The sequence below is a fragment of the Triplophysa dalaica genome, chromosome 10 (genome assembly GCF_015846415.1).
Source record: "Triplophysa dalaica isolate WHDGS20190420 chromosome 10, ASM1584641v1, whole genome shotgun sequence".
Lineage (NCBI taxonomy): Eukaryota > Metazoa > Chordata > Actinopteri > Cypriniformes > Nemacheilidae > Triplophysa > Triplophysa dalaica.
This window is the reverse complement of record NC_079551.1, coordinates 6,130,272-6,254,823: the sequence shown is the minus strand read 5'-3', so window position 1 is coordinate 6,254,823 and position 124,552 is coordinate 6,130,272. Positions and strand designations below refer to the sequence as shown.

General features: G+C 36.9%; 11 protein-coding genes across 21 annotated transcripts in view; 7 read left to right on the top strand and 4 right to left on the bottom strand.

Moving 5' to 3' along the window:
• nab1a (NGFI-A binding protein 1a (EGR1 binding protein 1)) overlaps positions 1 to 910 on the top strand; it is an 8,892-nt gene extending 7,982 nt beyond the window's left edge. The window contains exon 8 of the mRNA XM_056758972.1: positions 122 to 910. Within this exon, the coding sequence (XP_056614950.1) occupies positions 122 to 198 (77 nt within the window). The 3' untranslated portion in view covers positions 199 to 910. The remainder of the gene's footprint in view (positions 1 to 121) is intronic.
• A 4,301-nt stretch (positions 911 to 5,211) lies between these two features.
• glsa (glutaminase a) lies at positions 5,212 to 19,538 on the top strand. Of its 5 annotated transcripts, none has more exons than XM_056758926.1 (18): positions 5,213 to 5,583; positions 10,092 to 10,182; positions 10,416 to 10,534; positions 10,916 to 11,045; positions 11,171 to 11,250; positions 11,341 to 11,504; positions 11,632 to 11,690; positions 13,285 to 13,317; positions 13,412 to 13,470; positions 13,830 to 13,896; positions 13,981 to 14,031; positions 14,347 to 14,523; positions 14,617 to 14,748; positions 14,839 to 14,931; positions 17,255 to 17,316; positions 17,422 to 17,498; positions 17,587 to 17,650; positions 17,808 to 19,538. In XM_056758926.1, exons 1-18 carry the CDS (start codon positions 5,360 to 5,362, stop codon positions 17,959 to 17,961), a joined length of 1,836 nt encoding a protein of 611 aa, XP_056614904.1. In that variant the 5' UTR covers positions 5,213 to 5,359; the 3' UTR covers positions 17,962 to 19,538. The 5 variants fall into 5 exon arrangements, with proteins under 5 accessions (XP_056614906.1, XP_056614905.1, XP_056614904.1 ...); XM_056758925.1 differs by having other exon boundaries at positions 10,089 to 10,182; XM_056758924.1 differs by having other exon boundaries at positions 10,086 to 10,182.
• A 190-nt stretch (positions 19,539 to 19,728) lies between these two features.
• stat1a (signal transducer and activator of transcription 1a) lies at positions 19,729 to 30,142 on the bottom strand. The gene is made up of 25 exons (XM_056758923.1): positions 29,985 to 30,142; positions 28,617 to 28,761; positions 28,307 to 28,457; positions 28,087 to 28,182; positions 27,890 to 27,979; positions 27,727 to 27,805; positions 26,881 to 26,972; positions 26,640 to 26,791; positions 26,403 to 26,561; positions 26,207 to 26,299; positions 26,062 to 26,121; positions 25,934 to 25,957; positions 25,365 to 25,452; positions 25,248 to 25,289; positions 25,078 to 25,161; positions 24,875 to 24,973; positions 23,028 to 23,163; positions 22,795 to 22,850; positions 22,561 to 22,652; positions 22,323 to 22,462; positions 21,889 to 22,077; positions 21,100 to 21,175; positions 20,888 to 20,957; positions 20,723 to 20,755; positions 19,729 to 20,592 (listed from the first exon to the last, which is right to left on the bottom strand). The coding sequence occupies exons 2-25, from the start codon at positions 28,742 to 28,744 to the stop codon at positions 20,584 to 20,586; spliced, it is 2,238 nt and encodes a 745-aa protein (XP_056614901.1). The 5' UTR covers positions 28,745 to 28,761; positions 29,985 to 30,142; the 3' UTR covers positions 19,729 to 20,583.
• A 1,120-nt stretch (positions 30,143 to 31,262) lies between these two features.
• Positions 31,263 to 33,953, bottom strand: mstna (myostatin a). Its single transcript, XM_056759316.1, has 3 exons — positions 33,370 to 33,953; positions 32,490 to 32,860; positions 31,263 to 32,160 (listed from the first exon to the last, which is right to left on the bottom strand). The coding sequence occupies exons 1-3, from the start codon at positions 33,740 to 33,742 to the stop codon at positions 31,792 to 31,794; spliced, it is 1,113 nt and encodes a 370-aa protein (XP_056615294.1). The 5' UTR covers positions 33,743 to 33,953; the 3' UTR covers positions 31,263 to 31,791.
• An 853-nt stretch (positions 33,954 to 34,806) lies between these two features.
• On the bottom strand, positions 34,807 to 40,483 carry ftcd (formimidoyltransferase cyclodeaminase). The gene is made up of 14 exons (XM_056759315.1): positions 40,351 to 40,483; positions 39,581 to 39,764; positions 39,386 to 39,514; positions 39,197 to 39,285; positions 38,267 to 38,446; positions 38,017 to 38,154; positions 37,788 to 37,919; positions 37,650 to 37,711; positions 37,423 to 37,552; positions 37,186 to 37,347; positions 36,793 to 36,836; positions 36,285 to 36,423; positions 36,010 to 36,105; positions 34,807 to 35,878 (listed from the first exon to the last, which is right to left on the bottom strand). Exons 1-14 carry the CDS (start codon positions 40,402 to 40,404, stop codon positions 35,795 to 35,797), a joined length of 1,623 nt encoding a protein of 540 aa, XP_056615293.1. The 5' UTR covers positions 40,405 to 40,483; the 3' UTR covers positions 34,807 to 35,794.
• A 1,155-nt stretch (positions 40,484 to 41,638) lies between these two features.
• Positions 41,639 to 46,260, top strand: cnot9 (CCR4-NOT transcription complex subunit 9). Of its 2 annotated transcripts, XM_056759938.1 has the most exons (8): positions 41,639 to 41,783; positions 42,424 to 42,606; positions 42,841 to 42,956; positions 43,041 to 43,150; positions 43,229 to 43,338; positions 43,830 to 43,928; positions 44,034 to 44,125; positions 44,309 to 46,260. In XM_056759938.1, the coding sequence occupies exons 1-8, from the start codon at positions 41,766 to 41,768 to the stop codon at positions 44,475 to 44,477; spliced, it is 897 nt and encodes a 298-aa protein (XP_056615916.1). In that variant the 5' UTR covers positions 41,639 to 41,765; the 3' UTR covers positions 44,478 to 46,260. The 2 variants fall into 2 exon arrangements, with proteins under 2 accessions (XP_056615916.1, XP_056615915.1); XM_056759937.1 differs by having other exon boundaries at positions 43,041 to 43,338.
• A 516-nt stretch (positions 46,261 to 46,776) lies between these two features.
• Positions 46,777 to 56,981, top strand: plcd4a (phospholipase C, delta 4a). 4 transcript variants are annotated; one of them, XM_056758871.1, is made up of 16 exons: positions 46,777 to 46,908; positions 48,014 to 48,067; positions 48,826 to 48,984; positions 49,252 to 49,480; positions 49,790 to 49,919; positions 50,052 to 50,283; positions 50,390 to 50,591; positions 50,796 to 50,940; positions 51,231 to 51,383; positions 52,465 to 52,632; positions 54,260 to 54,416; positions 54,509 to 54,625; positions 54,754 to 54,932; positions 55,014 to 55,146; positions 55,555 to 55,704; positions 55,780 to 56,981. In XM_056758871.1, the coding sequence occupies exons 2-16, from the start codon at positions 48,028 to 48,030 to the stop codon at positions 55,869 to 55,871; spliced, it is 2,286 nt and encodes a 761-aa protein (XP_056614849.1). In that variant the 5' UTR covers positions 46,777 to 46,908; positions 48,014 to 48,027; the 3' UTR covers positions 55,872 to 56,981. The 4 variants fall into 4 exon arrangements, with proteins under 4 accessions (XP_056614849.1, XP_056614851.1, XP_056614853.1 ...); XM_056758873.1 differs by having other exon boundaries at positions 46,849 to 46,908; positions 48,017 to 48,067; XM_056758875.1 differs by lacking the exon at positions 46,777 to 46,908 and adding an exon at positions 47,318 to 47,457 and having other exon boundaries at positions 48,017 to 48,067.
• A 1,148-nt stretch (positions 56,982 to 58,129) lies between these two features.
• slx9 (SLX9 ribosome biogenesis factor) lies at positions 58,130 to 71,564 on the top strand. Its single transcript, XM_056759126.1, has 6 exons — positions 58,130 to 58,417; positions 58,775 to 58,901; positions 68,075 to 68,143; positions 69,779 to 69,944; positions 70,737 to 70,805; positions 71,204 to 71,564. Exons 1-6 carry the CDS (start codon positions 58,223 to 58,225, stop codon positions 71,322 to 71,324), a joined length of 747 nt encoding a protein of 248 aa, XP_056615104.1. The 5' UTR covers positions 58,130 to 58,222; the 3' UTR covers positions 71,325 to 71,564.
• Positions 71,565 to 73,768: 2,204 nt separating this feature from the next.
• Positions 73,769 to 95,489, top strand: adarb1a (adenosine deaminase RNA specific B1a). Its single transcript, XM_056759881.1, has 11 exons — positions 73,769 to 73,982; positions 83,942 to 83,968; positions 86,991 to 87,059; positions 87,994 to 88,922; positions 89,929 to 90,043; positions 90,122 to 90,290; positions 90,773 to 90,924; positions 91,005 to 91,173; positions 92,628 to 92,809; positions 93,964 to 94,142; positions 94,226 to 95,489. The coding sequence occupies exons 2-11, from the start codon at positions 83,959 to 83,961 to the stop codon at positions 94,400 to 94,402; spliced, it is 2,151 nt and encodes a 716-aa protein (XP_056615859.1). The 5' UTR covers positions 73,769 to 73,982; positions 83,942 to 83,958; the 3' UTR covers positions 94,403 to 95,489.
• A 4,835-nt stretch (positions 95,490 to 100,324) lies between these two features.
• On the top strand, positions 100,325 to 105,817 carry cep70 (centrosomal protein 70). The gene is given in 19 exon segments (XM_056759595.1): positions 100,325 to 100,447; positions 100,754 to 100,776; positions 101,151 to 101,250; positions 101,352 to 101,475; positions 102,421 to 102,601; positions 102,912 to 103,087; positions 103,179 to 103,238; positions 103,350 to 103,455; positions 103,555 to 103,643; positions 103,808 to 103,885; positions 104,070 to 104,166; positions 104,257 to 104,355; positions 104,436 to 104,564; positions 104,659 to 104,724; positions 104,727 to 104,807; positions 104,887 to 105,055; positions 105,126 to 105,243; positions 105,376 to 105,455; positions 105,635 to 105,817. Coding segments are annotated over 18 exon segments (1,821 nt in total). The 5' UTR covers positions 100,325 to 100,447; positions 100,754 to 100,767; the 3' UTR covers positions 105,694 to 105,817.
• mmadhca (metabolism of cobalamin associated Da) lies at positions 105,457 to 109,419 on the bottom strand. 3 transcript variants are annotated; one of them, XM_056759596.1, is made up of 8 exons: positions 109,363 to 109,419; positions 108,632 to 108,671; positions 108,402 to 108,537; positions 107,870 to 108,090; positions 107,653 to 107,761; positions 107,005 to 107,126; positions 106,297 to 106,383; positions 105,457 to 106,184 (listed from the first exon to the last, which is right to left on the bottom strand). In XM_056759596.1, exons 2-8 carry the CDS (start codon positions 108,638 to 108,640, stop codon positions 105,969 to 105,971), a joined length of 900 nt encoding a protein of 299 aa, XP_056615574.1. In that variant the 5' UTR covers positions 108,641 to 108,671; positions 109,363 to 109,419; the 3' UTR covers positions 105,457 to 105,968. The 3 variants fall into 3 exon arrangements, with proteins under 3 accessions (XP_056615574.1, XP_056615576.1, XP_056615575.1); XM_056759598.1 differs by having other exon boundaries at positions 107,870 to 108,087; XM_056759597.1 differs by having other exon boundaries at positions 109,341 to 109,414.
• Between the last annotated feature and the right edge of the window lie 15,133 nt (positions 109,420 to 124,552).

The following is a 124,552-nucleotide window of genomic DNA, read 5'->3' as shown; positions in this document are numbered from 1 at the left end:
ATGTTACCACCTACCCAAACTTATCTTGAAATCTTAAGATACACAGAATTAAGTCTTCCTACCCATACAGAAAACTATAGCATACACAAGTACAAATGTAACTGATGTGTTTCAATCACAGAAAATGGCTCTTCTCAAAAAGATTCCTGCTTGTTGGACAAGAAGACCATCAAATCCGAACCAGATGACTCCAGATAACATCTTCGACCTCTCAATAAAACCCCTGTTTTGATTTCTCAGTGGATATTTAGTGTTCACACTGTGTGGCCTTACAAAATGTAGATGCCTAGAGATTTATTTTCATTTTTTTTAATTACTTTGAATTTTAGAGACAGTATGTGCGCAAATAAAAACCTTATAGGAGCATACATGTGACTGTTTCATTGTGTACATAATCTACGGTTTATTTTATTGCATGTTTTATAAGTATTTTTATTTAAGCTATCAAAGGAAGCACTCTGCGACTGAAGCACAACCTGAAGTTTCGTAGTAAACGGGTCTGTAGATTTGTTATATGTTAAGATGTATTGTGACTCTCCATTTGTAATCGATGACATTCATCTGTTCGTATTGATCTGTCAGTGTGGATGTGATCTCACTTATACTGAATATGTAGAGATAGCTTTGCCGACATATTGTGCACTTTAGTACTTAAAAAAGTGTATCGTGTATACGTACATTCGGTGACCAGCTTTAGCCTCTATTAACATAAAAAAATAGTGTATCTTGCTGTCATAAGATGTTAAGTGTTTCGATGTGACCGCAGTTATAAGTTTGTAAATGTTTTATCACATGTTGTCTGATGTGCAAGTCTGTTGTGTAAGTTTTACTGGTTTTGCTAAACACATCTGTCACGTTTTTCAAATTTTTTGTATGTTGTCTTTGATATCGTCGTACAAATAAAACTGAAATGGAGAAATGGGGTTCAAGAATTGTTTTTAGCACATTATCCACACCAAAAAAAATATCAAAATTTTCCACCTATCACTGATTCACCAGTTGCAGGACTAATGATAAATAAGGGTATTAAATGATTAATTGTGATTAATTGCATCCAGGATAAAAGTTTGTGTTTACATAATGTGTACTGTTTACACAATGTATACATATTTAAGAAAGATTTACATGTGTTTATCTACATTAAGCAATAATTTAAATGATGTATAAATGTTTTTCCATTTTATATCTTAGATATATGCATGTATGTGTGCTTATATAAATTCTAAACAATATGCACGGTACATAGACATGGGGGCTGTTTCCCAGACAGGGATTTGTTTAAACCAGGACTAGGCCTTAGTTTAATTTGAAAATTAAAGTAGTTTTTTCAAACATGCCTACAAAAAACATTACTTGTGGGCATTTTGAGACAGCACAAAGGCATTGATGTATTTTAAGATATGTCAGCGCAAGCTGTTTTCAGTTTGGACAGCTCTTACATTTATTTTAGTCTTGGACTAGGCTAATCCCTGTCTGGGAAACCGCCCCACAATATATATATATATATTGTGTAACCACAGACTATTCCTCTGGATGCGATCAATCATTCAACAGCACAAATTATAAAACATCACTTTGTTTGATATATTGTAATATTGCAAATTAAAAATGAGCCACAATCATATGTCCTTGTGAGATAAAATGAAATATCTGTTTTAGATCTTTCAATTGCATTCCCAGTTACATATAAAAACCAAAGCACCTAATCACACATATCTTCTTTATCCTCATTAAACTTATCAAGCTAACATGTGAAAAGCTATTTATTTATAGAGAAGGCCTGCAAAGCAGCTCATAATCTGGAAGCGGTTCATAAATCAAGCTGATCCAAGCAGCTTCCTCTTCTGTTTGTGTCACACATGCGTTAATGCTAAACACCCACAAACGCTCACACAGACACAAAAGTGCGTTGATCAGTTCTTAGATGTGCTGAAGCCCTATACGGGCCTTCCTCAGACAGACGTCACAACACCTACAGAATCTCTGAGTGTGATCACCGTGGTGACCCAGATGTGTGGGTGGTTCCTGAACGTGGGAGGAAACATTTCTCTCAGCAGTGCAGTATTGTGGCTTCCAGAATAGACTATTACAGACCATATTATAGAAGGAAGGGTTAAGGTTGGGGTTACCCTTACAGAAAGAAGTTTATTCAAGCGTGCTATTAACTTTTAAATGAAAAACAAGACAGTATTGTTTTTATGTACTTCTCGAAAAGTGCACTCAAGTATATTTTATAATGACAGTGTATTTGGCGTTTGCTTGTACTCCTGTTTTGATCGAGATAAACTTAAAAGTAAATAGAAGTATTTTAAGCATACTTTACTTAGTAGTGCAGTTGCGTCGTTTAATACTTTTACACATAGTTTAGGCAACTTATAAACTTACATGTTCAAGTTTGCATAGTATTAATGTGATATAAATGATATATAAATAGTAATAGTAAGTTAAGTTTACTTCAAATTTAAACTAAATAGTAGATTTATTCACAAGAGCTATAGAAATAGTGCATTTACACTACTAGTACGTAGAAGTTAGTATACTCACCTCATGAAGTATACTAAAATACACTTGAACTTAAGTATACTTAATAAAATGATTTTTGTAAGGATGTACACTTGCTTAGCCGGAAATAGGAAACAGTGATGAAGAAACTGTTAAAAGTTAGGGAAGTAACTGATGGTGAAAGTATAAAAGCATCATAACGGCCTCTTGAATTGTATTTTGGCTCGACAGCATGATTTCCCATGAGGCCTCTGCTGCATGACTGGGGTTAACCATAAATGTGCGGTTCATGATCTTTGTTAAACACAACATGTGACCTTGTCTATATGGAATGGATGAAACATTCGGTTTGTGCTTGAAGGTGTGTGGCCGAGTTCAGATGAGTTTATCTGGATGTACTCTACGTACTTCACTTGAGATTTAAGGACTATATTAATGACAGAAGATATTGACTTATAGAAAACATTACAAGAAAACTAATTCTAATAAACTACAAATTTAAGAAAATTGTATAATATATGGGGTTAACACGTGTAACTTCACAGGATGTCCACTAGGTGGCAAAACGACCGAAGGTATTCGGATGTTAAGTCTGACGTCACGCACCACCATAAATGGAAGGTCATATACTGTTTCCGGATTCAAACGCTCAATTTCTTTTAAATATAATTTTAACTCAACAATAATCATTTAACTCAACAAGACGAAATTATCTGAGATTCGTTATTGGGTTGTTTAGTGTGACGTCACGCACCACCATATATGGAGGGTCATGGACTGTTTCCGGGTCCAAACGCTCAATAAGATGCTCAGAGGCAAACAACAAAAATGCAAATGTACGCTCATTGCGAGCTGTAAAACCATCATAACGAAATCCCAAATGGCCAGTCAGTATATATATATATATATATATAAGATAAACTTTGCTTATAGCTGTTTGAGGCTTACTCTCCTCCTCCCTGTTTAAGCACCAAGTTCATTTTCATCTCAGGTTGAATCTTCATAAGTGCAAGTCCAGTAAGCCTGGTGTCTTTCACCCTGATGCGCCCTGCACACACTGCAGTTTCGGAAGTGACAATCGCATTTATATATAGGAGTGAATTCACTAAATTATCATGTGTGTATGAAACACCCGCATTAAGTGATAAATTGTCACACTGGTAACGCTGTTCTAGCATTTTGCAGCTGTAAATAAGAATATAAGCCTGCTATTTTTCGGCTAAATACTTAAAGTAAAATACCGCTGACAGGCGTGATTTGTTTTGTTAACGCTCGGAAGTCTGTATCACGGAGCGCTCCTTTGAAATGTTGCCATGTCTTTTATTTTTAAGCGCTTTCTATGCTTGATATTTGGTCTTAAGCTCATTAACCACGGCTCTTTTTTGTAAAATTTGGGTTTTTGTTGTCTTATAAAATATATCCTATTTGGATTTTTAAGGTTTATTTTCGGTTAGTCTTTGTTGATTGTTTTTTTTAATATGAAGATCTGGCAACATGTACCTTTAACAGATCGCGAGAACGGTTAACCACGCACATTTGTTTATTTATTTACTGTCATTCTTTCTTGCATTCTAAATATGTCATGAGTGTACACAGATAAAAAAAAATCCAATTACTATTTAAATATTTAAACAAATAAATAAGATTATAACTAGCGCCCCCTTATGGTACGCACAGTGCGTACAGCCGTACGGCTGCGACGTGTGTTAATAGTGCTTGAAACGGTGCTCCTTACGTCACCAAACCGAATTAAAACCGTTCTAATGACGTAAAATGAATGTAATTACATATTCGTTGACATTCATATCCTTATAATATCATGTTAAATAACGTCAAAATTTACATTTACATTTAGCAGACGCTTTTATCAGGTGGGGTACATAATATACAAATACATATATACAGACATTTTTAATGCAACACTTTTGTTACTCAATTGCTTATAGATTTTTATGAATGTAAATTGCGTGAGTGAATTGCATTATAGTCGGATACAGTAAAGGTCAGAGATCTATTTAACTTGTAAAAAATTGCATAATAGTCGGCGTCAAGACAAATTCCTGTGTCCATGCATTTGACTGACCTACAGTGAAAACAACGCGTCACTGATCATTCGCACTGTTGGGTATTATTATAATGTTTATAATTGGCCAGTCATTTATGCACTAACACTTTAAATCCCACTGGTCTGCCATTTTTAATGCCTATAATTTTGCATAACGGTAAAATTGAAATAAAGTTGAATCATTCAAAATCATAGGGGATAAGCCAACGAACATATAATCATTGAAACGTCACTGTGTTAAACATAAATCTCTAAGAAATGTCGACGCGCGGACGCGTTCCATTGGCTACCCTGATGCTGCGTACTACCATACTAAACTATCTACTGACTCAAAAACAGTTTTTATATTGCGTAAAGCACACGACTTTCCTGTATCCATATAAAACTTAGATCGCCCACTGCATCATACAACTGTTTAATAGGAACCGCGTTTATTTAATACGCAGTGCTTACTGCGCAGTTAGCAGTACGCCACAGGTCGCTCATCGCGACACGGCCAGCCTCTCACCAGCTAAGGGAAGTGATGTACGTCACAACAATGATTGATTCGCGCATGAGCCAACCAGCGCTGAGAACGACGTCACATTGGCCAATAGAACGCGAGTATCGCTTCAACGGGCGTGTGTTATTCCGTCGCGTCAAAACCAACACACCGAATAGGAGCAACGAGGGAAGAAACCGGCACGACTCTCACGAATAGAGGATTTTCGGATAACCACATTTAAAAATACAATACGTTACCAGTACACTCGCCGAAAACACCGCTCTTTATTTCGCCTGTTTGAGTTTGAAATGTTTCAGTTTAGGTTCTCGGCGGCGTTAAAGGACTTTTGTAAACCAAATCTAAAGCGCATATTGAATAGCAGCAATACAGATAATATAACCGCCGGTGCGCGGCCGGTGTCCTGGAGGCGCGTCTCCGGCGCCGGAGGAGGATGCGCGTCTCCGTTTAGACGCGCTCTGTGCACCCAGACGGACGGGGCCGACCAAGCCCAGAAAAATGCGGCCACGGAGAAGTGAGTAGCTTGTTTGATGAATCGGACCACGTATAAACGTCAATGGCACGTGCAGTAAGGCATCGTTTAACCGAGACGGCAGGTTTGGTTTCGCTTTAACAAATGTGACGAATCCGATTCATTCATTCATTCTTAGTGGCCCACCATAACCAACTGACTCCCTACGTCATGAAAATGCTGGTTTTATCATATAAATATTAGTTTGATTACTGTAGATAAGGATGCACGGAGATGCGTCACAAAGGATGGGGGTCAAATTCCCAAGGGCCCTGGTCCTCTGTGATCTGTGTAAATATCAGCTTCATGTTGTCGTTTTTAAAAATGGGCTTGGTGAAGAGTGTTTTTTAATTCATTCGTTAGGGAAGGAATTCATTAGTCAACTAGTCTGAACATGGGCCTGTCCTCTTTAATGTCTATGTGTGTATGAAAATCTGGATACTTGTTTTAATAGGTTTTGCTTTATCTACTGATACAAAAGTATATATTGTCCCTTTGCATGAAATAAATCAGTCACAGACATGATCAATTAAATGAATGCCCTTTTAACTATCATTTTTTAGTTCATATACCCACTTCCTGTTTCTGAAACGGAAGCTCTTTGGATACAGAATTGTTGCAACCGTTTTTTTCCAGAAGACACAAGGGCCAGGGATGTTTTTATAAAAGATCTTACTGGTTTTTGATGGACGTTAGACCTGTTCTCGAGATGCCCATACTATCGTTCATGTTTTTGTAATCTATTTTCTCATTTGGTATGCGTAGAATGTGTTTTTGTCCTTGGAGGGACAGGCCCCTCTCTCTCGTTCCCTCAATGACTTTTGAAGGTCATGCTTGGGTGATTGTTACATCTGTAAGACCTTATCATCATCTTCATGTTTCTACGTCATGCCTCCCATATTGTTAGTAAAATTGTCTGCCTTCATCCACCTGCCACCCTGGTTTATCACTCTTGCTCATTTTTCCAGATGGCGAGCTTATGACACCTTTAAAATGTTGTTTACATAGGCGGCTCACTAGATTTGGCAACAGAGCCAATCTCTTGAAGGCGTTAAGTGATGGAGGACTGCACAAGCTGGTTGTCAACGGCAACATGACATCCAGAGATGCGGTGTATCTGTGATCCCCCACCCTCCCTTTTTAACACAGTCGATTGGTTCATTGATTGAATCCATCAACAGTTCACATGTAACACTAACGGATGTGAGCCTGAGACCCTCTTAAAGGAGTAGTTCACCTTCAAAATGAAAATTTTGTCATCATTCACTCAGCCTCTTGTCATTTCAAACCTGTATGTTCTTTCTTCCGCAGAACACAAAAGAAGATATTTTGAAGAATGTCATTATCATCCCCCATTTGCTTACATTGGTTACAATAGAAGTGAAAGGGGGGGCTGTGGTGTGCTGTTACAAACATTTTACAAAATATCTTTCATGTTCTGCAGAAAAATGAACATCATACAGGTTTGAAATGACAAGAGGGTGTGTAAAGGGTGACAAAATACTTCTCTAAGCTCTCTCTCCCTCTCTCTATCTGTCTCCCTTCTTTAAATAATTTGAGCTCTCTCTCTTGCATTGTGTCTGTGAGTATCATATAAAGGGCTTTGGTACAATACCAAAGCTTTGCTCTTGTTCTTCACAGTCTAATTCGTGGTGTCAGGTCTCAGAGGCATCTGTCCACAGTCCTGAGGGCGATCAGCACGCCCCGTTTTAGCTTCATTCACACACACCAAACAAATGTCGTTAAAAGCCAGACTGGATGGTAAAATAGGCAAACTTCCATTAGATTTGCATCAAAGGAGAGGTTGGAATATCACAGAGATGTTGATACAGGGTTGGGTTTATTTGACTTTAGAAGTGGTGCTGAAACAGCTACTTAGCGACCACCCATAAAGCCTTAGCAACCATGTGATGTAGATACTGTTACGCAGGGATGATTTTTTAATGCTTAAGAACGCAAAACACTAGCACAGGATTCGAATGAATCAGCTCACGCAAAATCGCTGACACGGGAAGTTTATCCGTCGTGACGGTACCAGTTGACAAATGGATGCGTGAGGGTGAGTCATGCTGGCACGGTTTGAATAGCACTGCTGCTCTGGAATCTTATCTGGAAAGTTATGCCTGCAGCGAAAAATCAGACACCAATTTTGATCAGATGTAATCCCAGGCATAATGAAAAAAAAATATGTTTTCTTGTCCAGTTTATATTGGAAGATCTGGATGTATTATTTCATTTTGTGTGTGTATTTTAGACAAAGTTTAACGATGACTATAATAGAGTTTTAAAACAACTTTAACTATACAGAGGAACATTCACAAATCCTGTTATACTGTAAAATCATCTCACTTCCAGGTGAACGCATATTCCAACACAATATGACAGCCAAAACGTAACTATTCTATGAGGTGGCTAAATTTGGTTAATTCGGATGAATTCACACAACTCAAAAGTTGTACATTTTAGTATGATTCCCTTTGGCACGAGTAACATTAGGTTTAGGGGTGGGGCTTCAATATTGCTTCTTTCAAGTAATTGCACGTTTTTGAATGACTCAAAACATAGAAATCCATACGAATTAGCCACCTCGTAAAATAGCAATAAATTCCTGTGAGATACACATGTTAACTAGGATATATTTTATTTAACCAATTGTCATAACTACAGATTAGCCCTAAATCTTAAAAGAAAACACAAATATGTATATGATTTATCTATACATTCGTTTTTCAGCATTCCCCAAGGGAGGTCTTGTCAGATGTAGCTTTCTTCTGCGGATAAATTAGTCCCCAAAGTATTGCGAGAAACATCATTCCCACAAGGATGACAAACCCTCCTCCATATATCTAATTGTATTTCGGGCTCGTATAACACACAAACACTTTTTTTGTACCATAGAAATTGTATACGTGTGTACCAATGGTGTTTTTATCAACACTTTGCAGTACACTGCAAAAAATGTACTTACAAAATCATTCTATAGAAGCAAAAAAGGATAATACAAAGAAGTATAATTGAACGATTTTAAGTATACAAGTGTACTGTAAAATTGATGTTTGTGTGTTAATGTTTGGGTGTACATGTCTGGGAATGTCATGGAGTTTGTTTGGCGTGATGCCTGTGCATTAACAGGGATCAGTTGTTTGCAAGGAAGTGAAGGTTTAAATTTAGTCCGGGAGGGGCGTTTGCTCTCGCAAGCATTCGTGTCCTGGTATGTTGTGTCAGGATAACATCTCACTGTAAACCACAGGATCGGTGCAATTGTGGTGTTTGTAAAATGGTCGACATCTGAGCTGATTTTGGATTAGTGTGAAATGGTTGAGGAAGTATTTTTGGCCCACTGATAATCTTTGCTTGTAGTTAATATGATATATGCCAGGCCAAGTATTTGACCATTTTGAGATTATAGGGTTCAAGTTTGTGTTAGCTTTTACTAAATTTTAATGTGGTGTCTCTTAATAGTATTTGAGGAAATCAATCAAAAATGGCTAATGTCAAGCTGTATTGAACTTTTATCATAAACATTTATTGATTTGTATATACAGCTTCTTTATAATATTTTTGGCCTTGTGGAGCGAACATCTGCTAAAGAAAGAGAATTTGAGGTGGTTGTTAAATTCCACTGATATTTCACACAAGACCTCATTAAAAACGCAAACCAAACAGGCTGCCATATGGTCATTGCACAAATATGTCAAAATAATCACATAAAGGTTGCTGATATTTCTTCTGGCAAAAGAGATGTGCTGATTTAAAAAAAATCCTGCATTTTTAAATTCGTTTTTACAGTATGCATTTAAATATAGTCGGCTTTTAATGTTATGAATGTTTTGCCGAATTGTTAAGTCATTGGTCATACATGCTCATGCAATTGTGTGTCTTAATTTGTTTTAAATATACATCAGTTTTTTTAGATAGCTAGATGTGTCACTCATTTCTGTTTTGTTTTCTTTCCCATCTGGTTGGACTGCTTGCTTTGCATTTGTGTAAGTATGTGTTTCTTTGGTCTTTTTATTTTCTGTAAATGTTTTTCTTTTTGCATTATTTCTTGCTTTGTTGTAACTCCTCCAAAACGGTGTGCTTTTTCCCCCTGTTCTGTGTTCGAGAACCACATTTAACTTTCATTTGTTGTACCCATGTAACTTTACTCTTGAGATTTATGTTAGTGTACAGAGTGATGATCTCTGGATTATTACAGTTATCCCACAATGCAATGTATTGTTTGCACTTCTGAATTCCGCTTTACGCTTAATGTGTCTGAATGTTTAACAAATGTAACTTTTGTAGGAGTTATTTTCTTTAAGTACTAACTACCTTTTTTAAAGGAAAAATGTCTTACAATGTCAGTCAGTGGTTCGTCAAAAGGATTTCTTTTTAAAGAAATGCTTTTATTTTATTACTTTGGGAAAAACGTGTTTTTAAGAGTAATGTGTTAACATGTTCCCTAATAAAAAAATGAGTGATTTGGTACAATCTCACCTGCTTTGCTTATCTATTTGTCACAGAAGAAGGAAGGCAGGCATTTTGCCCAGCCTGGAAGATCTCCTGTTCTACACCATCGCAGAGGGTCAGGAGAAAATTCCAGCACATAAATTTACCACGGTAAAATCACACACACACTAACAAGGAAAGGAGGACAAGGCCGTTGCTATCATATCTCTCCCTGTAACCGCAAATATTGATCTTCCTACAGTTGTCCCTCCTCCTAATACAAACAACTCGTGATGTACAATAGTGAAACTATTTCTAATCATTTTGATTTAACAAAATAAAGCAGTTACATTTCTGATTGTAGGTTTGTATAAATTTTGTACGTTTACGGTCATGTTTTTCAGGCGTTGAAATCCACTGGTCTGCGAACTGGAGACCCTCGTCTTAAGGAGTGCATGGAGATGTTGAAGGTCACACTAAAAACCACGTCAGACGGCGCTCTGGATAAACACCTGTTTAAAAAGTAAACATTTACGTCAGACTAAACCAAGTGTCCAAATTTTAGAATGTTAAATGTTTATTATAATCATCGAATTTTGTTGTTTTTGAAGCATGCAAAATGATTGGTCGTAGATACAACAGTTACAAAGAATTTAGCCAACACCTTCTATATCTACAGATGGCAGAAAAAACTGTTCTTCTTAAGCATAAGAAACAAGTTTTGTCCTTAACTGAGTTTCTGTACTGAAGAACTTCAGGGTTCCCAGGGACAAAATCAGAAGTCTTTTTTTTTCAATATTTGTCCTTGTGGTCCCGGAGTTTATGAATTATTTACGTTGCTTTCCCTAAAGCTGTTGAAACTTTTAGTGTCGAATTTTGTCTGACCTTTATTTTTACCTTGCAGGTGTGTGCAAAGCAATATCGTGCTGCTGACTCAGGCTTTCCGTAAGAAGTTCGTCATTCCTGACTTTCAGTCGTTCACCTCCCACATCGATCAAATTTACGAGAGCGCTAAATCACTCTCAGGCGGCCAGGTGTGTGCTCGCTGCCCAACGACAAACGGAAACAGTTATTTCTTAGAAGATAATAAGATGAGCTGTTGACGAATTGTGTTTTCGCTTTGCGATACAAACTCCGTTTTGTTGCTTTTGTGTCGTAGGTGGCGGACTACATTCCTCAGCTATCAAAATTTAGTCCGAATCTTTGGGCGGTTTCACTCTGCACTGTAGATGGCCAACGGTGAACGTTTGCTTCACATTATTTTGTTTTCATTTTTTGGTTTTCTTCGAGTTTGTAAAAACATTTTGCTTTCATCTTTTCTATTCACAGATACACGGCAGGTGACACGAAAGTACCATTTTGTCTGCAGTCGTGTGTGAAACCCTTAAAATATGCCATCGCGGTTCACGACCACGGCACCGATTACGTACACCGTTTTATAGGAAAAGAGCCCAGCGGTCTTCGGTTCAACAAACTCTTCCTAGATGAAGATGGTGAGACGATCTCATTGTTGAAATCTCTTTCTGGTGATAAGTTTAGAGAAAGAAACATTTTTACTATTAAATATATTTTTGCGATTACAACATTTAGTGCACTCATTAATTGAACAAATTTTTCCAGATAAACCTCACAATCCCATGGTAAACGCCGGGGCTATAGTGTGTACATCCCTCCTCAAGGTAAATCGCATTTTTATCTTCTCCACCTTCTACTGTGTTGATAAATGGGAACCTGTAACGCCTACAAAATGTGTCAAAAGTTCAACAGAATTCCTGTCTTTTTCCACATTAATAACCTAAAATGTTTTGATGATGTGTTAGATAATGTTTGTGAGGATCAGAGAGGCCGTGGAATTTAATCTGATTATATTCTCTCATCTGAGATTAAGGTTATGAACAATCACTCTGAAAGGATTATATTGAAGAGAGAAAGAACAGGAAGAGGAATTTGGTTTGGAAAGATAGATTCATGATGGTTATAAATTCAAGAGGGAAATGTGATTTATCTCAATGAAGACATGGCCTCAGTTATGAGATAAAGCTGTTTACAACATAAATGTCTCCAGCATGAGATTATCGGGTTTATTTTTCAGTTGATATACATTTTGTCATTTGTAGAGTTTGTAAAGTCTCAAATTGTGTCAATACCAAAAATGAACGGCGACCAATGCCAAACCCAGATTATAAAATGCAACCAGCGAAACTACTCGGGAGAGCAAAATAAATAGATATATGACTACTATGGGCATTGTTTTGGTAAATAAAATGAATACACTTTCACACAGGGCTTTGTTACACAAAGCTCTTACGTTCATATGAACAAACATCAGATTTTATAGCATTTTAGTTATAATGAAACAACATTTTAAAGTAAATACCGTGCATGAAATGTTTCTCAGGCCTGTCGGGGTGGTAATGTGTGATGTCTGTGTAAAGGATTTTCTTTATTGTTGTTGCGTATTTTACAGCATTAGGAACTGTGGGAAATTATGACCCTCCCAACAGGTCAATGACGTTGGTAATTTCCCTTTCATTTATTTTTCCTCATTGAACAAATTGCAAACTAAAGCTAATGCTAGGCTACATTAGCATAAGGCGAATTCATTTCTCTACTATCTGAAAGACTTTTTTGTTTAATGCCTGTGGGTGACAACAATCAAGCTTTGTTTTTGTTTTAACATAAAATGTCATTTTGAATTTGATAGATTTTTTTAAAACGTTTTAATTACCTCTTGTCTTACGATATTTAGCAAGACACAGTACTTTCAGTAAACATTTCTTCAATGTGGAAAAAACTTTTTTTTTAGAACCACTGATATGCATTACACACTTCTAAAGTTTTGCAAAATACTAAACTACTAAAACAAACTTGAAGAAAACATAGTTTAAAATTGAGTTAGTTTTAGCTGTTTTGTTTGATCCCCCTCTTAACATTTTGCATTTTGTGATTCCACAGCAATATAATTTACTCGCACACAATCACCCTTTGACACAAATTAAAGTTACATGAATCAAAACAAGCTACATTTTGTATTTCATTTTATCTTGCTTCATTTGAAATCGTCTGCTTTATTTTAAAGCGTAACATAGCATAAACATAGCGTGCAAACTTAATTGCATAGCATTTCTGTTTCTGGTGTACGTTTACTGAATGCGGTACTTTAATCATTTTTGTTTGAATTGTATGGCTTTCCATTCAGAAGGTTGTGCGTGTGAACAAGTTCATATCGGCTGTGAGATATTTTCATTCATACTCTTTGTTTTTGATTTACAGCAAGGTGCTGGCAACGCTGAGAAATTTGACTATGTGAGTACAATTAGTGTCATTTCTCTTTATGATTTTATAGTTTCATTTATGATTAGGACTTTGGTGGTAAATTACAGCAACTGTGTTGTTGTAGGTGATGAACTTTATGAAGAAGTTGGCAGGAAACGAGTATGTTGGTTTCAGCAATGCTACGTAAGTTTTATTTATTTATACAATACAAGTACTTTTCTTCCATCAGTAAAGGTTTTTGTTCACAACTGAATTACATTTTAGTATATAAAATATGCGACCCTTAACTTTTGTCTCTACATCGCCATCTGTGTACAATTCATAAATGCAGGTTACTTTACGAACTTTTCCTTAAGGGTGTTTAAAAAACATTTCCAACGAAATCCAACAGTTTTATGTTTCCATTGCGAATCATTGTAATACACTTACATCTCCATAACTGATTTACTTATATAACAAAATACAGATGGCAGATTTTAAAGAATACATAAAATTAGTTACATTTGAGATGTGTCCTTAAAATGAATTTGTGTAATTGGCAGGTTTCAGTCTGAGAGACTGTCAGGTGATAGAAACTTCGCAATTGGTTACTACCTGAAGGAAAAGAAGGTACGAAATAAATAACATTTTTGTAATTATTACACAGCTAAAAATCAAATGGGCATTTACTGTATATGTTTTCCAAACCTACAGTGTTTTCCAGAGGGTACAGATATGACTTCCATCCTGGATCTTTACTTCCAGGTCGGTTAAAGATATTTCTTTTAAACAGTGTGTCTGCTTGAGAAAAGTTGTTTTTAGACACACAGCATTTGACAGACTTGTTAGTAATCAACAGTGATGTCTAGGACGCGGGACACAATATATACTGAATAACGTATGTTTATAATGTAAATGCAAAGTGATTTTTTTTTTAAAGATGGACAGAACTGTGTATATCTATTGAAATATTAAGGAATTGTACATTGAACATGTAAATAAAATTTATTGCAAAGATATTTTAAGTTAAATGCAAGATATCAGAACATGACTGACCGTGTAATTGGTTCGTGTGTGCAGTTGTGCTCTATCGAGGTGACCTGTGAAAGCGCCAGCGTCATGGCGGCGACCCTAGCCAACGGCGGCTTCTGTCCAATCACGGGCGAGCGTGTGTTGAACCCGGAGGCTGTGAGGGACACTCTGAGTCTCATGCACTCTTGCGGCATGTACGACTTCTCCGGACAATTTGCTTTCCACGTACGTTTTCGCACGAATAAAAAACAACTTTGATGTTAACGATAATTAGTTTATGTTATGTATTTATACGTGATTTGTCATACTTTATTGAAGGTTGGTCTTCCGGCCAAATCGGGCGTGGCTGGAGGCATCCTACTGGTAGTGCCCAATGTGATGGGTGTCATGTGTTGGTCTCCTCCACTTGATAAACTGGGCAACAGCGTGCGCGGTATCCAATTCTGCACGGTACTACTTTATCTGCTTTAAAGGCAGAATTTTGAGTTTCCTTCACTTATTAACTATTGACGTGATACTTGGCTTTTAATTTTCTCGCAGGATCTGGTCCAGCTTTTCAATTTCCACAACTATGACAATTTACGCCACTTTGCCAAGAAACTGGATCCACGCAGAGAGGGTGGAGAACAGCGGGTGAGTGACAGATATTTTCACTGGGTGTACAACTGAAGCAAAATATTCTCTTACATAGACGTGTTGCGAGTGTGTGTGTGTGTGCTGACAAACCAAATCACGCTACGAGTTTAACCTCCATTGTCACGTCTTTATTACTTTTAACAAGCGTACATTTTTCTTACACTCCCCCTGCTGGAGGACCAGGGTACTGCTTGTCTCTCTTTGCTTCTAAACACAACTAACATCCTTGATTTACGATGCTGCATATTTTACTGCCCTCCCTGCGTACATGTGCTTACTGGGATTGATGATAAAACTTTTTTATTGTGCGTTAACATTTACGCTAAACTGCGCCGTTTCTCAAATCGCTTTCACTGTTTGTATATTTCTCTGCCATCCATACTAATCCAAGCAGGAAATCCTGTGATGAAATGATCTAATCTGGTAATCTGTCCGTGTCCGTATTGGTTGAACCAGCAGCAGATCCTCCGACCCATGGATTATACGAGCCTTCAGAAGGAGCTAGCGCTCGCCGAGAACCTTTGGAAAAAAGTTTGCCCCTCGGAAACGGACGAAGACAGTTCCACCACTTTAGTCTATAGGATGAAGACCAAAGCAGAAAGAAACTAAAAGAGAAAACGCCCATTCTCACACACACAGGCACACATCCAATAGCCAAGCATTTCCTTTGGTTGAGAAGTAGCTCCTGTTTGTGGAGATTAAGAGGAAAAAGGTCATTGGTGACTACTGCTGCTACAGTCATGAGATGTTTTTTCATTTATTTTGGTTAAAATGTACAGGTCAAAGTCGTTCCCAATAGTGTATGTTTTTGATAAAGGACCAGTGTGAAAGGTTTTGAGTTGTTGTTTTTTTCTGTACAGAGCATACCAATATAAACCTTTGAGGCTTATGTTTTTTATTTGTTTATTTAAAAACTATTTAAATACTAAAAATATTGCAAACATATAGCCTGTAAGTGCCTGTAAGCATTTCTAAAGGGTCTAATTGGACAAAACTGGTAGCATACGTGGGATTGGTCGAATTAAACAATGTGAAAAATCTTGAAATCGTGTTTAATGCTGCTTGAGACAAAAAAGTGACACGCTCTGGCTTTAAAACATAAAAAAAAAAAATTTGTTTCATAAATTCAGCCTCAAGAAGAGATTCACTGTGTGTTTTATTTAATCCTTGTTTGGTGTTTACGTCTGTGGGACCTTTGTTAAAGATATAGGACACAATCGTTTTTTTCCAAAGACATTAAAACTTATCAAGATCAACATTTCTTCGTCAGATTATTCTTGTTAATACTCTTTTTGCAAAATGGCACCCATTTTCATAAGTATGCATTTACAGTAAATGACAAATATTACTGATGCTCTAAATGTTTCTCGTACTTTCACATGCATTTCACATGTACTTTTACATAAATTATTTAGGCTGCAGACATCAAGTTACAAAATGAACACCATTCAAGGGTTGATCGCTGTATTATGCATGTTTTTATCATGGGCTATTTCAAGCTCAAATGTTTTTATTTCCTTTTTTTGAAGTACTGTCAGAAATGTTTAATGTAAACAATTGATCGCTTCGGTGTCTTAAACAGGCGTTTGCTGTTTTCTGAATGCAATTAAACAACCGAAATAGTAATTTTGTTTTTACAAAACATTTTGAATATTTATCTAGGAATAAGAGACTTACTTGAAAACCAGAACGAACCAGTCTTGAAACCAAACAACTTGAGAAACTACAGCGGTACTGGTTGACTGTGATTAGATAACACTGGAAGAAACATGATATTGATAAAATATCTTTCAAATAACTGTGAAATTTTGTTTTGCGTTTTTTGCGTTGATTGTTCAATCTGTCTTTTTTGGACAGTTCTGCACAGTAGTGCCCTTTAAAAAAATATTGCTATGGCTGAATCTACTGTGCCTCTTTGTGGTCAATATTGTCCTATGAAACCCAAACCTCTAGAAAATCTGCAAATTGTATTTTCAATACTGATCAAGAAGTGCCGATTAAACCGATAGTGTCTTGAAGTGTCTTGAAAATTGTAATGAAGGAAAATACTTTTTTGTTACCCAATTTGTTTACAGTGACCACTTTTAGAGAAGATTTGCTATTTAACATAAATGAAGTGTTAGTTCTTACCATATTTTTTTGTCATCACGGTTAAATCTTAAATAAACTATTTGTAAACGATTATGCACCTTGTGTAGTTCTTGTTGTTTGCTATTCACAAATATTTTGTAACATATTTCGTCTTTTGTTTGTATTCCTCTGCTTGGACTCAAATCTTTGGGATCTTCTGTGGATAAATGATTCTTATGTTTTCTTCTAGGTCAAGTCAGTTATCAACTTGCTGTTTGCTGCCTACACCGGGGACGTGTCTGCGTTGAGGAGGTACCATGACCCATCACAAATAAATTAGTTTAAAGTAATTTACAACGTTAAACACAGTTTAGGGTGTCTGCATTTTGTTTGACATGTTATGTATGTTATGTTCAGGTTTGCGCTGTCGTCTATGGACATGGAGCAACGTGACTATGACTCCAGGACGGCTCTTCATGTAGCAGCAGCTGAAGGTAAAAGTTGAAAACCCAGAGCACTGCATCCGCTGAACTACAATTTATTTTAGGTCACTTAGGACTTCATTTTTGTTTTTGCTTTTAGGTCACGCTGAAGTTGTTCGTTTTCTGTTGGAGGCCTGTAAAGTGAATCCAGTACCCAGAGACAGGTATACATCTTAAATTATTACAACCACAGAACTTGTAATTCTCATTGAGCAGCCATAATCGCAATATATCATTTTGAGTTTTATCATTAAACTCCATGAAGAAATTTACATTTTCAGTGAACTATCCCTTTAAAATGCTTGTTTCATTTCTGGACAGGTGGGGAAACACTCCGATGGACGAGGCCATTCATTTCGGTCATCACGACGTGGTAACAATCCTGCAGGACTATCACAACACCTACAGCCCCAAGGAGACCACATCCAATGTAGAAAAAGAGACCGCCGAGAAGAATTTGGACGGGATGTTGTAGAGATGTTCTCCTCCTTTCAAACGGAACAAACACTCCAGATTTTATTTCCAGTGAGTCTGTGTGTCTGAGGTATGCATTTAAGACGGCCTATACAAAACAAACAGTGTTTGGCCCCTCTTAACCCTGTTTCGTTGTGTTTATGGGGTGTGACCTCTGTAGTTTTGTTTTAGTGTACACAGAGGCTTGTACAGTCTCTTAAAGGTCTTATAGCCGTAACTCCACCTGAACAGGCAATATCGATTTAATATACTCCAATATATATAAGGTATAAGACCTATATCTTTATATCTTAATATAATATATGAACGTATATAGTAAATGTACATTTATGTACATTAAGTTTCGTTTCATATGCCAAAAGATGTCAAATAGATATTTAATCGAAAATATCTAAGAAAAGCAGCTTTGGCAGTAATGACCAGCATTAGGTGAGATTTAAATGAACATTTTCACATTTATTTTATTTTTAATAATTTAACTTTAAATATCCTCTTCTTTATTACGTGTGTTGTTCTTTTCGCCTCTGATCGATTGTGTATCACTTGAATTTGTTCTTCGATTGTTAAGAAATATTTGCACTATTTAATTTTATTTGGCTTTTGGTGTTTGTTTGTTATGAATTTAATTCCACCTATAGCTGTATGTTTGTTCGTAGAATTGATGTCGTTTTTAAAACCAACAAATCCACATTTTCACAACCTGTAAATCTAAAATGGGCGTCGCCTGATTGAAGGATTCTCTGTAAAATCAACACAAAATTTGTATAGTTGTTCTTGTGCAAGATATTTGACTTTAAGATGTTTGAAATTGACAGTTTATGTAGTTTATAACACTAACACTGGTAAACATGTTAGGCTATAAGCAACTAACTCGATAACCTGTTGTCATGTGATTATATTGAATAAGAATGTTCTGTAGGCAAAAAAACACAGCAACTTCTATAGATCTGTTTTAATGGCATTACATGGTAAGAATCCCAAAATATCGACTTGTATTAACAACAGCTATGGTCAGAAGTGGTCTAAAGTAAATCTTGGTTGTGTAACCGCACTGTAGTCCCATATGAGACTATTGGTTTTTCTGTATGCACACGTTGTATTCAGACAATCACAGCGATTGTTTTACCATAGTAATGTTGAAGTTTTAGAGATGTGCGAATACTTGAAAAACACTCAAAGCTGAGTTGATCTCAACTGTGTGAATATTTTTTTGTGGGACACTATTGTTACTGTTGAAGTATTGTAACTGTTTTTTAAACGTGTGCGTGTGTCTGTGTACAAGTTAAGTGTAGGGTTAACTACAAGAAATATGTTATTTATTCATTTATAAAGAAGAGACCAGACAAAGTCTCGATAATACTAAGCAAAACTACTGTTGGATAAGTTCTTTGTTTTATTCTTGTTTCGGTCGCACTGCTATAAAAGTCTTGCGCGTTTTAAGACGAAAGATTATTGCGCTACTTGTAATTGACTGCTACGAATGTACGGCATTGTGTTGTGATTTCGTTGGTTTTCTTTTTATATTTCACTTAAGAAACGCTAGTTAAAAAACAATAAAGACTTATAACAGATTCTAAACACTCTTCTTGTAATGTTTATCTTCCCTTATCTTAGGTCTTCATATTACATATATCGAATCTACAACAAAAGTACAGAAATTATCATATGACGCTGTCCAGACTGAGTTTTCTAACAATTTCACTGTGTTTGTCAGTCTTCTACAAGAGTTTTTACATATATCTGTTTGAAGCAAAAGAGACGCGGTAGATAGACAGACAAATAAATGTAATTAAACAGCAGCAGCATGATCCAGTGCAGAGGAAAAAACACATAAATCTGCAAACAAAATAGAAATGAAGTACCAAAAAACTTTCAGGACAACAGGTCATGTTTTTGAGAAAGCTAAACACCCAACAGCTTAAAACGATCCAACGGATCTTTTTAACTTTCAGAAAATGATTTTCTGGGTAATCTCATCTACATGTCCAGGTTAAATTATATTACAAAAATATATTTCCAATAATATTTTCAATTATGACAAACGAAGCCTCCTCATAATCATTTGGACGTTATTGCCTTTAGTTTTAAGTCTACGACTTGACATGAGATTCACTGTTTCAGCATTTATCTCATCACTTGGCACTTCGCCCAAAAAATAAGTATTTATAAAATGAAGTGCTATTTATAGATTAACTTCCGTCTTTTCGAAAGGTTGACAGATTAAGTGCGAAGAATACAGTAGCATTATTGTGAAGATAAAAAGATCCATTTTGTTTTTTTCTTTTTCGTTTGTTTCTTTCTTTTCATTTTAGATGACTGCGCACATACTGTGTTTTCAGAGAAATTCGTTTGCTATATTGAAACTGAGAGGAACATCAGACCTCTAACTGTTCAGTCACATTTTATATCAGATGACTTCAACTGCTGTGTAACTTGATTTACTTACTTAATTAGAATGCCTATATTGTTTGCATGCAAACACCAATTACACTAATCTTAGCCATTTACAATAAAGTCTAATGAATCAAAAGCTCAAAAATGTAACGTAAGTGTATAATAGTTAACGACACAATTTCTGTTGTTTTGAGAAAAAATCCGGATGTAATTTTCCATGAGGATTGTTCTATGGCATCTGCAAAGTAAAAGAAAATGTCTCGATGTAAATGAATATCATTCATAAATATAAAAATAACTGATCTAAAAATAAATGACTGCAGTATATATTGGATATAGTCAGAAATACACAAAATATATTACTCTACCTCCAGTGATTCCATATCTGGTATGTATTGATTCTATAGACAAAAATGGACGGTTCATATTAGCTAATGCATTAACTAATGTAAACGGATACAATGATAAAGTGTGACATATATACTTTTGTTTGAACTTATATGTTATATATTTACACTTTGATGTATACGTACTATTCGCTCAAGCTCGCAATAAACCTCAGGTGACATTGGCATGAGGTTACGGTCATAATCATCTGGTTTCCTGAAATCACACAAGCACATTTGTCATATATGTTTACTTATAAAAATCATTATGTTACAGAAATACCATTATGACTAACTAGCAATTTGAATCTTGATTTGGGATTGTGGGAGTTTTCTTTGCTTCTGTAACACTGACTCACCTTTCAGAGATGGAGATGAGGGTGGTCTTGATATAACCTTCGTCCAACTTCTTATCAACATCCATTGGCTCTTGTTCTGGATAAACAAAAGGATCAAATCAACAGATTATATCTGTGACCCCCACCAAATACGTGTGAACGTGATCCCAAAACGTTTGAGATCAAATCACCCAAACCAACACCCAAGTGTCAAAAGCATTTATATTTATCTTTATTTATTACGCAGTGTCACACATGTTTGTTACGCCCAACCTTCTTATAGTTCTTGTAGAATTCTGTGGTGATAATTATTGTGGTGATATTTATTTTCAAGTAGCATCAATGTTTTAGTATATATTTAGCTCAAGTAAATTTTGAGCTTATATTATTAATTACGATATATCGGTATATTGCAAAAAAAACAACTGTACACATTTTCACATGTTTTAAACATTATTTTCCAGTTTTTACTGTCATAAAATTCTAGAAATTTCTGTAGCACAGGTAAGTTGGGATGATGGGTGACTACGTCTGGAACTTGGATCGTGAGGACAGTATTAGGCATAAAGACAAAAACGATCAAATGTACACTTCTGAAGTTTTGGCAGACTCAGTGTTATGCCATTACCATGAAATAATAATAATACCAGAATGTATAATTGTGTGAATTTTTGTTTTGTTTTTTGCGAGTAATATCAATGGTCAAACATGATGTGATTTCCATATTCAGCATGTTAAACTTCATAAAGAAACTGTAAAAGTTATGGCGAAACACAACTTTTTTAATGGGTTAATAAGAAGGTTTCTTACTGTCTGTGGGTTTGGAGTAGTATTTCCTGAAGGCGTCGTCTTTAGGAATGTTGGGGTAAAGGAAGCGCAGCGGGTTTTCTGGTACATTGTCAGCCGCCATCACACGATAGTTCCGAATGATGTCGGGAAGCGAAACGGCCGAGAGCTCTTTTTTTGTGTAAGGCTCCACTGAGCGGACCTGTGGCTCTTCTACAAAAACATATAAACAAACAAACAAACAAAAATCCCAATATTAAATCAATGAATTAACCAAAGCTAAAAAAAATAAGTTTGAACTCATTTACAATGGAGACTAACCAAACCTCCGATAAAAGTTTAAGTTTGATTTTTGGCCAATCAATGGCAAGGAAAAGAATCGAATACAGTTTTTTTTGTGAGTTTTCTCACCCCACGTATCATTAATATCAAACATTGTGGGCGAAGGAACGTCTCACCGTTAGTGTCATGTTCCACCCAGCTGAAAGTGATGGCTCCATCACGGTTGCTTTCGCTAAAGCGCAACAGAAATGTCCCGGGAGCTTTGTCGTGTAGCACAGCTTTAGTGCAGTCCTTAGTCACAAACCCGATGATACACCTGAAAGCCAAACAACATTTATTCCAAATTCAATTGATTACATTTTAAAGCTACAATCCGTAACTTGGTATAAGCAGCACAAGCATCATAAATATTACCCATCATCCCACAGACTCAGCAGGTGTCTTTTTATCAGGTCCAATATTCCTTCAATCCACAGCCAGAATGTAAAGTTCTTCTCACTGCCAGACTGCCCCACACACAAGACAAACAACCTGTCAAATCTTCTTTAAACAGAAACCGTCCAAACTACGGTAAACAAATGGAATGTGTACTGGATGCCCTCCAACTAAAACGGATCATCTCACGAAAAGTATATAGTGAAGACCAACCTTACAGAATCTATTCCATGGGATCTGAGCCTCGAGATCCATCACCGATTTGGGACCTGTGGGTCAAAGTTCACACAGCTATAAGTTTATTTTTCCGCATACTCTTGAATGTGATAGGTTGATCAGTGTATTCTGAATTCAAATATTTTTATATAACACAAACAATGTTTAAATGTAAATGCATTGTATAATAATGCATGGTTAGCGTTTTAGGTCAATGTAGATTTACTTACCCAAAAGTTTAGCTCCCAGCATGCTTAGCTGATCTGGATTTAGACCCCGTTTGGTGATGGAGGAAAACTGCCAGCTCAGCACCTCTGCTAGATGCCCCCACGTAGAAGGCGGAGGACTCACAAAAAATGACAGATTCTGGTGAAAAAAGTATGGATAAAAAAAGTTAGTGATGGTTAACGAAAAAATTTGAAATGAGGAGCATGAAAGAATGAAAAACATGTCAGCACTACATTTCAATATTTTTTTTAAATCACCAATAGCATTAAAATGATACTTTCGTTCCTTAAGTCTTTATAACACGAAAAAGCTTTTTATTTGTACATTAGTCTTTATAACACACCAATTATATTTTTTTTAATTTTAGTGGCTGAATTTGATCCTAAACTATGATTTTCTATACCCATTTCATTCTATATTTAAAGTCGGCATAAAATTTAAAATGATCATTCTAGTTGTTTTACACAGTGTTGCAGTATTTATTATAAATTATTGATCCGTACCTGTCTTCGACAAAAACTTGAACCTCCTCTTGCCCTCGAAACAACCTCTCTTCACTTCCGGTCACGTGGTTTTTACATTCGAAAAAATCTAATTCAAATGTTACGAGAGTTTCCATAATAAACAAAAAAATGAGAAAACTCTCGGCGGAAATGACAGTGTTGGCAGATATATGCGAATAATATGACCCTGCACCCGAAATAATATTAAAACACTTCAATACAGCCTCCATTATTCGCAAACGGTGGATAAAACCTTAAAAAAAGATATATGAGCCCGCCAAATCACAGAGGTGCCGATTTGCAAGGGCCTAATATTATCACAGGACTTCATTTTTTTTTTTTTTTTAATGTTAGGTAATTTGTAGGAGAATTTTTACTTCGCAAATTGGAGACATGGCCGATCAAATGGGATTAAGATCACAGACCACTTCTGCAATTTTTACAAATGACTAGAGATCCCCAGGTAATACTAATCCCGTGAGGTTGGGCTCAAACTATATCAAGCCATCTCTAACAAAGCAATACTGACGCATACTACAAATATGTTGTACTCGCATATGATTGCTGTGCCATTACTGTCGGATCCAATATTGACAGCACAGCACTGCTTTTTATTTAGTCTCTCCGCAAATTCAGTGTAGACCTGTGGCGTGTTCAAGGACTCCACGGTGAAATTAAGCGAACAAACGCTTGTTAAAAATATACTTCAAGCATGCATTACTAATGTCGGAATCCAAAGAAAGGTTATGCAGCGACTGTGTTCTTCCACAACCAGGCACTGCACAATATTTTGCAATCTTTAACGGCATGTTTATTGCTTGCTCGCTGGACGGGGCAAGAGAAGTAGTCGTTGATATTCTTCTGTGCAGGCGGTGTTCAACCTATCAATGAGATCACTGACCTGGCGTTCACTGGGCCTGGTGTCAATATCATTTGTTATTTCATTAACAAGGGCGTTTTCAATCGACACTTACAGGATACGAATACGATTTCCTCTTATAAAACAAAAGCTCGGGTTAAAATTGAGGTCTTAATTCATCAACCCTTTAATTCTGCCTTTTTTATTTTGCATTTAATTTTCTACCTAATTCAATGTCAATTGAATTTCAACGTCAATTGAATTTCAACTATGAAATGCATTTTTCCGTTAAGTTTTGAATGACGCATGACCCTGGTTAGACATCTGAAGGCGTGGACTTGTCCCCTGAGAGAAGTTTCATTGTTGCATCATTTAACAGGAAAAAATATAGACGGGAAGCAATATTATGCATAGTCAGTAAAATCAAAGAATGCACAACCCAATAGAAACCAAACGCCTGCGGTGTATACTGTATATCACATTTTACCTTGGGCTCAGAGGTCTGCATGTTGTACCACATGATGGACGCCCATCCACTGGGCAGCTGACTGACGTTGGAGATCACGACTAAAGGCAGAGAGGCTGACTGAAGAAAGAAAGTAGCGTTAACTATTTTAGCTTTTTATAGTTGATGTATAAACAGATAGCAACAATTGGGATTGATACGCCAAGTATTTGAAGGTCTTCTACCTCAAAGTTCATAACCATTCCAGACCAGCAAAGCTCCGCCTCAAAAGTGATGCAGTGAAGTTCTTCTGAGACGATGAGCGGGCCCTGCCAGAAGTTTGAGGTATAGTTTACTTAAAACATTTACTGAACGTATTACCAAAAAAAACTTTGATGCACTGATCCCATCCTACCTCACTTGTTCTGTTACCCGTGACTTTCCTTTCTTTCAGTTGCTGTGAAGTAAAAAAAAGTCAAAACGATAATTTGACTATTTGTTCTCTTTTAAAAAAATTATTTCTCGGCTTTACCAGATGTCGGAATTCTGCCGCCATTCCGTTGGATTCCTCCATGTTCATCACCTTCATGGCTGTTCCCAAGATGTTAAACATACGATAACTAAAACAGTAAATGATGCTTATAAAAAAAACAAGTAGCAGCAGATTTCAACAGATTTTTTTTTGTATAATGTCAATTTAAAGCTATAACAAAGTCAAAATTTTTTTTTGATAGATAGAAAAGTTGTTTTTTAGAAGTGTCTTCTTAAATTGCACCGATTGAAAATGGGAAGCTTGATTTATTAATATAAAATATTATTATTAATAGCATAAATAATATTATAATATTTATCATCTTAATAGTATACTATGTAACGTTGTAATATTAATATTATATCTAGATAATAATAATATTAAATGATTTAATACTATAAAATAAGTAATATAAATATAAGCTTTAATAATGATTTATAACTTGGCAATCATGTGCGATTTCGCAGGAAGTGTCCATTTTAATGTTTAAAAAGAAAACGGATTTGCAGCTTCAAAAAGACAGCATTAACACGTTATGATCAATATTAAAAATGATGTCAAATACTCACCCTTTTCTCTTCTCAACAATATCCCTTTGAGACAAAAAGAGACAACAAAACATTAAAAGCTTTTTGAAAAGAAAATTACATTTGTGTCCACGCTTGACTTGCTTTAGTGTGTTTGGCATTACACGTACTTGTCGAACTGCACTTTCACACGAACGGTATGGTTAAATTCCTGTAGCTTTACAAGCAACCTGCCACGTAAACACAATTTGTTTCATCACACTAGATAATATTAACTGGCCTGGAATTGCAAAATATGAATGTGTTTACACTAACCGGATTTTGACGGTGAACAGAACCCCTGTCTTGAGCACCAGCGGCCGTTGAAGTTGGGTCGGCATGCATGGTTGTCTCTCGACTACCAAGGAGCTAAACGCAAAAAAGACAAAGGTAGAGCATTACGTCATGGTTTCGAAAGCAAGTAAAAACACACAATGTTAAAATGTATAGGAAGACCTAATAGGACTCTTACTTTGTGATAAGACTTTTGAGATTTGACATAATCCTGTCCTCAAGAGTGGCTTTACTATGGGTGATGGGGTCGTTATCATACGTTAACTTCTGCTCCAGTTCCAGAAGTTTCTTCAGTTGCTGTCGGAGCTGAAGCTGAGACTCGCCGACAGAGGTAAACCTGAGAAAAAAAACTAAAGAAGTTGTAAAACCGATACCGAATTACAACGCTTTAGCTCCAGCCACAGTGAAACCTCACCAGTTCTGCAGCTGGTCCAAGCAGACGTTGGTAATTCCTCCGATGCAGGACATCTGCTGACGGCGTTTCCAATCTGCCAGTTCGTTGGAGATGAGCTCGAACACCACTTGATCCAGGACGTTCAATAACTCCGACATCTGAGTGATCACGCTCTGCACAGAAACCCAAACAGTGTTAAACACGAGTGCACAGTCCTCACTGAGGATGCTACCTTGTGGAAATTTATCTGAGATGTTCATACGATTCTCATCTCGTTCAGTTTAATGAACATGGAACGAATGTTCAGTCTCTCCCGATTCAGGTCCTCTTTCAAAATGGTGCCGTTCAGCTCCTCTGTTAAACAAATGAGTGTAAAAACAAACTTAAAGCGATACAGAATGAAAAAATCATAACTTTATATAAAAGTATATATTGTAAAAGATATATATATATATAAAAAATATATATATATACATACAGAATACATATATGTGTATATATATATATATTAATGTTAATTTGTATTAAAATATTTGACATACATTTTTTATTTTATATTTTCAGATTGTTCTGTTGATTAAATCTACTGCGAATAATATTTTAAATGGTAAAAAACAAATAAATAAAACAAACAATATATGCACTTTTTGTACTGTCTGTTCAATGCTTTCATTAGCCACTATTATAATTTGCAATTCTATTTTATATTTCATATATTAACAGATTTAATATAGTATTGTTTTATACAATGTTTTATGTTAATTTTTGTTTTAAAATATATATATATACATGAATATTTTTTCATTTTATTAGAATTTTTTATGTTGCTGTATAAGTTTAATTTATTTTAATTTAAGTTTTTTTATAATTTTAGGGCCTTCAACTAATTAAAGTTTCTTAAGGTTTTATGTGATTTCAATAAACAGAAACATTTTCAACGTTTTAATTTTACTACTAACTAAAATAACTTTAATAATGTCTTTTTTTATTTTTTATATATGTTTAATGAAATTTAAAATGATTTTATTGTCATTCGATTATATAATCACATAAAACATAATTCTCTTTTTTGTCAATTTAAAGAAAACTGCTAAATTAACTGTATCACCTCTGCTTTGGAGAGTTTTGTTCTTGAAGTCGTATTCATCTTGCAGGTCTTCAAGATTTTTGATGATTTGCTCGGTTCCCTGGTGGAAAGTTGTCAGATAATTTCACACAACAAATTTGGTTGGGATACTGAAGATGCCCACAATAATTAATTTGGATATTACCTGCACTTTTAGCTTGATGTCTTTTACTTTCCCATCCATTTCTCGATGTTTCTCTACGATTATGTCATTATGGGAGCTCTCGGCGTGTTTCTGCAACAGAAAGCGTAAAACTTAAACCTTACAGTCATAACAACAGAATAGCTATTTTATATACCTTCAATTTTACACGTTGGTGGTTATTTTTAATAATCACTAACCTCTGACATTTGAGCAGAGGCTAAAATCTTCCGTTCCTCGCTCAGGTTCCGACTGATGATCATCGCCATGGAAACGGGGTTGTCTTGGAAGAGGGTCTAGAAAATGGTAGATTTTTTGCATTTGTAAAATGATTCTGAAATTATTTGTGTCTGTTTAAAAATTGTGCCGATCTGTTTAGAGCATGACAGTAAAGGGATGTGATCAGATGCTTGTAGACACCTGCAAGTTCCTCTTGATCTTGCGAATGTTGTGCTGGTTCAGGAAGTCTTTCTCCATCGCGAAGCGGCTGTGCTGATGATCCAACTGGGTCAAAAGGTCATGAAACCTCACCGTTGCCAGGGACTCGTTCTCCACGTTGGCAACATGGTCCCTACAGGAATGAATGAATGGTAAAAGTATATTTGTTTAGCATTAAATCCATACTGAGTAATATTTTTATTTACGAATAACAAAATATAAAAAAATCACAAAATAAAATAACATTTATTTTATTATTATAGTACTGCTGTATATATAAAGTAATTCACACCAGTCATGACTCTCTATCCAGCTGCTAAGATACTGGCGGATGGCCATTGGGAAGTTGTCATCGTACAGTTGGTCTACTTGCTCTAAATACTTTGCATCAAGTTGCTGCAGCTCCAACCACTGACTCATGTTGGTGACTCTGTGGGCTGTGTATGGAAAGAATGAAGAAAGATAGTAGAAAAAAGTATTTGTCAATGGATGGAGAGAAAGAAGGTCGTGTTGGCACCCCTAAATTCCAATTCAATTCTTGAATTTGAAATTAGAATTGAGACTGCAAACAGGAAGCTGAATAGCATTCAAATTCAAATTGCAGGAAGTAGAATTGGATTTCCATAAAATTCAAAGATTTCATGATACATAATTAAGGCGTTATTAACAGTTTTAACAGCTCTACAGTATATATTACATATGATTACAACATGAATTTCATACAGATATTATTTTATGGACTTTTTGAACACAATACTTTATTATAGTTTTTTTTACCACAAATTAACATTAAAAACATACTCGATAAAGTAGATCATTAAAATTGTAAAAACTTACAAATTGTGGAAAATTATAGGATAGCACTTCAATATGAAGATATTGCCAGTTATTCAACATTAAGGTAATATTTGCTTGGAGTGTCTGTACTTATGAAGAAAAGTGTATGTCTTAACTGTGTCCGACAAAATTGTCCCCATAAATTAGACGAATGTAACAAAACCGTTCTTTGGAATGTCAACAATTGAAAATGTGTATTAAAAATTAAGTATTTCATATTCAATTAAATAAATAAACATTTAATGCAACGATTTTTCCAAATATTCCTAAAAACCGTTTTGGTTGGTTTTATAGTTATTATAAGTTAAGTAATAGTTATTAATGAGTTAAGAAATAAATAAATAAAAGAAACTACATTTCTATGCTATCTTCCTATTAAGTAGGGGTGGGTGTGTACATGTTGAAACGTGTGAGTATACTGTAGTGTCTTATTAAAATGCATCGTAAAATAAACCGTCGTAATATAGAATAACGTTACAATAAAAAAGTATAAAATTGTTATAAATATTATATGTAAAATATCAATATGTTAGTATTTTGTTTTTACTTTAAGACTGCTAGATGATCCATGATGTTTTGTTTACGAATCAAGAAGCAGCCTCGTGTTTTGTTGTGCTTGCATTCAAGGCTGGTTTATACACAATACGCATATTCACACGAGAGATTATTGATGACGTCGTTATTCATAAACATACATTGCACAGCGAATAAAATAGTTTATTAATAGTTCTCATAATATCAGTAAAGTAACACTTCCTGGAACGTTTTCAAGGAGAAAGAAAATGCTGAATGCGGAAATTAATATTATTGTTTTGTCACTCACCCAAGTTGTCCAAACGCTATTATTAAAATGCACAAATGTACGTTATTTCTCCTGTTTTCAAAGGAGATTAATAAGTAAAACAGGCCTGTGACCTGTTAACGACGACTCTTGTTTTCCAGTTGTCTTTACAGTATGACGGTCTCTTACGGGAACGCGCTTGTGTGCGAGGACCATTAGTTTGCGTGACAGCCGGCTGGACCAATCAGAACGCGGAGTCGCGAATGCCTCTTGATCGCCAGCCAATCAGCGACCCTTAACGCCTCCTGTGACGTGGTTGGAATTTTGGACAACACACTGTATCGTGAGACACGTGATTTATAAGAAACTGAAAGCTAAACTGCGACAAGCGCTTATTTCATCACTCGGCGATAGACCGTTTGTTATATCTATTTTAAGCGTTAAATTGTCTTATATACAAGCAACAAATTTGTCTTAAAGTGAAAATAGTTGCTTGCTTTATGAATAAATGTGGTGGAAATGCAAGCTGGCGTCTTTAAATTAGGTGAGACCGGCCAAGTTGTCACAGTTCTTCTTAAAGGAATAGTTCACCCAAAAAAGATTTGGTCATTATTTAACAACCCTCCAGTTGTTATAAACCTGCCTACATTTATTTGTTGTGCTGAACACGAATTAAGGTATTTTAAGGCAAGTTTGTAACTAAGCGGTTTTGAGTCTCCATTGACTGTCATAGTAGCCGTCCCAATGGTGACCCAAAACGGCTTAGTTACAAAGTTGACACCTAAAATGTTGATTAAGGGCAGCACGACATTTCTATAAAAGGACTCAGATTTCCGTATGTACTCATTGTCCTCAGGCTGGGAACAGACTTCTGTTTTTGCCTCAAGGGGCCTCTTACACACTGGGGGGGCCCTGAGAGAACAGAATAACACGGGCGAAGGAAGTTTGACTTCCATCGAATATGGGTTTGTTGCTTTTGAGTGCCTTTATCTGGGCCACATGTTTGAAATGGTGCCAATGGTGTCATTCTGTTAGGGGTCATAGGGGGACAAGTTTGAAGAGGTCCTTTGAGGACAAACGCAGGCAACTCGTTTTACTTGCTACAACAAGGAGAACCGCAACTACGATCAAATTGTATTTCGAACGACAAGAAAATATCTTGGCTAGTAATTGGTCAGAAATAGCTATGTCCAGTTCTAGATTAAAACTGGCGAGATGGACAGTGTTTCTTTAAACGTAAAATGTGCGTACATGGGTAGCTGAAGAGGCATCGCAGCAGTGTCAAAAACATTCGCAATGCACATCATTTGTCACAGAAGTATTTAATTGAACTGCATACAGATGATATTGAAATGTGTCGATTTTAACCTAAACTCATGAAGAAGTAAATCGTGCATTAGCCATCCATTGTCGTGCTGACATGGAGAAACAGAAGGAATGTATTGAATCATCTGGGATAGTGTTGTTTGGACGTCATGTTGAGTCCGTTTCTTGGTCACTGGGGGATAAGTTTATATAAATAATCAACTGTACAGTCCCTTTTCAAGTAATTTGTACATTGTTATATCACGGTATCACCCTGGTAAAGCCCATTGTATCATCTCTGTGCTCAAATACATTGACAGAGGAAGCATGTAAACCTTCACAAACCAAGAAACCTGTCGTTTTGTGTGCAACAGTTGATGTGAACAAACTAACAAAATGGCTAAGTTGTTTTTATGGGTCGAAATGGTTTTGCATGGAACTATTTAAGCAAAGGTTATGTAGGCAAAGGTGGTTTTCACTTCCCTCCGTTACAGAGCGATTTGGGCTTGGTGTTACGGCGACTCCAGAACCCACGGATGAAGGTTCAGGAGCAACCGCAGAGGTCCACGACCATCGAGGGGATTTTTCCGTAGATAATTTGCTCGCGGTCGTTGAAGTACAGCATGTTAATCGGCGACATCTTGGTGGGAGTGCAGCACGGTCCCGCACTGCCCCGCGGATTGGCCTTGTTCACGATGTGACTGTGGGGGTACTTCTGAACGCACTCTCCGGAGCAGTAGTTGGCCTTGTAGCGCTTGGGGGCGATTATCCAGTCCCAACCGAAATCCTCAAAGTCCACGGTGAGCGGATACCGGCAGCAGCGGGACTCGGTGGAATGCTCGTCGCAGTCGAGGCCGGTGTCGCGCCTGGAGCGTTTGGGGGTGTCCGATATTTTGACCTCAAGGAAGGGTTGCTGTGAACGATAAGTAATGGTCAGGCATATTGGGTTTGTACCAAATAAAAAAAATCTTTAAAACGTCTTGTTTTGTGTTCCATAGAAGTCGTTGGATTTTTTTTTTTTAACCAATTATTTTACTATTTTGTTTGTTTTGTATTTCAATATTTACAAACTATTCTGTTTGTTTTGCATTTCAATATTTACCAAATTTTGTCTGTTTTGCATTTCCATAGTACCAATTTTATTTGTTTTGCATTTCAATAATAACAATTTAATTAGTTTTGCATATCAATATTAACAAACAATTTGGATTGTTTTGCATCACAATACAAACAAACACTCACCAGTCCTTCTTCTCCCGATTCCGCAGAAGTTACAGCCAGGTCGTTTCCATTCGCGTCAAAGGCTTTAATTTCAACCCCGAAGTTAATCTCTGGTTGTTTCAGCCATGACTGTAACAGCTGCTTCATATCAATATGTTGCCAGGAGTTTGTCTGAGCATTGACGTCTATTTTTTGGGAGCGTACTCTTGAGCGACCGTTCCCCTCTGAAGGCACCTTCAGGCGTGATATCTGGATGAAAACTGTTGTCGGTTCCTCAGCTGGTCTCAGGTAGATCCAGAGCTGGGCCTTCAGAATGCTGTCGGGTAAAATCTTGGGGCTCAGCGAGAACATGCAACATTTCGGCATCCCCTCCCCTTGGGTGATAGCTTGAGCTGAAAGGATAAAGATTGGCGATTATTATAGGATTCATTTTTGTAGATCATAGTTTATTAGTACCAGAAAGATGTTGTATGTTTTTGTTTTGTGCAGAGTTGAGATGTTATTGTTGGACCTATTTCAACAACAGCTGAAGGAAGGACTCTTAACTTAAAACGTTCTCCGGACAGTTCAAAGTACACACCATCAGCTAGTATTAAAAAGATTAAAAACATTACTTAATTAATGTCATTTTTATACATTTATATAATGATATAACTTAAAATTTCAATATATATTATTGTTTTTATATTATAATTTTAACTTTTCTCCAAATGCATTTTGTCTTCAATCTGAACAGCATGTTTTCCCATTCATCAACTAAAACCAACCTTAACATGACATTTTGTGTTATCTTTTATATTTAGTTTTACAATGCAATGACGTTCATGCATTCTTCAAAATGTCTTACATCCTAAATACTTATCATGAACCGTGGTATATTGCAATAAATTGCTGTACTCACGTTCCGTGGCCATCGTGATGATGGTCTCGCTGCTGCCCTGTTCTTCATCTTCACTTACTCCACCGTTTTGGTCATACTGGTCCAGGAGCTCCTGAAGCGGTGGTGCTTTGGGCAGGAGCAGCTTGACTGTGTCTCTGCTGATGTTTGGAGCTTGTTCCAGACGCAGGATGCTCAAAATTTGAGACTTTATGGAGTGCAGACGCATGAGCTTACTCTGCTGTCTGAACTGACAGGTCGTGCACTGCCCGTTGTCCTCTCCAGATGTCACGAAGGTTTGAGACGTCGTGCTGATCGTGCTCTGACCATGCGACCCCAGCGCGCTCCAGAGACTCAGATAGATAAGGATCAACATGGTTTGGAGAGGTTCGGGCATTTGGGTACGGATGAAAACCCAACAGCACTGGACAGATGTTCAGAGTCCCAGGCCGTTTTATACTTCAGATTCCCTGCTGTTGGATATCTTATGATTGGTCAGCTGTGTAAATCCAAAAAGGACAGAGAGATTCTGGAGCTTTGTTGAGTTTTGAAAGCAGTGCGTTTTAAGGAACCGTCATATTTTGTTGTATAAGATGTTTTATGATAAATAGATGTTTATGCTTTTGAAAGATCCTTAAAGTGCATTAAAGATTTAAATCTTTTTATTAGTTTGTGTGTTGTGTGTTTGTGGGACTCAAACCCACGGTATTGGTGTTGTATCTTATGAATGATCGACACACCATGCACCCCTGAAACGTGCAGATTTGTTCCAAAGCTCATCGCTCTGAAAATCGAGCTGTTCTATGATAGGCCAGTTAACCAGTGCGTAGTGATTGGTCGAATACTGCAAGCGTGTGACAGAAATGTGATGCCTGTTACCATATTTGGAACATCAGGTTCCAAAGCAATTGTACTGACAGGTACACCCAGCTTACTTGGATATATATTTGGGCGGTCATAGTCAAATCAAACTGATTTGTGGGGGTGTGGGTTACACGAGGCGTATCAGGCAGGTCTAGGTAAGCATTCGCTTTCAGATAGAATGCATCTTTTGTTCTGACACTTTAATTTTTGCAATTTTACATGTCTTATACATGCATGGGCAACTTATAACACACCAAAGACACAGAAAAACATGTATTCGCGCCATATGAGCTATACTAATTTCTTATCAGTTTGTGGTGTTCTGGAATCGAACCCATGACCTTGGTGTTGCAATTTATAACAGAATATTAGAAAGTAAAGATTGTTAAATTAATTGTAATCAAATTTTAAATTAAATCAATAAATTTGTTAATTATAAAAAATATTTTTGACACATTTAATAATTTATTTAATAATTTATCCATCTATTTATAATTTGGTGCATATCCTCAAACAATATGACAAAACTTTGATCTTCAAGATGAAAGTTCAAATTTCTAACCCTAAATATTTCTGCTGTCCTTCTGAAACCTTGTATCTCCATATTTTGTGATTTTAATTTTTTGCCGTAATCATCACTATTAGTCATCCTTTATGTTTGTCACTGGGTTTTGCAAATGTCTAACCAACAAAAAACAGTTTTTTCAACCTTGACAAGACAGCGTTTAATCATTTAAAATGTACACTGTTTTGTAAATTTGGACATCTGATGTTTTGGAAGGAAAGCGAAGATATGGTCATCACTATTCTTGGGTTCAAATTTACCGTTCAAGATTCAAATTAGAATATTGTAATACGGGTTCAATTGTATTCACAATATGTATTAGTCTAGTAAACCTAATATGGGGATGTTCGTGCATTCTGGTACGTGCTCTGGAATAATGACTGAGGCCATTATTAGTACAGCTGTTCAGCGAAGACAGATGTCTTTTGGTTTCTCTATCTCTCTTTCTCAGCAGTGCATCTTTTACAGATGCATAAATAACAACAGATGACCTGGGTGAGATACTAAGGGTGGGCTTTGGTGGGCCAGGCTGTTACAGCGCCTCCTGCTGGTGGACTATAAACTGGAACTATTTAACACAAATATATGTGAAACACTCAGAGTTCATAGGTTGGTTTTTACCAAAATGTAAACATTGCTGCGCTTTTGAAACATCGCTCTGTCTGTTCTGTCTGATTCCCGACCAGTGCGATACTACAACATCCCAACCTTTGAGTTTAAATGTTGGGTAGGTCTGAAAGTTATATAAACTTTCTTTTAATTTATACCCAGTTTAAACATGCTCCATTGCAGACGCAAACATTTTAGAACATGTAAAACATCTCTTGTTATATTGAGTAAAAGTTTGTTTAATAGAAATCGAATTAAATCGCAAGAAGAAAACTTAACCAGCGTAAAAATCACAAACATTCTGACATTGTTTTTTGTTTGACCTTTCTTAAGATTTCTTAACGTTCTAGAGAATGTTGATGGACTATTTTAGCGAAAACAGATTTACAGAACCACAGTTCAATCTAAATGTCATTTCCTGTGGTCTGCCATCTCAAGCACTGCGTTGGCACTTTCTCTGGCTTCCTTAAACAGCTCAGACACTCTCGCTTCAGTCTGTAAACAAGCAAACCACACAAATGGCACATAAACATGGAAGTATGTGACATTTAGCTACTCACACAAGTTTCACATCACATTTTTTTTGGTTGTCTCATACAAACAATCTTTTTCATGTGAATACTCACAGCAGCTCTGAATGTAGTATCGGTTATGTCTTTAAGATTGATGATGACGTTGTAGTACGCTCCAAACACTGCAGTTTCCAAAGCTTTTACAGCGACCTGCACATTAGAGGAATCATGCATTTGAATAGATGCAGAAATCAGCCATAGATAGATAGATGGATGGATAGATGGATGGATAGATGAGTCATGCATTTGATTGGATGCAGATATTAGTCTTGGATGGATGGATGCATAGATTTTTAACATGCTCCAGATTCAAGAATCCTCAGTATTACCTGAATGTCTGATTTGCAGGCCACATTTCCATACTTCGCCATTTCTTTGAGCGAGGACCACAGCGTGTTAATTTTCTCGGCCAGAGAGAGTGGCACGCTCACCGCCTGCTTCAAACCCTCCTGCATTGCCTGCTCTCGCCTGTACATTAACACCAGAACTCATTTAGTCCCCATAAACGTGTCCTGGCACAGCTCTGCAGTTACTCTTTTTGTTTAGATTTTGCATGAGATGGTGGAAGAAGTTTAACTTGAGGGTATATATGTTCATTTCTTTACTTGTTTAACTTGTTCACAAAACGTTGAGTGGTTTCGATATACAGTATGTGCGTGTGTAAAGAACATTATGTTTTCATCCGCAGCAACCTCACCAAACTGGTTAAGCATGATTTTTTATTTTCTTGGTATACTTGTGATGCATATTGTTTGCATTTTGATGGATTGATAGCATGACAGCACTACGCCTGCTCCATTATGTTTGTTCAAACATTACAGAGCTGATGAAACGTACCTTTTAATCTCATCTGCTGTGCCTTTGGGCAATTTCAGGGCAGTCTAATGAAAGAAAAGAGAGGTTTTATAACACACTCATACTTCTAGGCAACATATTTTAACCTTCCTACACCTCAAGCAAACAAGGTAGTATGCTAGTCATGTCATTCCAAACCCAAACCTTTGAAGATGCTTTGAACAATGTTGGTAACCAGACCCCCATTGACTTTCATTGTATGGACACAAAAGCATTTCTAAAAATATCTTCTTTTGTGTTCACAGATGAAAGAATCATAAACATGTTTTGAACCGTAAAGTGTAAATAAATAATGACTGAATTTAGATTTTTAGGTGAACTGTCCCTTTTACAAGCTTAACTGTGAAGTGATGTAGTTGTCGCTGGGTCATGTACCATGTAGGTATTAAAAGCACTGGAGTCAGCATCCACTTTGAGCAACAAGTCGTTCATGGCTTCATGGAAAGGAGGGATCAGTCTCCTCATTTCCGCATCCAGAGAATCAAACTGCCTCTTTCCGTACGTCATCTGACCGACCATGCAGCCCAGTGCTGCACCCTGACAACAACAAAATAGATGTTTAAAAAACAAGCGAATTGACTAAAGAGTTGCCCATTAAATGTGTTAAATCACCATGGCTGCGATCGCAGCAGAGACGGATCCTCCACCGGGTGCCGCTGTTCTTGCCCCAACGCTGTGGACGAATTTCCGTAGGGATAAAGACGCCAGCTGCCTGCCGCCCTGGTTGGCCTGAACCATATACCTAAACTCAACGTCAACCAATCATACAACATTGAATCTTTCAGGCTCCCCTGAGCAGCCAATCAGAAAACGATTTTAATGAATTGGTCGAAACTCACTCTATAATTCTTTCTTTTGGAAGGAATGGACCCAACGAGTCTAGGCCTAGTTTGCTGATAACCTGATGGAAAAAAAGGATTGGATTGAGGTGGACGAACATTATTTGTTAGCGCTTTGACCGTGTCGATCCAACATACCAGACGGATTTTATGCTCCTCTTCCACTACGAAGAGCTCTTCGTGTTTTATGTAGAAGTCGGCACAGTCCAACATTGCCTTCAGTGGGATCAGACCCACAATCTGTGAGCCGACCACTGGCAGATGCAGATACTATATGGGGAAAATTCAGTTTAGCAATCTGATTGTTTATTGTGATTCAGATTTGATTCAATTTGGATTGGTTGCTTTATAGTGTGACTAGGCTCACTTTGGCGTCTCTACAGATTTCTTCATACACAGTGTGCACGGGCGTCAGCTCGAAGTCCAGGATGTTGGTGGACACCTGAGCCAGGTCAGATTCCTCCAGATACCATCCCATACCCTGAACCATTTTCAGAAGCCCGGGCTGCGGAGTAAATATTGACATGACCAACAAATGACATTTTTAGATGGTCACGATAATCAAGTCTTTGATGCTACAGTGATGTCAAGCACAGGGTTAAATTTGTGTAACATACTTGATCTTTTCCACGTCCCTGTTCTCTTATATCCAGCGCGATTCTGTGTGCCTGCTCCTTTGTGCTCAACAAGTTCACATTATAGGCGATGAGAAACTTTCGGGCACCGGTTACCGTTGCCCCCCATGAGGGGACAAAGGTTGCGTGGCCATGGTCGGGGGCCCATTCGCTCTTTTTTAGCTGGGGAGCAGATAGTGACAGGTGGTGTTATTATTTGATGCAAAATTTGTAGTTTTTTATACATTTCAGGCTATTGATGTGACGCCATCGAAAAATACTTTTTTCATAGCAATAATCACAGATATTATGTCACGGCATGAGAAACATATTCTAACAGTCAAACGTTTTGACATTACATTATTTATTACTGTTCTCCACATTTATGAATAAAATGATAATGCAATTATATTGTATAATATTAAAATATCTGTTTAATATATAATTGAGATAAAATTATATAATTATTGTATTAGTTATTTTATTTTGAATTATTAGTAAATATAATTTTTACAATTATATATATATATATATATATATATTTTAAATAATTGAATAAATAAAAAAGCTTAAATTCTAGATTATTCCTTTATCACAGGTCTTAATACAGTTTCTAAAAAAGACTACCTTTAGATTTTTGAGTAAACAACCAAGTTGGATCTACAAGTCTTTTAAACTTACTATTTAAACTTTTAAAAATGTTTTTACATGAACACGAAATGATTAAGTATATTTTTATAAGCTTCATTAACCCACTGGTACAAAAATTAAATGGGAAGTTAGAAAAATTAACGTGAAGACGAAGGAAAAAAACAGTGTATTTATATATTTACATTTTTTAATTGTTATGAAAAATACTATACAAATATTGATTTACAGAACTTATGCTTAGCATTAAAAGTTTTTAAAAGGATCTCAAAAGTCAAGACTGACCTTATCTGGTAAAGCTTCATACTCCCCTTTACGGATAGATGGAAGAGACCTTCTGCTTTCTTTTCTAGCCGCTTCTCCATAGAGATAGACTACAAGAACAGAGAGAGAGAGAGAGAATGAACATCATTCAGCAACTCTCAAACCACTGCAATACTCAAAATCATTTCTCGTCTGTCTTCAAAAATATACCTGGCACATTCAGCATGTCCGACAACCTCTGTCCAAATGCATTTGCACACTCAACACACTCCTTCATGGTAACGTTTTGCACCGGTATGAAAGGACACACATCCATGGCACCCATTCGAGGGTGCTCACCTGTAAAAAATCAGTCTTAAATTCATTGTAGTTACATCTCTAATGGCTAAAATACAGATATCATACCTGAGTGTTTGCTCATGTCTATGAGTTTAAAGGCAACCCGGGCAGCATTCAGTGCACCCTCGATAACTGCCTCAGGTGAGCCCACAAATGTGTAGACCGTCCTGTTGGTGGAAGACCCGGGATCAACATCCAACAGGCTACACCCCTCTGTGCCAGAGATGGCATCAGCTATGGCATCAATTACCTGGAGGTTAAAATTGGTGTCAAAATGTTTTCATGTGTTAAAACCGGAACACATGAGGAAATGTCACGATTAGAAACTTCAGAAATGTCCAAAGTACAAATTGACATTAGAGTTATTTAAATTTTTATTAGTAGTTTTATTATTTTATTAATATTTTGAATTGTATTTAGAATTTTTTATCTTCAAGTAAAAAAATAATTTTCATTAAAAGATTATTTTTTATATTTCAATATATAAGTTTAATTTATTTTTAATTAAGCTGTTTTATTTATTTCCAGTTCAATTTATTCCAAATTAAGGCAAAATTTCACGTTTTTGTTAGTTTAGTATTTCAAATCGTATTTATTACTATTTTTATTTGATTGAAATGAGTTAAAACACAACCCTGATTGTCACTCATGCTGACATGCAAATAAAATAATAACCAAAAAAATACTAATTATTACATTTTGTCTATTTGTCATTTTATTATTTTCCTATTCTAAAGCCCAAAAAGTTTAAGAAAATCGCTGTCCTTTCACCCATCAGAAAGACCCATTCTTTTCTGCTATTCAGAGTCAGTAAATTCCCTTTCCGTTATCCTTACCTCCTTGTTACGCCCCTCAGAGAAATTGGGGACACACTCCACCAGTTTAGCCATGGCAGTAACAGACCACAGATTTTGCTCAAACACACTTGTGTAGACTGACTATGCGTTCCTCCAAACAGGATACTTTAAAATCCTTCAATAGTTGGCATCGCTCTAGAATAATTAACCTGCCCTTTGGACTCAAGGTGGGTCAGCTTATCACATACTGTAACAAATAAGCACCCAGACTCCCAATTTTGGGGGGTTACTCAAGGCCAGATTTTTTGAAATCCCTCCTACAATTTTGAAAGTATATTGGCATATTTTAAAACAGCATTTCTGAAAACATCATTGTGGTCAAAAATGTTTGTATGTTTTCTTATTCATGGTTAAAATGACATTGATATTTAGTCTTTAAGATAAGTATAAACTGAGGTCGGCATGTAACAACATCCTGCAAACAAGTCAAAGATGAGTCGAGTTAATCAATGATCCAGCCAGGGGTCAACTTTACCCCTCCTCCTGGATTTGACACAAAGGCTTTTTAACTCTGGCATTATGCAACACTGAGACCTTATGTAACACTGAGACCATCTCAGAAAATAATGAACAATGGGGCTGTTCACTAAAGCTTTTCGTTTTTGTAACAAATTTGATGCATTTCTCAGTAAGAACAGTTTAAAAGCTATATTTCCATTTCTGTAAATTCTAATTTTTATAAGATGTATTGTTTAATTGGAAACTATAATGGTATCTGTGGATAACTTTTTGGGTGGAGCTTTATTTTGCCTTTGATTGGTTTTTGATTGGTTTGTTGGGCCTGGAGGGGAGGGCTTAAAATGCCTTATAGTCCATATAGTCCTACATCTTTTTTTGTTGCTGACGTCATGTGGGGACGAGTTGTTGTTGAGAGGGGGAGAGGAGCTAAATGTTTTTGATTAAAGATTCAAGTTAATTCTGAAAAAATAATCGTGTGCACGGATGAATCATTAATAATAATCACTGCAACACTATGTAAAACACTTTTCCTTATTTGATTTCATGGTGACTTTAAACAACATTAAATTCTACTGGAATGAGACCAAAAACACACTTCATAAATTCATTTTGTAATAGTTTCAATTCTAAGAAGCTGACGGTTCTTAACAACATTAGCAAAAGAAACCTGTAATATTTTATTTTGTGCAGCTTTAAAACTCCCGTATCAATCTCTGCAGACATTTTCTAGTAACCAAGTCAATAGGTTGCAGTAATGAGCACTAGACCACCGAAGCAAACCGGAAGTGACGGATTAACGGAAGCGAGTCGCAGACGACGAAGCAGGAGCGGAAGGCGCTCGTTTTCACCGCTCATGTAATCGGGATTCATTTATTCTTATTTTTCATACTGCTGATCACTTTTACTCTGGATACCACAGTAAAGTGATAGGGAGGATGTTGGCTACAGGAGCGGTGAGTTTGAGAGAGTTGTTGTGTTTTTACGCTTGCTTGTTTGCGCTGAGGCCTGCGAGAGCTAACGGCTAAAGCTAAGCAGGGTGTTACTATGGTGATGAATTAAAACGTATGAACTGCTTTGTTTTTTGTTTTATTTATTGAATTTGCTTTATTTGTGTGTAAGCGGGTAATGTTGTCGTTGATTTATGAAATAAGAAGTCTTGTTTGGTGTTTACAGGTCTTGTTGAGACCTTCACGCGTGTGCTGTTTGTAAACACAGCATTTGTGAAATGGTTATAAATGTGCTGATTACATAACATATGGTTTAAAACTTGCCTTGTTTAAAAGAATAATTGGTTGTCAAACGAATTGTGAATTTAAATAACGTGTAATAATAATTATGTCTTCATGTCATTCTGATATAACTAGTCAAATCCATATTTGTAATTGTAGTATAAACTGTAACATAAAGTGATTTATGAATAGATTATAAAAAAAGGTTGATTAAAATATACAAAATTGTATTTTCTTATTAATCTTTGTCCTACTAATAATTATTAAATAATAGGTTATTCTACTAAATATTTAATTAATTATATTGTTTTACTGTTATATACAAAAGCACATTTAAAAGAAAAAATGATATTCTCTTTCACAGGCTGTAACCACTGCGGGTCTGGCACAGGTGGACCGTGAGAAGATCTATCAGTGGATCAATGAGCTCTCCAGCCCAGAAACACGAGAGAATGCCCTGTTGGAGCTCAGCAAGAAGCGAGAATCTGTGACTGACCTGGCACCGATGCTCTGGCACTCGTGCGGTACTATAGCGGCTCTCCTGCAGGTGCGTATCAATGATAGCAGATAAGAAACGTAGAGCAAATTATAATGCAATGTCATTTGCATTGGTACGGTATTTATATTGTCTCTCCTGCTTCGTTTATATTATAATTCTTCAAGAAATCATATTTTAAAAATGTGTTTGTAATGATGCAAACAGAGTTAGTAGTTATTTTGACCATATTTAGTATAATCATTTTGTATAATAACTTTTTTATTATTTGTCTTTGTTGTACAGGAAATCGTGAACATCTACCCGTCTATAAACCCCCCGACACTTACAGCCCACCAGTCTAATCGAGTGTGTAATGCTTTAGCACTGCTGCAATGTGTCGCCTCCCATGTAGAGACACGGTAACTAACTTCCCTACACACCGTAAGTGTCTTAACAGTCACACAAATCCTGACTTTTCTCCTAACGTTTTCCTTTTCCTCCAGCTCTGCTTTCCTGGCAGCTCATATCCCTCTATTTCTATATCCTTTCCTGCACACGGTCAGTAAAACCCGACCCTTCGAATACCTGCGGCTAACGAGTCTAGGAGTTATTGGTAAGGGGACTGATCCAAGCAGAAAACTATATCTGACAATTTTGAAAGAATGCGAACTGAAAGTCTTTGGTTTTGTAGGAGCGCTGGTGAAAACAGACGAACAGGAAGTGATCAACTTTCTGTTGACCACGGAAATCATACCGCTCTGCTTGCGCATCATGGAGTCGGGCAGCGAGCTTTCAAAGACGGTATAAAACGCCTATACGCCTATTACACAAAATGGGGACAGAGAACGGAATGAGGGGAGAACTTTTTCCAGCCGCACTGCTGCCATAGCCATTCATTAATTCAACTTGTTTTCTCACAGTCATTCATTTTATTTACCAAAAACAAAAGTAGCATATGTTGTCCGATTTATTCATGGTTAACAGGGAGATGTAAAATAGGAAAAACAAACTATTTTTTTTAATCATCAAGGTCTGATATATGTTAGACAAATCAGCATAAAGGGAGCGCTACATGCGTGACTTCTTCTGGTTTCCGCAACTGTTCTGTGTAGTGAACGGATCTAGAGCATTGACCGGACAAGAGTTTACCCTACTTCCGGTTTGTACACGTCACGAATATAGGTGAAATTGGTCTATTGGACATATATTGATATTTTTGCAGCATGAATCCAATATTTATTTGTTTTGTCTTTTTTAGCTTCTTGTTGCTTAATGGTATCTTCCTCTTTCAGGTGGCCACATTTATACTGCAGAAGATCCTCTTGGATGACACAGGCCTTGCTTATATATGCCAGACCTATGAACGCTTCTCACATGTCGCCATGATACTGGTGATTAAAACTGTTCATGCTTCCGAAATAGAATTACTGTTCAAAATGATGTTTGTATACATATCGTGGACGTTTAGGGATTTAATTGTGTTTTTGCTCCCTTAGGGTAAAATGGTCCTTCAGTTGTCAAAGGAGCCCTCTGCTCGTCTGCTAAAGCACGTTGTGCGCTGTTATTTACGTCTATCTGACAACTCCAGGTATTTACAAACACACTTGTACGTTAAGTAATATATTAACTCATAGTTCTCACCCACCTCTGTAACAATTCCCTCCTATTTTGGATGCTGGCCCCTTTTTAGCCTGTAGGGGGCATTGTTAAATATGATTTGAACCAATCGGCACTCTACAATAATGTTTATCTATCTCTTTCTGTCTTTTAGAGCGAGAGAAGCTCTCCGTCAGTGCCTGCCCGACCAGCTGAAGGACACCACCTTCGCACAAGTGCTAAAAGACGACTCCACCACCAAGCGCTGGCTAGCCCAGCTTGTGAAGAACCTGCAGGAGGGGCAAGTCACAGACCCCCGTGGCATCCCGTTGCCCCCTCAGTAAAGCCACACAGGCCTATACGCTCGCACTCAACCAAGCACCTCCAGGAAGACTAGGATACAAACTTACAACGCATCCCATCAACCAGTAAACCACACAGACTGTTTTTACATTCAAGGGCACTTACAAAAAGAATTTTTTTTTTGCCAAGAAGTTCAGAAACGGTGCTCAGCATTCACGGTTCGTTTTTCTGAGATGCTAAAGATATTGACTTGGGAGACCGAGGGAGAGTCGCCTCGCGCATTATCAGTTTGTTTTGTCGTTACTTTCTTTCCTCGTCACCTTTTTTGACGAAGCCAAGAGGAGTTTAAGGACTCGTCTGTCGTGTGTTTTCCTCGCACAAAAAGGAAACGTGTATGTAATTTTCAAAGCTGTAAAATAAACTGTCATCGTAAATGTCAAGCGAAATCGTGATCACTGTGCTGCTTTTTTGCTGTTGTTACTGTGTTGTTTTTCACTATTTTGAAACTACAAGACAGGCAGTCTATGACATGCATTTTGATCCCTGAATCCCAGAAAAGTCATTTTAGTTTCATAAATGCCAGAGACAATCTGTGAAGAAGTCAACTGTTATATACACATTTGTGCATGACTTAAATCAATCTTGTTCTTCATAAACAGAAAAATATAGACCTCAAATATTGTATTTCACACCCAATTGTATCAACAAAACATAACCGGTTCAATTTGAACAATATTCACCGCTGTGTTATGAACGTCCGATAAAACGCAAGAAGGGATAGTTTAATTAAGATGATGTCTGTAATGGAAAGTGTTTGTCCCTGTGTGCGGGTGTGTATAGGAGTCTGGAGACACTCCAAGCGTTGACTCGATGCAGGCAGGGACCCCCTTATAAAGGTGGCCGGAGCCATGCGTGTAAGCCGAGCCTGGAAACTGAACTCTGTCGTGTTTTATTCATGAAGAGAAACACGAGGAAGGAACATAGGGGAAGAATTCGAATAGCCAAAGACATCCCAAATCAACCAGCGCGACCCCTCCTAAACGGTTTGATGCGTTTTAGAGAATACAAAATAGAAGTTGAAATTAAAAAAAGATTATCAGATCATACAGCATTGATTGAAATATGAAATGTAAATTCATGTCTTTTTTGTAGTTCTATGCAGTTTTTCTTTGGACACTTTGTAGGTTCATGTTTATTTTTTCTGCTCCTTGATTTATGGTAAAACAGAAATATGCTATTCTGCATCATTACAACAGTTTAAATGTTCAAAGATAACATTACTCCCAACATAATAACAGTCCGAAGGTGTTTGCAAACAGTTGAATGAACTTTACATTGTTCTCAGTGTTCATATTTTCGTGTTCTCAATCGTCTCTCTTAACCTTTCTAAATGCCTTATAGTAACTTGATCTAAGCTTCTCTGCTCGGCAGCGAAGAGCCCCAATAATAGAGGCCAAGCGTAGACAATAGGCTCTTGATATGTGCCCCACAAAGGCACATTAAACTCCTCGACAAGTGTTTTTCAAAGCTGGGCTGAAGGACAGTGGCTCTGACTGATGTAAAGTTTTCAACATGCAATGAAGATGTTTTAATATTTCATCGTCCTTATGGTCTTATTTGATAATTGTGTGCAAATGGATGTAGTACCTTTCTGATTCAACTTTGAAAGTACCACAAAAGAATATATTTTTTTAGAAATGTTTTTACAGAAGTCAATTGAGACCCATGTTGTTTGGTTACCAACATTCTTTAAAATAGTTTTGTGTTATGCTAAATAAAGCACAGGTTTGTAAAAACATTAGGGTGAATAAATGATGAAAAATGCTCTGGATGATCTATCCTTTAAAACTCCATCACCTTGCAAACCACCCACAACGTTTTATTACGACAGCAATACTTGCAAATCTAATCATAACTGTTCTGTACGGTATAATATGCAAATAGTTATGACACCATGGCTGATTACACTTTAGGGATTACTCATTTACATTCCTATTTAACTACTGAACAACAATTGGCAAAAATGTGTTCAACTTCGCATCTCAATTCATTTATTCACTGCTTATAAAACCTTAACTGTCACACCGCAGGAATGCGACACTGAAGGCTGGAATCGTTACCTAATCCACTGGATTGGGTTTCTGACTTAAAACTGTCAAACCCTCATTTAATTTGCCCAGAGGGTTCGAGAGAGACAACACAAGGCAAGGAGAGACAAAACTTTATTTTAAAAACTAGAAAGTGCATTTAGAAGAGAACAAAGACAGAGAGCGACAGAGTGTGTGTGTGTAGGTGTGCAGATCTGTGGGTGTGTTGTGCGTCATAGGGGAGGTGTGCTGTGGCACGATCAGCTGTGGCGAGATGTGGAGAGTCAGTTCAGCTCTGCAGAGAAAAGAGCCACATGACTCTGGCTTTTCTTGAATTGCGCTTTTCTTAAAAACTTGAGCAGATCCGACTATGAACCTGCACCTGGTAAGTGTACGTAATTCGAAGATATATATATTTTTTTATGATATGATTGTGGCTTGTTTTTGGATAGTTTGCTAGTTAGGTTGTATGATGTGCCAGTTTTTTTTATTTAACACTCAACTTTTTTAAACAGTAATGTAAAGGAATATGAAAAGTATTATTTCAAATAGGATTTTTTCAATAGTTTTAATAAACTTCTTTGTTTTGTATACTGTTGGTTTTGAAAGACACTATAATAGTCTGAGTTTGTCTTGTTTTTATTTAATTCAATACTAGTATACTGTTGTTGTTCGGATTAATGGTCATTCTGGCTGTTGCCTCATGTGTAACCTCCATCACTATGGCAACCATGGCCAGGAGATACGAAACATCTTAAAGCGCTCACGTGGAGATGCTGCCATGCGTTAAACGTTCTCAAAGCTTTTTTTTAAACTAATATATGTTCTTCAAGCTAAATTTAGCTTTAATAAAAATCCTTGCTAGTAATTTTTCCCATGCATTCTGTTTTGTGTGTGAGATTATTATTTGACTTTGCATGACTACAGTATCTAGGTGAGTTTGTTTTAACAAAGAACGGATCAGTGCAAATACCCAATGGCTTAAGGGTCCAGCTCTAGTGTTGAATCCTCTATTAATGCCCTCTAGTCAGGGTTTTGCTGTAACCACTGTGTTTCGTGTTTACTGTATGCATGTTAAGTATTGTGAATCGAATGAATGCCAACAGCTGAAATAAGGTTTAAAAATAGGTGGGAGATCAATCCGTATTTTCTGTGCATGTATTGACATTAAATCTAAATGTGACATTTAGTATTTTCAGACACTTTCTGTAATGAATACTCATTGCCTCCTAGTACGCATTAATGTATACGCATACTGTTATATGTTTATATATATTTTTTAAATAACTGTAAACAGAGGTGCAATACACAATCACACACAATATTATTACATTATATATTTTATATTGTAACATTATAACTGAGGTTACATCATAGAAAAAAAGACATTGCTCTGTGTCCAAGGATCGGTTTGCGGAAAAAAAATATTTTGCTGCTGATGAAATGAAAAATGACTTTAAATTGCATTCTTTTATCTTTTTTAAAACTAGCAGATGTGTATAGAATGACACAACGGCAGATGGCTTCCACTGAAAGGAGCCTACGTAAGTTACATATAGTATTATTTATATTTAAACTGTTTTTGATTGGTTAACAATATAGTCATCTTTCTAGATAGCAACTGGTTACAATCTTATAGACTATTAGTTTAAAGTATTAAATTATTTTTTTATATGTACATGTATTTTATATATACTTTTTAGCAATGACATTTTTTTTGTTTTAATTTTAGTTTGATCATAGAATATAAAAAAAACATTTTAAAATTGCAATATCATTTATAGTATCTGAGGTTAAAAAAAAATGCACTAAGTACACTTTTTGAGTGCACAGTTAAGTACACTTAAATCTTCTTAAGTTTATCTTAAGAAGTATTTTTTATACATTGAGTACAAAAAATAGAGGTCTTTAAGTGCATTTAAGTGTAGTCCACTTTTTCAGCTGGGATTCTATATTTTCTATGTATATTTTCTTTTCAAATCTGTATATTTCTATATACACATAAAGCTGCTCTGCAGAATGGTAAATCTGTGAAAAGTCCTATAGAAATAAAACTGAATTGAATATTATACTATTTATGGTAAGTCTAGGTATGTCCCCAACCCGTATGCGTACAGTTTAAAGTTTCTAAGTAAAGCATCAAGATAATATACAGAAGTACTCATTATCGGGTGTTGGAAAAATATGCTCTTTGCCATGTTTTTTATGTTGACTTGATGTGTTGAGTATCTGGGTCAGGTAGGTTACCTGTCGTCAGACCCCATCCCGACCTCTTCCTCTCCTGTACTGTCTTGCCGATCAGGTATCCAAGCCGATGATGACCTGAAGTCTATGATTGTGGGTACGGTGATGAGAAAAATCAAGTCTCGGACGTGGAAGAAGCAGCGTTACTTCAGGCTACAAGACGACTGCATGACTATCTGGTACAAGAGCAAGAAGGCAGGAAATGCTCACTCCACCTGTAAGTAGCCAGAAATTATCAATCGGACAGACAGACACAGAAACTGAAAATCTTGTAATCAGTATTCATAACAGTAATATACGGAAGACACCATTTAGTGCAAAGCACAAGTTTTTTTACAACTTGGTTGTTAATAATAGACTGGAAGAGTTTTAAGATCAAAGTGTATCTAATCTTGGTCTTTACTTTATAGCCATTATACTGAGGTTTAATAAAGAACAATCCCAACAGGACACCCCCATTTAAATATCTATTTTTTGTTTTTAGTTTCTGTGAGTGATGTGGAGGCCGTAAGAGAAGGGCACCAATCTGAAGTTCTTCTTAGCATCGCCGATGAGTTCCCACCCGACCGCTGCTTCACTCTGGTTTTTCGTGGTCGTCGTGGCAATTTAGACCTTGTGGCCGAATCAGCTGAAGAGGCGCAATCTTGGATTAAAGGGATACGCAAACTCATCGATACCCTAGAGAACATGGGGCAGAGAGAGAAACTAGACCAGTATCCTTTACTCTCTTTCTCTCTTACTTTATCTACCGGTCTATCGTTCCCCTCTCTGTCTTTCTTAAGCACAAAAGGGTTCATAAAGTCTAAAAGGGATTTCAGGATTACCACAATATACCAGAACAGCAGTACTTAAAACTAATCTCCCCCATTTATCTGCTTGTAAATGTAGTTTACATATGAAATAAAACATTAAACTGGAAAATTGGAGGGGATCCCTTGCTTGTCCTATTTGGATAAATGATGTGATTTAAATCAACATTTGTCCATCTGGATGAATGGTTTTCACTTAATTGCTGCTTTCAGATGGATCTGCGATTGGTTTAAAAAAGCAGACAAAAACAGAGACGGGCAAATGAACTTTAAGGAGGTCCGAGATCTGTTGAAGATGATGAATGTTGACATGAACGAGCATCACGCCTTGCGCCTCTTTACGGTAACCGCACAGCATCCCGTAGGATGTAGCTTCCGTTCGAAGATGCTTTTCTTTAGGTTACTTAATTGTCTGTTTTTCCTTAAGTTGGTTTGTTTAAATGTTTTAAGCTCATCTTGTTTTTGTGGTATGCAGCTGGCCGACAAGTCTCAGTCAGGTAACCTCGAAGACGACGAGTTTGTGCTGTTCTATAAGATGTTAACTCAGCGAGAAGACGTCCTGCGAGTGTTTCAGGAATATTCAGGTGACAGGCAAAAACTCACGCTCCAAGATCTGGTAGACTTCCAACGGGAGGAACAGCTACACGAGGATGGTGTTCAACAGTACGCCCTTGAACTCATCAATCGTTATGAACCATCGGACACGGGTAGCTAAGTTTTGCTAAACTTTTAACTTTGTGTCACTGTCAACAATGCCATTGACCTTTTAGGTTTAGGTTCTATTTCTTGACCTATTGAACTCCCTTCCCATAGCTAAAATGTTGCACGTAATGACAATCGATGGTTTCCTGATGTACTTGAGCTCAACGGAAGGCTCCATCTTCAACCCTGCTATGTTGGAACTCTATCAGGACATGACCCAACCTCTCTCCCATTACTTCATATCTTCTTCTCATAACACGTACCTCCTAGAGGACCAAATCCGAGGACAAAGCAGCGTGGAAGGCTATATACGGTACATGTTTTTTACAGCCCAGTTCTGCAGACACATCAATGTGTGTAGATCTTTAAATACCACAAATTCCGAAGTGGCATTTTCGAACCTATAAAGCAACAGTGGTGTGCACATGTCCTTTTCATGCATATCCATGGTAGTTTGAGTAGTTATACGGTATGAAAAGGTAAATATAGCAGATTGAACTGTGTTTGTGTTTTACAGAGCACTAAAACGTGGCTGTCGGTGTGTGGAGGTGGACTGCTGGGACGGCCCAAATGGAGAGCCAATTGTCTACCACGGGCACACGTTCACTTCGAAGATCTTCTTCAAGGATGTGGTCTCCGTGCTGGCTAACTATGCGTTTAAAGTACATCATGAGCTAGAGACTTTGTTGTCTGGTCTCCTTCTTTCCTTTTCCTTTACAAGACCATACTTTTACTGACCATGTGTCTTTCTTTAAAACTGGGTTAGAGTACTGTGTTTGTCACAGACAAGGGCCGTGGTTCAGTCTAAGCAGGGCATTATGCCTTTTGACTATGTGCGTAAAGTGATCTGGGGCAGTCGACCCTGCCTGGAAGCGTGTTGGCCGCTGTTGTGTGTTGAGTGTTCCATTTCACCCCATCACTTATTCACACACACTCACTCTCCCCTCTGCAGACATCACAGTACCCCGTCATCCTGTCCATTGAGAACCACTGCAGTGTAGAGCAGCAGAAAGTCATGGCCCAACACCTCACTCAGATCCTGGGAGACCAACTGCTCACAAGCACCTTAGATGGAATAATTCCCATCAGCCTCCCGTCCCCTGAGGTAAGCATTCCGGTTGAACAAGTACTTGTAATGATTCCACTTAACAAGTGGACTTGAAGGTCTTAATGAGCAGTAAGTGGTCGTCTCAAGTAATTTATCTTGTTCAAGCCAAAGATCTTAAAGTTTCCAGCCCGTGACTAGAAGGGTATCAGTTTAGAGTATGATGACCTCTCTAGGATACGCTCACTTTCTTCAGATCATCTGGGCTTCAGCAATATGATCTATGTCCATGCAATCCAGCCATGTTGAATTATTAAAGCAAACAATAATACCCCCCACCACACATGCTCAACCTTACTGAAAAGACCAGCTTAATCCTGTGTAAATTTCCAAGGTGGCCCTTTCTTGTTAAAGATGAGGTAACACAATATGCCTACCTCATATTGATATTGAGTACCTATACAGTAGTATTGCATACTTAATATATTTGAAGAGTATTAAGTTTGTGAAAAAGACAGATACAGCTGTACGACTATTTCTTGAAAAGGTCGACCTCCTGTAGCATGCAGGGGGGTCGGACTGCAGCACGATGACACAATACATCATCACATTATCCCTGCATAGCTATTGATTTACTGTAAATTCGTGTTGTTCATGTACATGCCAATTGCCAACAAAACACAATAATAATACTTAGTTTGACTTACCGTGTGTGGATCATGTCCAGCACCTTTAGCACTGGGACCACGCCATTTATCAGTTTCAAACGATCTCCAAATCCAGCGTTATATCCACCGTTTATGTAACATTCATCTCCGAAATTCAGTGAGGAAAGAAAAAACTAAACTTTACGAAACCTGTACGATGTCTGGCAGAGTGAATCGAGCACAGAACTACTACGTCATATGTTCAACTCGTTTTTTGACAAGTTTAACAGTGTAAAGAATGCACGTCAAAATGCACGAAATAACATGTTACCGTGATTTAATGTTGGCTAGTGCTAGTCTAACTAGTGGACTAGCATAGCCATTACCAACAAGTCTAACCGGGTGAAGTTGGACACAGGAGAGTCAAAATATTTTAGTCAAAATAAGTTTAGTGGCTGCAGATAAATGGAATTTATTTTCATGTGTGTGTGTAGGATCTGAAAGGGAAGATTTTGTTGAAAGGAAAGAAGATAGGAGGATTAGAGGACAAAATGAATGGTATGGTGGATGACACTTTGACAGGAGAGGTGAGCGATGAAGAGGAGGCGACTGAAATTGATGAGGAGCATCGTCGCAACGACAGCATACGACAAAGAAGCAAGGTACTGTTCAAATATTTCCTTAACATTATTATTTTCATCCCTGTTGGAAAATCTATTTTAAGATGGCAGTTGTGTTTTATGGTATCTGGTATCTATCTGGGGTTCATCTGTCTTTAACGGTTCTTAGCTGGTCATTGGGTGGTCAACAAGACATTGGATAAATTGTTGCTGGGCCAATCAAACCTATGTCCATACTGCAACATTTTACCAAGTAAGCTACAGGATAGAGTCAGTTTCTTTTGCTACTGTTCAACAATTTGATCAACCCCCAAAAAGGTTGTAAAGTATTGAACGGCGGTCTTGTCTTGCTGACAGATTATCTGTTCTTCATCAGAGCTAAGGTGCTGAGCCCTCAAGCAACAGTTTCGCTCTACCTGCTACGGCTTTAACAGCAAGATTCAATCTACTGTACTTGCATATCATCTGTTGAAAGTTGCGTTACGGTGCGCCAACTTAAGACGTAAATTGTCCTGAACGATTCACCAGAGCTGTAATGGATTTTCTAGCGAAAGGTTGTAATATATTCTGGCAGGTGAGATGCACTTGGAGACTTTTTATAAGTTATTTTTACATGTTTATAACTTTCCTGTAGCAAACTGGTAAGAGAATTGCGTTAACAACGCAAGGTTGTAGGTTTGATCCCAGGGGATAAAAGTGTCTGCCAAGCGCATAAATGTAAATGTTATAAGAAAATACATGACTTAACATAACCAGTAAATAGTTTGTAGTAAAAGTTCTTCCAACGCTTCAATGGAGCACCTAAATGGAGCACCAAGATCTACAAAATTCGTGGAATGTGCCACATAATAATTAATTCAGAGACCAAGAACGCAAGAGAGACAACACAAGGAAGAAAGAGAGAGCAAGATAACAAAGAAACAGCATATCCTCTGTTGTCTTCTGCCATGCGATAGGCAGCCATGTGTACGAGCTGGCACTGCTGTTACCATGCAACACTTGATTCTTTGAACTTTGATTCACAGCAGTCAGGGATCACCCCTCTTGGCTTCCAAGAGACAGTCATCTCATTGACTCATCAACCGGCAAAGTTTGGCATGGAATGTTTAGCGTAGCTAATTACTTAATAGACATTTAGCCTTTATCTGGAGCGAATTACAGTAACCTTACGACAGGGATAGTCCGGGAAGTTGGGTATTATAGTTGCTAGTTAGAATTTCTTGATGTCCTCTCACCTACAACTTTTGGTCACCAGCCCAGATCCTGGCTACACAAATGGAATATCATATTTAGCTGGCACAGCAGGTGGGCCAGGGAAAACTTAACAGATGGGAGTGTAAGGGGAAGCCAGTTGGATACCTGGCCTCATTATCCAAGGGTTGTCTGTCACGGCACAGACTAAGTAGCCCTGGGTTCAATGGTTGGGTAGCTGAACTAGATGTTTGCAGTGAAACCACATTGCACTGTCAAACTGTGGTCAAACACCCCAACATTGCTGGTTTGATACTTAATTCCATTATAAAAGCAAGTTGAAGATCAGAAACCAAGTTGTTTGGCCAACTGGTTTCCAAGACAGACCGGCTAAGGTGCTTAAAACACCATTGGAACCATCACAACAAAGCAGCGGAAACCAGCGTGACCAGCAAATTTCTTTAAAAAATCTTTGTAGAAATCGAAGCAGGGTCTGTCTAAGGAGCTCTCCGACTGTGTGGTGTACTGCAAGAGTGTTCACTTCAGCGGCTTTAAACATTCACAAATCCACTCCAAGTTTTACGAGATCTCCTCCTTCACAGAGTCCAAAGCCCGGAAACACATGCGGGAGGCAGGTAAAGACATCTTGATTCTGGCAGCTTGTGAAAGCTCATTCAATGTTTTTGGAGAGTTAAATTGTGCTACTGTGTATTTCATGGTACTACAGGAGCTGAATTTGTTCTTCATAATGCTCGTCAGTTGAGTCGGGTTTACCCCAGCGGACTAAGGACTGACTCGTCCAACTTTAACCCACAGGACATGTGGAATGTAGGGTGCCAAATCGGTAAGTCTACCTGTGACTTGAATGGTTTTGTAATCGGTAAAATTCTGGTTTAGATTGCTAAAATTTCATTTCATCTCTTATTCATCATTTTTTATATTTTCTTCCATTCTTGTTTCATTTCTTCCCAGTTGCTCTGAACTTTCAGACTGCAGGGGTGGAGATGGATCTAAACGACGGTTTGTTCTGTCAGAACGAGCGCTGCGGATACGTGTTGAAACCGGCATTCATGCGCAACACCGATAAGAGGTTTGACCCTGAAATCCCACAAAATCGAGACGGATACCAACCGCTTAGTTTGTATATACAGGTACGAAAACCTCAATTTCTGAGCTTTGCTTCTATAATGTTGGTAGTTGTTAAAAGGGTCCATTTTGTGTCTTAATCTCAGGTAATCAGTGGCCAGCAACTGCCCAAAGTGAATATCAAAGAGGACTCGATCGTTGACCCGCTCGTTCGGGTGGAAATTCACGGTGTGCCACTGGACCAGGCCAAGCAGGAAACCAGATACATCGACAACAACGGTCAGTTAAAACGTAGAGGTTGGATATAAGTCTACACTGAGAAAGTCTAGACGCAGTTAAAACTGAGATCTACCTTCATTCAAGAGCCTAAACAACTTGATTTCTTCGGTGTTGTTCAGAAGCTAATGGTTTTTAGTAGGCGTACGCTTGAAAAAATGGCAGTGAGGTTGTGGATCTTGGGTTTTAGTTATTTATAACTAATTTAGCAAGATATTTGACTAAACAGATATTTTTCATACTTAATTAGTTTAATTTACTAATCCATTAAAATGCTAGGTTAGCTCTTAGCTGAGTACTTCACACAGTAAACATGTAATTATGTGTAATATTGTTTCATATAGTTTAAAAAAAGATTAGCATGCATTGTCACTGATTTACATTTCATGTCAACTTTCGATTTGTCTGCAGGTTTTAATCCAGTATGGTATGACACCCTTCAGTTTAACATTCAAGTGCCTGAGCTTGCTCTGGTTAGGTTTGTTGTGGAAGACTACGACAAAACGTCAAAGAATGACTTTGTGGGCCAGTTCACGCTCCCTTTCACCTGCATTCAGCCAGGTACGGCATCGAAAGCATTTTTTAATCAAAAATGTATCCCGCATTGAACCCGCATCTGTAATTGTTTCCCTGCAGGATATCGTCACATCCATCTCCTTTCTAGAGACGGCACGAGCATCGCTCCCGCATCCCTGTTTGTTCATATCCGGATAACAAAAATGACGTAAAACGAATGTCACTTATTTTACGTTAACCAACTTAAAGTGACACGCACAAAATGTAGAAAGATCAATAATGGAGCAATATCAAGTCTTCCCAGTTGCACAATTACTTATTTCAGAACGCTTGACATATAAAATTAGTTTATGTAAAAACTACACAGTATACAGTTTTGCACTTAAGTTGTGTTTCTGTTTATTTAGTTGAATTCCATGCCAAATATTTTTTGTTAATTTACTACTTTTATTGTTTGTTATTAAGATTTGTGTGACTGTAGTTAAAGTAGCTTAAGTGTATCTTAAGGGCGATTTATTGTTCTGCGTCAGACCTACATCGTAGCCTATGCAGATCTGCGTACCCTTTGCAGAGCCGCGTACCCTACGACGTAGCCTGACGCCCACCTCTCCAAAAATGTAACAACGCGTCAACTTGAGTCATTGTGGTCGTTGCCTGTCGACGCGGATAACGACGCAGAATATTAAATGAAAACCAACTCGTAACCTATTGCGTAGAGGCTACGGGGTAGGTCCTACGCACGACTATAACTAACACTTTACTCTGAGAGTCTGTACAAGTTACAATTTTGCATACATTATCCTCCCTTTCTCTCTTAATAGATAAAATCTCTATTTAATAGATCATTCCTGTTTGACTTTTTTGTCATGCTAGTATAAGATTAAATGTTTCTTACCCCTTAGACAATTTCAGATTGGCCATAGATAGACTTTTTGGTGCAAATTGAGGAAGGTGCAATAAAGAAGAATAGAAGTTGTTTATTAGTTATAATACAGTGTGGGTTGCTATATACATGTTTGGAATTGAGTAAAGAGATAATGAGCACCAGCACAATGGCTCAATTACAATCTTGCTGTGGCGTTGCAGAACCTTAAGGGCCCGACTCAGTTACACAGAGATACTGAAGGAGGGCTGTGAAAATGTACACTGTCTGTTCCCACCCCTATTTACTGTAACACATATAACAGTGTTTATGTAACAAAATACACAACAATCAGTGCATCAAAATCACCATTTACAAACAGCAGGGTTGTCTGTCTTACATGCTGCTAGTATTATAGTGTTATGTATATTTTTATATTTCTAAGCTCTTTATGAGCCAATTCAAACGTTTTTGTAATATGACTAACCTTGTTTGCTTTGCTTGTATATACTGTATGTATGTATTTACTTGCCATATCCATCAATGAATAAAGATCATTTTGAAAGTTATTTCAGTTTCTGTGTTGTTAAAAGTTAACATTAAGTTGCAACTTGTACCAGTTTTAAAATGTGAAAAACAGAACCGAGCAGAAGATGTGAAATTGCATGTAAAGAAAAACTAAGCATGGTTTTAAAACAGTGAAAGTGTAACTTATAATATAAAGATTTATGGAAATAAACTGAAAAACATAATATATTTTATTAGAAATCTACATCTTTTTAAATATATGAAGAGCAGCAGTATTTCAAATGTAATGGTTATGATTGATTCATATTATTGTTAACGCCAGTGCTCGAATTGAACCAGGTTTATGGGGGTCCCCCTCATAAGATTTTTTTTGGTGGGGGTTAGTCTCGCGATATACAATTTATAAAAAACACAAAATATATATTACATTAAAAACAGGTTCACATAGAAGAACAGGATTCTTTCACTATCCTGCGCTTAGCTGTCTTTAGACGTGGGGCGGGGCGTTTCAAATTTAAAGACACATGACAACTAGCCCATAAATAAACTTAATTTAAATGATTGTAAATAATTAATTCACAAAATTGACCATATGCATTGCATGCATTTAATCACATTTGTCATTATTTTTACTCAAGTACAAATATCTGAGGAACCCCCCAGACTTCCCTAATGCCTTATGGGGGGTCCCGGATCTCCCCAGCACCCCTTCAATTCGAGCACTGGTTAACGCATTATTATATAGATTACATTTTTAAATATAAGTTATGGGAAATGATTTTATATATCGACAGTTAATATATGAGATAGAAGTATAAGTTAATATTTCATTAAACAATAATGTTATTAAATTAGTGTCTGCTCACCGTTTGTGGTCAGCGGTGTGCGCGTGCACGCAATTTAAACTACCAAGCAGTTCGTTTTTTGCAGATTTTTAAGAAGGCAGATATTAATATTATATCATTTTTTCCAATCATCTTTGCTGTAAAACAATCCCTCACAAATTTTGTGTCTTCGTTGAAGAAAAATAATTAGGCCGGAACCGATTTACTGTTACATTTCGACTCGGACCCTTTCGGAAGTTACACCAAACATTGCCAAAGTTAACACGTGCGGGATAAGTGAATTTTATATCGTACTCATACAGATAAAATACGCATTTACCGAGCTAAAATGGTGGGGAAGATTAAACGCATCCGCCAAAAGCTTCATCACGGCGCTGTGAGACTTGACAATGAAAACGAGAAAGGTCACGCGCTCGGGAATCTAGAGAAAGCGCCGACACCATTAACACATGTGCACAGCAGTGAACTCACAAAAACAGATTTAACACAAATCAAAATAAACACAATTGACAGCGATGCAAAGGTAAGACTGTTTTTTGTACTGGCCGCATAAACACAGTAATACCAATATGTCTACAATTGCAATTTTATGTACCATGGAGACAACATGGATATGATTATATGTTATTGGATTTTAGTGGATTGATTTATAATCATTCAGTATCTTGTTGTGTGTACATCTTACCACCTGACATGCTTACACTATGATATGTAATATTTTGTAAGAGAGATGTCAGGTGTCATTTAATTGTTTTCATCTCAGTGCTGAACATGTCACTATTACAACAGCTGCTTCATTTACTATTCAATATATCCTCACGTGACCTGTTGTGAACTTGTAAATGACATCATTATTCAGCTTCATGTGTTTTCTATGTAGGCATTTAATTTTCCCTGTGGAGTTTTTGCTGGGACGAAAATCTCTCCGGAGTCTTTAGTTCAAACTCTGAAGTTTGATGAACCATCAAATGTGACTGTAACCAAACAGCCAGCAGGTGAACCCAAAGGTGAGTGATGTCTGTCACACAATTTCAATTGTTTTTACAGAAATATGCATTTAAGTTTAGAATCGCTCGCTCGTTCTTTATTAATATTTTTACACATTTGAGAGTAGAAGTTAACTTGGCCGAACTTAAAGTAGTTGATTTCATAAAACAATTTATTTGTGCTGTTTTAAACCGTAAGTTACCTTCTATTCTTCTGACCTCTGACTGGCTGCCATTTCTTCATTATTTGGTCATTAAAAAAATAGAAATGTTAGTTTTGGGGAACAACCAATTTTCTTTGGCACAATTGTATAGAGATTTGTATGTTGGACATTTACACCTTTCGCCATTAAAATCATTTGCCCATTACTGTTACGTGACTTTGTTAACTGCTAAAACTAATAAGCTTCTACCCTATAATAATAAAACAAAAATCATTTTACAGTTTAAATGCCAGTGTCTACAGGCAAAATGTTTCAGTTTAAAGGCTACAATGAATGCAAGCATGTGACCACTAGATGGCACAATGTTGCATTTTTATTTTAGTTCAGATAAATGCGAATGGAAAATGATGCTGGTGCAGTCAGTGTTTGTGCATTTGGGCAACTTTCTGAAAGGTTTAAGGGCTTGTCACCGACCGTTGTGATCACCGTTCTTGGTTCAAAGATTCAGCTTTAAAGGTTCCACCATCAAAGAAGTTAAGTACTCTTAAGTACTTCTATTATTGGCTTTCAAGCATTGACTTTTAATTATATGTATAAATCAAGTATATGGTAAGTGTAAGATATAAGATAAGTATAAGATATAAGAGATAAAATATTATTTGTTGAAAGTACGGCTGTGTTTTTAATTCTCATTTTGGATAAGAGCATCTCCCCAATGAATGAATGTAAATGTACCACGCATGTCCTCTATCCTTGTTTTTTCTCTTTTGAATGTCCGACGTGTGCAAGTATTGAGGTTAAGTGAGGAGAGCTGTCCTACTTTTGGCTCTCTGCAGTAAAAAATAACCCATGCATGAAGATCACAGTCGCTGCATCAATGCACTAACTGTATTTGACTGCTGTCTGACTGCATGCTAGCATATAAATGAATGCGTGTGTCTGCGGAGGAGACCTCACCTATTGCCAGTCAAATGTCCCACATGCCTCTCATATAAGATCACCATTTATTTAGTGAATGGGAGAGAGAGAGGGTGACCAAGCACCTGATTTGTATCATAAGCTATGTTTGGATGTGTTTTAGAGAATAATATTTATTTGATAGATCAGCATCATCTTTTATCTTATATAGATGAAGGATGTAGTTCTCTTTGAATATGCCTCAGTCCAGGCAACACTTGAGAGAGGTAGACATTAAGAATCGATGCGGTCTCTACTTTGCTTTGACAGAGCGAGAACTTTGGGCTCTTTAATTGGAGGTATCGGTGTCTCCGTATGACCTCGGAAATTGACCTCCTTCACCTCTAGCTCAGCTCCCCCGAGTCGAGGTGCAGGGAGTAGATGGCAGCAGGGATGTTCTGTCCACTGCTAATTGGCGGTGTCCGTTTCAGCCAGCTCTCGGAACATGATGCTCTCCCCGGGATGGATGTGGTGGGAATTATGGATTTTTTCACCCCAGTTCCACGGAGGCAGAGGCTAGATTGAGTTTCTAGCGTTCAGAGTGATGCGTGGAGATATCAGCAGGTCAGAGATCCCTATCGGGCAGATACAGCGCAAAAACACGACTGTTGATATTTCTGTGGTGGCTGTCGGTCGGATTGATTCACTGTCGGGTTTTCAACCTCCCGTCGCTGATCTGAAAGCAGTTAAATGACTGTGAATGGTTTAAAGCAAGATTAGAGAGTGGAAAACTGGTTTGTGACTTAACTTTAAATTATAGCTGTTATTTGGGCGGCACCTCTTTGAAGTTTGAAGTTAAATCGGATGCATAAAGTTGATAAAATGAAAGTCTATTTTAAATTATTTAACAGTAATTTTAAACTTAACGTTGATAAGAAACACTACATGAAGCAAGGTTATTTAGATAACTATGATGAACATTTTTGTTTACTGAAATAAAAGAAAATATTGCATTGTTACGATCTAATTCTTAGATCACAACAAAGTAAGGAGACGCCACACAACCACTGCTTAAATCATAAGATTTATTTAACTTAAATAAGAAATATGAAATGTCAAGTGATCAGTGTAAATGTATGTCAGCATGTAAATGTAAATAGCAAGTTCAAATGATATCAGTTCAACCAAACATAAATAACTAAAGGTCCAAATCAAACATAATCGGAGAAATAAATCACATGATGATGACTCCAACGAGGCTGTGCGTCTCCCGTAACCCACACATCCCGTCAGCTCTCCGGTAGTCTCAATGACCAGCAACACCAGCGAGTAACACTCTCTTCTTCCTTCCCCCTTGGTCTCTGCTCGCTCTGTGTCTTTTAAAGTACCATGATTACGGTCAGGTGTAAAGCCACGCCCTCCGCAATCAGCATGCCACTCAGGAACAACACACACAACTACTCACTGAGCCGTCACACCCCCCCCCCCCTTAAAAGATCCTTTATCCTGTAAAGATTCTCCAAAATACCTCGATCCCGTTATACCAAGTGTTTCACACAGTCACCTCCATTCTCCTAAACTGCTCAATCTATCCCCAGCAATCTGGATCCTGAAAGCAAATTAAGGTAACAAAGAGAGCACAGAAAAACAGTAGCAACTGCCCCAAACACTTACAGTACCCTATTTGATCTGGTTAGGAACACGAGATAACGCATCTGCCACTACATTATCGGTTCCCTTGATGTGTTTCACAGTTAAACTGTATGGCTGTAAAAAGAGAATCCAACGCATTAACCGCTGGCTTGGGGACTGTAACGAGTGTAAAAACGTTAGAGGGTTGTGATCAGAATAAACCACCACAGGTAATCCTCCACCCACATACACATCAAAGTGCTGAAGAGCCCAAATTAAGGATAAAGCTTCCTTCTCGATTACCGAATAGTTCCTTTGATAAGTATTAAACTTACGAGAAAAGAAACTTACAGGATGATCGAATCCACTCTCATCAGTTTGTAATAGAACAGCCCCAGCACCAATCTGACTTGCATCTACCTGTATCTGAAATAGCTTATCCAGCCTAGGGGCAGCTAAAACAGGAGCAATAGTTAATAATAATTTAACATTATCAAAAGCCTTCTGACAATTTTCACTCCAAACAAAAGGGACAGCATTCTTAAGCAGATCAGTGAGCGGAGAAGCAACAGTTGAAAAGTTTGGGCAAAACCCCCGGTAAAACCCCACCATCCCCAAAAAACGCATCAACTCTTTCTTGGTTGATGGGGGAGGAAATTGTTGAATAGCTGCAACTTTGGCCTGAACAGGACGCACCTCACCTTGTCCAACCTCTTTTCCCAAATATCTTACAGTTCCCTTAGCAAACTCACACTTTGCTTAGTTAACTGTAAGACATGCCTCAGCCAAACGCATCAAAAGCGCCCGAAGATGTAACAGATGTTGTTCCCATGTAGCACTAAATACTATAACATCATCCAAATACACCGCTCAACCCTCCAGGCCGAATACCACTTTATTCATCAATCTCTGGAAGATTGCGGGTGCATTTCTCAAACCAAAACTCATAACAGAGTATGAATATAACCCTGATGGTGTAACGAATGAAGTTATTTACTTGCGGCTAGAGAGGTACAACAGGAGAGCTTGGGTTTTAGCCCAAATTATCTAGTTTTCGGTCACAATGTACGTGGTTCTCTTTCTATTTTGCGGGAGGGATTGGGGGAAGAGGATCCTCAAAAAAATTTGTTGGCATATGTAAATGGTTTTCGTAGACATTTGCTTTTAGCTGGAATGAGTGCTCAGAAAAATCTTTTAGGAGCACAGAGAAAGATGAAGAAACACTTTGACAAACATACAGAAGGCCGTGTTTTTACACCAGGTGATCAGGTGTTGGTTTTGTTACCTTCATCTGGCTCTCCTTTTTGTGCACTATTTACCGGTCCTTACACTGTCCTTCGTAAAATGACTGTCCAAAATTATCTAATTGAAACTCCAGATCGGCGAAAAGCTAAACAGAGTTTTCATGTAAATTTACTTAAGCCTTATCACTCTCGTAATTCTGACACTCAACTGGTTAATCCAGCTGTCACTGTTACTAATGTCTCTCTTGATAATTCTCAAACTTTTTCTTTAGAAGGAGGGGAGGATGTGATTGTCCCTGGAGACTGTGTGCTGATTCCACGGTTAAATAATTCTGAGACCCTTCAGAATTTAGATTCTTTGTTTTCGCACTTATCGGAGTTCCAAAAGGCAGAATTGACAGAGTTGGTGTTTGATTTTCCTAGGTTGTTTGCAGATGTGCCCACCCGTACACATCTGATCCAGCATGATGTGGATGTGGGAGAGGCTCGGCCTATTCGCCGGAGTTTTTACAGGGTTCCTATCACTAAGCGGAATGTGCTTGAGTCAGAAGTTCAGTATATGCTTGAGAACAAGATCGCTGTTCCCTCGTGCTCCAGTTGGGCATCACCATGTTTGTTGGTGAAGAAGGCAGATTCTACTTATAGATTTTGCACTGATTACCGCAAGTTAAACTCCATTACTAAACCTGACGCTTTTCCACTTCCTCGAATGGAGGATAGTGTGGATCAGGTCCAAAGGTCCAAATCAACATAATCGGAGAAATAAATCACATGATGATGACTCCAACGAGGCTATGCGTCTCCCGTAACCCACACATCCCATCAGCTCTCCGGTAGTCTCAATGACCAGCAACACCAGCGAGTAACACTCTCTTCTTCCTTCCCCCTTGGTCTCTGCTCGCTCTGTGTCTTTTAAAGTACCCTGATTACGGTCAGGTGTAAAGCCACGCCCTCCGCAATCAGCATGCCACTCAGGAACAACACACACAACTACTCACTGAGCCGTCACAGCATTAACTTAAAGGGCCACTAATCCAGGTGTTTTCTGCAATGTATTAATAGTCAGTTGTATCCCCAGAATGTCTCTGTAAAGTTTCAGCTCAAAATACACCACGTATCTTTCATTACAATATGTTGAACATGACCAATTGTGGCGGCAATGGAAACGCCCCGTTTTTGTGTGTCTCTTTGAATGAAAATTAGCTTCTGCTCCCCTCCCCGTATGCAAAATATGAGGCAGAGCGCTTACACATGTGCTTTGGATGGCATCAAGACAAGCAATATTACGTCTGTACAGCCTTGCCCTACCAAGCCATACCCTCATTGCAATAAAAACCTTAATGGCTTGTTCATAAATGAGCATTAAATGGAAAAGACAAAAACATAGATAGAACAACATATGCTGACCATTTGCTGTATGAAATGTTGGCCATTGATGATTAATCATGTGCATGCATATAACTAACAGACTTGAACACGGATATAGGCATAAACATGCATTCAAAGTAATTGTATATGACAGACAGGTATGTAAAGATCAGTAACCAGATGATATTACATTGTGACTGAGTAGCAATTTCTGTGTAACTTCATTGTCTTACAAATGCGAACTCTGTTTCTATCCGCTCTAAGTTTTGTCACACTAAGGACAAAACCACTGAACTCAGCGAGAAATATACTTCTATAACTTTCTTTTGTTGTGATGAATAAACTTTACGGAAATGATGTCAGTCACAAGTCTTCTGAACCAAAGGACGCGATGGGTTTTACCTAACTTAACGTTAATAAGAAAGACTACATGAAGCAAGGTTATTTTAGTTTACTATAATGTTTTTTTTTTACTGAAATCAAGGAAAATATTGCATTAATTTGAATTAAATGAAAAGTGTAAATGTTTCCTCAAAATACACTGAAATAAGTTTAAGGCACTGAAATAATAAAAACAAACAAAATTAATATAAAATAAACAAACAATAATAAAAGGGCTAAGCTAAAAATCTGAAATAAAAGCTAATTAATTATATTAATAAAACTTAAATAACATATTTAAATAAGATAAAATATCTCTGACATTAAGTAGCATAAAGATACGTGGTGTAAAAATCTGTTTTTTACAAAAAAAAAAATAATTGTACAATTAAAAATATATAGTTTGTCGTATTGTCGATCCAAAAAATTGCGTTGTCGTCAATGACAAATTATGGACATGCATGTTTACATAAATATCACTCCAATCTCCTCCCACCCTTAATGACATCATTGTCATCTTTCACATTGGCACTGTGTAAATTGCGTCATTTTCTGAAGTTTAACGTGTTGTGTCCTTTATATGTCGCAGTCTGTTTAAAGTGGAGCACAGGAAATGTGGCATATTGATATCTTATCAAAACGTCTCTGTGTGCTTTTATTCGGAGCGCACTGTGCAGGTTTCCCATGGGCCGCTGTAATTTTCCATCATGTAAATGGCCGTATATAGACATGTATAGAATGTGTTTAGAACTTCTGCGTGTTTTCTGGGAGAGAGAATTTTTTTGATGTGTACATGACATGCGATCGTTCATGGCTAATAAATAGCTCTCTGGTTCCTCTCATGGGTCTCCTGCAAGGAACCTGCATCAGATCTGTCTGAGGTTCAGCTTTCTCATGCCGGAAGACGATGGATATTTGAGATGTGCCAACACACCAGCACAGACGCCTCTTAAATGATTGACGCTAACAAAATATCGAAATGTTTTGCAGCAGTTGCCTTTGAAGTGGATAACAAAATGTAGTCCCCTGTTGGAAAAAAAATCCTAGATGATGTTGTGACACACATGGATTTTTTACAATTAGAATTTAAGATTTTCGTTTTGTTTTTATAACATACACGCCCATATACTATAAATTGTTTATGTAATCATGTTTATGAAAACTTAACAGAATTGTATGTATGTTATTTGTTAGACCTTTGTGTTGTGTTGTGTTTTTTTCTGAAATATAGTTTTTTACTAATATATTTGAACTTTGTGAGTGTCTAATGGTCTTATGATTTGTCAACTTCATGTCAGTTTGAGTTTTAACTACAAAATAATTAAATATTTAAAAAATAATAAGCCTGTTTTTATAATTACACATTTCATAAGATTTACTAGTAATTGTTTTCTTATTATAAAAAAAGTGCTCGCCTGTCACAATAAAGAGAAAACACAAATATTTTATGAATCAGTCAAAATAAAATTTAAACAAAAAATGTATTGTCATTTACTAGGCAAATAACAAACTAAAACAACTAAATAGGCTTTTCACATCATTATACCTACACTTGAACTGACACTTTAAATGTCACATTTTGTCAGAAGTCTGAAATGAATCAAGCATAACATTCAGTCATTAAAACTTAATTTTATATTTAGGAAGTCGAGAAAGGTCAGTGTGGGTCATTCGCACAGTACAAGCCTCTCTGTATTTTTTTAGCGACCAAGCATTTTACCAAAACGTTTCTTTTCCTCGAAGCGTTGCTTGGCAACCGAACGCTCCGTAATAGCAGAGGTCATTTACATTCTTTTCTCTTTAAAGGACTGCATGCGTTTAGCACGCATGTTATTTTCATAGAACATTTGAATAAATGAGCATTGTTCCAGTAATCGTGATCAGATGAAAACTACGTTTTAGTGTCATTTTCGATATGTTATCAATTTAAATTATAAAAACAAACAAAATCTAAAATTCGTGTTTCCTTTTGTGTGTCTGTGGTCTATAAATGAATCTCTCTTTCTCTCTCACACAAACTCACAGGTACATATAGTTTCCACTCGCTTTGGTCCCTGGAGTAAAGCACAATCATTAAACACACACCGTATGGTTCCCATGATTAGACAGAAGTTTCCAACAACAGGGAGTGACGTGCATTTAAAACAACAGACATCCTGCTTTAATCTACACAACACAAATCTCTTCTGTTTCACCAGACAAACACACATTATTATCTCCTATTACTCACAGGATCCCACAGATGGGGAATGTGAACGTCAGATTTAAATGGTTTGTCATTTGCTTCTCAATGCTTTTTTTGTATCACTGTTGTAATTTCACGCATGCCCTGTTTCATATTAATAAAACATTAGATTTGAATATTTATAACATTATTATTTAATTTTAGTCGACTTTAATAACAACAAACTCTTTTTACTTTTTTAATAAATGTCTAGGTTCACATGAGCCACGTTATCTTTAAGTGATCCTTACATTTTCCTTTAGAAAAATATACATTTATATTGTCTTGTATATTTTTTCATGCATGTTGATTTTAATGCACATTTTGTTAACATGTGATTCTTCTCTTTGCCTCTGAATTCAGTGCAATGTGGGCAGAAATAAGACCAAAAATTATTTACATTTGCATTTGTTTTACATTTGCCAGAAGCTTATATTTAAAGCGACTTACATTGTATTCAAGGTACAGTTTAACCAGTAAAATCCTAACAGCCACGATTCCACAATCCAAACAAATATTTGACATAATTTCCCAGTTTAATCGGAAACAGCAATGTGACAAATGTATTAAGTCTTCACAAGAAGTATTTTTGGGGGGATCGTCACAATGGCTATCAAACAAAATGACAATTTCCCCAGCTCATGACACTGTTGACTTTCCTGTTTAGTGCTGAACCTGTAACCTCTGTGACGGTGGACTGTGTCGTATCCCGATTGGCTGATCGTGTGTTTTTTTGACAGGTGTGCTGAGTTCATGCTTATGCAGACAAAATAAAGCCGAAACGAACCCAAACACCCGTGTTCATAGCCCCGCGAGAAACCCTCTCGGAAGATATGTCTTGCTTTAAGACCATTCAAACCCATTAAGATTTTTTTTTGGAAGCATTATCTCTTTGTGTATGTCCTCTTCCACCATTTATGCCACAGAAATGAAGTAAATTGTGTGGCTTGTGATTTTTTTCACAGCATTATTTAACAATTTTGGTCTGACGGATGATAAAATATCCCATAGATCTGCATTGAAAGAGAGACCGGAACCATTTCTAGAAATCAGAACATCACAGAGGTTTAGTCTCCTTTAAACCAAACAGAACGGCCTTTCGATAATCTAGTACACCTTGCTTAGCAACGTCTTGGCAATCAATCACAGACCCACTAGCATTTCTTCAGAAAATGTAGTTTCAAAATCTGTTTAAAATCTGTAGGTTTATGTTTTAAAATGAAGTATTATTTTAAAGTGAATCCGAATGTTGAATGATGAATTATGTTATTATTATTTTTTCAGGTTCAGGAGAACGAAAACAACAGTCCAAGAAATCAAAAATGAAGGACCGTAGAGACCGATGGCTTAACAGTAAGTTGTTTCATCTTCAGTTTTCACCGTTTTTTCCTAAACCCCACAAAGCAAAATGATATGCATGTTTAGGTTTTTGCACAAAGTTCTTAAGCCGGCCTACAGTTCTTGTCTCGGGCCAACAGGAATTTCAGCGACGCATATGCCCGGATTGTTAATGCCATACTTTGATTCTGACGCCTGTAAATGTTTCATCCGATCGATGCGCCGTGTAACACAAGCTCTGACCGAGGTTATTATAATTAGCATCTAATGAGGCTCCAGCTGTAACACAAGCTTGCGGACATGTCAGATTTACAGGAAATTAAAAAGAGAAGGAAAAGTAAGACGTCAACGGACATTGACCTTTTCATAGAGAAACTGGTGAAAAAATGTCTTTAATAAATTGCATAATTGTATCCACACACACATGTACGTTGTCTACTTTAGACTCATTTATTTTTGCAAACCCTTATCTTTTGAGTTACACGTCAGACTGGTTAATATCTGTTTTAAGGGGTTCGAAATTGAGATTTTTACATAATCTGAAAGCTGAAGAAATAAGCTTCCTATTGATATTTGGTTTGTTAGGATAGGACACTACCTGGGGAACAACAACTGCTGACAAAGCTGTAATCGGAGGGTGCAAAAAAGCTAAATATTGATAAAATCGCCTTTTAAGTTGTTTTTCTGAAGCACTGGAGCAGGCCATCCACTCAAAAATAATCTTTACTTAATATCCTTATGATTTTTGGCATAAAAGAAAAATCTGTAAATTTTACCCCACAATGTATTTTTTTGATTACTAAAAATGTTCCCGTGCTACTTAAGACTGGTTTTGTTGTCCAGGGTCACATATTTGGTTTAGACAACCATATCCAAGCATGTATATTGTGCATTGAGAGGTCTGGATAGCATCACACACTTTTTGTTTTTGGAAACAGTTCAACCAAATATAAAAATTCTCAAACTCTTAGCTTATTTTCTTCATTAAAACACACGTTTCTAAAGAAATGCTGGTCATTTTGTTATGCAGTTACAAAAATTTAATAGAAGAAAAGACATTATAAAAAGAAAAAACTACACATGCCTATACTAAACATAATCTTCTAAAACTCCCATAATGCATCTGAGATCATCATTCCAATCTGAAGACAAAAACGTCTGTTGTCAAATGAAATATGACTTGTTCTTTGTGTTTGTAAAATGATGTAGACAAAACGACATGCCATGGTTTATGAAGATGATATTTTTCCATCCCAAAGTTCTTTTTTCCCCTATATGTATTTGTTTTTTTACCGGGGATGCAGTCACCTTGTGTGGACTGGTTTCTGTCACTAAGGTTGCTCGTAGATGGGTGACATCGTTCAGTTCCCTCAGTTATTTATGTTTTGGCTGTGACATCACTGCACAGACATGAGAACATACTACATGTATTTAAAACCTGTCGACTTATCATCCCATTTAATTGAAAAACATTTTTTAATTATAATTAGAAATGAAAATAATTTAAAAAAATAAATCAAAGTAGTTCTTTAATGGGGAATTGTGAATTTTTTTATAGCTATAGTTAGGTAGTATGTTTTATTTATTTTAGACTCAAATGTGTAATCCAAGACCTGTTTCAGATGAAGTTTGTTTGTTTGTCGTCCCTAGAGATTAGCACGATTAAACAGGAGCGTGAGCAGCAGGTTGCGCGAGCGCGGAGAAAAGCCACGCCCGTCGTGGGAGACATGAGACCGCTGGCCGACGCCCTTCCTGAACTCTCCCAGCTCCTCCCATCCCTGAAACACCCTGCCGGCATACATCGGAAAAATAAAAGGTAAGTAAATGTTACGTTTCTTTGTGGACAAGTCAGATCAAACAAATTAGTCGAAAACACACAACATAACATTTAGCGACTTACAAATGAGGTAAACAAATGTAACAAAATATGGACAATAAAAAGCATAAGTGCATTAAAACACGAATGCACTTGCAATATTACGACATAAAATAAGCTTTTCCGTTTATTTATTTATGTAGGATGCACATTTTTACTTCAGTCTTTTTTTGCGTTTTCTTTGTCTTGTGACAGAATTTAAACAATTGCATATTCTTTAACCTATATTAAACTCCGTCCTGGTCCATCTATGCAGCAAACTTGATAGTTATGGTATAATTTAATTCTGAATTATTACAAGGTAATACGGTTACAGGTAAAATGGCAAATGTAACAGCATCCAACGTTAATGTCCCTTGTGACTTCTTTGATTTATTAATGTGATTATACCTGTGCTACCGTACACGTTCTGATGTAAACCTTAAGCAGCACATGGAAAACACAAATTTCGTAACATTTTTATACATTATTTGGCCGTTTACAAGAGTAGACGATCTTTGACAGCCATACGGTTTTTGTCTGATGTGTGAATCAGGACACAGTTGTCTCTTTATCTCCTGCAGAGTTTGTCGTCGTCTGTTGTGAAATCTTTTTTTGTTGTATTTGTATTTCTTGAGGAACTCAAAGTTACAATAAAAATGTTTTTTATGCAGTTAGGTTTATAAATATTGAGCAGATTTTACTTGGTTTTGGGTTAATATGTTTAAAATGTTTGTTTTTGTTTCATCTCAGTTTGATTAAGAGAAAACCAGAACCTACAGACTTCAGCGTTATGAAACCGGCCCAGAAACGAAAGATACTGTAAGATAATACCAGTCCTTTAAATGTTCTCACACTACCATTGTTCATTGGTTAAAAAAAAGACAATAGAAAATAATTAAAAATACGCATAAAGAAATTGAAAGCAATATATTTTTGTTCATTATCATTTGATTGGAAAATTGTATTTTTTTTTACAATCATAAATAAAGTTTTATTGTTATTTGGGTTTAAACATGATCATTGTTTTCTTAACAGCTGTCCTAAAATTTACCCATGTATGTGAAATTTTGGTACACAGTTATACATTTTTTTTAATAAGTTATATTACTTACTTTCCAATATAAATGTATAAGGTTCTCTATACATGTAAACACATTATTGCTTTTGAGATGTAATTGTGGAATTTAAAACAGGTTATTGTTTCGTTCTGGTTCTAGGGAGGCCGAGGCGTCTCACTTCAGCGAAGCCATGAAAAACCCCGCCTTCAAAACCAACCCCTTTGCTGCGATTGGCGAACATCTAAGGAAAAGACTAAAAGAGGAAGACGAACAGAGTTAAACTCAAACACTATACCTCAAATGTACGTTGATCGTACGCCGAAACAAACAAATGCATGCAGCATTGGTTAAAGTTCCCATATCTTTACATTAGGATATGAAGTCCAAGAGATTTTACAAGGGCGCAATTTCTGGCACTACAGTATGGAGAACACAGTCTAATGAACGTATCGGCATGTTTGACAGCTTTGCTTGAGATCTGAGCGTAATTTAATAAATGAATCTTAAAGTGTTGAATGAATTATCTGCTTCTCTGGTTTTCTGATTGAATTATCATGTTATCAGATGTGTAATCTCCATTTACATGACAATCTGGTCTGCATGATTATGGCTATATATGCTTTATTAGTATTAACGTTTGCCAAAGCAGACATTTCTTTTTTTAGATTTGACCTGATGATTGTAAAAAAAGATTTGATCAAATATGATAAAATGGGCCAAAAATATCTACTAGACTTACAATGAAGAGGCTATAATTAGTGACCACGATATCTTCCAGAGACTTGGAGGTGAACCTATAATTCGGGTCAGTTTGCATTCTCCAGAAACAGCATAGCAACCACACAATAGCATTATTTCTTTCTTTAGTTTAGTCAAAAGTTACTTTTACGTAATATCTGATCAGATACCAACCTTTAATTAAACAGATATCAGATGTATTTCCATAGCAACGCTTCACAAATCTCTGAGAATATGCTTAAGAGAAAAAAGCCAAACAGGAAACGCAGCTTTATCATCAAAATGACGTGTCTTTAATCACTCCTTACGTCAGACGGCCGCTTTGAAGATCTGTATTGTTTGATATTGAAGAGAAGCCTTTGGTTCACTGTTTTTATATTAAAAAGGTGACCAAAAGAAAGTCATACGCACAAGATATATTGAAATATACCCTGAAATAAATAATGCAGTTTACTAGATCTCTGAGGTTATCCAGAGAAAAGGCTGATAAGAATGTAGGTGTAGATTTTAGATGCTGTTTTCACCCACACGATATTATTTCAGTGTGATTCTGCTGTTCGTCCTTAATCCAGTTATTAAAGTTACAGGGTAGGATTATACACTGAAGTGTTGGAGTTTCAAAAGTAAAACTTGCGTTAACATCTCTTATTTTAATGATATAATCATGAATCATGAACATTATTACAATTGATTGCGTTGTATAAGTTAAAACATTTATTATTATTTTAAAACAATAGTTTCTCACAATTCTCAATAATTAAATGCAAATAAAGAATTTATATTTACAAAATGCTTTAGAATTCAAGGTATTTTGAGAGAGATTATAAAGGTTAAATTTTATGCAAAACACATGTTCAATTGTTTTTGAGATTTACCTGAATTGACCAATTTCAATTTTTTCTATAATCCTTTTTCACCCACATTCATTTCATCACAAGTTTCTAATTCATTAACGTCAAATCAAACCATTAAACCCCAGCTTGTGAGGAGCTGCTTTACTCTCAAATGTGTGTTTCTAAAATACTGCACTGCCTGTTATATAAACCAAAATGCATCAGTACATGGGGGCGGCCCGTGCTCGCGTGCTGCATTGTGATAACTCCTCGTCTCATCCGTCAGTGGGACGGATGCTTAACCACCCCAATTCCCCTTCATATGAATCACACTAGTGCCCACCCTCTGGGCACTAGTGTGATGATTAACACGCAAGGTCAGAAGCAGCAATGGCTCTTCATGACAATAGATGGTCTGAAGGGGGCCAGCTGAGTCAGGGGCCCGCCGGGCCTTCAGTGCACGCTGTGGAAATCAAGGACACGTTGACCTTCCAAGACAATAAAGTCTTATGCTATTATTTTTAGTAAGGATTTTCTTCTTTTATAAAGTAATAAATCAGGCAATCAGACATATACTTTTATGGGCAAAAATATTTTCTGCATTTATAATTTAGCATGTATTAAGCATTTTACATCAGTGTTATGCTTGCACATATTTATTATTCACTTTATTTACCATTGCCCATAGAACTGTATGGATGGCATTGTATTAGGCCTTATCATTTAAAACCTTAAGACAAAGCTTAAAAACTAAATTAAAATGTTAATTATTACATTATTTTATTCTTTAAAAAGGTGTTGTTGGAGCCACCTTTCTTTTATATGGCACGTGATTAAACACGTTGTTATCCAATCGTCACGTTCATACATTTTTCTTTTAAAATGTGCTTTACATATCACATTTTTCGTACCTTGTCGTGTAATATAATGTAAAATAATTAATTAAAAATAATTATGCTAACGTTTTAAGTTTGTCCACGATCAGTATATCAAACCGTTCAACTGTCCTTCTGACCAATCAGCGCGATCATCATGCCCGTCAAATCCTCATGCGCCAATCATACGTCGTAGTGTAGATCATCCCGCCCACTCTTTGGCCAATCAGATGTCGTCTGCGGTTGTTTCTCCTCTACATCCATTGCATTATCTGAAGCGCAGATGAAAACACGCTAATTCAATGATTCAATGAACGATAAGCAGTGATGGGCTACTTGCGTTAACACAACTACTACGTATTCGTGTTTTTGCTACACATTGCGATAGAATTTTCTTCACGTTTTATTTATTTTTTCACATCGTTTTGTTTATTGGAGGCATTTGGTCCATCCGCATCCCTCTCTAGTAGCCTATAAACCGGGCGATCTACTGTAAGTATTTTTCACCTTTCTTCGCGTCAAAACATCACACATGCATGCGTTTCCTTAGCTCTACCTTGTGTTTTATCATTGTATATGAATGAAATGAAGAACTGAATGTAATGAAAGGTGCATTATGTGTGGTTCAGCATCTTATGGTGCGTCTGGAGGCAGAAGACGACACACTTGTCCGAAATCCTGATGCAACAGATCTTATTTTTTTTAATCAGCCATCTTTCACAAACTTGATTCCCCCCTTGGCTTCTAAACATGTGCATTGAAAATCGACACTATAGTTTTTTTGGAAACTGATCTCCAGTGAATGGAGAAGCTGTCCTAACTGTCACATGTCTGATGTTTTAAGTCCTCATTTAATCTCAAAAGACTGGGCTTTGCTGAGATAGTAAATACTTAAGAACATTTTCAATTATACAATCTTAGTTTTTATATTATATCTCATTATTATATTAATATAAAGAAAATTATCCAACCTTTTTGCTGTGTCTCAGGAGATTGTCATTTATTCAAAGTTCAAAGGTTCAGGTTTTATTTTTTATAATATTTATTTAATTTGTACGTACGTACATACATACAAACATACATACATACATACATACATATATGTACCCATACATACATACAGTATATATATAGATATATCTATATATCTATATATATTTAGAAAGAGAGAGAGAGAGTATATAAGTATGTGTATATATATATATATATATATATATATATATATATATATATATATATATATTAGTATACAAGTATATATATATGTACTATGTTTTGCTTCTTTGTTTAAATTCCAATCGTGGTTTGTTTTACTAAACTTGTGCAATATATATATATATATAGAAAGAGAGAGAGAGAGAGAGTATATAAGTATCTGTGTATATATATATATATATATATATATTAGTATACAAGTATATATATATATGTACTATGTTTTGCTTCTTTGTTTAAATTCCAATCGTGGTTTGTTTTACTAAACTTGTGCAATATATATATATTTAGAAAGAGAGAGAGAGATAGTATATAAGTATGTGTATATATATATATATATATATATATATATATATCAGTATACAAGTATATATATATATATAAATATACTATGTTTTGCTTCTTTGTTTAAATTCCAATCGTGGTTTGTTTTACTAAACTTGTGCAATATATATATATTTAGAAAGAGAGAGAGAGATAGTATATAAGTATGTGTATATATATATATATATATATATATATTAGTATACAAGTATATATATATGTACTATGTTTTGCTTCTTTGTTTAAATTCCAAACGTGGTTTGTTTTACTAAACTTGTGCAATATATATATATATATAGAAAGAGAGAGAGAGAGAGAGAGTATATAAGTATCTGTGTATATATATATATATATATATATATATATATATATGTGTGTATATATATATATATATATATATATATATATATATATATTAGTATACAAGTATATATATATATATACTATGTTTTGCTTCTTTGTTTAAATTCCAATCATGGTTTGTTTTACTAAACTCGTGCCCAGGCGGGTGTGAATTCTGCATGGATAGAAATGAGGGAAGCAAGGTGGTGGAACAGAGTATGCACAAACAAAAGTCACACTGTGAAATCCGGAACTTGGTACACTTAGACATTTGTTTAGAAATGATAAATAATAATAGTGTTACGTTTCAGCAGTAACGATTTTTAATGCAGTTGTGTGAATGGAAAAATCCATGACTTTGGCCAGATATTTTGACCTGAATTCTTTTATCTAAACCGTAAAATCTTATTTTTTAAGTTCAAACCAAAATAAACGATTTTGGTTTATTAAACCAATCATTAAAAAATCTATGAAATTAATCAGATTTATTCTTTTATTTTAAAATGAAATCGATGGCTTTTATTTTAAATAATTGTTTTTTATGTTTCTGCCCTGTTTGTCAATAAGTGTTTTAGTATATTTTGCCTTGCTTATAGTGTATTGTCAAGGTTGTATGAAGATTATTTTTTTTGCCTATTCTTTTGTCACATTTCCAGCAAATTTATACTTGGTCTCGAATGTGCTGAACATTTTTTTGCATGCATAAATGCACCAAATCTGCAGATCTTAGACAAATTTAGAACCCTAATAATGAGCAAGTTTACAGTGGCATAACATCATAATTCTCAAACTATTGTTGTAGCGCGCATACTTCATAGAATGCTTAATTTCTGTACGTTTTGAGCAGTCAGAAAAGCATTCTACATCAACCAAAATGTGCAGTTTATACCATCAGAGTGCACTTAATTGGATAGGCCTACTATATCCCACAATGCAGCATGCTTGACCTTCAGTTGCCCATGTGGTGAATGAATCTGGGACAATTTGAAGGGTGATTGAAGGAATAAAGATTATAAAGACTAAGGGTGTGTATTCTAGCTGCTGAAACCCGTGTTTTTTTTAATAAAGGTTTTCTCTAAAAGTGTGCGTTGTGTTCTGCCGTCCCATCCACGGCCTTTCACGTGGTTTCATCGGCTTACCTCAAATAAAATACATAAGGAGTTTTCGAGTTATCTGACAAGTGTTGTTTAATCTGTAGTTTGGACTGTCTAAAATATATGACACCAAACTCCACAAGATGAATACTCTTTCTGCAGATTTACATTTCAAAGACAACCAGAAGCCATTAGTGTCTTAATATTTGCATTTCGTAGTGGATATTTTGCCTTCCTGTGCAGATTTTCCTTTGATAAAACTGATTTCTGTCACATCCTTGTAGGTCATTACGGCATTGGATCCCATACGCTTTCTCAATGGGAACATTTTTATTTGATTTCCTCATAACGGGGCAGAGAGCTCATTAAGTTGTTTGTTATGGATTTTCTTTCCTCTGACATTCATTATCAAGTTTGTTCCCCCTGATAAAAATAGTTATTTAGTGTTATTTGTTGACTAAACATTCATACACACAAAGCTATTTATTGGATGTAAAATGGGGTCATTAGGCTTTCCTAGATTATTTTAGCACTTTATAAATGTTGCACAAATGAGGTGTTTGTGATTTTTATATAGCGAGCCGCATGACGGAATCCCACTTGCTTTTATTTTTAGCTGTTAGTGTGAATGTTAAACAAGCGGCGGTCGTAACCCCGGCAGATTAGGTGAGAAGGCGTAATAAAGATGGTTTGCATGTTTGCAGTACCATCTTTATATGCAACAAAACGCTAGTAATTTTGGCATTACTACCATGTTGTGAATGACTTTCATATATTTTCAAAAGATACAATTGTTTCTTTTTTGAATGTTGCTCAATTGGTAGAGTCGTGTATTTAAATCCCAGATATTGATCAAATGTGTTGCTTCTATGCACTGATACATTGAATAAAAGTGTCTGCCAAATGCCAAAAATGTAAAATGTGTGCAAATTACAGCACCAAACAGTAAAAGATGATCAGGGCTTTCATTTTGAGAAATGTTTTTTCACACAAGAGCACTAAATGGTTAAGAGAATTTTTTACACATCCTCGTACGTGGATAGAAATTATTATAAAAGTCTGTTCCAATGCGCTATAATGTTAAATGTGCAGTTTTAAGGAAGATAATGTCTGTGTAAATGAAAACTTTATAACATGTAATATTTAGTATTTCTTGTCAGTTTTATGTAGGGGCTGTGCTATATTAAAGAAAAATGTGATATGCGATAGCATGCTAAATAATGCAAAATTCGATATTCTAGATTTATTTTTCTAAAATCTATTTAAATTGTTTAAAAAATATTGAAACAATTAAAAAACCTGTATATAAATACAGTATATAGATCACTTTGCAAGATGTAAACACTAGTCCAGAAGCACTTCCGGTATCATATTTATTTTTTAATCTCACATATATAATTGAAACTTTAAGATATTGGTTTAACATTTTGAAAAATGTTCTGGTAGTTGCATTTTGATTAACCATTGTGTCGTGTGAAAAAACTTAAACAGGAAGTTCTTGTGGACCAGCCTTGGATCACTGTTGTTTACGTCATCCAAAGTGGTCTATACATAACTTTGCATTTTTTAAATTATTAAGTTATTAAATGCATATTGCACATTTGCAATATTTTGATCATTTTGATATATTGCCCATCCCTATTTTATGGTCTTGCTGGGGTGGAGCTACCTGTTTGTTCAACAAATGCAGATGGAGGAAGACAGTTTGTGTTTCTGAAATCACAAACTTCACCTTTTAAAGGGGTCATATGACACTGCTAAAACGAATATGTGTATTCACGATTTAAGGTGCAAAAACGCATCTCCTCTTTGCCCCGCCTCTCTGAAACGTACAGATTTTTTACAAAGCTCATCGCTCTGAAAAGCGAGGTGCGTAGTGATTGGTCAAAATACTGCAAGCATGTGATGGAAATATAACGCCTCTTGCAATATTTGGAACATCAGGTTCCAAAGCAATTGTATTGACAGGTACGCCCACCTTACTTGCGTATACATTTGGGCGGTCTTAGTCAAACATACCACGAACTGACGTAGATTTGTGGGGGTGTGGTTACACGAGGCGTATCAGGCAGGTCTTGGTGTGCATTCACTTTTTAAATAGAATGCATCTTTTGTTCCGACACCAACATTTTTGCAATTTTACGTGTCTAATACATGCATGGGCAACTTAATAACACATCAGAAATACACTTTAAACATTTCACCTTTTCACTAACGCAAATGATTAGAATGTGTTTGGCATTTCCTATGTGTGTATAGTTTCATCATGATGCATTAAATGATGAATTCCATTAGAGTGGAAAAGGCACGTCAGGACAGGATCTATGCGTATGTGTGTGTTTGTGTGTGTATGGGGGTCTTATCGCAGCAGGTGGTGTTTTATTGTGTGTGAGGCATGTGCTATGCTCTCACTTAAAGGCTGTGATGTGTTTCGAAGTTTCAAAGCAGCTTGTCATTAATTTGCATTGTATCTACAAGGCACAGATTTCTTAATCAAACTTTTTCAAAGAGCATCATAGGTCGGTTCTTTAGCAGCTGTCAATTAGGGCTAAAAGAGTTTGGTTTATTTTACCCCAATTGTTCATTCTATTTCACTTTAAAAGATCATTTTGATTTCATTTAGATAAGATTTTTGGTCAACACGAGAAAGTGTATTGAATTTAGCAAATGCTGTGTGAATATTTTTACTCACTCCTGGCACGCTCACGCTGTAATCCTTCATAGTTGTATTGGGATGAATCTTCAGGGGATTCTACGGTTACGGTTGGAGCAGAGATCTGTTCTCTGTGGCTGTGGTGAGGTCAGGGGCCAGCGTCACTTTAACAGATTGATCGATGTTTTCTATCTCAAATCATTCCTCATGTCGTATTTGTCATACTGATTGTAAAAAGATCTGTAATAGTAACTTCGCTCTGACGTTTTGATACACATTCAAAGATAAATTATATAATTTAATATATCGTTTGTTTTTCTCTTATACATTTCCTTCCAAAAAAAGAAAAGTTTTGTTACCGTTATACAGATGCTATTTCTAAGGGACTGAATGATTCATATTCATATGCACATTCATGTATCGTTGTTGTCTTTCTGAAAACGCAGTTGTGCAAATTTGTTGTTTGTCAGGAAATGGGAAAAACATTGTACTTTTTAAATGATTACATAATGTGTTGTTTAAGTTGACAAGCATTTTTTAATACTATTTATTGGTTAGATATTTGCAAAACCCAGTCACAAACATTAAGAGTCGGTAATAATAATTATTATGGCAAATGAATTCACATCATGAAATATGGAGGTACAAGGTTTAAGAAGGACAGCAGCTATATTGTGGTGTTTTAAAAGTACATACAAGCCTGAAATCGATTTGTTGGATTAAACACTTTAATCAAGTGTTTACAGTATAAGAGTAAAAGTTTAATTGACGCTTTAAAATATGAGTTTATGAGGGTACATTTAACCTTTTTTATTTACCCAAGAATAGTGTTTTTTTATTTTTGGTCTCTCTCTCTCTCTCTCTCTCTCTCTCTCTGTTTCTCTCTGTGTGTACAGTGTCCCCAAAACATCTTAGATTGAAAATGATTAAACAGTAAGTGAAGTTAGTTTAGTTGCTTATAGTATGTTTAGTCAGTGCAGTGACATCTGCACAAAATTCAAAACAATGACTTAAGCTGTTGTATGTGTGCCTTTTACTTTGAAGAGATATATAAATTTAGACTTTTGTTTGTAAAGCTCTGAATTAACCTTCCTCACCTAATTTGATATCATTGCTTAGCTCAGTCTACACTGCCATCTTACGGTTGTTTATAGCTATTGCAATTGGATTTAGTGTAAGTGTACACTGCCACCTACTGGCTGTTTCAGGCTCGTGTATTAAAGCGCCTGAAACGAAACCTTATCTCACATATGTTCTTTATTAACTTTAGATTTGTTTTAATGTGGAGGGTTAAAACCTCTTTATTACAGGTCGCAGGTGTTCCAACATAAAATTGATAAAGAACGGTGACGATAAATCAAACAGGTGTGTATCATGCCCTGACACACACACACACAAACAAACACACACACACACACACACACACACACAGACACGTTAAAAATATGGTTGTGGGATCCTATAGTGTCCACTAGAGGGAGCCAAAGTGTTGAAAATCCAATGCATTACAATTTACAGTTTACAACACACTACAGTTTTTGTTATTACATCAGTTGAGTGATCATGTCAAATATCAAAAATTAAAGTATTGGTCATGAAGAAGTGCCATTGCCCATTCTAGTGGGCAACTTACATTGCATTCAAGCTACACAGTTTTGTGTGCTACTAACGCAATGCTCTACCAATTGAGCTTCAGGAATCATATTTTGCGTTGGTCTGTGTGAGGGTGGGTTCAGTACAGTTCACACGTGATTGCATCCCACCAGACAGCCCCACCTCTCTCTTAACAAACACACAACACCTTCCTCCTCCCTTTATTTCCTCCATGTCTTTCGTTCTCGTTCCTCACTCCTGAAGTTGACTCCATATCAGCAGAGAGAGAGGGAGACTTGGTTTTGCACATTATGGCTCAGTCACAGAACTGCTCTCAAAACATGGGCGCTTATTACTCCCTCGTACGCAGGAGATTTAAGAGAAGACGCAAAAAACGATCAGAACGCAAAGGTAAACTACGTGCGTTTCTCACACCTTGTAACGTCAACGTTTTCTTATAACATTTAAATGATTTTGAGATGCAAAATTCATAAGGTGTAACATTTGTTGTGTAGACTTTGTTTAAGTGTGAATGAGTTTGTTTGTAAATATCTGTGTAAGTATTATTTCCGACACATCTATATGTTTTGTTTTGTTCAAACCTGGAATATTTATTGAAAGTAAGGTAATTGAATAGTAAAAATGCATATTGTTGTGCATAGCTCATGTTTGATATTCTAGCAGTTTTTTTCTATTAAGATGAGTCACCAAAGAGTTGCAAGTGTCAAAATTTTAAACAAGTTAGTTTTGAGTATTTTCGTGTACGATCAGATCTTATGGATAGGGTGTATGAGCTCATGTTCTCTCTCTCTCTATGTTTCTCGTGTCGTGGGTCTGGGCTGAAGGCAGCAGATAGCAGGTTCAATTCAGCTAGCTCTTCATGTGTGAAGTTTAATCCTCTCATTAGAACGGCCACTTCACGCCACTAATCTCTCACCGTGATTACGCCAGCAGTCCGAGAGTCGCCCAAACTGTGTAGTGTTCACTAGTTGAGCGATTGAATTACTGTTTGAAGCATTTTGTTTATATTTAGGGATGATTATTTATGACTTCCTTGTGTTGTAAAATTGTGACTTTCTACCTAGTCTGGTTATTAAGCCAATCTTAAAGGAACAGTTCACCTTCAAAATGAAAATTCTGTCATTATTTTCACATCCTATCATCTTTTTAAACCTGTTTGACCTTCTTCTGCGCAACACAAATGAAGATATTTTGAGAAATGTTGATAACAGAAAACCGATGGTCATGTCGGTCCCCATTGACTAGTATAAAACGTAGCTTTGTATACTGTGGTTGGCTATATGCATCAGATTTACTGTGCTTTTGCTTTTTGGATGTACGTATGTTGTTCCAATTGCTTCCTTCAATTGTTTATTTAATTTGTCAGAAGCTTCAGATAAATGCATCTGCTAAAAGATTAAATGTGATGTAATGTAATCTGATGTTTTTTGGTTACCAACATTTTTCAAAATATCTTCTTTTGTGTTTTGCAAAAGAATGGAAATCACACAAGGTTAAAAAGACAACAGGGTGAGTAAATTTTGTAGGTAAACTATTCAAAGGAACGGTTTGTTCGGCAATTTTTCCAGACATTGATGTCCATCTTAACGAAGGTAAAAGTCCTGAAAAGGGTTTTTTGCAGCAAATATTTTTGGTTTCAAAAAGGTTCTTAAGAGAACAATTTCTTACCTTTATATTCTCATAGAAACCCATTACCAACACAAATATGGATGTTAATGGTTTTGGAACCATACAACCTGACAAGAACCCTTTTACAATCCTTTATTTGTAGAAGTCTAGCCTGTGTTCAGATGTAGATATGCGATTGTTTTCCAATAATTGAGTCGGAACAGACACCTCCTTTTAGCAAAGTCTTTGTTCCTATAATCCCCTTATTCAAAGTAAACAATGGGCAACCTCTTTGTGTACATTTTTCCAGCTTTCGGGCTCCTAAAGTGATTTCAAGGATGCTTGCTTGCACTCTAGGCAAGATCTTGTCAGCTTTTCATTCTTACAATTTTTTGGGAAAGTTAGTTGACTGACACAGTTGGGAAACACATTGTTGAGTTAAGGTGTGCAGTTTATACAGCTCAACAGTTGGGTTAAAATATACAATAAAAACACTGAACCAACAAGTCATTTAAATGGTTGGTTGCAAATATTTCACTTTCGTAGAAAATGGGGCACAGCAAATGAAATGCACCCTGTGTCACTCAAGCTCTTACTCCGAGATAAAAAAGTGGATTGATGCTCAGTTAGACGAACTGTGACTTTAATCTACCAGAGGGGGGAATGAATTCGGGATTAGCTCGAGCTGTTCGGTTTGACCGGTCGAGACCGTGTCCAGCCCACCTGTCTCGTGTCTACCTTTTCTGATGGACTGAGAGATAGATCCGTCTCAGTGGCATGTGGTCCGGTCTGAAGCTTTGCTGATAAAACGCATCATTCGTCCCAGCTGCTCTTGTCTGGGAGATCAGTGGCACCAGTAGTGCTTTTAAAGTCACTTCACAACTTTAGAGTAATGGAAGTTTGCCTCTGCTCGATTTGGGAAGTTTGTTGAGCATCAAACGTAGCACTAGCCATGATTCGATTATTGCTATAGTATTCTGTTATAAATGTTGTTTGAGTGTTAAATAAGCAAATACAATTTCTTCTGTGAATTTACTTTTTGTAAATTTGGTATAAAATCCAAATATAGTATAAACATGTATTAGAGTTTAGTTCCTTCTCCCTTTTTATATGTGTATCTGTATATTAAAAAATGTCATTCATTCCTTAGCTTTTTAAAATGACACAGACCCTCTGTTGCCCAAGTCCCTACGGAGTTTGCGCTATATGAAGGCTGTCATAAAAATGTCACAGGTCCTGCGGTGAATGAATGTAACACTAGCAGCTTCTAATTGTCTGAAATATGACCAGATCTACGTGTTTGATAATAAAAACCAGCATGGATTGGTGGTAGCTGAGTGACCTAACATTTCATACTCGAAACCATGACCCGTTCAAAATGTGTTCATGGTTGTTTGAAGCCTTCTGATGACTGATTTCAAGAAGTTTTCCCAAACATTCCTTGTCTGCAATAGGTCAAAAAATGAAACGGTTGAATTATTTTATTATCAATATTATAGCATATACTGTACATACCTTTTTCAACATTATGTGAGATTGTTTGTGTGAATAACATGAATGTTTTATTTAAATATTTTAATAGCAAATGTTTCTATCCACAGGGATTATCAGCAACATCATGAATGAAGGTAGGTACATCTTATTTGTATTTCATGGGAATCTTTAAAAAAATACTATTGAAATATACTGGTGTTATTCATTAATGCTGTTGGTCCACTTCTAAACATGTAAATTTGACATATTTTCCCATTTTGACAAAATATCCCTGAATAGAAACTTTTTGCATTTTGTCTTTTCATTTAGCTGACACTTGGAGAGAAACAAGCCAATTTTTTTTGTTCAATCTGCTAAGAATCAGAGTAAAAGTCCCTCTCTCTCTCTCTCTCTCTCTATCTCTCTCTCTGTAGTATTTCCTGAAGGGCTGTAGATCTGAGATATTGCTTGTGTTCGGGCTGTGTCTTTTGATCATATGTCTACCCCTCACTCACAGACCTGCTGTGCATTTTAAGCCAGCTGCTCTCCGTGGTGCTGAATAAGTCTCTCTTAGCTCGCAGCTCTCCATGGTGCTGAACTGAAAACGTCTGCATTTATTACATCTCGTGCTGTTTTCAGAAACCCATATGCCGTTTCAAATGCGTCCGTGTAAGCCTCCATGCGACCGTGACGCCATTTTGGCTCGAGATGTGTTTAGCTAATAGCTGTGATATGCGAAACTCTCTGCTAAAAGACCCGAGTGTACTTCATCCAGACAGAACAGAGAAGTTATAGAGTTGAAGGCGAAAGTTTAAATGAGAGTTTTTTTTAAGTGCATTCTGTACCTACTTTAGTTTCTTATTAGATTCCTGGTTGTGAAGTATAGACATCTAAATGCTATTGGCTGTTTCAAAAGGGATAGATGCTTCCATTGTTTCATTCCAATCTATTGTTTCCGGAAATTACAAAGTGATAGGGCCTAGTTCTGGATTAAAACTAAGATTAAAAACCACATTGCTTCAGTTTGTGTTGCTTGGCAACCACTTTGATTTCATTTTCTCAAAAACTACACCACAATAATATTTTTATTAGGTTCAGATTTGGAAATCTTGCTACTCTGTCCTCACGGGAGAGACTCCTCGCAATTCCGCATTATTCTGGACAGGCCGTGCGTAATTTTTTTATCCGTCCCTGCCTGACAAACATAAGACACAGATGAAAGGACAATATGATTTTGCTAAGATGCAGATGCTGCGCAGCCGTAACCTGCATCTGCGTGCGCCCTCACTTTATAAAAGCACTAATGGTTCAGGTGTTCCGCTGTGAGAAGTGCCTTAAATTATGCCACTCGCTCTCCTTTTTGCGCGGATAATCCTTCCTTAGTCATTTTGCGTAGTCAACATCAATTGGTGATCGCCATCAACGAGCAGGTGCACTTATCCCGGACACAGCATAACCATGTCAAGTTCACCTGAGAAATTCTCACCTCATTTTAGCTGCGAACGGGATGTTTTGAAGCACTTTTGATGACGGGAAATGAAACGGTGTCAGTGCTTTGGAAAGCTCGCACTGAAGCCTGTGTCGCTCGCGCTAATAGCTTTCGTGATTTATCGAGCCTTTCTGGCGTGTTTATCGCGGACTCTCTTATCAACTGTATCCACTTCAGTCAGCTTTTCAAAGCCTCATTCAAGCTTATCCGTACAGACGCTTCAGCATAGATTGAGGATGCCCTTTATTCGGCCCTGCTTAATTTTTGTGTGGAAATGTTTCCTTAAATGTTGGTTTCAGTAACGTAATGGACTTGAAAACCGACCTTCAATGATTCTGTTTTCTTTTTCATAGTTCAGGCGTCTTTGCATTATTGCCTATCAATTTATGCTGCGTTCAAGACGACTCGAATTTAGGATTTACATCTCGGATTTCTCATCTCAAAGCGGAAATAACGTCTGGGTTTAGTAACGTTAAAATTTATTTGCTGCTATTGATTTAATAAAATTAAATCGACATTAAACAGTATATTAACATTGAAACAGTGCTGTTCCAGATTAAAGTTTCGGGTTGAGGTAGGAAATAGTGTAGTGTAGGCCAGTGCTCGAATTGAACCAAGTATTATGGGGGGTCCCCCTCATAAGACTTTTTTTGGGGGGGTTCTCGCAATATACAATTGATACAAAATACACAATATATTTTATTATAATATACATAACTATATGCTATTATATTTGAAACAGGCTAACATAGGAGAACAGGCTTCTTTCACTGTCCTGCACTTTGGTCTTTAGACGTGGGGTTGGGCGTTTCAAATTGAAAGAGACAAACTTGATATATATTATTGTAAATAATTAATTCATAAAATGTAACACATCCATTGCATGAATTTAATCACATTTGTCATTTTAATTTTTACTCAAATACAAATATCTGAGGGACCCTCCAAAGTCAATTTTTTACTTCTTAAGGGGGGTCTCTAATGCCTTGTGGGGGTTCCCGGATCCCCCCAGCCCCCCTTCAAATCGAGCACTGGTGTACGCCTATAGTATAGACAGCTTCATCGGATGCACGCACTGCCCTGAAGTTAACTTCCGGTCTGTGTTTTGTCATAATATAAAAAAATCATATTGAATTTACAGTAATATTTTATTCTATATTAATTGTATTTAATTAATTTAAAACTATTCAACAGAAACTTATTCTTTGGAAGTTAGGTTTTGGCCACTATAACGTTCGTTTTTGTTGTTGCTGCTGAAACTGTCTATAATACAATTAACAAAATCCCCCCAAAACCGACTTTTCGTAAAGCCCTCTTAATGACTCTCTGAGACGGTTAACTTCATTGAACTAATAAAACAAAACCAATAAAAAAACACAAAGCCGTTCCTCCCCAGCAGGCCTATAATTCTTTTAGACTTGTTTCTGTTCACACTCCAGCAGAAGTGGGAATGCTGGAATGAGATGAATGTTTTCCGGGACGCTCGTCTCATTAAGGGAATGTTAGCGTTTAATTGGGCAATAATTGCACCTGCACATCAGTTTCCCCCCGTCATTAAAACTGGTTAATTATCCTCATTAACAGAGCGGGCGGAGGGCGTAAGTGGGAACAGATGACTTCAGTAAGCACAAATCGTGATCACTGATGATCGGAGTTGAATTTTAAATCTCTTGTTTTCGCTATGGCAGGAGCTGGTGGGCGGCCCAGAGGGCAGCAGAAGTTCTTCGGGCTGGGTGGAGATGAAGAGGAACACATGAGTGAGTCTTGCGTTTGTCATCTACGTTTCTTCATCCTTCGAGTAGAATCCAACCCCTAATCAAAAAGTGTACTTTTCCACCTTTTTATTGAACTTGTGCATTAAATGATTTACAAGAAAAGTTTTTCATGGTACGACAATATATAAAATAAAGGTCAGTCTGTCTCTAAACTTCAGTTTATTTATGTACGTAGTAAAATGTGTCTCCTCTGAGCTCTGAGTGAATAGAGATGTGCTTTTTTGACACTGATTTGATCTTTTTCAATTTGCTTCCTTATTAACCGATTTGTTTACTAAAAGGTTTAAACAGATGAGGTCACACCTCAACATTGACCTTTGATCTCCGACTTTCCACACAATCAAGATCTAGTTGTTCTGAGCACCAAATGGAGTAACTTACTAATCTTTCACTGCAGGATGTTATAAATGAGAATTTATGCTAACTTTCATCGCTTTTGGAAACTGGTTGTGATGATTCTTTTTTGTTTTGGTAGTCTTGTAAGTCTTTTTAGTAAAAAAAGTCAATATAAGCTATTGAGTAATATTTTACAAAAATATATTTGGTTCGCTATTATATAAAATATAATTTCATACATAGTACAAATATAATATAACAGATTTTTTCCAATTAAATATATACATATATTTAATTTATCAAGGATATAAATTATTAAATACAATTTATAGTGTTTGATTAAATAAATAATTTTCACTATTTAATTTTTCATATATTTTAACATTTTAACATAATTTATTTAAATTACATTAGTAAGACATTTTTTTTATTTACTATTTAGCATAATATAATCATATATTTTATCTTTTAAAAAAAATACATAATTTCAATCCAGTTCCAAGACATGAAAGTCTGTAATTTTACATTTACAAGGTCCTGCACCGAAGGCGTTGTAAGTTATTCTCTCTGGGCATCGCAGGTTCGTGTCGCATGGACGTTAAAGAAAACCGCAACCTGGACAACCTCTCCTCGAAGGAGGGGCATCGCCTAGCCAATGGGAGCGCTCGGGGATTAGGCAGGAAACGCCCTCTGGAAGAGGGCAACAGAGGTCACGGGCACTCCAAATTCCGCCCCAAGAAACGCAGGAAACCTCAAGGGCCGGTGTTGCCCAAGAACGCTCTCATGCAGCTTAATGAAATCAAACCGGGACTGCAATACAAGCTGATGTCACAGACGGGTCCCGTGCACGCGCCCGTCTTCATTATGACCATCGAAGTTAACGGACAGTTGTTCGAAGGCTCCGGTCCGACTAAGAAGAAAGCCAAACTGAACGCTGCTGAAAAAGCGCTACGTTCTTTTGTTCAGTTTCCCAACGCGTCTGAAGCTCACCTCGCCATGGGTCGTACGCTAACAGTCAATGCAGACTTTACATCAGACCAGGCGGATTTCCCAGACGTGCTGTTTAATGGATTTGAAACTCCAGCGCAACCAGATGACCTGTTCTACTTGAGTCTAAGCAGCAACGGCGCTTTCCACGGCATAAACGAAAACCCGCTTCCCGTGACCCTTAACAACAACAACAGACTGGCGAGTCAAACCCTCGCACAGCCTGCGCCTCTAACAGCACCCCCTACAGGCAGTGGCAAAAACGCAGTGATGATCTTAAATGAGCTTCGGCCAGGACTGAAGTACGAGTTTGTGGCGGAGAGCGGCGAGAGCCACGCTAAGAACTTTGTGATGTCGGTCACCGTGGATACGCAAAGTTTTCAAGGTTCAGGGAGGAATAAGAAGCTGGCGAAGGCCAGGGCGGCCCAGGCGGCGTTATCGGGACTGTTTAACATGCAGCTTGACCAGACACCTTCAAGGCAGCCAATCCCAAGGGAGGGACTGCAGCTACACCTGCCTCAGGTGAGGAACTTTATAGTACTTTCCTTTTGATGCGATCACACGACAGCTACTGTGAATCCAGATGTCACTCCACTTAGGATTCACTTTGTTGCGTTCACACTGAGTTCAGTTCTTCTACATTGACGTTACATGGATAGCTCACCCAGAAATGAAAGTTCTTTCATCATTTATTCATCCTCATGTCCTCCTGTTTGACCTTTTTTCTTCTGCAGAAGACAAAAGAAGATATTTTGAAGAACGTCAGTAACAAAACAACATTGACCCCCATTGACTTCCATTGTATGTGCACAAAACAGACATTTCTAAAAATATCGTTTTTGTGTTCCACAGAAAAAGAGTCATATACACTCATGAGGGTGTATAAATACGGTTACGAAACCATCAGAGTTTACGATTTTGCAGCTTGAATTTATACGTAGGTTCATGTAAACGGTAATGCCTATACATTTGACCTTTGTCTCATTCATCAGGCTTGGTTATTATAAAAAACATTTAATGCGATTAATCTCTATGCATCAGTGGCTTTGATTAAGTATCATTTGTCCTCATAAAGCTGCTGCCAGTCTTCATTGAACGGTTTTAATTAAATCAGAATCGAGACACGAATGTTTCGGTCGGCTTTGAAAGGAATTCAAGCATTAAACCTTTAATCGCTGCGCTAGTGTACACGGCATTATTTACACATAAATCAATCCTGTTCATAATCCCTCCCATCCCCCCCCCCCGATAACAACAGACGCGAATCAACACAATCTTAATTAATATCGGATACAGGAGCCGTTCTCAAACAGGATATCACATCGCGATTAGTTTCCTGTCCAACGTCATTCTTGCATGTTGTATGTGCAACACGAGAACAGATATTTTGAGAAACGTCTCGGTGGTTTTTAGTGCAATACAATAGAAGTCAACAGGGTTCAGTGTTGTTTGGCTACCGACGTTTTTCAAAATATCGTCTGCCAAGAAACTCGAACTGGTTTTCATTTTTGGATTGTTTGTTTTGAAGGTGCTCGCGGACGCCGTCTCACGTTTAGTTGTGGAAAAGTTCAGCGAGCTGACGGACAACTTCAGCTCCCCGCACGCACGGCGAAAAGTCCTGGCGGGCGTCGTCATGACAACCGGTATGCGCCACACAAAAATGACCCCGTGGTACTGTTCTCTTTAATAGTTCTGCTATTGAGCCGTTTTGTTATGTGTAGGCACGGATGTGAAGGATGCTCAGGTGATTTGCATTTCCACGGGAACCAAGTGTATAAATGGAGAGTACATGAGCGATATGGGTCTTGCACTCAACGACTGCCACGCCGAGATCATTGCACGGCGATCGCTCATCAGGTACCTTTACGGTCAGCTGGAGTACTTTCTTAGGTGAGACAAACAAAATATTTTTGGACTAAAATTCTTCTCGGGTCCCTCTCAAACTTTACACTCATTTTGGGAGCGTTTGATTGGACAAAAATATGTCTGGTGATGAGGATGAGTCAATGTTTTAAAAGGATTATTCTCTGAAGAAAGTGATTAGTCACGATGTAAAAGCTAAACAGCTGGTTTCTGTTTCTCTTCTGACTTTAATCTCACAGTTACGCCCAAATGTTTTAGATTGAAATGTAATAAATCATTCGCATCAGCTGTAGATATAAAAAACTATTTTTGGATATATTTTCAGATGCGGATAATTAATTAATCTGACATGGTCATGTGTGAAGAACCGATCACTCGCGGTCTTTATTCACCGTGAAATAATAAATGACGGATTTGATGAGTTGGGGGAGAGGTCATGGACCTCTTTTCAATTATTTGAAAGCCCTCTTAGCTGACATCACAGCTTAATGTGCACGGTTTCTCTGTAGTGACAGACCCGAGGAGCATGAGAAATCCATATTCAGATGGTGCAGCCAACACGGCTACCGGCTAAAAGACAACATTCAGTTTCATCTGTATATCAGCACGTCACCCTGCGGAGACGCCCGGATCTTCTCACCCCACGAGGCTGGTGCTGAGGGTACATAACGTTTTTGAGATCGATTGAGTGCGGATCAAATCTGTTGTGTTGTGGTAAGCCTAAACAAGCTCCTTTTTTAGACCAGGGTGACCGGCATCCAAACCGAAAGGCCCGCGGACAGCTGCGGACCAAGATCGAGTCCGGAGAGGGAACGATACCGGTTCGCACGAGTAACACTATTCAGACCTGGGATGGAGTCCTGCAGGGAGAGAGACTGCTGACTATGTCGTGCAGCGACAAGATCGCAAGGTATGATGTCACTTCTGGAGGAACTTTGATGATGTCATCAATAGGTGGGGAAGCGTTTGACGTAAAACGGCATGCAGCTGCTTGTCAGCGATGATTTGATTGGACGCATATATCTTTACTCTGCATTTTGATGGATGTGTATCTCTTCTCTGCAATTTTTGTATTAATTTTTTTGTATTCCTTTGTAGTTGTGTTTGACATTTGTTGTATTTCAAATCTTCACTTTTATTTCAAGTAAATATCTTTATATTAGTTAACGTTAACCCGGCAAAACTTTATGAATTAAAATGTATTTAATTTAGCAGACGTATAATAATGCAGAGAAATGAGAGAACATTTAACAAATAAACAAAAAACGTACATAAAAACAATGATTTACAATTTTATGCAACTTTGACTTCAACCTACGTAAAGATAAGTACGTCAAGTATCCTGCAATCTTATGTTGTAAAAGTAGATGGCGATGTTGAGGTAAAGTAAAAAAGTAGGACAAACATTTGAGAGGTGGTTGGAGACTTATTTATTTAAAAATAAGAGGGCTTGCCGATGGCAACTTTTGATTGGGTAACATTTCTATGAAAAATTACGAAGATTTCTGCACCCGAAGACAGGAACCGTTTATTTCGGTCAATTTTGATTCGAAACCTATTTTTGTTGATTTACATTTTGTGATCGGAGAGTGCTGTTTTTCTTGTAAAAATGTTTCTTTGATTGCGCTTTAAAATATGACTTTAGACTGTGATTGATGACTGATGATGCATATTTATAAAACCACTGGCGTCAGGTGGCCCAATTTTGTGGCGATACTTGCGATTGATCATTCACATGTCAACCGCTTCCTGTGACTTACCTTTCTTCGAACCCCCAACCACCTTTACCGATTTCCCCCATTAGCATTCTATCGCCCTCAGGCACTCAGAAAGCCTCTGATTGGCTGTCGCATCGGTTCTGAAACCCCAATCACTTCAGCTCTCTCCGGAGCGGGCGGCACCCTGGAGCCGGGGCATTGGGTCCCTGATTAGGGCTCTGATTATGGCCTCCAGAAAACAGCCATCCCGCTGAGGGAAGCCTTGCGCCGCAAACACACAACCCCCAACTAGGAACACACGTCGCACGCTCGGAAACCCACTCCAGTTAAATGCCGTCGTTACGATCCAGCTGCTTGCCGAGGCTTTTAGAGCGCGCTCTTGCACTAGCTCACCCCGAAGGACACGGAGAAATCACAGTGATTGAGATTATACACCCAGGTGTTCTTTTTCTGATGGCGTAAATACGGCCGCACACGAGCAAGCTTAAAATCGTTGCATTTTCTGTGCCGTGCGTTTATCTACGACATAAATAGCGTGCTGTATGGTGACATCCTGACCTGGTCAAATGACAGGTGCTTAGAGTTCACATGTGTGTATTCTTTCTGTAAACTTCGCACTTGATTTTTATCACGTGTCGTCCCATAGATGGAACGTGATCGGAGTGCAGGGGTCTCTTCTGAGCTATTTCACCGAACCCATCTACTTCTCCAGTTTAATTCTGGGCAGCTTGTACCACGCCGACCACCTGTCCAGGGCCATGTACCAACGGATCGCTGATATTGATGACCTGCCCCAGCCTTTTCATGTCAACAAACCCCTGCTAAGTGGTAAGATAGATAGATAGATAGATAGATAGATAGATAGATAGATAGATAGATAGATAGATAGATAGATAGATAGATAGATAGATAGATAGATAGATAGATAGATAGATAGATAGATAGATAGATAGATACCACGATATAACGATATAACGATAGATAGATAGATAGATAGATAGATAGATAGATAGATAGATAGATAGATAGATAGATAGATAGATAGATAGATAGATAGATAGATAGATAGATACCACGATAGAACGATAGAACGATAGATAGATAGATAGATAGATAGATAGATAGATAGATAGATAGATAGATAGATAGATAGATAGATAGATAGATAGATAGATAGATACCACGATATAACGATATAACGATAGAACGATAGATAGATAGATAGATAGATAGATAGATAGATAGATAGATAGATAGCTAGATAGATAGATAGATAGATACCACTATATAACGATAGATAGATACCACGATAGAACGATAGAACGATGGATAGATAGATAGATAGATAGATAGATAGATAGATAGATAGATAGATAGATAGATAGATAGATAGATAGATAGATAGATAGATAGATAGATAGATAGATACCACAATATAACGATAGATAGATAGATAGATAGATAGATAGATAGATAGATAGATAGATAGATAGATAGATAGATAGATAGATAGATAGATAGATAGATACCACAATATAACGATAGATAGATAGATAGATAGATAGATAGATAGATAGATAGATAGATAGATAGATAGATAGATAGATAGATAGATAGATAGATAGATAGATAGATAGATAGATAGATAGATAGATAGATAGATACCACGATAGAACGATAGAACGATAGATAGATAGATAGATAGATAGATAGATAGATAGATAGATAGATAGATAGATAGATAGATAGATAGATACCACGATAGAACGATAGAACGATAGATAGATAGATAGATAGATAGATAGATAGATAGATAGATAGATAGATAGATAGATAGATAGATAGATAGATAGATAGATAGATACCACTATATAACGATAGATAGATACTACGATAGAACGATGGATAGATAGATAGATAGATAGATAGATAGATAGATAGATAGATAGATTAAAAAAATATTATTTTGTCTCCATCTCTAGGCATCAGTAACACAGAAGCGAGGCAACCTGGAAAAGCTCCCAACTTTAGCGTCAACTGGACGGTTGGTGATCCGGGTTTGGAGATCATTAACGCCACCACAGGGAAAGACGACCTCGGGCGACCATCACATCTCTGTAAACACACCCTGTACAGTCGATGGGTCTGTCTGCATGCCAAGGTGAAGACAAAAATCCACTTTAGTATGTTGTGAAAAATCACTTTTTGTGAATTAAAGCTTCCATATCTCTTTACCTCTCTCAGCTCACTGAGACTCTAAGGATACACGGATCGCGGCCGACCTCATACCACGAGGCAAAGCAGGCAGCCCTGGAGTATCACACAGCCAAACAAAATCTCTTCAAAGCGTTCTATAAAGCAGGACTGGGCGCGTGGGTAGATAAACCAATCGAACAAGACCAGTTTTCTCTCAACACCTGAGAGAGAAAAGGATTGATGGCTAGTGACTTTCATACATGAACATGGGCCATACCGTCACCCTCCATTATTATTGCAAGTCGCTCTGATAATTTCCTGTTTTTAATGACATGGTAAGCTTCTTTTATGTCTCGATTCAAAATGACCAATAAACCCTTTTCTGGGTTAAACTAACCCTAAAAGGTGGGTTGCAGATTTTACCCAAATGCTATTTTATACTTATAAAACGGCTATTTAATTTATTATAAATACAATGCTGTAAGATGTTATTATATAAAGATTAAATGACGGGGTGGTTTCCCAGACAGGGACTATCTTAAACCAGGACTAGGCCTGTTTAAGTCGTTTATAATACATTTCTAAACATTACTGTGTGCATCTTGAGACAAAAACAATCACACTTATATATTTTAAGATATGTCAGGACAAGTTGATTTCAATCAAGACACCTTTTAAATGTGAGTTAGTCTGGAACTAGGCTTAAGCCCTCCTCGGGTAACCACCCAAAAATGATGGAAAAGTCATCACATACAATTGAAAAAAAGATGTACTATTAAAAAAGTGGTTGGGAAAAATTTGGACAATTTGGTTTGTTTTTAATTGACGTTTATAACCATATTTGACCCGACCATAAATTGAACCAACCCAGGATTTTGTAGAGTTTAAGAATAGACAAGCCGACTAAAAAAGGATTTTAAAAAGTGTTTATTCTAAACATTTATTTAATGTTTAGTATAAATTTTATTATGCAACAACGTTTAAATTCAGTAGTATGTCATGTAAGTTTTTATGTTTTTCCTTGTCACACAATTGTTAGATTCATGTTAAGAATGCATTTGGTTACAAACCAATAAAATCTGCATTATTTTTTTCCTGCATGAATACAAAACATATGTGGAAGATTTCTGAACAGAACATGAACACGTTTTCAAAAACATCTGTTTGCATGATTTAGATGTTATTTAGTCAATGTTTTGCTTAAAGGAAAAGTTAATCTCTTCAAAATTGTGTTATTTTTTACTCATGTTCAACATGTTTTGAGACCTCCCAGCATCTTCGGAACACAAATAAAGATATTTTAGTGACATCCGAGAGACTTCCAGGCTTTCTCAAAGTCATCATGTTAATAGGTCCAGAAAAGTACATAAGACATTGTTAAATAATTGGTCCAACCGCTCATAGTGGTCAGTGGAATTTTTTTCCGCAAAATGTCTGATGACTTCGATATTAAGGAAGACTTCCACTTTTTGCCCAACAATACAAACCGAATGCGCATGAGTCCAAGTGCACTCGTTTCAAACCCTGCATGGGAAGAAATCTTCAAGAAAATAAAACTCTTACAATATGATTGTGTCATTCAACTCTTATCAGTACCCGACTCGATATGTCATCCAAACGTTCACTGCCCATGTTTCTCTCAAAATCCTGAAAGTCACATTTCATTGATGACTCCAGAGACTTTTGAAAGCACTTAAGTATTCAACAGACAAAGGATTAAAAACAAATGATTATAAAAGTGTCCAGTGTGTTTTTACGAACAAAAGGTAGTGGATTTGTTTTTGAAGTCCTAGTTCCACCAAATTATGACTTTTTGTTTGTTAGCAACACAGGCCGGTGAAATAAAGCGATTAGCAGTGCTGTAATCGTGGTGACTGGCGGGAAATTGTGAAATTGCTCTTCCAACAATGCCTATTTTGGCTTTAAGATGCTTTTATCTCCAAGTCTGTTAATTCACATTCTCGAGAGTTCTCTGCCTCTTATTTCTTTTTACATTAGCATTCATCAGTTTGGAGGACCAAGTCTTTAAAGCATTTTGTTGTGTCTGACATCATGTTTATTGGCTTTCTATGCTTTCTGACTTTGTGATGCATTTTCCAGTATTTTGCGTTAGCTAGACTTCACCAACAAAGAGTTGTGGAAATAAGCTGGTGATGAAAGTAGACAAAAAATATTAACCCTGTATGTTTTTATCATTTTTATTTTTTAATTGTCATTTTGCCACATTTCCAGGTCTGTAAATTAAAAATTTCAACTGATCTGATTTCAGGTTGACCATGGGAACCTTCAATATTATAACTTATAATTATATTATTTATATATTTTTGTTTGATTATCCATGTTAAACCGCAGTTCAAGGTTATTATAACTTACTACAATTACTACAATTTGAAGTGTTTCAGTTTGTTGAAATTATCTAAATGATTTGCCTGATAAATTACTGGAAAACAGTAAATGGAAATACAAATGTTGCCTCCGAAATAAACAAAAATATGTTTAAGGCACTAAAATTATAAACATAAACTAAAACTAAAAACTATAATAAAATATTGATAGATGAATCTTGTTAGGCAACATACATAATCAACCAATAAATAATAAAATGACAGAAGCATTTAACAAAATTGCTGAAAATGTAACTAAATTAAACACAAAAAACAAAACAATATTTTCTCATGAAAGTTGTCAGATGGTTTCGGATCTTGTTAGGCAACATACAAAATAAACAAATAAATAATAAAACGACAAAAGCATTTAACAAGATTGCTAAAAATGTAACTAAATTGAACACAAAAAAATACATATATATATTTTCTTATATTTTCTTATGAAAATTGTCAGATGGTTTTGGATCTTGTTAGGCAACATAAAAATAAACAAATAGATAATAAAATGACAAAAGCATATAACAAAATTGCAAAAGATTTAACTGAAATTAACTAAAAAAACTAAAATAAAACAATATTTTCTTATATTTTCTTATGAAAGTTGTCAGATGGTTCTCTCAAAGATCATTCTCTCAAAATTCCGGCTTTTCCACTACTACCCATGATGCGTCAGTGGGATGCTGGTTTGGGTGCTATCAGCACTTCACACCTGTGCGAGGTGAGAGAACCAAAGATAATCCGAGTTTGACTCATCTCTGTTAAAAAAACAAAATAAAGAAAGGCCTTATCGGCCATCAAAACTTAAAAATCTTCAAATCTGCTCCCACCGTCCATAACCTTGGAAAACTTGCAGTGCACGAGGACAGCTTCCGAAGCATGTGGATATATTTATGGTCAGAAAAAGGGGATTTAAGGAAGATGTTGAGGGTTCGATCAGACTCAAGGTGAGGCAGGATTAGCGTTAGACGTCTTTCATGCCTTCCGGCTTCATCCTTTATCTCCAAATTGCCTTTCAGGAGGTGAGGCCTGTCAACGGGAAAGCTGGCCTTGTTGTTGCAGTCGTACAGGTGCGTCTCACTCCACTTAAACTGTTTTTGTCGAACGTAATTTTGTGCACTCGCGACGTGTCGGTAGTATTTGTTGTTCCCAATTGGCAAAGCGAGATAACATGATGTGAAAGTCTGGGAAAAAAGGGGCTTTGGATGAAAGCTTTTGCTTTAAAGAAAATTGACTCGAGTACTTACGGCTGAAATCTCGAATAAAGCAGATGGAGTTCAATTTCTGACGGCCATCTCTTTTTTTTTCACTAGTAAACATGCTTCTTCTTTGGCTTGTATGGGATAGAAATAACTCATTTTAGTTTTAAATTTCATTAATACAATACAAATTTCCGGTTCTACATTATAATATTTTCCCCATACATAAAAGTGTACAAAAGGTTGCATTCAAATTTTAAGTTAATTCAACTCGTAAACTTCTCGTTGAGTTGACTAAACTCATTAAGTTCACTAATATTTTTAAGTTGAATTGACTCAAAATTTTAAGGCAACCAGGTAACTAACTTTTCTCTACAAACCATGTCTGTCATGTTGCATTGATTTTGGAGTTTAATCCAGAAAGCTCAACCTGCATTAATTTGTCACAGCTCGTTTATTCCATCGATTTGCTATTTAATGGACCTTCGGAGTCTTTAATGTCAACAGATGGGAGGACAGACACTCCAGCACTTACTATCTTACCTGAGTTAACTGAGCATCAAAATGAATCTTTTCACGTGCTGCTGAATACACGGCCTACCTGCTGTGGATGTCAGGAAGGCAAAATTGGCTTCTGTCTTAAAATGCAGAATGTTTAAATGTTTAAAATCTTAATAAAGAAGTGGAAGAGAAATAAATATTAGTTTATATAAAAGAAATTTCCAAGGACAAAATGTCAGATTATCCCCCTGTTCACTGCTCATTTCCAATAAAGACATTTTTAACCTTTTTTTGCCATTTAATCTTTACATCATTAATGTTTGGTTAATTATAGCTTATGGGCAATGTATAGTAGAACTTGATGTAAGTGCTTAATGCAGAAAAAATACACGTTAAAAGGTAATAATTGAGATCAATAGGTCAAGCCCGGACAATAAAAATTTGTAATAATTATATATTGATTGATTAATTTCATTAAAACACAATGTAGTTGTACACACACACACACACACACACACACATATATAAAAAGGTCATTCTGAAAGCCAAGGACGTGCTGTCTTTGAATTGTTATATTGTTGTTATATATAAGTATAACATGATATTATACTTTAATTCGTGCAGTCTATGAATTCTTATCTCTATACTGTATTTTCTGTATCTTTTCTGTCTGTATTAAAATGTATTTACTGTAAACCTCGTTTGCGACTATGCAAAGTTGTGACACTTAGAAAAATTTGATTATATATTACTATTTTTTTAGTATAGGGGAATTACTTTGGTATTTTATAGCATTCTGTAGTATTAACTGTAGTAAATGGAAAAACGTGCTGTAGTATTCTGTAGTATTTTTCTATAGTAGGATAAAAAATATCATAAATTGTAGTATATGTACTTTTCATAGAGTATATAGTTGACAAATAAATTTGCATTCTTAATATTTATTTTGATCATGTAAAATAGCATAAAAGAGATTTATCTTTATTGTTATTTTTTCAAAATGTTTGTTATGTCACATCATAGGACACCTGTGGTTTATTTATCAACTACTTGTATACTGTATTTTCATGCCTGTATCCAGAAGGTTTTCTTTTGGTTCCATTGGTTTTACCATCCAATGAACTTTTGGGATGTGAACGGTTTCAAACAAGACCTCACAAAATGTCTCTCTCCATCAGATAGCTTTTAAGATATTTGACCTTCATTGAGTTGTAAGACTGACCTTTTATAATCCATAGCTACACACTGCAAGACGACCATATGAAATGCCACAGAATGTGTGAATTTGACAGAGCAGCACCTGTGAAGTGAGATTAGAGGACTTGGAATATAAATGCTGTCTGTTGAAATGGATTAAACAGGAAGCTTTGTTTAAAAGATTACGCAAACTAATCTACTCAGGTCCCCAGTGCATTTTATGTAAATGTTGATATAAATATACACCATGTGTCTGGGTCCAGGGTCACAAGTCACTTTAATGTCACGCCGGTAAATGTCAGCAGCTTTCTTCCTTCATCCAACATGCTGACTTATTTAACATCTAGGACAGAAGAAATTGCCATTTAACTTTATAATTTAATACACATACATAGTGCAAATGTTTACCTGTTCAATCCAACAGCACAAAAGTGCTCGTTTGGAACACAGAATTAAATGTTGGATGTTTGTCTCCATCTAGTGTACACTCCGGGTAACACTATTGCAGAAAAGTCAATAAACGGTCACAAAACATGAATAGACACATATATTTGTACATATATATACGTATACATATACACAAACTATAACAAAAAATAAAACAGAGTTAAGTATACTGTTATAGACATTCAAGATTCATATAGTCTGCGTGGAAGTTTTATAATAGATAAAACTGAGATTTGACTTTATGTATGATATTTTCCAATCACCACGAAGAAATGTATAAATACGTTCTTTTAAAACTGAAAAATAGGTGAAAATTAAAATAAACATATATAATTTGAAGAGGGAAATTTCAACATTCAAGCGGAAACCGCGCGGGGCGTGGCTTATCCCTCTGTTCTCCCATTGGTCCGAATCCAGGAAGCGTGGTCGCCTCAGTTTCCGCTGTTATTTGAAACCGTAAACAGCTTGTCCGTCTACAAAATGTCAAACAAGGGATTTATATTGAATAAAAACCAATAAACACTAATCACCAACTCTTAAAGGTAATGTTTATATTCTAACTGGCTCAAACAATGAACGCAAATATACGTTGAACTGCATTTGTATCTGCTCTTGTCTATGATAATATTACAATGCTTTGGAAGCTAGTTGCTGTTTTACGGTTCGGTATAATACGGTATCAATCATAGTAAAACAGTACAGTTATTGTAATTCATTGTACACTATATGTACCTATAGATACGTAAGCTTGTAATATATTAAAGTTGGTTTGATTTCTAACATGTATATCAATAGCACGTGACTGTAGTATATCACATTCATCTTTACACAACTCTGTTTTCTCACAGGGCATCTGGCCAGGATGGATCAGGTGAGCTGTCTCTATCTCCTTCACGTGGAGGTCTTTCCTATTATATCTGTCTGGTATAGTAACCTGACCTGTCACATGTGTCCATCTGCTGTGAGAGATGGAGAGGGTTTAAGTTGATCAACATAAGAACACTAGAGAAGACTCTTGCTCATGGTTCATATGTGATAGTTAACATGGATAGAAACGCTCTGACAGCAGCGTTCCAGTCTAGAGACAGGACATATGTGTTTTTGTGGACCTACAGCCAGTTTCAGGTAGCAGGAATGTGTGGATTTGTATATTCGTGCCCTTTTGGCTTGTGTGATGGAATGTGCATGTGTTTTCGACATGTACGATACATGACACGTGTTTATGCATTTAACACGCTTTCGCAGCAGGAGCAGAAGGAATGGGATGCTGTCAACAGGTTGTTGCAACATCACGGGTTCAAACCTGTGAGCTTTGCTGATCCAACCGAGAACAAGAACCTCGCAGGTACTGCGTGTTTAGGTTAATAAATTCAATTCCGGTTTGATTTATTAATATTTTAAGGATATGATTTGATGCATATGATGATGTTTGTGTGTTGTTTGAAGAGTTGGTTCTGTTGGAGCGCAAGTCCGCGGCTGACATTCGGCTTATGTTTAAAACCATGCTGTCAGATTCAGAACGAAGACAAGGTTTGATTCAAGAACTGATTCAGTCCAACAGCCAGTTAAAGTGAGTTCAGCAACATGACTTATTGATGTTTTTTTACATATTAAACATTTCTACAAATTCTTAATACATTAAAATATAACATGTGGAAAATATTAAGTAGTTACATTTGTACTGCATCAGTTTATTTTTACATTAAAATGTGGAAAAAAATAATATTAAATGAGTCACTAAACTTTCGAACTATATTGTATAATAACATAATGAATAGATTTTGCTTAAAGATAATATCATATTTTATTATATTATATAGTATCGATTGTGCTTTTATAAAAATCATTAAGTTTGTTTATATATATATATATATCATTTATTATATTTTACTTTAAAATCTCATATACATTTTTTTAATTTTAAGACATTAGTTGAGTCATCTCATGGTTTAGAAATGTGTAGTTTTTAAAATTTAGCTTCATTTTTATTGGCATTTCATCATAGACATTCAAATGACTTTTCATATTTCAATGGGTCAGCGTTTGTCTTTTCTCTGGGGATATACCTGAACACATCGCATCTGTCAAGCACACGCTCAATAATGTAAAGCCCTGTGTGCGAAGGATGCTGACCACCTGCTGTAATGTGATAACATGTAGGATGGTCGACTTGTGTTCATGATGGGGGTGATGACATCAGATACAGACTTCTGCTCTTTAAAGCATGACCGATGTGTTCTCTTGACTCTCAATCAATATTCATTTGCATTTGATACTAGTGAGTTAAAACTTCCAAGAAAACCTGGATGGAAACATTTAAAAAATGTTGCCTGGTGAAAAGATGCCACTGCTTGTGCATGTTGTAAATGTTCAGGATTTTTAACTCGCTCATGCTCGTTTTTAGTTCTTGCACTTTAAAATTGCTCCGTCAACTCCTTAAAAAGGGAACTTTTAGAAACTTGCATTAAGCAAAAGTGGTTATGGGTAATAATGGGCCCAAAACGTACTCTTACAGAGAAGAGGTCCAGCAGCATCAGACGCGAGCTGCCCGTCATTCTCAGAGGGCGGCAGAACTCGAGGGCGTCCTGGATGGGGTGAAGGTCAAAGTTCAAGACCTGGAGGACTCGTACATTCATAAAGCATCCCAACAGCACAGCCAGTTCACTCAACTCCAGCAGGAAAAGAAAGATGCAGAGGTATTACTACATGATCTGCTTTTATTAAGTGTTATATAAGGAAAAAGTATAAATTCATATTTTTGCATATATCTTTTATATTGACATGAGGTATAGCTCAGAATATCTGAACTTAATGAGGTTGTTACGGTGTGTTAAAATCACTAGTTCTGTGCCAGTAGTTTTGTAGGAAGTTTCGTAGTTTTGCACAAATCCAGAACTTTTTGGGTAAGAAATAAACAAAAATCAGATATTGAGCAATTACATAAAAATAGTTTTTTACACTGATTCATTCAATGTCAATTGTTGGCCTGTGTGTCTGTCGGCACAGAGACGATGTGACTCTCTGGAGCAGAAACTCTCACAGGAGGAAGATCAAGTATCTCAGCTTCAAAAAAAACTCCAGTACGCTGTGAGAGAAGAAGAGAGACGAGTGGCCCGACAGAACCAGGCCTTCCAACAGATCCACCGCAGATCCATCCGACCCAACTCCACCACAGACCAGCAGTGAGTGACACAGAGCATCATGGGATATGTGTTGATGACAGCATGATCAATAATCACGTTTAATGCTTTTTTTTTCATTTTGTCTCTTGAGGATTTTGGATGTCATTGATGTTTATGAGTCCCAAATACAACAACTGCGTAGTGAGGTTAAGTAAGTTTGCAAAAAGCAAAACCACAAAGATGATTTTCATCCACCTTACTTGCACTACTTGTGTTCTTTTGTGCCGCTAATGCAATTCTCTTGTGTCATTTTGTCTTGCAGAATGTCTAAAAGCGGCTCGGGAGACGCTTTAAATTCCCAGAAGAACAGATCAAGAGTAGAGAAAGACCCCACAGACACACTGTCCAACTACAAGACCATTTTGAAGGTTTCGTTTGTCCTTATTGAAAGTGTCATTGGATGTATGTCTGATGTTTGATGTGTGATCTGGTCTCTGTATGTAACCGTGACTATTTATTTGATGCAGTCGTACCAGGAACAGCTGAAGGAGACCAAAGCTCAGCGTGAAGAACTCAAGAACGAAATTCAGAAGCTTAAAGCGGATCTGGAGTCCAGGTTATTAACGATAAATACATTGAGCTAAAATTAATGTTGTATTGTTGGAATTGTTGCAATTCAGGAAATGATTGAATGGTTTCCTGAATTGGATCATCGCTTTTATTATTAAGTAAACCATATCAGTTTCATTTTTGGGTGTACTGTCCCTTTAAATGTTTCAGACCTACTGCAAAGGAATTAAAGACGTGCAAACAGCAGCTGAGACGAATGGATCGCTTCATCCAACAGAGTAACGTCAAGTAAGACAAGAGTTTGTTTAACGCTGATCATGATCAAACCTGTAAAACAATACAAGATGTGTTCATCTGCATATTTAAAGCTGCCATTATTAACTTTTGCCTCTATATGAACATCTTTGTTTAAAATAAAAAATTGCAGGTTAACAAAAACGTTTGGGTTTCAAGTTAAACTTTTGTTTAATAGGTCATCTGTGAAAACAGAAGATTCTGCGGAGACACGAAACACAGACAACACCAGCATCCAGCACCTGGACGCCTCTACCTGCAAAAGATATCTTATCGTGTGTAGAGCTGCAGTGAATTATGGGTAACACATTGATCTTGTGTTAACGTTTCCTGTCTTTTGTCTGTGTGGTTGTTTTGAATTTCAGGATGTTTGCAGTGAACTGAAGATTCAAGATGTCAGTCGTCTCATTCCTGATGTAAAGGACCGATGCAAAACAGCCGAATCTGCATCGGGACTGCAGAAGGTGAATTTGCCAGAATAAGTTTAGCCACTTTGGTTTTCGTCAAGTGGCTGTCTGATATCATGAGTTTATGTACCTGGCAGATCCTTCGTGACATTACAGGAGTCCTGACCAATCAGAGGGCTCCTCTGGGGTTGCTTAGACAGCAGGGGGAGTTTGAAGTGATCGTTTCCACTTTAGCGGTCTGGAGTCAACAACTAAACGCTTTAAACGTAAATTAAATCCTCATTCACCATTCAGATTAGATTTGCATAAATAATCATAGACGAATATTGTCGTTTTTAAAATAAAAACATGCATACTTAGGAACTCCATCGTGCGCTTTGCATACTGCAAAAGAGGTTGTTGCCATGGCAACCAGGGGCCGGCACAATTGCATCTCAGATTCCATCCGGGTGGAAGATTTGATGCTGATCGTCGACACGCTACTCGACGAAACGACATCAGACGACAAGGTACATCTGCTCATAAGCACTTTGTTTCAACATCATTGTTCGAGCACATAAATTTGATTATGTGCATGATGTTCTGCAGGTTCTGCGGAGTCCTACTAGACACACTCTGGAATCGATGGTCGCTCACTTCCAACAGCTCTTTGACGTCAGCTCCCTGACAGGAATTTATCCTCGAATGAATGAGCTCTACAGCAAGCTGGGCGAGATGAACAACGCCATGAGGAACCTCAGAGATGTGCTGGACTTAGGTATGAATGAATCCTAATTTGTACATTAAAATGTCACGACCTTACATGCTGAAGAATCGTCTTGTGTTAGATGACAGAGCGCCACCTAGCGAGGTTGTGAACAAAGTCGCTGGAATTGTGTCCCAGACTAGCAACAAGGCCTCAAATCATGAACTTTACAAGCTCCTGGAAACCAGTGACATCGACAGGTATGAGAAACTTAATGTATTACATCCTGGTTCTTGTTGATCGTGTTTGCAAACTACTAACTCAAGCTTAAACAAACAGGTCATTGTGCAGTATTTTAATAGAGATATATCTGTTTATTTGGTGTTTCACAGCATCATCATAAAGTTAAAAGAACATGAAGAATTCTTTCCTGCATTTCATTCGTTCATACTTGAGCTTCTGGAAACTTTGGGTGAGGACAAACATTTTATTTACATTTCATTAAGAAAACACTGCTAACCAAACTTGGGAGTTTTATGCAAATCATTTTTTTCAAGCAGTTTGTATGTTTTGCGTTTGTTTAATAAAAAACTAAAAGAAAAGTTGATACAGAAAATATTTTCAGACAAAGATTTTTTTTTTGTCTTTCAGACGTCCAGAATCTAGACAACGTTTTACCAACACTACGATCGCTCAAGTCGACAGTCTGAAACAAGGCTAATGGTTCATAACATTGCGTGGTTTCAGTCCTGATTTTATTCTGTGAGTGTGTAGACAATACTGCAATTGTTCATATTTGATTTTATATTATAAATAAATCACATTCCTGCTGTGTGCCTTTTGTGAATGACATCAAACCATTACAAAAAATCCTCAACAAAGATTTTTGTAACATCACAAGCAGCACGTTCTTAGTCAAAGTTCCCTATATTTAAGTGACAGAAAAAAAAGTACAGTTCATCTCTGAAACTCAAGTTAAAAAACATCAGTTGCCTTCCTCTGAAGCTTTGGAGCGTCCCTGAAGTTTCTCCATGATCAGACTGTTTGAAGGCGCGTTAGTGATGAGAGTCAACACAAACGTCGGCGGCCCATTTAAAATGTGATGTATGAGTGTGCAAGATGCCAGGTCCTCGATGTGAAAACCGGCGTGACGCTGAACGTCGTCCTGCCATACAGTGTCCTGTGTCTGAGCACCAAAAAACTGCAAAAACAATCAAAAAGTTAGACAACCTTTCTGCTTATTAGCATATGTCAGGGTGAATATTATTCATTTGCTCTGTTTGTGATGTTTTGACAGAACTGAAGGTACTTACAGCCTTCCCTGACATTGGATTGATGAAATCTGCCCAGTATCCTCCTCGCCACAGCGTAAAGCAGATTTCTTTAGCACCACTGACAAACTGCAACGAGAAGTCATTTTTAAGCCACACAAGGTCCTCCATTTTCCAAGAACATATATACATTTTTTGTCATACATTAGTAAATCTAATATCTGGGACATTTGAAGAATAAAGCGTTATTTTGTGCCTATTTTCATTTTCGAACGAAACATTAATTAAATAGTTTGTTTTACTGCTTTGTTCATAACAATCATTTGACAGTAATGAAAAACAAACCACAATGTTGGTTTACATCGGAATGAAAAGTGACCGTCTATTTACCAAGATTACCAGCTTTAAAGCACGGTTATTACGGTTTACTAAAACCATAAAAAAATTATGTTAATCGAAATCAAATAAAATACATGCCTAAATATTTTTGAAAATTTGAAATGTTGTTAAAAATGATGTTAAATTGACAAAGAATCAGAATTAAGCAATATTAAATAAAATATCAATATAATCATAACATTTCGCTAAATAATTAAACCAAAATTAACATAAAAAAAGAAATAATAGCCAATAAAATATAAAGAGAATAAACAGACTCCGCTTTTAAGAAACACTATTTTCAGACATAAATGCTGCCAGTCATTTTTGTACATAGTGAGGTGCCAATCAGCTTCCACCCAATAGACTCACGTTATCTAACACTTGTTCCTGCGCTCGCTCTACTTCCTCTGTATCCAGCTTGCAGTTTTTCTGTGTTACCGTGACAACAGTGATGGGACTCATCGGTAGCGATGGGAAGAACAGTTCTAACTCTGTCAAAACAACACAAAAGTTAAAGCAATCTTGACGACGTGAGTGCATTGGGAGTGACATAAATTTCATGCTAAGTTAGCTGCTTCTGTATTTGTAGAATATTTTTCCATGCTTCTATGGTATACTTAAGTAAGCATATTATAAGTTTAAAAGGTGTTTATTGGCAAAAACATAATATACACAAAAAGTCAATATTCACAGTGTTGGGCCTTGATTTTCTTAACCTCTGTTATTGGCTATGGCATGCTTTATATAAGCTTTTGGGACAAATCCTGACTGATGGTGAACTTTTCTTGCCTTAATAGTCACAATTTTTGGGCTTCTGCTTGTCCACTCACTTGGGCTGACCATTGTTTCACTAAATGGGATTGACATCGCATCACTCTGCATAATAATATTTAAACAATGTGAATGAACACGACAACTGCGCGAGCAGAAACTATGCAAAACACACCATTTATGTCACTACCAATACTGTTGGCCACGACTGTTTCCACAAAATATAATACAAGTGTCAAATCTTACCTTTCCTAAGAAGCTCTGGGCAGGATCGCATTAAACATTCTACATCTGCGAACCTAAAATAGTGTTCAGCTTTACTGACCGCCTGTGCCGACAGAGATGCTTCTTTACCCTGCGCAGTTAAGCTCTGTTAGTCATTTCTATAGTAAACAATACAACGCAGTACATTTTCTTTCTTATTGAGGAATTCATTTTGAAAGTTTTTTAAACAGATCTTTACCTGATATTCATTAACAAACTGAGCAAGTATAAACTCATGTCTCTCAGAGCTGGATGTAGCCGACAAGACATCCGGTACAGTCCGGTGGACCGGTCCTGTAAACTGTAAGACCGTACCCTTCAGATGACAATCAAAACCAACGTTGCCTGGCAACTGGAAACGCTGATCTTGAGGTCCGAACGGACCCATCGCCTCATCCGGCCATACTGTTCTAGGACCTGCTGGAGTTCCATAATAAGTTTCTTCTTAAACTTGAACTATTTAAACTTTAATAATTATCAAGCTTTTAATAACTTACTAAACTAGAATAGCTGTAATCGTATAATTTATAATTACTTCTATACTAATAGAATAACATGCAATAATCAACACTTTTGTGGCATCTCCACAAAAAGACAACATAAATATTAATGCACACAAAATTATATTTCCCATAATGCAACCTTGATTTCAAAAGAGAATTATCTTGGCCTCCAAATGACATTCAGAGGATTGAAGAACTGGTGTATAATGTACAGGTTGCATAACACACCTGAGTTTTGAGATGGTATGGCTATAAAGGGCTCATCTGATCCAGATGACCCAGCAGCTGAAAATTCTCTAACTCTCTGAACAAGTGCTCGAACCACAGATGACCGGTTCACCTGCCTGGCCCTCCTGCAGAGCACCTGTACAATTAAACACAGAAGACACAGGGTCAAATAGTAGTTCACAAATGTGAATCAATTGTATGCATAAGCGAAATATTAATTTAAAACTCACACTCGCCATACTGATGAAGACAGGCCCTTTTTACCTTAACCTGTGAAAGCATATGTTTAGGTATGGAAACAACATACAAGTCTTGAACACAGAAGTAATCGTACAGTGCTTTAAAAAAAGTGACGTGTTGAATATGTTCTTAAAAATAAGAGATGCACTGATGTCTAAGAGGAATAAAAACGAGTTAAAACATGTTATGATCAAAACAAGAATAGCAAAAGTTCACAAAAATCACGTGACACTGATATCACTGGCAAGAAAAACATGAAGCTTAATTGTAAATACTTAAATGTGTATTTTAATCAGTTAAAATAAAGTCAAAATAATTTTCAAATAAATGAAATACTTATTTAAGATAGACTAAAAGTATTAAAAAAAATGTAATAAATATATTTCCAATAATTTGATAACAGATTGATACACAACGCATAAAAAAGCAGTTATATGTTAGATTCTTTCTAGATATATTACCGAGATCATTGCAGTTTATAAACAATCAATACTGTTGACAAACAGCTCATATCTAAATTATCGTTACACAACAACACGGTCAGCTGTTATGATCACTTTCACTCCAAGCAAACACAATTAAAGCACAACAGACACGTCACTTTAGCGTCAAATTGTCAGTCACACGCTCGACTGCTATCATATATGTACACTCCACATGTTATACATTATTATTTGGTTATTTTACAATGTTTGTTACCTAAAGGACAGCATGTTCTCACCCATTAGCTCAGCAGAGTCTGTTGATCACGTCCGCACGCTGAGACACGTGACTCGTGCTCTAACAACGGAGCGCCGTAAAGGACAAACTATAAACTTTTTAAAGAAAAATAGGTAAATCTTCATTGTATCTTCCATTTTTTTCTTTTCGTATCTTTCATATATTTTGTTGCTTTATTGTTGTCTTAATGTTATATTTTTCTTTTTGGCGTAAATGTGCATTTCGGTTTGGCGTAAATATCACGGTTATTGCATCATGTTGTGAATAAACGTTTTCCCGTTCATGTTGCTACTTATGTATTGTGCAATAAAATAGTTTTATATGAAGATGCAATTGTAATTAAAAAAAAAAAAAAAAACTATACATTTTAGTAAAAAGTAAACATTTATTTTGTATACATATATTTATAAATATTTTATTATAGCTTGATTTGAAAATAAGACAATTATTTCCCATATTTTTAGTGTTGTAAATACAGTTTTCTTCCCTTACAATTTTCCTCTTAAACATAATTTTTGTTGACCTTCAGAGATGGCTCGCTTGCGTCACGGTGACCTGCGCATGTGTTTGCACATACAATCCAGCAGGTGTCAGCAGAATCCAAACATTTGAGCTGTCAAGTTTGTCATATGCCAGTCAATGACACTTTTATACATTTAACTGTTTAATGTGAGGCCAAAACGTTTTACAGCAGTGCAATATAAAGCGTAAAGTAAAAGAGCAATTTAAGTATATACCAATATATTCTGTTCTGCCTCTATTCAAGAAGTCAAACTGGAAGGCACAATGATAGAAAACACATCCAAACAACAGAAAAGGACAGAAAATATCAAGACTAGAAAAAAGGTCGCAAAAAAAGTGTACACCTGTCATATGAGGATGACGCAGATGCATAGGAAGGTCATACAGAGACTCCCCGATGACTGGGTGAAGGTTTGACTGACACAACCTTAGAACAGGCCAGAGGCGGTCTTCCTCTTTCAGCATACACACATGCAAACATCTGTATCACCAGAAGCCACCATCTGGTGTATTCAGGCTGGATGTGTGGACCAACATGTCAGCAGCTCACTGCGGCGGACGAGTCGCATGGGGAGCACCGCTGCGGGCCGAGCATCTCTCAAGCCTGCAAGGTCAACATGCACGAACGCAAGAGAGCATTCGGTTTTAATTCAATGATATCAAGGCTTGTTATTTCTGAGCTAACATATAAGAGATAAAACAGCGTGGTGCAGAATCTCAATTCTTAACCATTGTCTGCAGTGCCAGAGCGATGAGTTCACATACAAATCGTGATGAAAATCTTAATTACTTGGCATTTGTCTGGGCAGATATTAAATTGTATGACTGTACCTTCGCATCACTTTGGAAACTGCGTCTGAAGGGCGTTTTTGTGCTGTACTGTAGGACATTACATATCGTCGCTGTCCTTCTTAAACCTTGTATGTCCAAATTCACCGTTTTTATAGAGAAATGGAAAAACACTGTACTTTTGAAATGATTGAAAAACATGTTGTCAACGTTGACAAGCACTTTTAAACATTGTGTTGGTTAGGTATGTGCAAAACTAAGCAGCAAACATAAATAGTGGCTAATAATAATAATGATTAATGGCCAAAAATAATAAAATACGGAGATATAAGGTTTCAGAAAGACAGCAGCAATAAAAAAAGGTCCTTCAGAGGTTAGGAAAGACCACACCCACCCAACGTCTCTTCTGTGCTGGTTCATCTGAAACATTAACCCATCCCTACATTGATATGACAATCCAACCAATTCCAAATGCATACTGTCAAGATCCACCCTAATGTTTTTAACGTAAAATGTCCACTTTTTAAGTTCAAGAAACGGGTTTAGAAAGTCCAAATGAGGCTTTATAAATCTGCACCTTATTTTCAAGACGTATAGAGTGATTTCACGGTTTGGATGTATTGGGGCCATTGACGGTCTTTAGACTAATTTCTTGCCAAGGGAATCGAACAGAAATGTGTGACTCAGAAATGGGCCTGTTATGCTGCGCTGTCAAGCCCGGTGCTAAGAATCAGCACATTTCGTGGCCGTTTCGTTTCTCTCTCTGGGGAGAGATGGAGGAGGTCTGTTGGCGGCTCATTAACTTGACTGATTTGATTTTCTGACCCTCAGAGGAACACAAGACTCAGAAACAATCGCATCTGTCATCGTGAACTCACAAGCGCCACCTCACCATTAGCTAGAAACCACCAGTCAACCTTTGCGCCACTTGCGTTTTGCAAATGACATGAAAATCAACTTTCCATTGTGTCATTGGTAAACAGCATAATCGCCATTTCTTTTCGCCCCTTGCAAATACAACTTTAACCACATCGGCTCTTTGAACCGATGCTAACAAGTTTTTTTGAAATTTCTGCCTTCGGCAACACGTGTCCTTCAGTCATGAAAGCTTCAATAGAAAAGGAACATTCCGTATTCTCTTTGTACACTGACTTGTTTAGACCCATGACTGCAGATTCTGGGACTCGTGAGCAGAGCCGGCGCTCCCAATAAGGGAACTAAGCGGCTGCTTAGGGCCTCGCCCCCACTAGGGGGCCCCCAAGAGCACACGAAATGACAGCTTTTTTGTGATATATTCACAGCACACATCCCGTTTCTCACCCAAGGCCGTACCCACAATTTTTTCCATGGTGAGTGTTAAAATTTGTGAAATTAGGCAACATTGAAATATCAAGTGAGTTGGCCAATCAAATTAAAGGAGGCTGGAGTTACTGGCTACAGAGCCGAGCAATGACCAATCAAATCAAAGAAGAGAGACTATCACGTCTTCAGCTGTAAATCAGCATGAGACGCTTCAGTTTTAAAGTTGAAACAGTGCTGTGCAACACAAGACATACATAAGAAAGTGACTAAAAACGTTCAATATTTGACAGCTGAAATGTTGAACAACCGACAGTAATACAAACAACAAAATACTGATTTAGATGGAAAAATGTCATTTATAATTATCTGACAATTCAGCGTTTTATTTGGGATATGGTTAAGAATAATTGTGTGCATAGTGTAAATTAATGTAATCAAGTGTTATCAAGTAAATACACAAAATAAAAAAGTTTCAATCATCCTCAAGGGCTTTGTGTGGCTTTAAAAGGGTGCTTATAGGTTGTGGTTGAAATAAAATTGCAAATAATTAAATGCATTGAACATGAAACCTTTGTATGATTGGTCCCTGTATGTTCTCTGCTCAAAATTTAAAGCGACAGTTCACCTAAAATTCAAAGTACTTAAATTATCAAATGTTGACCATCACTATACACTTGTAATGTAAGGTTTATGTGGTTTTTTTTGCTTTATACCACCTGGTCCCTTCGTGAGGGTGAAATGCAACCATGTTTAGCTGGGACGCCTGGCTGGAATGCTATATGTTCTTAGAGTCGATCTTTAAGACTTCCTTTTAAAGCACAACAAATAATGTGATGACATACTGCTTTAAAAACACAACTTAAAAAAACTGTAAAGTGATTCTGTCAGCGGTGAATCCTTTTCTCTACCACTTATCAAAATAAGCAAACAAATAAAGAAATATTATATTATATTTAATGATAAACTGAGCCCTATTATCTCTTAGCAAACATTTTGCATATATTTTGAGATAGTATTTCTCAATCAGAGGGCTGGAGCCCACTAAGCCCCTCAACAAATGTCTAGGGTTGCCAGATCTGTGCAAAATCCAGCCCATGACCATATCAAAACTAGCCGAAAAACTAGCATATGTCACTTCCATATCTTAAATACATATCACAAGTCATGTGATACACATACAATTTCTAAACCTTGGATGTACAAATTCGCTGTTTTTCAGGAAATGTTTTTTTTTATTATTTAAAAAGTAAAGTTGAAAAACACTTTCTAATACATTTAATGGGTTAGATATTTGCAAAACCCAGTGACAAACTTCAAGGGTGATCAAAAATAATGATTTAAGTCATCATGATATTTTTCAGTCAATGATATGCATAATAAAAAAAAAAATTAAATCACTGTATCATAGAAATTACAAGCACACTCTATTTTTATGAATGACTTTATCTTACCTTAAGATTGACCGCTGGTGAACAAAGTCTCTCCATCTTTAACCTGTGGAATGAAAAACAATTCGCTAAGTAAGTAGGCTAAAACTACCGGAGATCAGTGGACCTGGCAACCCCTGCCACAACGTGACTAAAAATGAGACTAAACAAGCATTATAATGGGCTAAATAGCCTTTTTTTGTACATATAATTTTAACAAATATACTGTACATCAGAATGGAATGTTACTGGTCAAAAATTATTAGAGACGAAAGGGATGTTGTAGTCTTGAAATCAAAAAGGTTGAGATCCACTGACCTAAGATGGTTCTGGATGGTTACCAAAGTGTTGCTATGCAGTTGCTAGGGCGTTTCCAAGGAGCAATCATCCGATTTCTGGTAAAAGCTCTCCTCAACACACCAGATGGGAGTCTGTAGAACAAAAGGTTTCAACCCAAATTTCAAATTTGTGGTTAGAGGTTTTGTTTAAAGTGAATAAAATGCACACAGCACTGTTCTCAGTAGTCGGGGACTTTTTGCTTTCTGTAGAAAACGCTGCTGCCAGTTCAATTTGGGCAGAGCAGAGGGTGGCAGCTCCAGGGGTTGTCGGTTCAGCAGGGGACCCAGAAGAGCCCTCTCTGGCCTGGGGGACACCCTCCTATCATCTCTCACTGGCTTTGTTCTTTCCCCTGCTTTAATTATGAAGCAAAGAAGAGAGGATTTCATTTGAATAGTCTAAACAGCGTGGAACTGAATGGATATACAGTATGAGAGAGGGCTTAAGAGAGAGAGAGAGAAGTTTGAAAGAATGTAGTTTGCATAAGATGATGACTAACAGACTTAATTCATTCGTAAGTTTTTTATATTGTAAATATTGATGTAAATCATATCTAATGTAGTCAAATGAATGAAAAACTGAGCCCTTTTAGCTCTGAGCTTAAATTTCACATCTATTTTGCGACAGTGTTTCTCAATCAGTGGGCATGAGCCCAAAAAGGAACCTCAACAAACCTCCTCGGTTGCCAGATCTGCGCAAAAAAACAGGCCATGACCTGTCAAAACTAGCTGAAAAACTAGCATATGTCACTTCCGTACCAAAAATATGGCATTTTTATAGTCATTGCTGATCATAGCTATAGCCATAAATCATAATATATAACTTAGTTATATTTTGCTATGTCACCCGCTTTCACCATGTGGTGGCAAGTTTCTGTGTGTAGTTCTGCGTGTACATTTGTGTGAGTGTCACGAAATTTCCTCTCTCTCTCTCTCTCTCTCTCTCTCTCTCTCTCTCTCTCTCTCTCATACACTCATAGTTCTCTGTGCTGAGAGAAAGAGAGCAGAACGGTGACATTTTCGGAAGGCTGAAATCATCATCATACTAAACATTTCTGTCATGGAGAGAGAAGGAGATAGACACTACAATAGATATGCAGGGGTGATTAGAAATACCGATTACATTTAGGCCCGGACAACCAGCCACAACACCCCATCATAGCAGTGAAAGAGAACATGCATTTCCAACATGCAATTATTTATGCTATTCAGTATGACCTTTAAAGGGTTGGTACATGCAAAAATGAAAATTCTGTCATCATTTATTTATCCTCATGTTGTTCAAAACCCATCAGCACAAAATAAGATATTTTGAGAAATGTCTTAGCGGTTTTATGTCCTGAGTATACAATGGATGTCAATGGTGTCCAATGTTGTTTGGTTACCAACATTCTTCAAAATATCTTCTTTTGTGTTCTGCAGAGGAAAGAAAGTCACATACAGTTGTGTTCAAAATTATTCAACCCCCACTGAAATTGATTGTTTTGGTCGGTTTGACATTGATTATGATCATTCAGTCATCCTGCTTACAATTAAATCAAAGAGGCACGTGTAGGTCAGACAAATATAACATAACATTTATAATGAAATAACCACAAATGTCTTTTCTGAGCTCACATCATTATCAGTTTTATTCAACCCCCAAGTGACATTCAATCTTAGTACTTAGTACAACATCCTTTTACAGTTATAACAGCTTTTAAACGTGAAGCATAGCTTGACACAAGTGTCTTGCAGCGATCTACGGGTATCTTCGCCCATTCATCATGGGCAAAAGCCTCCAGTTCAGTCACATTCTTAGGCTTGCGCACTGCAACTGCTTTCTTTAAGTCCCACCAGAGGTTCTCAATCGGACTTAAGTCTGGTGACTGCGATGGCCACTTCAAAATGTTCCAGCCTTTAATCTGCAACCATGCTCTAGTGGACTTGGAGGTATGCTTGGGATCATTGTCCTGTTGAAAGGTCCAACGTCTTCCAAGCCTCAGGTTTGTGACGGACTGCATCACATTGTCATCCAATATCTCCTGGTACTGAAGAGAATTCATGGTACCTTGCACACGCTGAAGCTTCCCAGTACCTGCAGAAGCAAAACAGCCCCAAAGCATGATTGACCCCCCCGCCATGCTTAACAGTAGGCAAGGTGTTCTTTTCTTCATAGGCCTTGTTCAAACATAGCGTTGATCCATGGGCCCAAACAGTTCTAATTTTGTTTCATCAGTCCACAGAACACTATCCCAAAACTTCTGTGGTTTGTCCACATGACTTTTGGCATACTGCAGTCGACTCTTCTTATTCTTTGGGGACAGCAAGGGGGTGCTCCTGGGAGTTCTGGCATGGAGGCCTTCATTACGCAGGGTGCGCCGTATTGTCTGAGCAGAAACTTCAGTACCCACATCTGACAAATCTTTTCTCAGTTCCTCAGCAGTCACACGGGGACTTTTCTCCACTCTACACTTCAGGTAGCGCACAGCAGTCGAAGTCAGCATCTTCTTTCTGCCACGACCAGGTAGCGTTTCAACAGTGCCCTTTGCCTTGAATTTGCGAATGATGCTTCCTATGGTGTCTCTTGGTATGTTTAACATCTTTGCAATCTTCTTATAGCCATTGCCCTTCCTATGAAGAGTAATCACCTGTTCCCTTGTCTTCCTGGACCATTCTCTTGACCTCACCATGTTTGTAACCACACCAGTAAATGTCTAGAAGGAGCTGAGTATCACAGTCATTTTAAAGCTGCCTAATTGGTGCTTATTGGGCTTTATTGCTGCTCCCTGATATCCACAGGTGTTTTCAATACCTGATTGAAAACACTTCATTGAACCTCTGTTCTTCAGAGTGGTAGTCTTTAAGGGGTTGAATAATTATGTCAATGAAGAATTCACAAAAGAAACATTTACTACTGTATTACAAAACTAACTGATGTCTTTTTAGTTGCATATGGTTCTTTAAGAAGTCCTTGTAGGATTTCATTCTGAATACAATTACAAATGTACACTAAATTCCCTAAAACCATTTACAGCATTGGGGGTTGAATAATTTTGAACACAACTGTAGGTTTGGATTGATGTGAGAGTAAATAAATTCAGAAAGAAATTGCTAAACTACAGTACCACAACACGTACATTAAAATGAAACACACACACACGTACACACGTCCCCTTTCGACATCACACACACTTGTTTCTGGGGTCCTAACCTGCCTCCATCAACACACATTAAGCTCGGCACGTGAGTTCGGACCCTGACAGAAGAACCAGAACGGGGCCACCACATGACACCTCTGTAGAAGCACATGATAATAAATGCACATTGAATTGACTGTCTCTCCCCCTGAGTGTGTCCACAAACTATAAAACACATTATGAGCATATAACAAGTGTCCCTTTGTGATACACAACTTTGGCAATTGTCAACAGATATTTACTTTCCTTTTTAGGGGACATGTCAAACAATGTGCAAAAAAACAATATTAATAAACTAGTATACAGCTGTAGACAAATATCATTTTGTGTCAATTTAAGACTTGTGATGTATAAACATACAAAGTAGAAGTTTGTAGATGTTTATGATTCCTGTTGTGATTGAAACGTACTTCAGTCAGTGTACTGACCAACTCGAACTGCATCTCCTGAAGTTCATCGATTTAGAGTCAGTCGAGCGAAGAAACATCGGGATGGACGTATGCACGCTCTGTTGTTTTGATGTTGTCCATCGCTCACGCTCCATCGATCGATCGGCAATCATGTTTGAAGTAGAAATAACATGAAAGGTTTTCATAGAGCAGAATTTTAGATGGGGTTTCTCGTTGATGTTAGTACAGAGAAACACTAGCGCAGGGAGTTTTAGATGTATTGTGTGAAAAGGATGCTTGGGAAAAAATAACTTTTCAGTAAATATAGCATAGTTAAATTTGCATAGTTGTATTTGATAAATAAATCTTATTATATATACAGTACACTGTATAATCTTATATATATAAATCATATTTTATAATATTTTATATATTATATATATGTGTGTGTATATATATATATATATATATATATATATATTACACACTTGTAAATTAAACAGTATGTATAAAAATTAAGCATAAATGTAAATAAAAAATAAAAAGTATACCTGAATAATTAGAATTCACCAAAGGTATTAAGCGTATATTACAAATATAATTTGTAAATTAAATAGTTTACTTATGTTTTTATTAAACAAACTTAAATAATATATCTAAATTAGAGAGAAATTAATTTATGGATTTCAGATGTCCCACTGAAAAAGCACTTAATTGACTTTAAAAGATTTTAGTCAAGTTAAAATAGCTGTTCATTTGTGTGATATTTAATAAACCAACAAATTACTATTTAAAATGCATATTAAAAATATTTTAATGTAATGCAAATACAAACATGACATTAATATAAAATAATTTTTTGATGTATTACTTCCGTCAATCAACTTGTTCAACAACCAGCATGGCATAAACTGTCTCATATCATGACACCGTTCACAAAAAAATGGGTGAATTTGACTGACTGATGCATTAAAATTCATAACGTAGTTTTATATTCCCACAAAAGCACATGCGGTGCATCAACATTTCATCTGTAGATTCTGGTGCCCGTACATTATTCACCCGCCCAGGATTATTCACATCCAGAAACACACAACGAGGTACAGTAGGTGTCCTGGGGGTGATGTTTACGTATGAGCATTGACCTTTATTGTCCAGATGAGAGGAAATACAAGATTATCACTGACCTGATTCGGCTACTGACTCACATCACCTGACATTAACTCACACGGAGCGAGCACACACACAAGCAAACAAACAAACATTGGTACCTTCCAGTGCGCGCACGACTCGTGGATTTTTATGTCTGATTTAGAGTTGTGTCTGTTCATTAATCTGGGGTGGACATTATTTTAGCACATATGAAATTACTTAACCTTTAAATTCGCAATGATGTGAATTTGTTGAGTCTGCATACTGTCACAACACATAAAGATGCCTGAGATGAACATGACATGTGATGTTGAATGATGCCTTCAACACGCTAAAGCAGAGCAGTTAATTAGAGATTAGCATCATGCCATAACTCAAGTACAAGGAGAGAGAGAGAGAGAGCGAGAGATAGAGAGAAAGTGCCAAAGGCACATAAAGAGAGAAGATTCATCAGTTTGATCTGATTTAATATGGCTGGGCCACAAGCTTGACTAATTGCAGAGTCGTCGATCTGACAAATGTATCTGGTTTGTGTTACAAATGTCTTACGGGTGGAAGAGACACGCTTTGTCGCTCTATTGATACTAACGGGTGACATATACATAATGCGATCTAAGATTAGAAGACATTTCTGTAATCGCGTCTCATATTACACCCTGCTCCTATTTAAAGAGACAGGTCACAATTTTTTTTAATTCAGTCTTGTCATTATGTGCTCACCTTAATATCGACAATTAGTCATTTACTAACCTTTACATTGTCTTAAAGTTGTTTGACTTTTGAATTGTATTGAGAATTTAAATTTTGGTGACTGAAAGACCCAGTCCCTATTCACTTCCATTGCATTCCTTTAAAGGAATAGTTCACCCAAAAATGAAAATGTTGTCATCATTTACTCACCCTCCAGTCGTTACAAACCTGTATCGGTTTCTTTGTTGTGCTGAACACAAATGAAGATGTTTTAATGAAAGTTTTTATTTAAGCTGTTTTGGGTCACCATTGACTCCCATAATGGGACTATTTGGGACTCAACAATGTACCAAAATGGCATATTTACAAACAACTTTTTCATTTTTGGGTGAACTATTCCTGTAAACATCACCTCTTGAGTTTTCCAAATGTGCCGGGTGGACGTTTGCATTGCGAATGTTACGCACTACACATCTATAGTACATCAAATGTTTTAACTGACAACAGCAATGAAAACCTCCATTATAAGACCTATTTATACCAAATGTGTATCTCATGGTAAAGATTCTACTAAATGAGTCTGGTTACTACTCTCATTACATTATTCTGTGTGTGTTATGTCTTGATATACTCCTAACACCCAAAGGAAGCACATTAAGCAGCATAAATAAGTAGATAGTGAAGCTATCCTCATTTAACATGCCTGAGTCAAACCTCATGGGTCTATGAAGAACCTCAGATGCGTTTTTTGTTTTAGATGCATTGGTCTACTTTCTACTCTTCTTAGCTGTGGATTCTGCTTTCACGAACAAACACGTACAATCTTGACAAAACCTGACTTCATTCATACACAGGCATGTTGCAATCAAACGCAAGTTGTTGCGAGGTTACGGACCGCTACACACGTGCCTCGAATGTACCGTAGATCTTCAAATATGTCAACTAGAAAGTAAAATATCCATTTCAGAAACATCCACAGGACTCTAGGATGCAGTGAAGGTTAACATAGAGGTTACGTGGGCTTTCATCTCTCAATTACAAGAGAATAATGCTTTGAAGAAAAGCAAGACTACTCAAAGAACTCAATCTGATCTAGAGCTCCAGGCTGGCCTCTTACTCAATAAAAACACAGGCTACTGGCCCTTTAAGAGCACAGAAAGGCATTTTAAAGGCTATATTTTTTATTGTTGTGTTATTTTTTATTTATTTGCAATATTTTCTATTTGAACACCATCTAATCCCCAAGTTATATTCTTTGGCTCAATCTCTATAATCTCTATTGTTTAATTCTCTGCCGTGGTTCAGGAAGCCGAGAGCCGGTTCGTATTGATCGTCCTCCGGGGCAGGAGAGGTCAGAAATCTTCAGGCTGCCCAATCGATGTCATCCGTTTCAAGGGCGATGTCGATTGATAAAAATGTCTTCTAAATCTAAAACCTCCTGCCCTCCATCAACAAGTGATGATAAACAGAGTTTATGAGGGATTTGAAACTAACTCCAAGGTCTGGAAAACAGTTTACAATATCAAGGTTACACGTAAAAAACATGTATGGGCTTTCCTGATTTCTGCATGGACACATAAAGGAATATTCGGTAAGACTTTACTTAAAGCCTTTATAATACATTATAAAGGGTTATCAAATGGTATAATGCATTCTTATTTCATAATGTGTTTAGTAATACATTATATGTTTTTGTAAAGAATTACACCCAATCAAATTTGAAGGGTAACAATGAATTGATCAGTGTTATAATGTATTAACTGTAGTAACAATTATTCATGAGACATTGGAATGCATTTAATTGTGCAATACAAGGCATTAAAACTACTTTTACAATGCATTATAGATTAAACATAAATGCAATCCAATTAATCATGATAATCATGTTTGACTTAAGAAAAAGGCGTTTACAGTATGAATTTATGAACACACGTTTGATACAACACAGTATTTCTTAAAGGGGTCATATGGCGCGAACAAGTTTTTTCTGTGTCTTTGGTGTTGCCCATGGACGATTAGACATGTAAAATGTGTCGGAAAAAAGTGGAATTCTATCTGATGTTCCAAATATGGAAAGAGGCGTTACATTTCCGTCACACGCTTGCAGTAATCGACCAATCACTACGCACTGGCGTCATTACCATTAAATAACTAATTCCAGCTTCGCCAAACATTGCAAGATAACCAGGAGCTGTACAGTCGCAGTTTTTATTAATATTTGGAGTTCATATTTATTTTTTATTTTCATTTAAAATTTTGTTACATTTATTTTTTGTTAACTTTATCAAAGAATATTAAGGACAAAATCTTTATTTTATTTAAAATGCAGAATTATCTTAATAGTTAATTTTTGGTAAACTTAAACAACTGTGGTCCTATGATTTTGCTTCATGTATTTTAATGTTTCTTAATCCGGTGTGAACATCAGATGATGGAAGAATCAGGAAAACAGAACATAAATTTGCTTACTTTTGTTTGCACAGGTGATTTGTTTTGTTCTCTCCATTCACTCCTTGAGTTTTTGTTCAGTGACGTCAAATGAAACAGGTGTGCACACAATGACAATGCGTCTCCATACTGACGGTTTAACAAAAGCAAAGCGTCAGAAATCCAAAAGGAGTTCAGGAAATGCAAATCAAATCCCATGTGATTATGTGAGACTGACTCCAGCAACGGTTTGTGTCCAAATAAGACGATCTTTAATAAAACACGGGGTGAAAAGGTAACTTTTCCAATAATGCCGGATTGCCCCGTTTTATTCGATCACGGTAATTGTTACAAATTGCTATGAGAAAAGTAAATCAAGTTACATAGCAGTCAACACAAACACAAGCACACACATAAGAACCAATTATTTTCTGTCTCAGAACACCACTCCGCTTCTCATTTCTGTAATTGTCAGTTTTGTGGTGTGCGGCGTTGCAATCTGGGAGTTGTTAGGAGACAGGTGAAAAGCTCTCGGAGGGATACGGCAAACGCACGGTAGAGGAGCAAAACAGAGAAACAACCGGAAAGAAGATTGTGCACACAAAAACAAGGGTCAAGGACAGATGACCTAAACGGAATAGCAGAGGACACAATCGAATGCCAATGAGAGAGAGAGAGAGAGAGAGAGGGAGAGGGAGAGAGGGAGAGAGAGAGAGAGAGAGGGAGAGAGAGAGGGAAAGAGAGAAAGAGAGAGAGAGAGAGAGAGAGAGAGAGAGAGAGAGAAAGGGAGAGAGAGAGAGGTTGTCTGAATGTCTTGTCAATCTTATTGAACGCGCTATAATTGGGTTGGTTTAGGGTCACGTCCACCAGACGTCACTCCAGCATCAATCAGACGTATTTCTTAGAGATAACAGATGCTAAGTGCAGCTCTTCAATATGGTAACTGACAGATATTCAACAAATAACAAGGCTGAAGATCTTTTTTTGAAGATCATGCAGGTTATTGTTCCGTTCGGTGATTTGAGATGTTGTAGAAGGTTGTGAATGTTACAAACGTGGTGTTTTGATGGTTTTGGTGGCACGACTTTAAAAGGGATGACATTATCCAACGTCTGGAAGAGGTTAGGAGTAAAAGCTTCTGTACCTGTTACTGACAGTGTGTCAGACTGTCAAAAAGGCCACACAGGTTCGAAATAACGTCAGTGAATTAGTGTATCGATTCAACACATAAACCAGAATAAAATGTAGATGAACTCACATGTTACCGAGTCTGAAACGTTTAAATAAAACGTAAGTATGAAACATCACTCAGTTAACCTCCCAGGACATTGATGACCTTGCCGAATATAGATGTGACCTCTGCCTTACTATGCCCATTTAAAGCATCTGGGGACGGCTGTCCCCGCAGCATCCTGTATGTGAGCGAAATCCTCAGGCGGTCTCATCACAGCCCTGTCTGTAGAAATAACTCCGTTACGCGGCTCGTCACTGAAAACGCACCAAACTCCATGCGACAGCTCACCCTTCCCGCTTCAAAACTCTCGCGTCAAGCAAAACTGCCCTGTCAACACCAAAAACTAAAAGATTGCCCGAAAAAAGCAAGTACGGCTGTTTGGTAGCAAAACAGCATAGAATTCACTTTATCCTGATCAAAACGTGTGGTATATAATGACAATACCTTTAAAAAACTGGAAAGTCATGAAGGGACCAGGGTATCAAAGTATTGTGGACATACAGTATGGGACTATAATGTTTTTTTTTTAATATATTTTGGATCCATACAAAACGGACTGTGATGGTACACGTATATAGTTTATAAACGTACCATATTATCACCATCTGATATTAACACTGCACTGGTGGTTAACTGTGTGCATTAGATATCAATTATTCTGCTTGTAAAATCCACTGGCACAATACCAAAAATGAAGGGCGTGCGGATTCATCAGGCTGTCTGTCTATTGTCTAGAGTAAAAAACATAAACCAAAGTGGAGATAATCGTAGTACACGTGTGTCTTTCATGTTATTATTACAAGATCTTCCATCTATAACCCAAACAAATAAAAAGGTTAAGGATCTTTATTAATCTCACCCGGTTTTAACCATTCTGCCATTTAAAAAAAATATGAATTATTATTTGCATTAAATTTGTTAACGGTCCAGCTTTGCACGCTATTTATGAAAAGAAAACACCACATGTAATAAAAAAACCACCACACTTCACCTAAAAAAAAGGTATTTTCATGTTTTGTTTAGTCTGATGTTATTGCTTTTGTTGTGTCTGCTATGATGCGTGTGCATTTGAGGGGGTTTGTCTATATGCCAACATTTCTTTTACCCAAAAGTCAAGGCGGTAAAGAATAAGAACAAGTGAGAGTAATCTGCAGGGCACACACACACACATCATTACCAAACCTACATCACAGCCTGACCTTCAAGGTTATAAACACACACTCAAACCCTTAATGTGCAGGTCAGGGACAGTATGGTTTATAGGTCACGTCCTGCCCATTTAAGGCAACGCGCACGCACACACACACCTGTCTCTTTCTGTGTGTCAGAGGTTCAGCAGATGTCACATGATGTCAAACAGTATGTGGCTGATCCAGTGAGATCAAACCCGCAGGTGCATCCATGCAGAGATCCTTACGGTAGAGAAACAGCCTGGGGTGGTGTCACCCGTGAAATACAGGAATTGTAAAAACAAAGGGTTTGTGAACAAAGAGAAAGAAGTATGTTACTGGAATTAAATGTATGAACCTCCATGAAATTAGTGTATTATACTATGGTATTTAGCACAGTAAATTGTGGTATACTATAGTACAGTATGTTACAGAAATAATGCAACAGAATAGTACAATTGCTATAGTATAAGCATCCAGTAATAGTTTATGTAAAGCAATGAGTAAAGTAATGATTAAATAACTACTAACACTAACTGTGTTCTTTTGTGTTGTCACCATACTCGTGTTTGGATA

Coding starts and splice junctions, on each gene's coding strand:
- adarb1a (XM_056759881.1), top strand. Junction 90,044..90,121: donor GGGCGTCGTCATGACAACCG/GTATGCGCCACA, acceptor TGTTATGTGTAG/GCACGGATGTGAAGGATGCT. Junction 91,174..92,627: donor TGCAGCGACAAGATCGCAAG/GTATGATGTCAC, acceptor GTCGTCCCATAG/ATGGAACGTGATCGGAGTGC.
- stat1a (XM_056758923.1), bottom strand. CDS start 28,744: ATGAGTCAGTGGTTGGAGCTGCAGCAACTTGATGCAAAGTATTTAGAG. Junction 26,122..26,206: donor CTGTTCACCGTCAAAATCCG/GTTAGTGTAAAC, acceptor TTTACGTGGCAG/GTTGCTTGTAAAGCTACAGG. Junction 25,162..25,247: donor CGGGTAACAGAACAAGTGAG/GTAGGATGGGAT, acceptor AACTTCTGGCAG/GGCCCGCTCATCGTCTCAGA.
- mstna (XM_056759316.1), bottom strand. CDS start 33,742: ATGCCCGAACCTCTCCAAACCATGTTGATCCTTATCTATCTGAGTCTC. Junction 32,861..33,369: donor CATCACGATGGCCACGGAAC/GTGAGTACAGCA, acceptor TTATCCTTTCAG/CTCAAGCTATCACCCAAGGG. Junction 32,161..32,489: donor AATCGGGAGAAGAAGGACTG/GTGAGTGTTTGT, acceptor TATCGTTCACAG/CAACCCTTCCTTGAGGTCAA.
- cnot9 (XM_056759937.1), top strand. Junction 42,957..43,040: donor GCCTCCCATGTAGAGACACG/GTAACTAACTTC, acceptor CTTTTCCTCCAG/CTCTGCTTTCCTGGCAGCTC. Junction 44,126..44,308: donor CGTCTATCTGACAACTCCAG/GTATTTACAAAC, acceptor TCTGTCTTTTAG/AGCGAGAGAAGCTCTCCGTC.
- ftcd (XM_056759315.1), bottom strand. CDS start 40,404: ATGGCTAAACTGGTGGAGTGTGTCCCCAATTTCTCTGAGGGGCGTAAC. Junction 39,286..39,385: donor GGACATGCTGAATGTGCCAG/GTATATTTTTGA, acceptor CTGTTCTTGTAG/TCTATCTCTATGGAGAAGCG. Junction 37,920..38,016: donor AAATCTGTAGAGACGCCAAA/GTGAGCCTAGTC, acceptor TTCCCCATATAG/TATCTGCATCTGCCAGTGGT.
- slx9 (XM_056759126.1), top strand. CDS start 58,223: ATGGTGGGGAAGATTAAACGCATCCGCCAAAAGCTTCATCACGGCGCT. Junction 58,418..58,774: donor CAATTGACAGCGATGCAAAG/GTAAGACTGTTT, acceptor TTTTCTATGTAG/GCATTTAATTTTCCCTGTGG. Junction 58,902..68,074: donor GCCAGCAGGTGAACCCAAAG/GTGAGTGATGTC, acceptor TTATTTTTTCAG/GTTCAGGAGAACGAAAACAA.
- plcd4a (XM_056758871.1), top strand. CDS start 48,028: ATGACACAACGGCAGATGGCTTCCACTGAAAGGAGCCTAC. Junction 54,417..54,508: donor GAAACACATGCGGGAGGCAG/GTAAAGACATCT, acceptor ATGGTACTACAG/GAGCTGAATTTGTTCTTCAT. Junction 54,933..55,013: donor CGCTTAGTTTGTATATACAG/GTACGAAAACCT, acceptor TCTTAATCTCAG/GTAATCAGTGGCCAGCAACT.
- mmadhca (XM_056759596.1), bottom strand. Junction 107,762..107,869: donor AGTTTGTTAATGAATATCAG/GTAAAGATCTGT, acceptor TTAACTGCGCAG/GGTAAAGAAGCATCTCTGTC. Junction 106,185..106,296: donor ATCCAATGTCAGGGAAGGCT/GTAAGTACCTTC, acceptor TTGTTTTTGCAG/TTTTTTGGTGCTCAGACACA.
- glsa (XM_056758924.1), top strand. CDS start 5,360: ATGTTTCAGTTTAGGTTCTCGGCGGCGTTAAAGGACTTTTGTAAACCA. Junction 11,505..11,631: donor ACTCTTCCTAGATGAAGATG/GTGAGACGATCT, acceptor AAATTTTTCCAG/ATAAACCTCACAATCCCATG. Junction 11,691..13,284: donor TGTGTACATCCCTCCTCAAG/GTAAATCGCATT, acceptor TTTGATTTACAG/CAAGGTGCTGGCAACGCTGA.